The 144179-nt window shown below is 36.7% G+C and overlaps 8 protein-coding genes and 1 long non-coding RNA gene across 12 annotated transcripts; 4 read left to right on the forward strand and 5 right to left on the reverse strand.

Annotated features, from left to right (window-relative positions):
• The first annotated feature begins 20045 nt into the window (after positions 1-20045).
• Positions 20046-21452, forward strand: LOC108997515. Its single transcript, XM_018973834.1, has 2 exons — positions 20046-20957; positions 21255-21452. The coding sequence occupies exons 1-2, from the start codon at positions 20046-20048 to the stop codon at positions 21450-21452; spliced, it is 1110 nt and encodes a 369-aa protein (XP_018829379.1).
• Positions 21453-26215: 4763 nt separating this feature from the next.
• On the forward strand, positions 26216-26653 carry LOC108997514. Its single transcript, XM_018973833.1, has one exon. The coding sequence runs from the start codon at positions 26216-26218 to the stop codon at positions 26651-26653; it is 438 nt and encodes a 145-aa protein (XP_018829378.1).
• A 14153-nt stretch (positions 26654-40806) lies between these two features.
• LOC108997555 lies at positions 40807-48235 on the forward strand. 3 transcript variants are annotated; one of them, XR_001997170.2, is made up of 10 exons: positions 40822-41122; positions 42470-42530; positions 43799-43861; positions 45124-45159; positions 45238-45329; positions 45411-45537; positions 46534-46634; positions 46732-46788; positions 47602-47641; positions 47945-48235. It is a non-coding gene; the product is annotated as an uncharacterized LOC108997555 (long non-coding RNA). The 3 variants fall into 3 exon arrangements; XR_001997168.2 differs by lacking the exon at positions 43799-43861 and having other exon boundaries at positions 40807-41122; XR_001997169.2 differs by having other exon boundaries at positions 40821-41122; positions 45124-45329.
• Positions 48236-50272: 2037 nt separating this feature from the next.
• Positions 50273-51903, reverse strand: LOC108997756 (UPF0481 protein At3g47200-like). The gene is made up of 2 exons (XM_035690573.1): positions 50994-51903; positions 50273-50873 (listed from the first exon to the last, which is right to left on the reverse strand). The coding sequence occupies exons 1-2, from the start codon at positions 51835-51837 to the stop codon at positions 50431-50433; spliced, it is 1287 nt and encodes a 428-aa protein (XP_035546466.1). The 5' UTR covers positions 51838-51903; the 3' UTR covers positions 50273-50430.
• A 16119-nt stretch (positions 51904-68022) lies between these two features.
• Positions 68023-69566, reverse strand: LOC118348662 (disease resistance-like protein CSA1). The gene is made up of 2 exons (XM_035690738.1): positions 69012-69566; positions 68023-68919 (listed from the first exon to the last, which is right to left on the reverse strand). The coding sequence occupies exons 1-2, from the start codon at positions 69024-69026 to the stop codon at positions 68023-68025; spliced, it is 912 nt and encodes a 303-aa protein (XP_035546631.1). The 5' UTR covers positions 69027-69566.
• Positions 69567-72795: 3229 nt separating this feature from the next.
• LOC108997513 (disease resistance protein RUN1-like) lies at positions 72796-78226 on the reverse strand. Of its 2 annotated transcripts, XM_035690570.1 has the most exons (6): positions 77634-78224; positions 76010-77120; positions 75023-75310; positions 73918-74922; positions 73321-73840; positions 72796-73047 (listed from the first exon to the last, which is right to left on the reverse strand). In XM_035690570.1, the coding sequence occupies exons 1-6, from the start codon at positions 78146-78148 to the stop codon at positions 72974-72976; spliced, it is 3513 nt and encodes a 1170-aa protein (XP_035546463.1). In that variant the 5' UTR covers positions 78149-78224; the 3' UTR covers positions 72796-72973. The 2 variants fall into 2 exon arrangements, with proteins under 2 accessions (XP_035546463.1, XP_035546464.1); XM_035690571.1 differs by lacking the exon at positions 73321-73840 and having other exon boundaries at positions 77634-78226.
• Positions 78227-113805: 35579 nt separating this feature from the next.
• Positions 113806-114441, reverse strand: LOC108997512. Its single transcript, XM_018973831.2, has one exon. It carries the CDS (start codon positions 114439-114441, stop codon positions 113806-113808), a length of 636 nt encoding a protein of 211 aa, XP_018829376.2.
• An 18-nt stretch (positions 114442-114459) lies between these two features.
• Positions 114460-115212, reverse strand: LOC108997511 (uncharacterized mitochondrial protein AtMg00310-like). The gene has a single exon (XM_018973830.2). The coding sequence runs from the start codon at positions 115210-115212 to the stop codon at positions 114460-114462; it is 753 nt and encodes a 250-aa protein (XP_018829375.2).
• Positions 115213-130074: 14862 nt separating this feature from the next.
• Positions 130075-130861, forward strand: LOC108997543 (stigma-specific STIG1-like protein 1). The gene has a single exon (XM_018973857.2). The coding sequence runs from the start codon at positions 130112-130114 to the stop codon at positions 130589-130591; it is 480 nt and encodes a 159-aa protein (XP_018829402.1). The 5' UTR covers positions 130075-130111; the 3' UTR covers positions 130592-130861.
• Positions 130862-144179: the final 13318 nt, after the last annotated feature.

Here is a 144179-nt window from a genome sequence, read left to right on the forward strand (position 1 = left end):
TGGCCGTACACGGAGGTGCTAGGAGCGTGCACAGTGAACCCGTGCATGGAGAAGGTTGTGTATGTGCATGGGAGGAAGGTGGCCGTGAGGTGGAGGCTGAGCTCGCTGGAGGGTGATGGCCGGTGGGAGGAGAAGCTGCCGTGGAGGTGGTGGCGCCATTGGGCGGCGCACGGCAGTGTAATGAGCACTAAGCCCATTAGGCTTGTGCACTGCCGAGGGAGAGGGAGAGAGAGCGTGAGAGAGGGAGACCGGTGTGTGGAGCCTAGCAGGAGGGAGGTGGTGCCGGTGGAAGGGGCAGTGAGGCTCACCGGCGCACGGTGGTGCCAAGCTGGGCCGTGGACAATTCGGCTATGGTAGGGTCTGCGTACGACGTACGCTGGGGAGAGGGAAAAGAGAGAGGGGGGAGGGAAAAGTGAGGAAGAAAGAGAGAGGGCTGGGGTTTTATTCTAAAACCCAACGTCTTGGGATCTACGCACTATCTAACGACGGATCTCAAACACTGATTTAAAATGCATAAAATATTAACTTAATTAAAGTATTAAAAGTAATAAAGATAGAATATTATTTAAACTAACTTTAGTTTATAAAATAATATTCATTCATCATTAATAAAATGATGAAGTCTTATTTAATATATTTAAGGGAATAAAACCAATAAATTAATAAAACTTTCAACATAATTTAAATCTCATAATATCTTAAATAGTTGAAATCATTTTAATAATGATATTTTTAATAATGATATTAAAATGATTTCCGAAAATTATAATATTTTTGGAGCTCTTCAAGAATATTATAATTTTCGTATTTAAAATAAACTTAATTCAATAACACTGAAAATACTCCTTATAAATATTTTCAGCACATTTAAAACACTGGGCGTGCCCTAGAAGTCACGTACTATCTTAGAAAACACGCCATCGTGGTTCGGCATGCTTAACGAGGCTCGCATTCGCTAGATAGAAAGGGCAGACAATTCACATAATCTCTGCCCTCAGGATTTGCTCACGTCAGAAAGACGGAATGTACATAAAAAAGAAGGAACGTACGTAAGAAGGAAGAAGCGTACGTAAGAAGAAAGGAGCGGGGTGTTACACTATACTCTTTTTTGTTGCTGGACCTTGTTTCCTTTCCTTTATTTCAACTGGATGACTGTATAATCCATTGGTAGTTTTTATTTCGGGCTGTGAAGTTTAAAACTTTCTGGTAGTTAGTTTTGACTGCCTTATATCTTTCCGCTACGCTATTTTTGCTGCACAAAATTTCGCATGTTTGCACACACTTGCACATGGCGATGTGGGTGTGTGATCCGTATGGTCATCATCCTGGTGTCATGACCTCCACCAAATCCATAGGGGTCAAAGGACCAACAAGTGGTATTAGAGTAGTTCGGCTCTTAGTAAATCCATAAGTCACATAGGTACAGTACCATAATTTTAGGCTTCAATTTTAGCAGTATAGGCTTGAAAACTACGATCGTACTTCCAAGCCCACCCCATCAAGGTAGTGACAAAGAATCCTCTCGGGAGGGTACTACAAAAACTAGACTCCTTTGGGCATCTAGTCTCGTGATCAATAGAGCTCAGTGAGTACGAAATGTGTCATGTGCCCAGAAACGCAGTTAAGGGCCAGGCCCTGGCAGATTTTGTAGCAGACCCTGGATAGTCTTTGTCGATGGGTCATCATGCCAAGTAAGGGAGGCATAGGGGTACATATCGCCATAGAAGCAAGTTAAGAGCAATATTACATGGCATCGCTCACCTTCAGGACCACCAATAATGAGGCAGAGTATGAGGCCTTAATAGCAGGATTATCTGCCGCCAAGGCATTAGGTGCCAAACAGGTAGAAGTAAAAGCTGATCCCCAAATAATGGTGAACCAGGTAACAAGGGCCTAAGCCACTAAAGGGGAGAAGCTTAAGAAGTACCTCGAGTAGGTACTTGTACTACGCAACCAGTTCAAATACTTCTCTATAACGAAAATTCCAGGGGCAGACAACTCAGTGGCGGACAGGCTAGCAAAGGCAGTGTCAGCCATGGATGACACAGAGTTGTCGTGGGAAGTACGGAGGAAGCTGATTGAAGTACTAGCTGTTGGGATCTCGGTAGCACAAGTTGGACCCGGGATGCCGAAATGGGCCATCAAAATAGAAGACTATCTGGAGACAGGGAAACTCCCCGAAGGGAAGGAGGCAGCAAGGAAGATTAAGAGGAAAGTGGAGCGGTTTGTCAAGCTTAACAACGTCTTATACAAAAAGGGCTTCGTGATGCCCTTTCTAAGGTGCATCTCACCCAAGAAAGCACAGTATGTTCTCCTAGAGATACACGAGGGTCTCTGCGGTAATCATTTTGAGGGGGAAAGAGTTTACAAGCAAAGCCCTTAGGACAGGATGCTATTGGCCCAACGCCCTTAGGGACGCAAAATAGTTTGCTAAGAGATGTACTCAATGCCAAACATAAGCCCAGTTCCACACTACCCACTAGAAAAATTGTCCTCCATTACCTCTCCATGGCCCTTCACCTAGTGGTGGATCAACGTGGTCGGACCATTCCCACCTGAAAAAGGCAAAATTAAACACATGATAGTAGTAGTAGACTACTTTACAAAGTGGGGGGAAGCGGAAGCCCTAACTACCATAACGGCTAAAAACGTAACCAAATTTTAGTGGAAGAACATCATGTGTAGGTTTGGGATCCCCAATGTTATAATCTCGGACAACGAGAAGCAGTTCAATTTAGCATTATAGAGTGTGGTGCCAAGAACTCGAAATAAAGGTATAATACTCATCACCAGGACACCCTCAGGCAAATGGACAAGCAGAATCAACAAGCATATCCCTACTCGGGATTCTGAAAAACAAATTAGGCGACCAGAAGGGCGAGTGGGCAGAAGAGCTGCCAGGAGTCTTGTGGGCCCTACGCTGTGACCGCTACCAACCACCCAGGATCATACCGGCTTAAAGACAATGAGGGAAGAGAGTTGCAACATACATGGAACGCCAAGCACCTAAAGAGGTTCTATCCTTAGAAAGTTTATCTCCGTATGCATTTACATTTATTTCAGAGACAATTTTTGCTTTTTGGAATGTATATTTTCTTCGAAACTCAAGGCAATAAAACTTGTAAGTATTTAATCCATTATTATGCAAAACGGGTGTGAAGGTCAAAAGACCCTGCGGCCCTCTTTCCAAAGTTAGCCACTAAAAGTCGAGTTACATACTCGGGGTGCAATCGAACAGATGTGGAGGTCAAAAGACCCCACACCCTCTCTCCAAAGTTAGCAACTGAAAGTCGAGTTAAATACACGTGGTGCAATCGAACGAGAGTGGAGATTAGAAGACCCAGCGACCCTCTTTCCAAAGTTAGCCACTAAAAGTCAACTTACATACTCGCGGTGCAACTAAACGGGTGTGGAGCTCAGAAGACCCCACGACCCTCTCTCCAAAGTTAGCCACCAAAAGCCAAGTTACATACTTGTAGTACAACCAACATAGGCATGGAGGTCAGAAGACCCCACGACCCACTCTCTGAAGTTAGCCAAAAATGGGCGTAATGGTCAGAAGACCCCACGACTCGCTCTCCAAAGTCAACGACCGAAAGGCGAGTTACATACTCGTAGCATAGCCAAAGTGAGTGCAAAGGTTAGCAAGACCTTGGTGGCACACTCGTGGTGTAATCAACAAAGGCGTGGAGGCCAGATGACCCCCTGATTTTCAAACTTACAGACAACCATCCACTAAGTACAAGGGCAAGCCCAAGGGTGTGGAAGCCTAAATAATGAACCATACGACCAAAGGGGATAAAAAAAAGCACGAGAAGAAATAGCGCAGTATAAATCCATAGCAAGAGTCCAAAAACTGCATATCAAGTAGAAGGGCCAATTCAAGGGCCACAAAGCAAAGCAAAGTCTTTACGAAGCTGTATACAAGAATGACAAAAGCCCAAAACAGGGGCCCAACAGTCATTAAAAATTAAAAAGAAAAATTCTTCTTGAGGCGGGAGATGAGGAAAGGTGTCAGGCATCACGTCTCGACCCATAGAATCCACATATTGATAGGCAGTTGCATCAGGCTTAAGTCTTCCAAGTGTAGACACCTCAAGACGGTCTTAGGATTGGCTAGCAAGTGCATCTTCAGGCGCGCCAACCCCGCCCCGTACCCATATCCGAAAGCCTTATCCCAAACAACTCTGGCGGCAAATAGATGGGGATGCAGTGAAACAATCTCGTTGTTCGCAATGATTAACTGTGACTCCGACCTCCCCCGCACCTCCCGCAGCTTGTTCACCTCTCGTGCCAATCTGGCCAAGCTCTCCAATGTCTTATCTTGGCGAGCATTAATTCCCTCTCACTCCTTTTTATACTTGGCATATTTGGCCTCTGCTTGAGCCAACTCACCTTGCAGTTCGGTGATCCTAGTGTCCTTCTCATGACGCTCCTTCCAGAACGGCTCTTTCCTTTGGACCAACTCCTTGGCCACCTTTTCACACCTCTCCTCATAGGAAGCCAAAGCTACAGCTGCCTCTTTGCACTTTCTTTCAGCGTCCAACCTGGATCAGTCAAAGGAGTCTAGTACCCTCGTAAGGCATTGTACCTCCACCCTACTCTCCATCTCCGCCATATGCAAGGAAAAGCTGTCGCAGGCATGGAGACTCTCAACACGAAGGAGCTCGGAACGAAGGCTGGATGACTCCTCACGAAGAGAGTCAAGGTCAGCCTCCAACGACTGAACATAACCATTAGACTGCTCCAGACAGCCTCGCAAGTAGTCCTTCTCGGCTTTAAGATGGTCATTCTCTTGCTTGGCAAAGAAGGAAAACTTCTGCTTTCACGATCCTCCTCCTCCAAACAAGCCCTTTCCTCCACAATCCAAGACGACAAAGCCTCTACATTCTGCACAAGCACAAAAGGTCAAATAAATTCCATACAAGCACCAAAGAAACACGCGCCCACATTCCCTTTACTAGAGCCAACATTCTCTTTAAACATCTGGTCGTCTCCACGACTACCTCCGACGGAGGCACAGAAACACGGGGGCCAGCATCCTCCACCCAATGGCGTCATCTATCACATTGGCTTTAGCCCATGCTGGCTGCCCTAAACTAAGGTCCAGGGCCACGGTAGCTTCAGGATTGGGCACAGACAGGCCACCTTCAACATGGGTGCCAACTTTCTCCCTCACTGACTCATCTTGGCGGCCGCCAACTCGCTCGTTCGCCCGATCTTCACACTGGGTGCCTACCTTTGTGCCCTCTGCTCTTCAAGAGCACTGCCGCAAGAGAACCTTGATCACCCAGCAAGACACCACCCTCACAATGGGTGGTGTCCCCATCCCTACCAAATGACCACAGAGTTGGTGAAGGGATGGACACCCTGTCTTGGTCTATAGGTAGAGTCTTGCCACTTGAAATAGTAGTAGGGAGTGAGTGTGGAGAAGAATCTTGCCCCCCACGAGAGACAGTGTTGCCACCTTCAGCTCCAGTCGCGGCACCACAAGCAGTAGGGGCGGGAACATCAAACACCCCTACCTCAAACACACCCAAGGCAAAAGCAACATATATATCATTCAAATTACTCTCGCCACAAGATGCGGGATCCATAGCAGGAATTGACAGGAATTCAAAAGCAACATCCACAGCGTCATCCCCCGAAGGGAGTCCAAAGTCATAGGCTAATGAGAGGTCCTCGATAGCTTGCTTCATCAAGGCACGTCGTCAAGACCTGGGCTCACTGATGGGGAGGCCCTAACAGGGGACACCGCCGACGTAGCCTCCCTAGGAACAGCCGCATCTGCATCCACCCTCTGTGCCAACTTCGTAGGGGAACCGAAGACGCAATTAGGATTTACACCCTCGCCACAAGGGCGCTTCAATTTAGGCCCCCTAGTTTTGGGAGCATTTCTTTCCGCTGGAAGGGGAACTTATTTGAGCTTGGTCCCCCTAACATGGGCACGACTTGGCACCATCAAAAATCTATCAATGCTAGGAGCAGAAAGAAGGTCATCTGACCACAGACCATTGCAGTCATCGTCCTTCACCCAGTCACGGACAAGGCCCATAGGGTGACGCTAACTGTCACTCAGCACCAACAACAAGTGTTTGTCATCAGGGACACACCCCCAATTGGCAAAAAGGGGATAATCCCTTATATGCATTTCATCGGCAGGATATTCCCAGCCACAACCAGAAATGAAGAAAAACTTACTAATCCATTGTTTGGAATAACGCCCTTCAGAGGCAACTAGGCATTGCCCACGCATGCAGAAGCTACAAATATTCCCTGGCAGGGACACCACTCCTTAGAAAGAGAGGAATTCCTTTGCTGTAAGGTCGAGGTACTTCTCCCCGAGGGGCTCCAACATGCGACGGAAGACTACGCAAGTGCACATCAACACGTCCATGTCTTACTATGAAGCTGGGTAGGAGCGAGCTTTAGGAAGTGTAAAACATCACACACTGGGCGGATGAAAGGGAGACGCAGCCCATGGGTTAGGGCACAAACTGTAGCCCTCCTCTTTGACGCACCCCCTTCTACAATGTTTATATCCACCTACTCAGGGATGCAGAATGAATCCCTCAGTTCAACAAGGTCCTCCACATTGAGAACTGAATGCCTAAAGTACCCATCGAAAGAAGTGGGGTGACGGGCAAGGGAAGATTCGCCCTTTTATTTGGGGGAAGTCTTGGAAGAACTGCGACCAGCCATTATAGATATCCTGAAGAAGTATTGTGAAGAAGAGCGAGGAGGACGAAAGAATGAAGAAATGCGAGGAAGACGAAGATAAGTGCAAAGAAATGTGAGGAAGACGAAAGAGCAAAGAAGTGTGAAGAGAGGGGTCACAGGAAGTAAATGGTGTGTGAATCCGAAAGGTTAGTTGCGCTGACGGTTACTATTTATTTTGAAAACCATTAAATTAGCGGGAACAGTTATGGTTGACGTAAGCCACGTCTTCCCCAAAAGAGAGGATGAAGGCTAGTGCACGCCACCTATCATGGACTATAGCCAAAAAAGGAAAAAGTGCAAATAAATGTCTATAGACTAGCAGGGTAGATAATTGGTAAAAGAAAAGTTTAATTTTGCATGTGCCAGCACAAAAGAAATTAGCGAGGTAAGCCCATCACTAAGGCTCAGAAGGCTAGCCCGATGCTTAGGGTTAAGAGCCCCACAGACAGGAGGCTCATAACCACAACCATGAGATAAGATAACTCCAAAGAGCTAAAGATAAGGCCCACAGTTGGATACTATTATCTTGAGTAAGATAATTCCTACAAAACATAAGGTATCTTCTCTAGTTAATAAGGGATCATGAAGGATAAGCACACTGGACTGATAATCAGAGTTAGTCACCATCACGCCACATCCTTCTATAAATAACTTGCTAGAGGTAACAAACATTCCCATCATAATTTTTTATATACACTTATCCTTATACTGTTACTAACTTAAGCATCAGAGTCTACCCAGGGCGATCAACGCCGTCTCTTCCTTGCTGCAGGTTATCCGTACGGTTGTTGGTGTGAAACACGTCCTTTACAGGGGGATTCCTAATCCGCCAATCTTTCAGACTGCCGAAAGTTTCACCAAAAGGAGCAGCAGGTGATCCACACGCATGGGTCAAAGTGCACATGGCCTCCATGCACCAGACACAGAGGGCTCTACTACCGCCACGCGCGACTTTTCTGGGGTCAGCAATTTCGGTAGCTTCAAGATCGACGGTCCAGCACACTCCTAGTGTGGCGCGTATCCTTCATGAGCCAATACAACATCCTTGCTCAATGTTTTTTCGGATTTCAGTGTATTTCAAGTTTATGTTTTGTTGTATTCCTGTTTTTCAGTTTTTAGTGTATTTCAATTTCTGTTGTTTGTGCTAGGTAATAATAATAAAAATAGGCTATTGGACTTGGAGGATGGGGGTTGGTTGTCCCGGGCCTCCTTTGGAGGATGGGGGTTGGTTATCTGTGTTTTTAGTATTTACAGAGTGTTATATTCTCAGACAAATTGGGATTGAAATCTATGTTCTTACAGAGTCTCATATCTCAAAAGGTTTTATCATTAGAGAGCTTATCGAAATTAAGACAATATCCGTCACAAAGAAATTTGTATGCAGGGAAGCCCCAAACAGACGAGTAGTTTGATTTGTAATCTGGGTTTTTCCTTGTATTTATTAGTCACAGTTGTAACTTCGGCTTCATTGAATGAAATAAGTCTATTTCCCATAAAAAAAAAATTACAAAGTTCCAAGTTGTGATCTTTTCATTGGAAATGCGAAGTACTCTGCCTCCCTTCATGAAGCTCTTGTACAATTTCACTGGCAAAGTTCCAAGTTGTGATCCTTTCACCTGTTCTTAACATAAACAAGCAAGAACACAATTTCTCCTCTCACAATTTGATCTGATCAGTCAGCAGATGTAGGGGTTAATTTTAATTGTTATTATATAATTTTAAAGGTTATTATATAATTTTAATTGCTATTATTCCTAAATTATAATTTTAATTGTTATACTTAATTGAGTGAGTTATTTATTTATATAGACAATAAGTATATAATTTCTAAATAAGCATTTATTTGATCCTTATTTATTTACTCTCTATTTTATTTTAAATAAGTATATTTATTTATTCCAACTCTTTACTTATTTGGTGGGTTCAAGACTTTATTCTTGAAGAGCATTTTACTTTCTTTATTTATATATATATTTAATAATATAATGGTTTAGAACCTCAAAATGGTAAGAATATTTAATAAGTTTTTATTAATTATAGTTATTATTTGTATATTATACTTTATATATGGTTAAGTTATATACTTATAATTTGCATAATAATCATATTCTAACTAAATTAGTATGAATATATTATATATATACTTATTAAATATTAAATATTAGTTCTCATATTAAATGTTTTTAATTTTAACTTAAATTAAGTTCCTACGCTTATAATTTTCTTATTAACGAACAAATTCAAAAAACATCAAAAAATATTATATCAAAAAATTCACATAAATTCACAAAATAAACACAATATAATTCTAACCATATAAACATATTTAATAAAAATTTACAAACAATAATCACAATATTTCAAATTCATATCACAACATATTCACAATATTCACACAACAATTGTGACGCCCCCAAATTCCGCTTGGGATCGGACGGACATTTGAAGCGCTGAGACAAGCAACACAAGGTCACCTGCCCTCGTTCATAACATATAAGATGCAATGTTCCTAACATGCATCTAGCATTACGCAATATTCGCAACGGATAATTTTTTTCTTTAGCAATACTATGCACCAAACTAAAATATCTCAATTACTTAAAACATACTTCACACTTAACGACATACTAAACAACTAAGATCACAACAATAGTCCATATGGTTGTGATCAAAAGAGTGCTAGAGATTGAACTCCACAAATACAAGTAGTAATCTGAGGTAACTACTGTACTACCCTCTACGTCGCACCGTCGCTTAGTTGACCGTTTCCAGTTGGTCGATTCTCGTTTCTCTTTCAGATCCTATAACAAAATCTACCATTCGGGGAGAATGGTAGTTGGGACTACCACAATGAGATTTGATTACAAATCTCAGCAAGTTAATAGGAAACTTCTACACAGGTTAATGATGCATGCATGACAGTAAAAGCATGAATGCATAATCAAATCAATAGAAAACATAACATATATTGGCATAACATGGCATGAAATAATAAGCATAACGTAACTTGACATAACATGGCATGAGCTGACATAACTTGAACTGGAACTTAAACTTAACTTGATGTGACATGACATGTACATGAACTTAAAACATAACATGGACTTTAAATATAACATGAACGTGAACATGCATAATTTGAATACGAACTTGAACATAACATGAACCTGAGCATGACATAACATAAATGTGAACTTGGAACATAACTTGAACATGAACATGAACATAACATAACATGAACTTGAAACATATTCATTTCTCATGGGATTACCATGATTGCGTGAACGTAAACTTGAACATAACATGAAACATGACTTGAACGTGAAATACATGAACTTGGAATCTTATTCAATAGACTTAATCATTAAAGCGACCATATGGGTGCTACACAGGTCCTCTTGAGTCTTGTGTCCCTGCCGATTACCGCATCACAACATAGGTGTCTATACCAGTTGTGAGTGCGTTAATATGTACTCCACAGTACGTATTCTACGTGTCACAATTGTGCCCCCACGTATTCTACGTGTCACAATTGCTGTGTCTCACGTAGTGTATGCTCCACAGTTGTTGTGACCCCATACTTCATGCTCCACAGTTGTTGTGGCCCCATGACTTATTTATTTGTGCCACACTTGCTGTGGACATAGTAACATAATGTGTGGCACCATCGGCGTTAGTGTCTGGCGCGCTCCGGTGACCAGCTAATTAAGCCCCATTCGCAACCTATTGACTGTACTTCGTCAACCCAGGGAATTTCACACCTATTTAGACACTCCAGCGTGAACAAAGGAGTTCCACTAGGATATTACCCCATCCTAGCGCTTAGGGTCATGATTGACATGAATAACTTAACATACATGTCATTTCGTAACGTGACGTAACATGAACTTGACATAAAAGACAGAAGTCCTGACGTAGCATAACGTGACATGAACGTAAGACGACAGACATGACATACTTTGAGACAAAAATGTAACAGAAAATATTTCATAACATGGCATACATGTAACAGGCAACATTTCGTAACATAGCATACCATATAACAGACAACATTTCTTAACATGGCGTAATATGTGACAGTGAATATTACGTGACATGAAATACATGTAACATATGGCATACTTAACTTAACATGACATGTAATGTATAGCAATACATGACAGATATCTTGTGTAACAGATGAATAATTCATGACAGAATAAATTCTGTGTAACAGATAAATATGTAATGACTTGGCATGGTACATATGATAACATGCTTACGTAGACTTTAGTTCCCTTACTTATCACTCATACACATTAAACTGATAGTAAGTTAAAAGTTAACTTACCTCGGTCTTCGCGCTTCGAGACAAAACTCAAGTGCGATCACAAGAAACTAAAAGTAGTGATTTCTAAAAATTAGAACTTAATCACTAACAATTAGGAATATCAAAAAATATCAACTTAGAGTAAAATTACCATTTTACTCCGAACTTAAGGATTTTGCATCCTAACTCCAAAAATCACCAAAATTTACATGCCTTATGTAAATTTTGTCCTAAACTCAAATATCAATTCAGAAAAATTTAAAACTAAACACAACCATTAAAACTCTATAGGGCCGAAACTTACAAAGGCTATTTCTTTTTATTTTTGTTGTAATTCCTTCAAATATCAAAAATCAAAGTTTTTCTTCTACTATACTCATAAAATATTCCTAAGAATAATCATGTTTTGAATCATGAACAAAAGTCATCAAAATCACTAAAACCATACTCGAAATTTTTGGTTTTTCTTCTAAGTTCAAAACAGATTTTTGTTTCTAACTTGTTTTGATCAACCTCTTGATCCATGACTTATAAAGATGTGATCTTCAAACCAAAACATCACATGGTTTAAAAAGGTGTCCTAAAATAGATCCAAGCATCAAACTCAAGATCATATGGCTAAACATCAACCAAAACATAAATTTAGCCAATAACATCATCACTTTGGCCTAATAGAATATCTCGTTGCATAAAATTTCCTATCTTCGAAACTAACATCAAATGTCTTCAAAATAACGTTTTAACATGTATATAAGAGGCTTAGGATCTTCAAATAAAAATATCAAAGCCATTGGAATAAGCTTAAATCATAATAGATTTAAACTTTCTCAAAACAGAAACTGTTTTTCCTCTTCCAGTTTCTAAGTTTCTAGACCTAGAAAATATTTCACCAAAACTTTTAATCATGCAACAAATCCTCAACCAATAATCATATACACATGTTAACAGTACTCCATAAAAATTTCGTACCAAGATCTAATCATTAGCTTAGTCAAAAACTCCAAAAAAGAACACACTCTCCAGTTTATCGCACTGAATGACCTTTCTGGGTTATAGACAACTTGTTACCAAACCAATGATCTCAAAATGGAACAAATAAGATATCCACGTAAACTAGACTCCAAAATTAACAACTTTCATGAAGGAAACTTGGCGAGAAACCACTTACAAAAGCTTCAAAACAGGCAGGCAAAAGAGGTAAGAAAAACTGCCCGAGAGTGTCTTTTGTATTCTATGAAGGAAAAGTGTAAAGGAGAGTTGCTTTTCGTGGGAAGTGGACTGGAGAGCCTCTTACACAAGTTATGGAAAGTGATAACACTGAAGGAAATGTTTGAGTGTTGGCCTTTTCTTCTCATAAAAATCAGTCCAAGATCTTTTCTCAAGGTGGAGTGTAAGAGTGAAAGAGTGAGGTGGCCCTTTAGCTTTGTACTTCAAGAACCTTCTAGGCCCTTCCTGTAAAGATCTGGCCAGCCAAGTGGGGGTACAAAACTTAGCCATGAAGCAATCCTATGGTGACCAAATTCTTGGGCTTTAATGGGCCTAAACCGAATGGGCCTAAATTTTGGGCTTTAAAGAGGGTTTGGGTTGCTATCAAGCCCAAATCCAATATCACTTGGCCCAATCAATTTTTCAAGGTTAACAAGGTTAGATAATGATGTTCTAACACAAATTTGAAGGATTAATAGCATGTGGATGTGATTTAATGAAGTGATTAAACACAATGCTAGAAATTGGATTAGAAATGGTTTAGAGGCCAACTTTAGGATTTTGGGGAAACCGTTTAGGGTTCTAATTTCAACCATGCTTTTGGGCTTTCAATTGGATTCCCACCATTTAGGGTTTCGCTAGGATTGAGACCCTCTTTGGTCTGGCACAATTTGGTTGAGCAGATGAAACAAAGTTTTGCTTAAGTGGCATGATTTCACATCTTGATTCCTTCAAATCCATCAAACGCTTCTCATGGTGCCAAGTATCTAATATTATTTACTAAGTGTGGCTAAGATCTTGCCAAGTGTCCAACTAAAACTTCTCTAATCTAAATTGGACATTTCACACTATGATTTTGAAACACTGCAATTGGTGCGCTTACCAAAATTACTATTCACTCCGAAAAAGTGAATCATAAACTTAGCACTAAAAATTCCTAAATATTCATATTAACCTACAGTGAAAATATTTTACCAAAATTCAACCTTGAAGTGCCCCTAAAAATAATTTCGTAGTTTCAAACAAGCGTTTCGTCCGAAAATATGAAAATAAACTTATTGTGCCATAAAATCCTAAATAATCAACTGAGTCTAATGGCATAGACCATAACGCATTCTGACACTTCTAACTATCTCAAATAAATAAAACTAATATTTCTAGCACCATAGTGAGTGATAACATTGACTATGTTGATAGACTAAAACCTATGCGACTGGTCGATTCGTAAAAACTTATGGAATTTTCACGATATTCTTAAAGTCAATAGAAATTCCACTAATAAATTTCTAGCGGGCTGTTACAACAATATTTCTAAACATATGAATTCATCAATAAACACTATAAACTCACAAAATGTTAACAAAATTCACAAACAATAGTCAGTCATATTTCAAGAGTAAGCATAAACACAAGACAATTTTCCATTTTAATAGTAAGCATAAACACAACACAAATTTCCATATTAATTCACCATATTACACAATCCATATCACAAAGATTTCCTTATAATTCTTCAATATAAACAATTTAATTCCTTATAATTCATCAATACCCAATTGATACATATTCACTATGTATATATACAATCAAAATTCACTACTCAACTCAAAATACTCTACCCATATCCAATTCATCAAAGTCCTTCAAAAAACTCACATTATACACATCTCATATTCTTCATTATCCACAATAAAATCACAACAAAATGTATAAACATATTGCTGAAGTTTAGAAATATACCTAGCACTCACAATATCCTCTTACAAATTAAAAGCTTTGAACTTGCCAAAACAACCAATCCTTTAAAAAAATATAACACTAACTTGTTAGAGACATATATATATATATATATATATATAAATTAAAAAAAAACACAAGAAAAATATCATAAAATTCAAAAAAATAGAAAAGAAAAAGAGTTTTTCCTTACCAAAATCAATGGAGCTAGAATTCCAAAATATTAACCCTCTCTCACTCAACTCTCTCTCACTCTAACCCTCAATCACTCTAACCCTCTTTCTCTCTAACCCACGACCCTCTCTCACTCAACTCTCTCTCACTCTAACCCTCTCTCACCCTTTCTCTCTCTCTCGGTTATTTTCGTGCGCGGGAGAAGCAGCAGAAATGACTCTGCTTCCTCCCGTGCGTGTAGTCAAGCAAAAACTAAGTCATTAGATGGAATGTTTGAACGTTAATATATTCTGGACAATTTTCAGATGAAACGTTTGAATATAAATAAATTTAAGCTAAATTTTTGACAGATAACATTCAGATGTTAAATATACACGTTCGAAAGTTACTTCCAATGATAGAGCTCGAAATCAAGCGAAAGATTTTCCACAATTTTATTTTCATGTTCAAACGTACAAAAATTTAATGTTCGAACATAAATCAATTTCCTTGCAAATTTCATTGATTCACGTTCGAACGAACAATTTTAACGTTCAAACGTTTCAGCTCAACTCAGAGGTGAGGAAATCGAGCAGGAAATTTCCCGCATTTTTCTTCTCGTGTTCGAACATATTATAATTTAACATTAGAACGTAAATCAATTTCCTCTCATATTTCATCGATTCATGTTCGAACGTGGAAAGCTCATCACAGATCTGAGGAAATCGAGCTAGAAAATGCCACATTTTATTTTACGTTCGAACTCCAATAATGTATGTTCAAACGTGAATGTATATTTTTGGGCATATAATCTCTTTTATAATGTACATTTAAATATAATCTCTTTTTATTTTTGAAAAGTTGAGAAAAATACTAATCTTTTGTGACTATTTTCTTCTTTCATATAATTTTGTTTGAGATAATCTCTTTTATAATGTACGTTTAAATATAATCTCTTCTTTCTTGTACAGAGATTTTAAGTTATGAGTTTTTATGTCACAGACTTTGAAAAATTTTGATAAATGCTTCCGCGCACTTTTTTTAATTATTTCAATATTTTAATGAAAAAGTATTTTATTTATAGAATCCTTGTACCTAGTTATTCTTTTAGAATAAAAGAAAATATTTTTAAGTCAAGGTTCAATAGTAGCACTCCAGCTCCTAAGAAAATTCTAAAAGTTATTTTATTCTTAAACCTGGAAAGCGGGGTGTTACAAATTCTTTCCATCTTGGTGAGAATTATGCAAACCCAAATTGATATGAGATATCTAGGTCTAGATTCTACATTGATTGCATTGAAATACTACGTTACGAAGATGAATTTGTACAAATATGGAAGGAAAAACTTAATATCTTCCTTAGACTAAGGGCAATATTAGTTATTGCCCTTAATATCCATAACCAAGTCCCTTGTTTTAAAAAGAAAAATGCTATAAAAAAAAATTTTTAAGTTTAAACAATATTTTTTAAAAAAAAGTATTAATAAATCCGGCTATCTAAATCCCAATTAAATCCGGTTACAATCTGTATATCTGGATTTATAGCCAAAAAAGGAAAAAAAAATCCGATTATCCGTCTGGATTATTTCCGGATTAATCCAGACGGATAACAGCCCGGTTTTTAGAATCCGGATGCGGTTATTGCCGGATATCCGGATCCGGATCCAGTTGCACATCTCTAATATCTATATATGACTGATGATGCTGAGATAACCAATAAGAGCTCAAATATTCATGTATACTGTAATAACCGGGCTTAGGCCCAGCCCGTTGGTGAGGCCCAGCCCGTTGGAGAAGCCCAGCTCATGAGTGGTTTTAGTGAGACCGAACGGCGTCGTTTGGGTGAAGGGATTAATTCCCTTGCACTGTTTTTCTTCTTCGCGTTGCCTTCCCCTCTGCTCTGCATTTCCGGATCTCTCTCACCCGTGCACACCAACCCACGACTCCAGCGGTTGCTTATCATCTCCTTTCACACTCAAGGTTCGGTTTTTACTCATTTCTTTACAGATTTCTCAATCGGGTTCTCATTGTTTTCTTCTCCTTCCGCTGATTTCCTTCGTTCTGCATCTCGGTCTGCAGTTCCTGGATATTTCCATCTCCGTGGGTCTCGGTTTTCTCTAGTTCTTCGAAGTAGTCCGTGGGCATCAAGTCTGGGCGCTTGAATTTATTTCCTTTCGGTAACTAATTTTTTTCCCTTTCCTTCGTTTGTCTGTTTCACGCACGCACTGGTTGGTTGACCGTGCATCACACTTAGACTTATTTTCCTCTATGCGCAGTCCATTAGTAATTTCAGTAGATGAATTTTTTTTTTTTTGAGCGTTTATTTTTTTTAGTTGTTGTTTTAATTGCTGAAACAGTGAAGTGTGTTGGAATTATGGAGGTTGAGGAGTATAATTTTGGGTGTTTTGTGAGTCGGTTTTTGAAGTATTACTTGAGACTTTTTGGTGTGAAATGACGGGTGTTTTGGAACTAGTGGTATTGAATTTTTCTACAAGTTTTGAATTGTTGAATGAGTAGAGTATTGATGCGTGCACTGAAATTGTTTTATTCGAAGTTTGGAAGCGAAGTTTGGATTGGATTGTGTTTTAATTATTGGAGTTGCTGTGGTTGATTTTGGAAATGATTATAGTCGGTTGGTATTATTAGAAGGTGTGGATGTTTTGGGTTTCAATTGCGAATGGTTTGAAGAGAGTTGTTCGGATTTAATTGTTAGATAGTTATGGAGCTGTGAAGGGACTGTTTGATTTTTTTTATTCATTAAATAGCAGGCTACTAGATTGGTTATTAAATATTGGATATATGTTCTTTTGTTTAGGTGGTGTTACTTTTAGAGTTCCGGCTCAAGGTGTTGATAATTCGAAAAAGTCAGATAAGCGGGGTTTATATACTAGTTTTGCATAAAATAAATGAAAGGAGGTTGACTTTGAGAATAAATGTGTTTATTTTTGAAAGAGATGATCTGAAAACAACCTCAAATGTTTATTCTGCATATGCATAAATTCTATATAAGGGAAAATGTTTTTCTGTCATGACTAGTGTAGACATGAGCAAGTTTTGTATACTTTATTTCTGAACTATGTAAAAGAGCGAATATGAAAATCTGGAAGTTTTGTTATGAACAAATGAGAATATTTTGTTTATGTTTATCTCGAACATGTGAAATGATCTGAAGCCTTTCAATGTTTTGTTTTGATATGAGGTATCATCTGAGAATCTTGGCATGATGTTTTGATTCTGTATATGATTGTAACCGGATTTTCGATGAAATCCGTTCTGTTTCTGTTAAGGCCCAGCCACGGGTATAATGGTGGTTTATAACCCTACCACGGGGGTGAAACATGGAAAATGGCCCAGCCACGGGTATAATGGTGGTTTATAACCCTACCACGGGGGTGAAACAAGGAAAATGGCCCAGCCACGGGTATAATGGTGGTTTATAACCCTACCACGGGGGTGAAACATGGAATATGGCCCAGCCACGGGTATAATGGTGGTTTATAACCCTACCACGGGGGTTAAACATGGTATTGTCCCGATGTGATGCTAAGAGATGATTTAATTATAATGTTTTAGTTTGGAAATGCCAACGGAAGTTCTTTTTGGAATAAGTTTATTTTCTGAAAATTTCGCTCTAATGTTTTGTAAAAGTTTTGTTTCTGCATTCTGAAAGTAAATGTTTTGTTTGGCTTATCAAATGTTATAAATGCTCATGTTTACATGCTGGTATATGCTCCTTGCTTGCTGAGTTGTTGATAACTCACCCCGTTAATCTTCATAATATTTCAGATGATATCGATGGTTCAGCTGAGGATCAGTATTAGAGTCTATGGAGAAGATTAGCACTGATTTGTGGTTGGGCATCTCATGTTACTAGTGTTGGTGTTAGAGACTAATTATTTTCTTAAGTTGCTTCAATGGATTTAGACGGTTTATGGATATTTATGTTAATGTTTTATTATTTCTAGTTGTTATTTGAGACAAGAAGAAGAGTTGATTTTATTTGGGTTATTTGGATTGAATATTGGATAAAGGAACTTATTTGATGTGTTTAATTGAAGTATTTACGTTCGATTTGAGTTTTGGGAAAATGGATATATTATTGATTTTGGGAGTACTCTAGCCTTGTTAGAGCTGATTATCAGGTTTTATGAGTTAACTCTCCGGACCCTCGGGGTCGGGGCGTTACATATACAGTATCGAACAAAGAATATGACAAATTAATTGGACCAATTGAAGGGTGAATTATCCATCTCATTATTTATTTTTTAAACCTCATTGAAAATTGGACTATTAAGACACATTAAAATAAAACGTACATTTAAAAAATGCATAGATTGGCTATGTACAGAGATGATCAGAAAGTAAAATTTTTACAATTTTATACAATATTAATTTCGTCGATATAACCTGCGTGCATGAGCCAAAATTCATAAGTTTCAGTAAAGTAAACTCTACCATTTCTGGTGTCCTTCCTTGAGAGGTGAGGTTTTTCTCTCTTCATAGAGGAGAGTCTCTTAGGCTGGGGATCCTTGTTGAAGATGGCTGAAGAATCAACAAAGCGTTGGGAAGGCTTCAGACTTACAGAGAAGGAGAGTGCAGAATTCAAGGTGGAGTCATCCACCTTCAACAAGGCTAAGGAAAGAGGACGGACATGCTTATTTGCCACGATCATTGCAGACAAACTCATTAACCGAGAAGCATTCAAGATGACTATGTCAAAGATCCGGAACACATTAGGATGGATAGACTTCTCTGTTATGAGGGAGAACAAGTTTTTGATAGAGTTTCAAAAGGAAGAGGACAGATAGAAGATCATCCAAGGGAGGCCTTGGTCATTCGATTGATTGTTGGTGTGCCTCCAGAAGTTTGAGGGTGATGTATCTCTGGATGACACTCCTTTGAACAAGGAAGTTTTCTGGTTGCAAGTGCATAACATGGCTCTAGCATGCATGACAAAAGAAGTTGGACTGCAGGTTGGGAAATGTGCAGGGAAAGTTTTAGATGTCATTGCTGATCAATGGGGGATTGGATGGGGGAAGTTCATGAGAATTAAAATAGAAGTGGATCTCACCAATGCCTTGGCTAGAGGTACTTTTTTAAATTTTGATGGCAGACAAGTTTGGTTGCAGTTTAAGTATGAGAGGTTACCAACTTTCTGTTTTAAGTGTGGTGTTATTAAACATATTAAAAATACAGTTTCTCATAATAAAAACAGTCAAAAGAGGTATGGTGGTGGAGGAGATGGAGCAGAGAAGTTCCCTGGAAATTCATGGCAGAAAGGGCAGAGGGGAGCTGAAGATGCCCAAAAAGGAAAGGCCACTATGCAGGAGCAATTTCAGGAAGTTAATAAGGAGGGTAGTACTCTTATGGTAAGTGATGTTAATTTGTCAGAGGAGCATATTGTGGAGGAGGGGCAGGAAATTAAGAGAGGACACGAGGCAGGACTGGGAGGGCTGGGAAAGGAAACTATTTCCAAAATTGAGGAGTTACCTATCAATAGCGAGGTCAATCTTGCCAAATTAGAAGCAGCTACTGAAAAGAAAAAGTCTCAAAATTTTGGCAACAGCTTCTACTCGAGATCAGCAGAAGATTAAAGATGGTGCCACATCAGCAGTTTCCACGTTGGTATCACACATTAATGATCTGGATCAATTTTTGACAGATCATGCCCTCATTTTGGAACAATAAAAAAAACGAGTTACTTGGAAACGAAGAGCTAGAGACAAATTCTTTTATGAGCATGCCTCTGAGAATAAGAATCAAATGGGTAAATGTGATGAAAGAAAAAGGAAACTTGGAGATGCAAAGGATGAGATCTCTGATCTTAATGGTCTCAAGAAACAAAAGGCAGAAGAATTGGAGGATATGGACACTAATGTTATTAATCTGGTGGAGGCTGTCGTTCAGCCCCACCAATAGCAATGAGTTGTTTAAGTTGGAACTGCCAGGGGCTTGGGAACCCCTGGACAGTTAGAGAACTTCATCTTTTGGTGAAGAATAATGTCCCAAATTTTGTTTTCCTGATGGAGACAAAATGTAGAAGAAACAAGGTTGAGAGAATTAAGAAGTTACTTAACATGGAAAACAGTTTTATAGCAGACTGTAAAGGTTTGAGTGGAGGTTTGGCATTCTTATGGAAGGCAGAAATGGATGCAGTCTTGGAATCCTATACTCAGCATCACATCTCTTTAAAAGTTAAGAATTCACTAGATGGGAAGACATGGATTTTAACTGGGTTTTATGGTGATCCAATTACTGCTAAGAGGCAGGGTAGCTGGCAGCTGCTTAGAAGGTTGAAGCCAGCTAATGACTTGGGGTGGCTCTGTGTTAGGGACTTTAATGAGATTGTCACTACTAATGAGAAATCTGGAGGAATGTTAAGACCATATAGACAGATGGTAAGTTTCAGAAAGGCTTTGGAGGAATGTGAACTAAGTGACATGGGCTTTGTGGGGAACAAGTATACTTGGTCTAACAATCGATATGGGGATGAGCTCACTAAAGAGAGGCTAGACAGAGGCTTATGCAATGCAATTTGGGCTAGTTGGAATCCTAGAGCAGTGGTCCTTTCTCTAACTGCTCTTACTTCTGACCATTGTCCAATTCTTATCTCTAAGGATAACTCCCAGAAGGATATCAGTAATCATACCAAGCCTTTCAGGTATGAGGTGAGTTGGGCCCAAAGAGAAGCTTGTAACAAGTTGATTGCTGAAGAATGGTCAAGGCCAAGACTAGCTTCTAATAAGCTAAATTCTGTTACTGAAGGACTGAAGAGATGTCAGGTTAAGTTGCAACAGTGGAGCAAACAGGCAATGAGTGGCACCAAGAAAGAAGTAAAGCACAAACTGACTCAAAACAATATTCTACAGAAATGCAATCAGGGACATATAAATGACAGAATAGAAGTTCTGAAGAGAGAAGTTGATAAACTGTTGGAAGAGGAGAATCTTAAATGGAAGCAGAGGGAAAAACATAAATGACTTAAAGAGGGTGACAGGAATACCAAGTACTTTCACCTATGTGCTTCTTAGAGGAGGAAAGTTAATAGAGTCAGCAAACTTCTTGATGACACTAGCTAGGAAATAACCAATGAAGCAGCAATTTGCCAGCAATTTCAAGATTTCTTCCAGGATCTTTTCAATACATCTTGTCCCCAGAACATTGATGGATGCTTGGCTGCTACTAGACCCAAGGTAACTGAGGAGATGAATCAAGATTTGAAGAGGCCATACACTGCTCAAGAGATTGAGGAAGCTTTGTTCCAAATGGATGGCTTGAGCTCACCTGGACCTGATGGCTATCCAGCAGCCTTCTTTCAGCAACACTAGAGTATAGTGGGAAGGCAGGTCAGTGAATCAGCCCTTTTTGTGCTTAATTCAAAAGGCAACATGGATGATATTAATAACACTTTTGTTGCCCTCATTCCTAAAAAGAAGAATAGTTCAAAAGTTGCTGATTTCATACCTATATCTCTTTGTAATGTCTTATATAAGCTTATCTCCAAGGTCATAGCTAACAGGTTGAAAAAGATTTTACCTAGTATTGTTTCTCAGTACCAACCAGCTTTTATTCCTTGAAGGCTTATCTCGTATAATGTAATTGTTGCTTTTGAGGCTTTGCATACTATGAACTGTAAAATGTCAGGAAGAGAAGGATATATGGCTCTAAAGCTCGATATGAACAAAGCCTATGATAGGGTTTAATGGCCCTTTCTCAAATCTGCACTATGTAAAATGGGATTTGACTCTTCATGGGTTGAATTGGTGATGAGGTGTGTTGAATCAGTTTCATATTCTATTTTAGTCAATGGAGTCCCTCAAAGTAGTTTCAGACCTTCAAGAGGCATAAGGCAAGGTGATCCACTATCACCTTACCTTTTCATATTGTGTGCTGAAATTTTGAGTTCTATGATCAGTAAAGGGGAAGAGGCAGGAATCATCACAGGTGTGCCTTTTGCTAGGGGCAGAATCAGGCTTTCTCACTTATTTTTTGCAGATGATAGCTTGTTATTTTGCAAGGCTAATGCAATAGAATGGGGCAATCTTTATTACATCCTGAATATTTATGAGGAAGCCTCAGGTCAAAGGTTGAATCTGGACAAAACCTCTATCCAGTTCAGTAGGAATACTGCAAAGGAAACACAAGAATTCATCCTTAACATTGCAAGTGTGAGGTCCACTATGGCTATGAAAAGTATCTTGGTTTACCAACTGTAGCTAGGAAAGCAAGAGAAAAATCTTTTAGGGCATTCTTGATAAAGTCAGAATGAGAGTCAGCAATCAAAGGGTCAAATCTTTGTCTCAGGCAAGATAGGAAATTTTCATCAAGGCTGTTGTGCAATCTCTTCCCACATATAGCATGTCTCTGTTTAAGCTTCCTGCAAAGCTCCTTCGAAATATCAATAGTGTTATGCACACTTCTGGTGGGGACAGAAAGAGGTAGAAAGGAAGATACATTGGGTAGCAGGGAGCAAGATGGGAAGATCTAAGGAAGAAGGAGGAATGGGCTTTCGAGACTTGGAAGGATTTAATCTTGCATTGCTTGTCAAACAAGGATGGAGGTTGATTCAATACCCTTCCTCCTTGGTTTCACAAGTTTTACAGGCCAAGTATTTTCAGGCATCTTCTTTCTTGAGAGCTAGATTGGGACAGAAACCTTCATATATACGGAGAAGTATTTTACAAGCAATACCATTGCTTGAGGCTGGTACTTTTTGGAGAATTGGCACTGGTGAAGATGTGAGAATATGGGGAGATAAATGGCTTCCAAAAGCAATTCCATCAGCAATTCACAGCCCAATTACTCAGTTTGATGCTAATGCCAAAGTTCAGGAACTTATAAAGCCAGATGAGAAGAGATGGGACATGGAGCTTGTTGAGCAACTTTTTGACAAAGATGAAGCAAACTTATAAAGCCAGATGAGAAGAGATGGGACATGGAGCTTGTTGAGCAACTTTTTGACAAAGATGAAGCAGACATCATTGCTCAAATACCTATCAGCTCATCTTCTAGCTCTGATAAGATGATATGGAAAGAAACTTCTTCAGGCATATTCACATTCAGAAGTGCATATTATATGCACCAAGAGATGAGTCAAGCTATCAAAGGACAAGCCTCGAGTACTCATGACTTCAAGAAGACTTGGAAAATGCTTTGGCATCTACAAGTCACTCCAGGTGACAGAGTTTTTATGTGGAGGGCTTGTTAAAATGCACTGCCAACTCATTTTAATCTTTTTAAGAGGAAGATTGTTGATCATCCAAAGTGCTCCATCTGTAATCTTGAAGAAGAGACAGCAATACATGCTTTATGGGAATGTGAGTCAGTAAGGGATGTTTGGAGTCAATGTTCAAAGAGTTTACAGAAAAGCCATTTCTCACAAATGAATATGCTAGAAATTTTCGAGGCTATTGCAGGAACTATGGACACAAATTGTCTGCAGGAATTTGCCATGGTAGCAAAGCAGATTTGGTGGAGGAGGAATGATTTTATTTTTAACCGGGGCTTGTTTGTTTTCGGAGATGAGATGAGTTGAAATTAAAGTTAAAAAGTTGAATAAAATATTGTTAGAATATATTTTTTAATATTATTTTTACTTTGGGATTTGAAAAAGTTGAATTGTTTATTTTATTTTGTATTGGAAGTTGGGAAAGTTGTAATGATTAGATGAGATGAGATAAAATGTTTTCTGAAAACAAACGAGGCCACTGTTCAGACATCCAAATGCAGTTGTCAGTGCAACCTATCAGAATTTGGAAATGATGAAAGATCTAGAGGTGCAGAGAAGTGCTTCTTCAAGACCTAGTAACAACAGCATTACTGAATGGCACGCTCCTCCCATGCACTTTCACAAGTTGAATTGGGATGCAGCAGTGGACAGAACAAGAGCTAGAGTGGGGATTGGCATAGTATTATTTTTGTTTTAGGATTTGAAAAAGTTCAATTGTTTATTTTATTTTGTATTGGAAGTTGGGAAAGTTGTAATGATTAGATGAGATGAGATGAAATGTTTTCTGAAAACAAACGAGGCCACTGTTCAGACATCCAAATGCAGTTGTCAGTGCAACCTATCAGAATTTGGAAATGATGAAAGATCTAGAGGTGTAGAGAAGTGCTTCTTCAAGACCTAGTAACAACAGCATTACTGAATGGCACGCTCCTCCCATGCACTTTCACAAGTTAAATTGGGATGCAGCAGTAGACAGAACAAGAGCTAGAGTGGGGATTGGCATAGTAGTCAGAAACTGTGAAGGGAAAATAGTTGCTACGATGAGAAGGAGCCAATGCATGTTTCCTCTTCCTTCTCTAGCTGAAGCATATGGGGTGTTGCAAGTAGTTTGTTTTGCAATGGATTTGGTTACCAAGGTTATTGTTGAAGGGGACTCTTTACAAACAGTCCAAGCTTTAAAAAAAGAAGAGGATCAACTGAACTATTTTGGCATGTTTGTTTCTAAACCAAAGATAAAACTTAGGAGTTTTGTTAATTGGAATGCTACTCATGTTAAAAGGAGTGGCAATGTGGTAGCTCATGTTTTGGCAAAAGATGCCTTAGTCAATTCTAATGTAATGATTACTATAGAAGAAATTCCTTCATGTATTTCAGATTTGATATAATGGTATAAGCTTTAAAGCTTTCTTTCAAAAACAAAAAAAAAACACTATACCATTCCATATCTCATCAATTTAAATTATATTTCACACAAAATTAGCACACACTACTACTAACACCATTTGTTTTCTATGTAAAACAAAAGTAGTTTTTGTGAGGGGGTGTTATCCCCTAGGCCAGACCAAGAGAAGGGACCGGGGTCCCTGGGCCGGACCAAGAGAAGGGTCTGGGCTCGATCCAGATATGAGGTTTGGGCTGGGCCGAGCATACTCAAGAGGCCCAAATAGAAGGGATGGTCAGACAGGAAACAATGACAAACATATGGCATGAGGGACAACCTGACACCCCACTAGTTGACAGACAGAGACATTCTCTAACCCTAAACATCGGCACCCAGACATGACAGGAAGGTAGGAACGCCTGGCTGGGACCATACCGCATTAATGAGACGGGAAGAGTTATGAAGGGGAAGTACGCCGCATTCAATGCGACTTGGGGCTCGGTACGCACAATGTGAGGCCTTGTGTCAGTGGCAATACCTTGAGTTCCAGCAGGGGCCATGCTGCATTAATGAGATGGAGAGAGCCATGAGGGGAAGGCACTCCACATTCAATGCATCACAGGGCTCGGTACGCTCAACGTGAGGCCTTGTGTCAGAAGCAGTCACCGTCAAACCTAAGTGGCCTGTAGCACGGCAGGTGGACGACATGAACATCCAATCTCATACAGAGTGACACACCCACTACCATGAAGGCCAAACAGTCAGGTATAAATAGAATCCTCCCACGATAAGTAAAGGGGTTAATATCTACATACATTCTTAGTACAACTCTCCCTAAGATATTCTCCCTTCATCTCCTTCACTGAGACTAACTTGAGCGTTGGAGGTACCACGGACCTTGAGCTCACCATTCATCATCTTATCAGGAACCGTACGCCAAGCCTCAATAGCGTGGAGTTGCCTAGGCAGCGAAACACGACATTAACAGTTGCGCCGTTTGTGGGATCTCATTTCCTATAAACAACGTGTTCTTCGTATGCCAGCAACAATGCACTCTCAAGCCTCTCAACGTGAACAAGAACAACCCAAAGCAATGGAAGGAAGAATCAACAAGCAAGCTGCAAAAATACAGAAACTCATGGAAGAGATGACCACCCTTTGCCAGGAAAATATCGCCTTACGAAGGGGCGAAGGAGAATCGAAGGGAGGCCAACAAAGCCACAACTCTAAGACAGAGGCAGCCAAAGACGAACAACGTAAGGTGGACCTCTGGCTCCAGAAACTTGAGAACAAATACGATGAGGTGGTCAAACTAGTAGACCCGCTATCCACAGCGGACAAACTGCTCACGAGCGTCAAAGTACCATATAATGCCGAAGTTATGGCGGTCCCTCTACCACCAAGGTTCAAAGTTCCGCAGATAGATGTGTACGACTAATCAAAAGACCCCTTTAGAACATCTGGAAACTTTCAAGGCCCATATGACCCTACATGGATTTTCGAGCAAAGTCGTGTGTAAGGAGTTCCACCTCACATTGAAGGGAGCGGCAAGAGCATGGTTCGAGGCTCTATTGCCCGGGACCATCATCAACTTCACCAAGCTAGCTTGTTTCTTCTTGACACAGGTCATGGCGAGCCGGAAAATGAGGCGGCCTGCTGCCTACCTCCTAATGGTAAAGCAAAGGGACGATGAAAGCCTAAAGTCATACATATCTCGATTCGATAGAGAGTGCATTACAACATATGACCAAGATGAGAAAATCACCCTAGCAGCATTGTTGGGGGGAATTTGGCCTTGCAACCCCTTCATGACAGAGATCGCACAAAGGACTCCGACTTTGTTGAGGGAGTTCATGGACCACGCTGACGGATTTATAAATGCTGAAGACATGCTCCTAGCACTGACAGCCCCTCGGTGAACTAAACTGGAAAGAGCATATAAGAAGGCAGTTGGCCAGAGTAGTGGGGCGAGTTGGGAAAGCAATAAGAAGAAAGTGCACGAAACAAAACGCAAGGAGGAGCAGCCCGCTCGTGGAAGGGGCAGACCGTGCATTCGCTCCAACCTGGCAGTGGAAACAGAAAAAGATCCAACCTCGCAGAGCGAGCGACGGCAAGACTCTGCCCGTTCCACATACTACACCAATCACAAGACTAGCGGCCACTAACCGGAGGACAACTTCAACAGGAAGCGGAAGCTGGAGGAAATGGAAGCCCTAATAGATCAACAGGGGTGACAAGAGACACGGTCAACGGCATGACGACCAGAAGAAGGGCAGAAGAGCGCCACAGAACAAGTCTACACCGAAGATGCCCGGCCAAGGGTGAAGGCCCAATAGGCAAGATTTGCACACTAGCCCGAGGATGCGCTGGAGGAGGAAGGACCACCTCGTCGGCAAGGAGGGCCCACGTTAGGAGAGCCAGGTATGAGGAAGTATTCACCACTTATAGGGCAACTGCAGGTATCAGGGGCCAGTCAACAGAGCATCTCATAACTTTCAGCGAGAAGGGTGAGGAAGGCATGCTATGCCCCCATGATGACGCCTTGATCATGATTGTGCAAATCGCCAACTACTTGACAAGGAGAGTATTGATCGACAAGGGCAGCTTTGTTGATGTCCTGTTTTGGGAGGCATTCATTCGAATGGGGATCACACCAGATCGACAGCACTGGGCCCCCACACCCCTCAAAGGCTTCACTGGAGATATGATGCAGCCCATCAGAGCAATCACCTTATCTATCTTGGCTGGAACAGCCCCAGAACGATAGCTATCATGGTGGACTTTCTTGTGGTAAAAGCTCCCTCCTCCTGCAATGCGATTCTAGGACGTCCATCCTAGAACCACATGAGGGCGGTGACGTCCACCTACCATCTAAATGTAAAGTTTCCAACTCCTATGGGTGTGGGCAAAATGCGTGGTAAGCAAAAGCTAGCAAGAGAGTGCTACGCCCGAGAAATGAAGCCCGAGGCAACCGAAGTCCAAACTCTCGAAGAAGACCAGGAGGAAGCAGTCTTGCCACCGCCTCCAGCTCTAATAGAGTTGGACAAGGATGTAAGAGACGAGGAAGACCTACGATAAGCAGAGCCCAACGAACCTCTGGTACTTGTACTGGCAGATCCGAGAAGATCGAAATGCACTGTTCGAGTGGGGACTAAGACGACCCCCAAGCAAAGCTAGTCCATGAAGCAACTCCTTGCCGAACGTCGAGACGTGTTCGTAAGGAGTCACGAAGAGATGCCCGGGATTGACATGTCCGTCATCGGACATCGTCTTAGTGTGGACCCCAAGGCGAAGAGAATCAAGCAGAAGCATCGTAACTTCAGTGCAGAGAAGTATGCGACCATCGCCGAAAAAGTGGACCGGCTCTTGGCAGCAGGGTTCGTCAGAGAAGTCCATTATTTGCAAGTCAGGTGCATGCAAGAATACTTTTTATGTAAAGGTGGGACCGGTTTTTAAAATGAAGGAACGGGTCTCGAACCGAACTAGTCAATTCACAAGAAAAACTATTTATTTGCGACCAGTTATTTCCAGCTAAATGATTATTTTCAGCTAAAATGAGTCTATTTTCGTCGTAAATAATCTTTTCATCATAAAAAAATGTTACAAATATCCGTTTTTCTTACAGTATATTAGCATTATTGTTTATATTTAAATGAAAAAAAAAATCCAAATATTTGTGTCTATGTAAAGGTGGGACAGGGGAGCGCTGTGCCACTGTCCACATGCGCGGTTTGTAGACTCTGGATTCTTCTTTATTGATTTCCTCAAGTCGGAAACAACCTTTTTTTTCTTTTAGGATGCGAGTGGTTAGAGTCGTGACTCTCCTCGGTGGGAGTAGAGTTTTGCTTTCACGTGACAAAATTATTCTTTATATTAGAGTCATATGTGTTACGTTGAAAGTTGGTAGGTAAATATTCCATATCATGCTACGTTGGTAGGTAAATTCATCATTAATTTATTATCCTTTTGTTTGTATTAGTAGAAGACGACCATACCGTCATGGCATCGATGACTTTCCCACCTATTTTCTCTGTCCTGAATTAATTCCCCGCAATTTCCTTGTCCTCTTGGGCCATATCATGCTATGTACATGTTGTCTTGTAAGACAGATTTTTAAAATCTTTAAACATTTTTTAACTTTTTTTCTTAACTTCCACTGCCCAAAAAAAAAAAAAACATTTGAGACAGACTAGCGATGAGAATGATTATTTTAGGCAAAAACATATTATTTTTGTAATAAATAATTAATTTTACATAATTAGAAACAAATAAATAGTTTTTTTATAGTGTTTATTTTCAAATATTTTTTAAATACAAAATTTATCTATTTTAAAATTTCAATTTTTTATTTAATCATTACTTGAATACAACTTTCATAAAAAAATAAAAATAAAAATAAATTCTTAAAAAACTATATTCATACTACCAGCTGCTTAATTAGCGTTGTTGTCGTTGCCGCCAAGAAGTGTCGGGAAGTTTCTACCCACTTCTCTTGTAACTATTTATTTTTATAATCGTGCATATTGGGAGATTGGTTTTTCTATACATAAGTTACTATTTATTCTTTGGCCATATATGACTATTTTTTTTTTTTTAATGTCAGACCCATACCTTTGACCCCGGTCATAAGTTTTAAGAATAGTAAATATTATAAAAATAAATATATTATCTATACATAAGTTACTATTTATTCTTTGGTCTAGTTTCACATAAATCAGAGATCAGAGGTTCCAAATAATTTCAAGGCAGGTGCATGAAAGAGTACTGCATGTTTATGTAAAGGAGGGACAGGGGAGCTCATGTGGGGACTCGAACGACCCACGTACGTGGTTTCTTAACAACCATTACTATCAATATTAGATCCCCACTTCTCACCTTTCTTTGACCCACTTCTTTATAATTGCACCTCTCTTGTGAACATTATAAGACGACTTCTTCCATGGCCTTACAAGGATAATTAATATTTGAGTATTCATAATACATATTTGAGTATTCATCGATAATTAATCAGCTGAGTATTTATAATATTCAACTCATCTCAAATTACTGAATATTCATAATATTCATAAATCATAGTGGGTATTCATTGATATGCATGCATAATACATATTTGTCGTAATGTCTTTGTATTTTGTGTTGTTTTCTAAATTCATCATCCAACACGAGCCTCATATGGTACTAACCCTTTGTATTTTGTGTTTATATCAATTTTTTATACCAACATGCTTTATGATTTATTAGAAATTGAAATTGTTAAGAGTTCAGTTAATACCCAACTGAAGGGAAGAGAAGCATGTGTAATAGATGTTGAAGGGGCCACACTAGTTTGAGGAGATAAGTGGAATTGTATTGTATCCTGTTCTGTTATTTTAAGGACATGGTATGTCTAGGTGTTTTATTTATGATTTGAGATAACTTGTAACAACTCAAATCATGTATGTCAAGAAAATAAGGTGGAATTGGTTAATGATTTTTGGATTAGAAGGAGATCCGGATATCATGTATGGTTGGGGTATGCTGATGTAGCATCTATTGGGCTAAAGGTTTTGGACAATTTGTGAGTTCGATTTTATCCCAATGATAATCCAGGGAGCGGTACCGTTTTAAGTCAATGTGGTATACAAGCGTGAAAGAAGACTAAGTAAAAAACAGAAAAATGAATGATTTGTAATGCAGCCTACTCGTGAAGGGGGTTGATAAATGCAATGGAAACAAGAGATACCTGGAGCCTCGATCGATCATTCTTGAAAACACTAAAATCATAAGTTCTATGTCGAAATGGAGGCACGAAAGTGAAATTTGTAAGGGAAGCTGGAGACGTAGGACCTAGCTTCCCAAAGAGAGACAATATTCAAGTGGAAAGGAGGTCGTGTGCACACTAGGGTAGCCAATTGTGGGATTTGAAGTTCTGTGAAATTGGTGAACCAAGAACGACGGAAGGGAGAAGGCCGGTGTGGGGAAATGGGGCTCGGAAAATGGACCAAAAGCTCACTACGGAGGAGTGGACTTCGTGAGAGAACATTGTAAGGGTGGAGCTTGCAGGGTTTGAAAATGGAGTCTGTTGGTGCTTAGGGTCGAAGTGCAGGAGGGAAAACATGTGGGGAAATAAGTTTGGGGGAAACATGGCTTTTGGTGCCCCTATGCTTCAATCCCAGCGAAAATCACAGTGACATAAAACATTTTTTATGTTGCGATGTACAAAATCGTCGAAAGCAACTTTAAATCGCCGCAGAAAAAATCCGAAATCGACGCAAAAAAGTTCACTTTGCGTCGATCTGTTTGGCGGCGATTTTATAATCGCTGCAAAAAGTAGGAATTCTTGTATATATAAAACCTTTCTTTTTTTTTTTTTCCTAAGCATATAAAACCTTCACCTGTTGATAACATAATCAAGCAAGAACACAATTTCTTCTTGCACAATTTGATCTGCAGTGGATCATTAAGGGACCGAAACGCCATTTCACGACAGACATGGCACTGCCATGAGTGGACATATGGTAGTGCCACGTTACCATTTAAATAATGTTTGCTTGATGGAAAATGTCAAAAGAACTGCATGCTGTGCTGGAATTTTTTTATTTACATTTTTTTTTAAAATATTTTAAAAAAATATATCAATACATTAATAATTATTTTCTTAATCATTAAATTAAAAAAAAATAAACAAAATTCACTAAGTAGTCAAATGGAAGGCTAACAATTGGACGGCATACTAGTTTTTTTCATGTCAAAATGATACAACTACAACTAGGCCTGCACATCCGGCCCGCCCACTAGTTTTTTGGCCCGACCCCAATTCACCCGCTGCATGCCCAGGAAAATTTGACCGGACCCGCCCGTTCGGGCCGGGTAGAAATTCATCGTTTTTTTTTTCCTACATAGAAATTATTTCCTTGCTTTGAAAATTCCGCACCCGTCGTTGGTTCTTTTGATTCCGTTTTAAAAAAGTAATATCATCACTTTGGTTCTATTTATTTATTTTTTTTCTCATCCTTTTTCTAAATAATGCGCACAAATATATATATATATATATATATATATATATATATTTATATATAATTATATTCCTTTTGTCAATAGTTAATTTATTGATAAGCAAAGGTAACAAAAGGAAAACGTGGAGCTAGGGCATAGATTGGGTCTCAAATGACTGAACAATAAACCTCCATTACAACAAATATAGAATATGAAATATGCAAACTATAAGTCTTGAGTCACTCCTCATCAACATAAATGAAGCTTGATTTGAGATCAAACTCTGAAAAAAAAAAGATTATTAAATGATATAAAAATAAATATTATGAAAAAGTATAATAAATATATAAGTAAGAAATATGTTAAATTTGTAAGAATGTCACTTCTGAGTAAATCCATGGTATGAACTGACATATAATTATTATATAAAAACATGAAAAAATATAATAATTCAGCATGAGCATGGATTATCTAAGATTATATGCCTAGAACCCAACAACACAAATACTAGCAAACAAAATGTTTAATGACAGAAAAACTGGGAAATGGATGCTGTACAAAAACTGAGAAGTGCCATGCTTATGGAGAATATATTATCAAATAATATTAGCATTTGGGTGATTCTTCCTTAGCCTCAAATGGAGAATCTTGAATGGTTATCAGCTGCCAATCCAATCCAATCAAACATGAAAGTGCAGCTTCTTCCTCCGGCCTCTCTCGTCCACTTCTTCTTCCATCCGTTCATGGATCGACCAGGTCAACTTCTTATTTCTTTTTGAGAAAACTTGTTTTTATCTTCTTCATGCACAAACATGCATTACAAGGATGTTTGATAAGCCAACTTGCTCCCATTCACACAGAGTTCTGAACTAAACTTCTTCTGTGTAAAATTAACATCCAGACCGGATACCTACTAATTAATTCCCAGTACGAACTTTAATACTTTTGGGATTTCACAAAGATGCATGCTTGGTTCCTCAACTTTGTTCTTGATTTCTTGCGGTATATAATATAAAAATAAATAAATAATTCTTTGCATCTCTAAAACATTTAAAAGAAGTAGTTGTGATGTGACTGTGTAGTTGTGATGTGACCGTGTGTTGTGTGAAGTGTTAGGAAAAAGTATGTAGTTTGTGAAGTGGTCGAATACCATATGAAGTGTCGGGAGGAGCTAGGTGGTTATGACGTACTGTATGAAGTATTTGTTTTGTTGTTTTAGTGTTTGCATAGGAAGATCTGGGCCATGAATGGAATCTTGTATTATGATTGGATGTTGTGTACAGTGATGGGATTATTGTGAATTATGTGGAGTGGTCGGATGCTATATGAAGTGTTAGAATGAGGTATGGAGTTGTGAGGAAGTGTTTATTTTGTTGATTTTTTTGGGTAGACATTGGTAATTTCAATAGTTGTTTGATAAGGTTTGAATGGTATATGTTGTGGTATGAATGGTTGTGGATTGTTTTCTTGGAGGTGGTGAATTTATATTGCACTCAAATAATAGATGGATTGAGTATGATTATATGTATGGGGTTTCAAGAACATTTTCTGTTATGTTTATGTATTGGATAGATTTTTGTAATTAGTATGTTGATTTTAATAAATTAGAAGGAACAATTCTTCTACGTACAACCGGCATAAGAAACCGCGAGGAAACCGACTTGATACATCAGCTGAAAAATATAAAAAAAAATACAGGTTCTTGTAGTTAAAAACATCAACTGTAGTTATCTTCAACTCATGTCAAAAACACAAAACAATAAACAGAAGAAATAACACAAGCTGAATAAATAAGATAGATCTTCGTCTTTGTGTAGGAGAAAAAGCAGAGAGTCATCGGCGTGGGTAGGAGAAAAGAAGCAGAGAAAGGTCTTGTATAGAGAACTCTTGAATTAATAGTTTTTTAAACCAAAAATATCCAATAAAAATATCACTGAAGATTGAACTAACCATAATTTGAAATAAGACAAATGCAACCCAAATCAACTACATAACAGGTTCTAAAACTACCACTCAAGATGAAGCACCACTGCGTAGAGCTTGAGACTTCTTAGACTTGCTAGTTGCCATTTGGGTCTTGGGCTCTTTCTTCACAGGTTCTTCCTTTACGAACAAGATCAACTCGATATGGCTGCAGGGTGATGACGGGTTCTTCCTTCACAGGCTAGCGCCCTTGTCCATTTGAATGCCTATTCTTTGCTTGGGCAGCATCGGCCAACCAAGTCTGATTCCAGCCACCATCAAAACTCGACAAGCCATCCCATACCTGCCACGATATTTTGCAATCCCGTCAATAGTTTCCCCCAAAACTTGACTTTTATTTTTCTGCAAACGAGATAAGTAATGGATTTTTCCAGAACCATTTCATGTGTCATATTTTCACAAACATCAAAGCTACAATTCCTCATCCTCAACCCTCACTCTCAATCTCAGAAAATTGCCTCTTTTCTTCAGCAGTCGTCCCTGTCCCTTGCCGCAGGCAAACATTGCCCATCTTCGACAATTCCTTCACATTCAGTCGTTCACGCCGTCTCTCCTTCCCCCCATCGCGGGTGATGGGGCATAGCAAATAAAGGACTACACTGGGATCATGAAGAGATACGTTGGAACTGGAAAGCAGTAGGAAAGACAGATAGCAAGAAGGAGAAGATGAAGATGAGGAACAAGTAGAGGGGGGCCATTACCACCAACATCTTTCACGGCTTGCAAAAGCACAACTGCTACCACCTCTCCCCTCGCACCAACATCAACGAGGTCCTCTGCGAGCTCACCAATGAGGAAAGCTGGATCTTCCAGCACGACAGCACCACCTTGCTCTTCTTTGTTTTAAGGGTATGAGTTGTTGTGAGTTTTGGAGAACGAACGACTATGGAGTGATAGGAAGAAACAGGAGAATCGTGCCTGTGGAGAAGACGAAGGGATGAAATCAGGAAAGTCTGAAATGGGAAAATGAATTCGCGATTTTGGTTAAAAGAGAAAACAGTGCCATTTTGCAATTCTACCACGTGCGATGCGGTTTCTCCACGGTTCCCCTGGCCGGTTATTAATAGCTTTTCTCTATAAGGAAATGATGAATGGATTGGGAACTTGTTATGAAGTATATGTATTTATGTAGATGAAACTTGTAAAAACAAGTGAATGCTTTAATCGATTATATGTTGATCTTAGGTGATAAATGGCTGAAACACAAATATATTTTTGGTTGGATATATGTATTAGACACATTTGATGCTTATATATTTGCCTTCATTCATATTAGATGTTTGAGTACAGAAGTGTTTGAAATTTCTTGATTATTTTTAATGTTGGACTAGGCTAACTAGCCTACTTGTTGACGTGTTACATGTATGGAGTTTAGTTTGAAGTGAATTTTCTTTTAGTGTTAGGATAAATGTTGGAGTTGTAAGAGAAATCTGAAAAGCATGGTGTCGTGTCAGTTTCTAAATGAGGGACATAATCATATATGCATATTGAATATAATATGAACTGAGGAAGTTTATATGACTATATGGTTGGGTTGTTATGGAGCCATGAGCGAAGCTTATGAAGTTTTGTGATTGTGTTTGTGTTGGTGTATAATTTGTGTGAACGGATCTTATATTGATGGTGTAGTGTTGGACTTCATGAATTATGGGAGACCTTTGTATAAAATTTGTGAAGCTATGGTATGAAGTTGATGAAATCATATTGAATTTAAGCGGATGATGGATTGATTGTATGTGTGTATATTGTCATAGTTGGAGGGTTTGTTAGTTTGGCTTTATACAATGAATTATGGATTGAAATTTCATGAGGACTATGAGACTCAAAAACTGGATAGATTTGAGTATGTTAGGTGTGTTATGCAAGAGCAATGGTTGTATGAAGAATTTGTGTTGGGCTCAAGCGGTAAATGATTTGAGTGTGTACCTTTGTGTTATGGAAATTTTGGGTGATAAAATTATGAGAAAATAATGGATTTAGGTCCTATTCTAAGCCAGAAACGAGATGCGTGAACGTGAAATCTGTGTTGGTAACATTCTGTAAGTTAGCTTATAACTTACTCTTGTTGTATGATCTTGTGCTAGATAGTAAATTCCATTAAAGTAAATCATGTTTTATCTAAATTCTTGTTATATTAGCAATGATTATGTTATGCCAGGATGTCATATGTTATAAGCATGAATATCTATCATATTGCACGAGCATATGGCATGAAGCATCATGAAGTCCTTTGTCATATGCATGAATATCTATCACATAGCACGAAATATGTCACGATGTATCACAAAGTCATTTTTCATTCGCATGGATATCTGTCACATAGCACGAACATATGTCATGAAGTATCAGAAATCATTCATCATACGTATGAATAATTGTCACATAGCACAAATATATGTCATGAAGCATCATAAAATCATCTATCATAAGCATGAATATCTATTACATAGCTCAAACATATGTCATGTGTCACGTTTTTTGAATCAAGCATGAAATGTTAAATTTTTTTCATGATCCCAAATGCTAGAATGAGGAATTATCCTAGTGAAACTCTCATGTTCACTCTGGAGTGAATAAAATGGAGTGGAATCTCTTGGGTTAACGAAGAACAATCAACAGACTTCAAATGAGAAAAAAAAAAAGGGTTTCCAGAGCAAAGTTGAAACGCGCCTAACGCTGATGGGTGCCATTGACATCATGGTAACACCATGAGATATGACATCATAGTTAACTCCATGAGATAAGACATCATGGTAATCTCATGAGATAAGATTATGACGAACTCACAACTGGTATATGGACCTGTAATGTGATGCAGTACCAATAGGAGCACTAGGTTTATGGGGAACCATGGGGCGTCCATTCTCTATAATAACAATAATAAGAATATGAATGAAATATGTTTATGAAAGTAAGTATGTTATGAATTATGAACCGTGGAGCATCCACTCTCTATAAAAGTATGAATAAGAATGAATGAAATTTATTTATGAAAACAAGCATGTCAAGTACGAAATATGAAAACTTTGATGTCGATAAAATTATGTTTTGTAAAATTAAGTCCATATCAATCATGCATACATGTTATGTTTATTATCATATATGCTTTATAAATTAATGGTAGGTTAGACGTATAACTTGTTGAGATTGAAAAATCTCACTGTGGTAGTTCCAATTACCATTCTTCAAGAATGGTAGAAGTTTTAGCAAGAATGAATTTAGTCGGGGAAGATGGTGATGATCTCAATCCCTTGGATAAAATTGATTGAAAATGAGTCTGATCCAGACAAAAAGATGGAGGTGATTGCGATGTTTTTGGAAATGGTCCTGACAACCATAAAAAAGATCAAGGAGTTCATATGATGTCTTCTATGCCCATTGGACCAATATGTATTAAGGAGTTCTTACTCCAATACAATATCTCTTTTGTATGAAGAAATGTTTTGTTGGATAATGAATTTATTTAAGTATTAATGGTATGAAATTTATTTTGGAATTTAGTTATTCTTGTGCAACTTATGACTGAGCAAAATAATAATTTTTGTTGCGATTGCTGCATATTGCTATAAGCATGTTAGGTACATTGTATGGCGCCCTCGATCCCCACGCTTGATCTGGTATGAGTCGCGAGCCGGGGTGCTGGCCAATTGGGTCACACACCCCTAATGCATTGTGCAAGTGTGTGCATGCATGCAATAAATGTGTACAGTTATAAAAGTAGCAGAAATAAAAAGGCAGACCAAAAGCTAAAGTACTTGAAAATTAAATATAATTCCAACAAAGAAATCCTCCATATAGTTAATATAGTCATCCAGCTAGATAAATAACATAAAATCCAATCAGACTTCGAAGGGAAAAATTCCCAAGTCATCACTCCTTAGGTGGGGCCGATCCTCCATACTCATATTCATCCTCTACAACAAAGTCTACGGTCCCATGGAACGGAACTGCAGGTGGGAACACTATAGTGATATTTTGCAATCTTAGCAAGTTAAATCATAAATTAACAATTAAGAATACTAACTCGAAAAATTATACAATCACACCAATTACATGAAAAGAGATTTGAGATTCATCCAAACTCATTTGTGTGTGTATATATATATATATATTTTTGTAAAGATATCTACTTGCGCCAAAAATCACATTTCTAATTTGTAAAGATATCTATTTTATTACGCATGCACAATGGTCTCCCCTATGGACAATCCGCACACTTTGGCTCCCTTCACCACACCACGGGTAACGACCGTGTGTGTGACTTCGTAACAAGTTCCTGCCGAGCGCGTACTTAACCAAGCATCCTTTAGTCTCCACCATAAAAGAGGCCACAGAGTCAGCACGAGAGCATTACCGTCTCATCCGTGCTCATTGTCACCCAACAACAATCTAGGGGCTGTCACTCAGTTTTATACGCTTCTGAGTGACTAGAGGAATTCCATCGAGATAATGTCCAATCTTAGCTTGGGGTCATGATACGCACACACCCACAAAAACACTCTTTTTAATCATAACACAAAAACTGCAATTTCCAAAATTTTACAGCATAACCACAGGGCAGAGCAAAATTACTAAAATCATGACAAGCAATAACAATTAAAATGCAGATGCGTGATAGGCAGTTATTGGATGACATGGCGATAGGTACAACAAACAATGGCAGAGCAACACACAGTTTCACAAATTCACAGATCACAGCTACACACGATTCCCAACACCTCTCCTGGCCCTCGACCTGTAGATACATCACCAACTACATTATTTTATCCCAACGCTCCACATGGCCTCTGACGACTTTTCCATTCATGACCATACTGCAACAACATACAAGTTAATGATTTTTCCAAGTTAGTATTTCATGGGTCAGTCTGGGAATTTACTTACAATGTGGAACGAAAATATCTAATGATCAAGCGTGCCGTTTAAGGGGTCCAGCAAGTGTGCGTGCGCGTTGTGTGGCGAAGCGGCGCATGGTGGCAGAGGAAAATTGGGCAGATTAGTGGGGATCCACGGCTGGGGAAAAACTTAAGGGTGATCATATTGATGAAAATGAGGGTGGTGGTGGTGGGTGGTGGAGCACGGTGAACAGTGGTGGATCTGGGCAAAATGTGAGAATCTACAGTTGGGAAAGTAGTGGGTAGAGGTCCTTATGAAAACAAAGGGTGGGGAAGGGGGAACTTGCGGTGGTTGACAGTGGTTGGCAGCAACACAACCCTGAGAGAGAGAGAGAGAGAGAGAGAGAGAGAGCTCTAGGCTCAGGTTTTGGGTGGATCTGAGAGGGGGGAAGAGACTGAGTGAAGGGAAAAAGTGAGGGGGTGGTTGGATGACCTCTAGAGAGCTCCTGATGGCGGCGCACGGCAGAACCCTAAATGAAAATTCTTAAACTCATGGGAAGAAGCAATAGAGAGATTGAGAGATTTGAGGGTGGGAGAGGGCTTATCGTCATCGGCAATCGGGAGAGGGAGGCGTTGACACCACAAGGTTGGTAGCCAGGGTTGGCAATCATAAAGAGGGAGAGGATACAACTGAAAGAGAGGGATCTATAAAAGAGTGAGGCGACAGTGCACGGTGATGCATCAGAGTTTCTTGTGCCAACGATCAAAGTTGTGGGGGATGCACAACAAGAACCAAGAAGAATATTGTGGAGCCAGGCCCCGCGGCTAGTGGCAAAACACAAGGGAGAGAGAAACAACAGAGAGAAGAGGCAGTCGATGGTGATACGAAGAGAGAGAGATACAGAGGGGACTTGTTGGCGACTTCATGCGACGTCGCCGGTAACCAAGGTGCAGGGCTTGACTTGCGGTGGCACATCGAGTGAGAGAACATAGAGAAACTCCCCCCGAGGGGGGGGGGGGTGGTGCAGCGTTGGAGGGAAATGAGGGAGGAAAAAAGAATTTTAGGTTTTTTCACCCATGTGCAAAACGGCGTAGTTTTAAGGGTATGGGCTGGGCTTGAATTTCCTTCCTCACCTGGGCTTTCCACATGGGCCAAGTCCTCGATACTAGCACACATTCAACAACACTTAGTGGAAATCTGACCATGGGCCAAGTCCTCGATACTATCAAAAAAAGCTAATGTTGGATGAGACTTTGGGGGTTTCACCCTATAGCTTCCTAAGCCTCGTCTTTTTTTTTTTTTTTTTTTCCTTAAGCTAATCACTTCTTCACTCATTTATAAAATATTTCTTTGCAACTTTGTATTATAGGATAAGTATGGTTGGTGTATGATTTGCTTGTAAACAACATTAGGACATTGTTGATTTAGATTAGGCTGATGAAAAATGTTATGCTTGTAGCATGAAAAAACATGCACAATACATAACCTATGTGTTTTCGAATATCATTGGGTCCGTGTCCCTGCTTGGAATTAAAAAGGACAACAACTTTGGTCCATCGATAACTGGTATATTTCTAGGTAAGTGTTACTAAGTTTCTCGTTAGTTTAGGACACATAAAATGATATACTCTTGCCTAATGATTAGTGAGAACAAAGTTTTTATTTTTCACATCGTTAAGACTATTTCCTTGTTAAATGCCGTGTAGTCCTTAGATTTCTTATTATGCAATTTCCAATGACTAAATTGAGCTGAGAACCCGACAAGATTTTAAAGATGTCTTTGGTCCTTATAAAAAATGCTTGAGAACACATTGGCGTTTGTGGTTTTTTTTTATATACGTCTACAAGAAAAAGCATCTATTGAGGCGATGTTTGCTTTGCTGCAAATAAATTCGCCGCAACAAGTTCATTTTTGCAACGATATTATAGTCGTCACTGCCTTTTACCGATTTAATCTGGGTGGTCCCTAACATTCAATATCTTCGGCGATTTGTTTATGTAGTTGCAGCGAGAAAAACCGCCGAAAAATTGAAAAACTTGTTGCAACGGTTTCACAGTAGTCGGGATTAGGGCTGGGCGCCAAAACCCACAATGTCTTTTAAGGATACGTTTGAGTAGTGAGAAGTGTTGAGAAGTGTTGAGAATGTTTGTGAATAATAGTAAAAAAGTAATAATAAAATATTAAATAATAGTAAAAAGTAAGTGAAAAGAAATAAATAGTATAAAAATAGATAAAAAGTAATAATAAAATAAAAAATAGTAGTGTCACTTGCCAAACACACCCTAATTTTTCCCCCCGAACTGGCTTGCCCACTCCCTTCTCCCCCTCTTTGTTCTTCCCCATTCCCGAGTATCAGCTTAATCCACCCACCCCCGCACGGCTTCATCTCCATTTTCGATCACCACCCATAGCTTCTACTCCTCCACTTCACTTCAGGTGACACTTCGGCGGAAGCTAGGGTCGTCGTCTCCTCCACATACAGAATCTGTGCCGTGCGATTCGTGGTTTCGGCAGTTGGATTTTTTCAACGATTTTCGTGTGTCGAAGGTCAAGATTATCGTCTGAGACTGTTGGGTACCTTCCGTCCCCAAAGGTATGGCTGCAACGATTTTGGCCTGTCTCTCCCCCATCATCCGCGCTGCTTTACAAAAATGTTTAATTTTTGTTTGGATTCTATTTTCTATATTTTTGCATCTGAAATCAGTTCCTTTTTTGCACGAGATTTGTTTGTATATCTGCATTTTTGTGGACGTGTTGATGTGGGTACACAAAATGTTGCCAAGTTTTGATCTTGATATATTTAATTTGCACACCACAGATTTTTCCCCTTTGCATTAAATCCCTACTTTGTCAATCACCCATCGACAACGATATTCGTTGGGTACATGTTTGATGTCATGTGTGTGTCATTGAATGTACTGAAAAAATAAGTTAGAACTTATGAACATCTCTGAGAATCACACAACCAAGGAAACCCCCAATGCTAAACAGCCACGACATTAATGCCCAGACAATCGTTTTACCATAAGGTTCAAAGCCTAGTTAATCCTTTGTAAAGGAACACAGAAACAAAACATCAGCAATCATGGAAATTAATAACATCAATCCATTCAGAACAGCATTGAGCAAACTATAAAATTTTTTACATGCACAAACAAAAGCAGCACAGTCTAAGCTCAGTATAGTATAGCTCATCTAGGTCAACATTTTATTTCCTATCATCCATGATTTTTATTAGTCCTTGAGTATATGTCAGGAAGTTGAATATGCATGTTTACATAGCATTAAATGTCAGTTGGAAACATGACTAAAACAAAGAAAAACATACGAAGGATCTAATGATTGGACAACATAGATGCATGTTCCATATGTGTTCATGCTTCTGTGTTTTTTTTTTTTGGGGTGGTTTGAGAGAGAGCACCTAAAAATAATGGCACCGATAATTTGGGAATCTAAGTCGGTGTCATTTGCAAGTTCCACCAAAATGTGAATATTCATAACACCAAATTGAATAATATATAGTAAATTCATAATCTCAAAAGATTGTGAAAAAAATCATATTGCTTTAGTTTTGCTACTGGTAAAAAAGACATGTATATATATACAATCTTCTTCCTTCTTTTATTTAAATCACAACCTAGAGTCCTCCTCTAAGAGCCTGTCAATCTATGGTGCATCAAGTGCAGGGAGGGTTAATCTTCCAATGGTTTTTGGTTTTTGGTTTTTGAAGAGCTAGCTCTCCATTGAATAAAGCAATATGGCTGTCAATCTGCTTGTAGAATCACTGCAATCTCAGCCCCTCTGGGGGCAATATATATATATATCAATCATCCATGAATCATAATTGCGGTATGATGCTACTTTATATATAATAAGTTTAATTATATTTTGATTATTTGAGATTTAGCTAACTACAAGAGAACCTAATGACCACAAACAGGGCAGATCTGTGGAATGAGCTTGGAGGACTACATTCTGTCGCGCTCACCTCCCTCGGAGAGGTCTTCACTCAGTCTGTTCTAATTCTATTTTTTTTCTTTTAATAAGTTGTTGTAGATTTACTTTATAATCTTGAAATAGAAGACCTCATATGCTCATATTTCAATTCTGATGTTACTAATCCCGTATGCATTTTGGCTGTTGGAACTAACAATAATTCGTTGATAAATCAATAAAATATGGTGACCATTCACCTGCCATTAGTCAATTGTTTGGAATTGTTTGGATTTGAATGTTTTATTCAATTATCTCACTTTGTGAGGCTTTGGTTTGATGTTAGGGGAAATTACAAAATAGGGCTTTTATGGCTGTGAACTTAGCCATATAACTATTTTTCGAGTCCATATAAATCTTGTTGGTTAAGTAAGAATGAATTACAAATTTATTTCAATGAACTTAGCCATATAAATCTTGCTGCACGCTTTAGTATAATGATTACTGCAAGCTTTTATTTCACTTTAACTTATTTCATTTATTGTTTACTTGAAATGCACTTTCAATTAATTGAACAAATAAATTGGCACAATAGGGTTTTTATGTGTCATATACACTTAAATAGAAGAAAACAATGAGAATAAACTGGTGGTGATTAGTATAAGGAGCATAAAAGCCCTTTGTGCTGTTTTTAACTATTGGAAGGAGTCATAAACAATATAAAAGAAGAACCAAGGGAGAAGCCCACTATTCATGCTTTTCCCAACAAATAAGAACAGGATGAAAAAAGAACAAAAATTTACTCACATCAACACATTTTTGAGGATAGGTAAGGTTGTTGGGTCAGATGGGGGTTCACTCCCATCTTGTTGAGCCACATCAAAAAGAAGAAGAAAAAAAGGAACTTGGATAATTTGTATGATTTTGTGAGCATATCAGAAATTTGGTATGAATTCGCAGGTTCTTTTGTGGTGGTCCTCCTCTATTTGCATTAGAAAGTAATGTTTTTTGGATATAATTTTAAAAGCTAAAACATCTCTTAAACTCATAGGAACCATGCATTGTTTGGAGTGAATTCTGATTCACCTGCTACCTGCTGTGGCACCAAAATTGAGCATGACATTTGAATGTTTGTGGATATTAAAGTTCTGGCTAAGCTGAAGATGGTATTTCTGAAATTGGTCCAGTGGTAGTCAATATCGGTTATATTATTTTAATTATCTGTTTTCTGAGTTCATGATTTTAAAATTTGATAATTTAATGACTTTCTTTGGTGTTCTTCTATATACTTTCTAGTTTATTGAGTTTGAACTAACTGACAATATGTGATTGACAGTCTTTGTTAGAACTAATTGACTTGTCTCCCTAATATTACACTGAAGTTGCTCTTCTTAAACTGGTAATTACTGAATACTATTTTTTTTTCGTAATCAATCTGCACATTACCTGTCATTATTGTGATGTATCAGAACTGAATCTCAGTCCTTGTTCTGTTTACTTAGTTTTTGTATTTTCTTTTCAATTATAGTTGCATCCAACTTACACCAACTTCAATCTTAAGCTGCTACTTGTATGTGGTCTTCTATATACTTGATTCAAAACAAGTACACTTAATTAATGACGTAACAATTATTTTTGGCCTTTTACTCAACTTACTAACCTAAGTTTTTAACCACTGATGTTGTGGGCACTAGAGGAAATATGGTTCCCTTTGAAGATAATGGTTAAGTTTCATCAAATAAATTAAGGAAATGTACTTCCCATTTAGTGCTTTCGGACTGCTGCCTAGGTCTTTTAGATTCAGAAATTTTCATCCTTCATATATTCCTGACCACCATTTTCAAAATTCCAAAGTCATAACTTGTGACCTCACCTTTCCTGCATGTCCTTTAATAATTGGGTGGATTAAAATTGAAGAGGCCCATCTGGTTGTGGTTTAAAATTGAAATAGAATTTTACCCTGGCCTGTTGATATTCTTCATGTCATGGAGAAGTTTCTAATTTTTACGAGACGTTGCTGTGTTCCTCTAAACTTTGCAATTTTAGATTTCGAACTTTCTCACTTTATTTATTAGAAAATATTTATTGTTGACTCAACGTCTTTGTGTGCCATCCCACCTGGAAAAAACATATTGAGGGAGGGAAATAGTTATTGTTTCTTGCTTCTGGATCATGAAGTGTTGGGATATAGTTAGCATGGATATTTTTGTTGAAGTTCTACAAATTTTTTCCAGGGTCAGCCTCTTTCTCTTTTCTTCATCTTTATTAGATAAAGTTTCTAAAATGCATCAAGTTTGAATAATATTTTTTGTTTGAGAAATATCCCAAGTTTTGATAATGAGAAACCTTATTCTAATCTTTTCTTCTCTTTGGGTTAGGACTCATTGTTATAGCTGTAGGGATCTCTAGTTTTGTTTTCTTTTGAATTTAAGATTTGGCAGAGTATTATACCACCACATATAATGCACTACTTGTTTGACTATTTTTTAATGTTGCCTGAATGAATATCACTACTGAATGGATTTTGCAACTCACTTTAAGTTTAGTGCTGAACAGATATTGCCTCATTAGCAACTTGGTTCACTTCATTGGACACATACTTTAAATATTCTGTTTCTGGTGACATTAATTTCCATAGTTGAATAACACAATTTATGCCAGGTTTATTGAAGACCAAGACCTCAGAAGCTAATGCTGGTAAACAAAATGCGCAGCTTGAGATATTTGTTGCTCTTTTTAAGGGAGGGGGTGATATTGGTTCCTGCTCTGTTTCAGGATTGAAGGATTATCAATTAGCTATCTTACATATAAGATTGTGGCTTGGTTTATCTGGATTTTATGGTTTTAGTTTTTTTATTCTTAAGCATGTAAGTATCTGCATTTAATTTTTTAAGGACGTATTACAAGTCCTATTGGCATGCACCCTAACTTTACGAGTTGTCCAACAGGTAACGCAAATGGAGATGAAAGGAAGATCTTGACAGCTTTATAGAGATTTTTGATATTTACTCTGGCCTGCATACCAATGAGCTCTAACTCTTATATATCTTGAGTCCAAGTTTCACTAAATTTGGGGTAAAGAATTCCCAAAGGCTGCTTTATAAATTTATTAGCTTTGTTGCTTTGTTGTTATCCTTTGGAATACGTTCTAAAAAATCAAATTTACTTGTAATTTTTCTCTCTATTATATAATGAGACATATATATAAACTGTTGCACATTTGAAAGGTCCACAAAGGATGTTTCAATAACTTTCCTCAACTTATGATTTTATCCTTGAATTTCTAATACTGTTGTTAATGTTTTGGAAAATGCTAAACGTCCCGCTCCCAGCTCCCGCTGGCTTTTTTTTTTTGTTTTTTTGTTTTTACTTCGTGATTAAGAAAGTGTTTTTTAATGATGTTGTATTTTAAAGAAAAAATATATATATTTAAAAGTGTTAAAAAAATACATGTAAAAAAAAGCAAAAAAAAAAAAAAACAATACATCAAAATAACTAGCAGGAACCAGGAAAATGATACTCTCACCACTGATTCTTATAGTTTAATTTTTTATTTTTACTTAGTGATTAAGGAAGTATTTTTTAATAATATTGTGATTTTTTTATTTTATTTTAAATATTTAAAAGTATAAAAAAATACATGTAAAAAAAGATAACAAAAAGAAAAAGAACAATTATACCTAACAGTAGCTAGAAGCGGTGGACATAGCACGATCTTGATGTTTTTATTTATTAGAAATTCATACCTAGGCAATTAGAAAGACAATGCTTCAAATAATGTCCTAAAAAGTTGGACTTGAGATATGATTCCATCCAGTTTGAAAGAAGTTTAAAGATACTGTACTTAGGTTTCTAGTGGTAACTTGGGTAAGATCAGTTTGTGTTGAAGAGTGAAGAGAGATAGAGGATTCAAGCTGTTTGGATAAAAACCACACTGATATAGTACCTTTTGGAGCTTTTTGTGTTGATGGACTGTGTTGTAGCTTTCTTTGTTTGTGTGATTTGCAGATTTGTGAAAAAATAGATATTTATTTTTGGCATGTTCACTCTTTTGGTTGTCTTGTTTTGCAGATTTGTTACATTTGGATCTCTGTCTTGGCTTGTTTGCATCTATAATAGCACCTTTTGGAGGCTTCTTTGCCAGTGGTTTCAAAAGAGCCTTTAAAATAAAGGTCTGCCTTTATACTTCCTAAATTTATGCGATTCAATCAAGCTTCCAACAAGATGTTGTGATGACACCATTTACTATATGTCCCCCTTTTCCTGCAGGATTTTGGTGATAGTATACCTGGACATGGTGGAATTACAGATAGAATTAACTTCCAGGTAAGCTTTGATGAGGTTTGGATCCAGCAGATTCCTATGAACTACTTAATTGTAGTATATTTTAGATAACTACTAATTATAAGATTTTCTTACAAGTACTAATTATAAGATTTTTTATTATGGCTTCTCATAATTTTTCTTGTTCTACTCCTGGTATTTGTAAATTGTTTTACTCAAGATAAACTTGATTACCATCCCCAATGCATGGGTGATTATTCATAATGTCATTTTTGGCAGGAAATCATGATGCCATGCTTGTTTAATTGCTTTTTGTAACCATAAATTATGTTTTACTCTTAGAAACTTCTATTGAAAACCAAAAAAGAGATGTGAAAGATGAGTTTACCAGGATGAGCCTGAAACTTTCTACATAAAAATGCTGTACGAATAGGTGGAAGGCTAGGTACACAGAATACTTTAGAAGCCAGAAGTAGAGCATATTTGATAACCCAGCGACAACATTGGTGAAGAATATACTGAGGTTGATTAAGATTTCATCTATATGCCTATAATGGATTTGAAATTCAAAGTTTATATATGAATTTCTCAGTTTCATTTCGACCATGGCACTTTTCAAATTCAGGTAGGAGACATTGATTACTTGCTTGAACAAAGAGAGAAATAACTCAGATTACAAGTTTAACCCTGAATGCTGAAAGTTTCACTCTAACTTTGTTGAGTTTTGCTTGATAACCATGATACCTTGTTTGTAAATTTTAGACTCGAACCATCAGTTTTTTTTGCATGTTATGATGTTCTTGTCGTTTTTTTTTTTCTTTAGTTAATCTGATTTGTTGGTTTGTTTCTTGCAAGGAACTTGGACATTTTGGTTTGAAGTTTATGCTGCTTTGAGGTTTGTATATGTCTATTCACAGTTCATAATTTAGGATTTTATTTTACTTTTTTAGCTTTTTACTTTGTTTACTCCAATGTTTGGCCGCTGGGAGAATTAAATAGAGGGAAATGGAAAAAGGTAATATCAGTAATGAAAGTGTGGTGTGTCTTTGTGTTTTGAACTTAAGTGGCTGTGAGGTATTTGACTGCTAGATTCCATCCTACTAACTAAATACCAAACAATATGCAGTTTACATACATATGTGCATGTTCACACGTTATAAAACACATCATGATATACGCAGTTCGTTCCTTGATGTAGAGATGGGGAAGGAGTACATATCAAATGGTTCATCAGATTCAAGTATCATGCTATCGTACCAAATGGATGCGTTTGGCCTGGAGGAGCACTATAATTTTGTGATCCCAATTTGATTGAATAGATATGTTTCGAATTATGAGTATAAAATTAGTTGAAGAGGTACTGCATGTGTTGTTGGATCATAATGACCTTCCTGTCGTAATATGATTGTTTTAATTTAAAATACATTATTTTTTATTGAACTTAAAAGTGTTGGTTGGACTTTCTTATTGATTACTTATTGAGATTGATTTTTCCTCCCCAAATGGAATTATGTATCACACATAAAGAATTATATTGTGTTACTATATGGTGAACACATAAGTATTTCTTATTGGATGTAAATTTTTTTTTCTTTTTTGCATTTTTTTCTATTTTGTGAAAAACTTTTTCTGGCGAGTAAAATTTGTCGGAAATATTTTTTTCGTCCATTAAACTTATGGCAACGATAATTCGGTGACAATTTTCTGTTAGGAATACATAAAGATGATAATTCATAATTGCTGGAAAAAAGATCTAGTCATTTTCGGTGATTTATTAACCTTTTGTGACGATACATATCGCCGTAAATGACTTTTCAGGTAAACGGAAATGCCATTTCTGTCATTTTTTGGGACATTTGGGACAGATTACTAGCTTTTTGCGACGATTTTTGCCTATTGCTGAAATTGATCAACAAGGTCGCCTTAATTTCGTCGAAGATGCAGCAGACTAAAAATTGCTGAAAATAATCAAATGCAGCGATTATTAGGAGTATTTGTGACGATTTTGAAGGCTAGAAAAAATCTGATTTCTTGTAGTGTATGTATAGTGCATGTGTTTCTTTTAATATGATGTTTAATAGAGATTGGTTCTGTTAGTAATTTATTGACTCTAATTTGATTAAAAATTACTTTTATATTATCATTTTGGCACTGAAAAGGGAAATGTGTTAGTTCTTGAAAGTGCACATATATAACGATTTTCTAGATATGTTGCAAGTTTGTTGGGAAAGACTAATCTTTAGTTGAAAGCACCATAAGGTGATAAATTGTCTTATTTTTATATATAATTAGCAGAGGATGCTTCCTATTTATACATGAAGTTTATTAATACTCTGTCTTTTTGTATATGCAGCTCTATTTGGAATGGTTAGCAATTGACTTACGGTAACAAGATGTCAATTAAATCTATATGGTCTAAGTTGTTATTATTTTCCTTGTAGTGTTGATTTAATGGCAAAATTATAACATGAAGTTTGTGAGTTTTAATGTCATTTTTGTGGAAATAGTTGAATTATATTTGCACTATGATTAGAACAAGTCATATTTAAATGTTATATATAGTACTGTTGATTTAATAGCATAAAATGATATTTGTGAATTTTAACGTTATTTTTGTAGAATTGTTTATAAAATAAACAGAACGCGTGATAATATAATTTTTCTCATATGTAAGACTATTTGTAGCGACATATATTTATTGCAAATAGTACTTTTATTTTTATTGTAAATACTTATTTGCCATGGAGGGTATATCGTCCTTTGTAATAAATATATTTGCAACGACCATAATTTGGTTGCAAAGGATAATACTATCTTTTGGAATGTATTACCTAATTGCAACGTTCTCTCAAATTATCGATAAGATAGTATCAATGACGATAAATTCAATTTGCTACGAGAAAATATTTTCTTGGGATTAACCTTTGCCCATGCGGTATTTGCGACAATAGATAAACAAATAAAAATCATTGCTATTAGAAAATTACCATACATACTAAAATATTATGAATTAGAAAACAGATGAGAAATTGAGAAGGAGAGAGAGAGAGAGAGAGTTCAAAAGCTGCATCTCTGCTATTTTGAAGTGTCCTTGAATATGTAACATATATATGTTCCTATTTATAAGGGAATAAGACTAGAAAAATAATAGAAATATAATATTTAATCAATGATATTGATTGATTTACACAATAAACTAAATATGGTAGAGAATAAATTATATTACCATACTTACTAGAATATTATGAATATCTTCTAGGTGTGGTAATATTCTAACAGTTGCGAGTAGTCTTTTGCAACGAAAAATAGATAATTTAAAATGATTTTTTCCTAACAAAAAGCCATTCAATTAGCCCTTTTCATCTCAAACACATTACTACAAATTATCCCTTACAACCAGCCCCAACTTATGATTCGCGCATAAGATCGAACACCAAAACCGAAGAAAAAAAAATACTAAAACAATGATGTGGTCTGGAAAGAATGACCTTATGTGAAATAATGACCAGAGTGAAGCTCTGAAGGGTTCTTTCTGTAATTGGAAACAACGGCCTAAGCCCTGAGGCAAAGAGGCCATGCATGCATGCCCATTATATATAGCTAACAGGATGATGATGATGGATACATGGAGACGGCAAAGGAAACATCATACAGATTCATTCTTGTCATTACCTTAATTTCCACTCATAAGTTTTGTGTAAATTTCTTGCAAAAATCATCGCAATGGTCAGGGGAGAATACTGCAAACCAAGTCTGAGTGGCACCCAGAAAAAGCGCAAACAATGCACCCAAAGAAGCGAAGCCCGTCCAGGAGGTGCGGAAATGATAGTGAAAGAACTCAGCTGTGAATCTCATCCAAGTGTTGTCGTAGCATTCCTGAATCTGGTACTTGACATCCTTGTATGCCTCGAGGTTTGGCACCAAGTCTGTCCCTATCTCATTGAATAGCTGAGCAACTTCGACGTCGCTGCCAAGGAAGTTGTACAGCACTCGCGCTTTTCTTAGGTCCTTGACGTCGCTGGCTTCATCGATGTGCGAGTCGAGGAAGGAAATGTAGGAGGTGACGCCGAAGTCGTTGTCGAAGTCCAGACACATTTCGTAGGCTATCATGTTCAAGAACTTTGGCCCTGTCGAGTCATCTACAATCATGGGTTGGAGCGAAATGTGTCCTGGGTACAAATTGAAGTACTTTCCTGGCAACAAATTAATCCATTTTCTGGCGAAAGATATACTTCTCAAGTAATTACCAGTTTTAATACAACTCCTTTTCACGATGATTCCTGCTGCTTTAAGCTCCTGCAAATTGCGGTAGGATTGCCATTCTGGGTCCTTTCGTTCTATTCTGCTGTTCTCAGTGTGTGTCTGATCCCCTGGCGGGCCCAAGAGGCTTGTCCTCAGAAGATCCAGAAGATGGGTAGGCGGCGGCTCTGAATCCTCTGATCTTTCTCCATTTCTTGATAATTGCTGACCACCCTCTAGTAACATGTTGTGGTTTCTTTTAATGAAATTCTGAATCGAACTCCTGAACTTGCCTCTCATCTTGCTCAGACTCATCAACGACTCCAGGAGACGATACAGAAGTTGGTTCTCCAGCAGGAACAAATCCTGTTGGCAGAAGGCTACGCTGTCGTCTTTTATATTCTTCTCTTTGAACTTGTTGTTAACAGCGTAGTATATGTATTGCAGTACAACGCAGCCGTCGACGAACAGTATCCTGGCGAGGGAGTCATTATCGTAGGGCTTCGTCACCGCTTCCTTGAAGCATTCCTTGAGTTCCTCGATTTCCTGCTCGATTTTCTTGTATAAATCGTCTATATTTACGTTCTCGCAACTTTCTGTAACAAAATCTTGGGTCAATCTGAGCTTGTATTTCTCTCCCAACTGGTACCTTTCCTTGCCATGATGGATGGGACCCAAAGATACCACTCTTGGCTCGTAATACTTTGCAAAATTCTTGTTATCACGGAGCAAGAAGATAACCGGTTGCAGCTTTGGTGTTGGCGCCGTTTGGGGTTGATTTTCCGCATTTTCTCCGGCCGCCATTATCGTTTCGAACCATTCCTTCATGCAAGGCGTCGAGGTTCCGGCCATAGCAAGCTTGCATGCACTCAACAACACAATAAAAAGTTTGAGAGATCTGATTTGACGAATTTAGGAGTGTTTCTATTATTGGAAATTATTAAGTACTACTTTGTTGATCGAATGCACCGAGAGAAGTACTATATATAATCACAAAATTTTTTTATAAGAATAAATTCACAAATTGACATGGACTAAGTGATATATTAATATATTTACTTTACAATAAAAATAATTTTATAATTTAATGTATCACATCAAATTACATCAATTTATAAATTTATTTTTAAATATGAAATTTCTTTATAGTTAAAATATTTCTCCTTCACTAAAGCAACCGTACGAGTTTAGTATAAAATTAGTATATTGGTAAACATATCTAAAAGAAATTCAAACAGCTTGCCTAATAATTTATTTACACTTTTCGGAATAAATTATCCATTGATTGTGTTGTCTTTATCCATCAAACAAGATAGGTATCAAGTGCATGAATATTGTAATCTCATGGAAGCCTTTCAATTTGATCAGCATGAAATTCTTGCTAGAGCTAAAGATGAATTTCATGTAATTTCATGCCAAGTGCATGCATGCATGTAATTTATTGCAGAGTCTTGCATTTTGTTTTTTTTTATTTATAATTTATTTGGACGAATCGGCAAACACAAACATTAAATGATTAATAAATATTACCATACCACTCATTATAATTGTATATGGAAAATGATTAATCTGTAACTCTTATACAACTCTCTTACAATTCTTTCTGAAATGAATGATACTCTTGTAAAATTGAAATTTCATTTATAATAAAATTGAATGTTTTGCATTGGTTGATTGTGAAATGAATTATAAAAAAATTATAAATAATATCATTACCTTCTTTGAGAAATTCTATTTGCAATTCTGAGTGAGAGACTGCATGTACAGTAGTCCCATTGATGAATAGGGGTAAAAAGGGAAAAATTATTTTAAAAATGATATTATTATAATTTTAATTTTTTTTAAACATAATTGTATAGGCTTGTATGAACAGTCTCTATTTGAGAACCGTATGTAGACTAATCTGTTTCATAGCAGTATTATAGAGTATAGAGTCTAGACTCTATGAACGATTAAGATCTCTTAAGCTTAAAATATATATATATATATATATATGTATGTATGTATGTATGTGTCATGCATGTGTCATGTGTGTGAAAAAGCTTTTGTGTAGACTACAAGTTTGATACAAATTTTTTTAAGATTAAAGAATTAATTTTTGCTTACTTTATCTTTGCCTGAAACGAAGTTAATTTGAAGCACGCATGCATGTATGCATGATCAACTTGTGAAAATTCTAGCGTGAGATGCGTGATTTGTGGAGTAGTTTTTAATTGTTTTTAGATGCTTGATTTTTCACTTTAATTATCTTTAATCACATGACAAGATTGGGATTTCTTTTGTTTCATAATGTAGGGCCAATCAAAGAAGTTTGCGTGAATGGGATGCTGCAGGCCATTGATTAAAACGAAGTAAATTAAATAGATGGGTACACAGTAACAGAGAGATTCATGTTCAAATCATCTCGGTTTTTTTTTTGGCTTGGTTTGGCTCCAACCGAGGATTGTGAACAACGAAAAGAAACTGGCCGAGATATGAATATTTAAATTTGGCGATGGAGATCGGAGAAGGCACAATGATCAGCGTCATCATGTACAACGCGTAGGCGAATATTCTATTTGTCTCCAGGATTATGTCTTCTAATCATGTGGGACTATCAAGTATCAAGTCAATAATGTAGGACAATCAAGTCAATCGACATGATGAAATAAGACGGACTTATTAATTGAAATTGGGATCATATCAATTATGTCTCTTGAACTACCCATTTTCTCATTAATAAACACTACAACATAAATAAGTTTTTGTGATGGTTTGAAAATTACGACAGCACCCAAACCTTCACAGAAAAAGCATCTTCTATGACGGTTTATTTTCTGAAGGTAGCCAAGAAATTGCATTACATTCAAACGTATATATATTCATATTAGAACGTACCCTAGACATTCGAATGTTGAGGCTATTTACGTGAGAACGTAAAAATTTTTGGCGCTAACGTTCAAACGTTAATTGATTTAATATTAAAGTTGGATATTTCAAATTAAAAAAGATTGAGAATTAAAGTGCAATGATTTAATATTAAAGTTGGATAAACTAACATTAAAAAGATCGAGAATTGAAATTAAAAAACAGTAGATATATTAAATAATATTGTTCATTACATATGATAAAAATAAAGTACAAAATATGATAAAATTTTGTAAACAACATGATAAAAGTGAAAAATACTCAAAACGAGTTGTTTACATATTTATTAAAATCGTCAGTCAATGTGTTGACCTTTGCGTTTAGGATATCTATTCAATGGACAACATCAATGACAAAATCGGTGACATTCTGTTCTACTGACGCGATTTGTCAGTCGATGTGCACAGTAATATTTGAGACCATCGCATCAACCCAAGCAAGGCGCGCATCGAGCCAAGCAGGCCGCACATCTCCCATAGATATACCCATCGGCAACCGACTAGTACGCCCAATATGGGGAGCAACACTGGGCCTAGACTGGGTTAGAGGAACAAGATCTGGTACAGGGCTAGGCTGATGTCAAGATGCCCCCTCCCTTGTTCAATGCTCTGATAATGTGTGGTCATGTCAATGGGGCTCATTTGCTCTGTGATCCACTCCTCCACCTGGGGTTGCACCCTCCGAGCCAATAATAGCTTGGCAATGAGGACTCAATATGGGAGGTTGTTCGTGGAGACGATGTTCGTCTCGTAACGGATGCCCTAAAAAATTCGAAGTGGTAAGTCGATGAGCTCTCCATGTGCCACTCGTATAAGGAACTGTGCACGAATCAGGCTAAATGTGGCCTTATGTGCCACAAGATCCTCATTTGTTGCAATAATAAAATACAACATGCGGAAAAAAAGGGAGGAGTTGTACCTAGTTGAAGGAGTTCTTCCTATTGAGCTGCTCTCGGTCTCTCCTAGTGAGGATATAGAAATCCTCATCTCGGTTGTCATCCTCCTCATCAATATCCTCAACCTCCGACCGGTCAACTGGGCCAATAAATGATGTAGAAGTGCATACATTTGCATCTACTCAAGATCCATCCCTAGGCTAAGCATCTCCTGCAATCGATATCTCAATGACACGATGGATCTCGGAAGCTTGGTGATGACATCCGCCGAGACCTCTAACTGAACACCATGTAGTGTCCCGGTGTGAAATGATGCATCCTTAGGCATGTAGCACATCCCCATATAAAACACCCAACCATTGAGGGGTATATGTACAAATACTCATCCAGCCTCTCGTAACAAACACGTCTCAAATGCTCATTTACTCCTTATATGAGTTAGTGAAACTAGTTGATCATGACTTCTCGTTCGGACATCACTGCTTGAGCCCCAATTCGAGACGTGTCCTACCTTGTTCCTTCCCTCCCCATTTTCCTAGTCATCAGAAGATGATCCATATCCTGAAAGAAAGAAAAAAATTTTGAGCAATATTAGTACTATGATGCATATTATGTACTGTAATCTAAATTATTTCGTGAACACGTCTAAATGTAAAATATCACGTTTGGATGTTAAGCTTATACATGCGAACGTTTTAGTTTTTACATTCACACTTTAATTTCCTCTACAATAAGCATTTCAACGTAAGATGAGTTACGTTCGAACGTGATGGCTAAAACACACGTTTGAATTAAACCAAATTTACGTTTGCACTGTATTAATAAAATAAACAGAAAATTATTACATTCGGGAAGCTCTTGAACGTATTTATTAGTACATTTGAATGTACATAACTATTAGTTCGAACGTTTCTAACCTTTCTGGCAATTGAAAGGTTTTAGATTCGAACGAATTCCAAATAACGTTCGCACGTATGTGCCACTCAAGAATATGAATGATCATATGTGTGAACGTTACAAATGTACATTCAAATGTAAAATATACATTCGCACATTATTTGATTAATGTGTGAATGTTTATGTCTTCTTTCTCATTTGAAAGGTATAAAGGTTCGAACGTTACGAGATAGAAATTACATAAATGCAAACATTCAAACTTCTCTAGAATAAGTTTTTTATAATTTATACTAAATAATATATTGTTTGTAATATAATATAATAGTTGTTATATATTATATAATCTAATAATGTTATTATTGATAATATAGTTGTTATATAGTGTGAATATGTGATTATCAATCAAGAATATTTTTACTGCATTGCATACATTGGCCAGTGGTCCCTCACATAGAGCACTTTGATACACTGCATGCACGGTTCGAAGTTATAGATTACATACTACAGATCATGAACGTAATTGAAAGACGCAAAATTGTGGTGTGTTGGTCGAGGGAAGTCATGTAACAGATGATATTGACTACTATGGTATCATACGTGACATTATCGGATTAAAATACCTGGGTGGGACTGTGACATATGTTTTTAAATGTGATTAGTGGGATATAGACAGTGGTCGGGTTTTGATACATAGTGGAGAGATAACTTGATGAGTTATACAAAAATTTGTGCCTGAGAATATCTATGATGCAAGAATGGTAGCGAATCATGATCATAGTAAAGATGAATATGACACTTCGATTATAGAGGCCAACCAGGAATATGGAGATGGTATTTATTTATTTGTTGACCTCGGTGCACTTGAACTAATCCCCTTATGTAGAGATGACATCCCACCCATACATCTCGACCCATCTGTATTAAATGATCATTCAGTTCATGAAGAAGAAGAAGAAGAAGAAGAAGAAGAAGAAGAAGAAGAAGAAGAAGAAGAAGAAGAAGAATCCGAAGAGGTAGTCGATGAAGAAGATGAACAAGAAGATGATGATGACGAAGATGGTATTGGAGTCGATTCAGAAACAAGCATGGAAAATACATCTGGAGATGAAGAATAAAAATATTAAATATTTTATATACATAGGTGACAGTACAATACATTTTTTATAAATTATTCTATACTAATTGTTTTTTAAAATATTAATCATTTTCAAGGATGCCACCAAAATGACAACTAAGAAATGTGCCTCCTCCTCTAAGTTCCGAACCCGTTCACGACTCCCCAACTGAGGACTTCGCTCCTGAACAAGTACACAGGAGACAAACAACCAGTCAACACCTACCAGTAAGGAAATGTTGTTGATAATTAATTATATTTCAATATTTTGGGGACTATATTTAATAATTTTAAAAATATTAGCTAATGCCTTGTGACATCGCAGACATGGCTTAACATGTGGCTTTGCTTTGGAAAGAAATAGAAGGAACAAAAAAATCAAGGTCAACATTCTTGATAACTTCACTGGAAGAATGGATGACAGTGCAGCATTGCTTTCCTCCTATGTCGGCACACTAGTCCAAGCTTATGCTCCATTTTATATCTGATCATGGAGAGATGTTTCGAATGAGATAAATGATCACATTCGAAATCGTGTACTGGTGAGCTTATATATGAACATAAATTTTTTTAGAGATGTTTTGATTTTATAAATTTTTAAGTACTTTTCTCTAGTTATAATTTAAATTAAATGGGATGACCTATGGACATGGATTAACTAGGGCTCGTTTGGACACAAAGATGAGACATAGAATTCTCAAAATTTTCAAGACTTCTTATAATTTCATTCCCAAACATCCCTCAAACATAAAATTTTTTTTAATTTCAAATCTTCAACTTTTTTATTTAATCAATTATCTAATCATTATCCAAACACAAACATCAATATAGCAACTTTTATAAACTTAAAAAAATAAAAATCAGCATAACTTTTACAAACTTCAAAACAAGAATAATATTAAAAGATTATATGAATCAAACTTGAACTTTATAATATTTTTATTCAAGTACTTTTTCTCTCTCATTTCTTAAAACTCAATAAAACATTTTAACTCAAATTATTTTACCATTATTTACATAATTCTAATATATTTCAAATGTCTTGATATTGTATGTTATGGTTCATAATTTTCTTTGGTACATTTTCTGGTTAATTAACACGTGTGACCTTGCATAAACTTAAAACCAGCCTAGGCATGGTACAATCTTAAAAACTTATTTAAATACTTGAATGGAGCTTGTCTGATCATATGTCCAACACGCCTGCAAGAAATTGTTTGTGTGATTATTTTTGTGTAATTTTTTTATGATTGTAGCACTCTTATTTTTTTGTGCTTATCTATTACTATGTATAAAAGTAGAGTCATACAATTCCAACGTGACACTCTAACCGTTAAAGTCGATCATCGATGATGATCACTAGAAGAAAAAAAAATCCGAAGTGTTGCATTTGTGAAGCGGTGATCTTTTTGAAAGTAGTGTTTACTGATTATGAGCCATTGTACTTCTTAGTTTTCATTTCTTTTCGCCATGATTGTGTGTCTCTAAGCTTTGCCTCACAACGCCACCCCTCTGCATGTCCCCTTCTTTGTGACCGACAACCTCAACTCCCTCTCTATCTTACCGTGCCCCGTACTCACCAATCCCTCCCCATGAGTTTCTCTCTCACTCTTACAAGTTCTCTCTCAGCCGATCTCTCTCTCTCTCTCTCTCTTGTGCCAAAGACCCAAATCACCACCAACACACGTTAAGCAAACCCAACACCGAGAACCACTAGCAGCCGCCACTAATTTCGGATCAACCACCCTAAGATTCACCACACACTCTCATAGTCCAGATTTGAGTCGCACCGCCTGAATGACGCTGGTAAATTCTCTCTCTCCATCTCTATATGTCTTGCTCTTCCTCCGTGATCTCCCACTCGATCTCTATGCAGATTGGGGCATGTTGCCCCTTTTGTGTTGTCGTAGTCCAACCCCTTGCCTCCAGTCTTCACGGCAAAACCACTCGGCTCCACCTTAGACCACGACAAACACCCATGCCATCACTTACAAAAGCCTAGACTAGCTGCTAACCTTCATGGCACACAACATCCCCCGTTTTCACCGCAATCCAGTAGATGATCTTCACATAGGAAGATTACTCTTGGTGGTAAAAACCATAGAGGTATAACTGACACTTGATTTCTAGAAATTCATGTGTTGGGTTAACTATGAATTGTCGTGTTAAAATTGTTGTGTGTGTGAATGGTTATAATCAGTGATTGGGGAAAGTCTGTCATTGTGATGTTGATTGTGTGCTTTATGAAGTTGGAAGTGAGAAACTAAGAATTAGGTGATGTGGTTATGATCGAAATAATTATCTGAATTGTTGGGGGTTGCTTTGTAGCACTATTTGTGAATCTGCATAGTGGCCGAAGGCCCTTGTGAAATGTTGAGATAAAATAGGTGATTGTGATAAGGTTGGTGTCGTTCGAAGCGTTGGGATAAAAAAATTGTAGTCTGTATTGTGATTGGATGTTGGGTACGCTAATGGGATAAGTGTGAACGCTTCTAATGGGTGAGGTTTAGGAAGTTATTTTGTGGGTTGCAGATGCGTAGTAATTGGGTTAGAAGAATTGGAACCATGAGATTTATTGTAGTAGAGTTGTTTAGTTGTGTTGTTTATTTTAGATATGCCAGTTTAATTGTATTAATGTATAGTATTTTTAATTTTGTCTAGGTAACGATCAAATTTCTGCTTAACACGGTTCATAGGTTTTCTTGGAAAAGTTGAAGGGTCAGGTAAGCCAGGTTCCTATGCTAGACTTTGCATAAAAAAGAAAATAAACTAAGGTTGATTTGTGCAAAATGTGCATGATATGTTTTAAAAAGAAAAGTGAAAATAACATTAGTTACATGTTCTGCATTACTGATGAAGTCTGTATAAAAAAGAAAATGCTTTCTGGTATGACTGGTGTAGATAGGAACAATATTTTGACATGCTGTTTCTAAAATGTGCAAAAGAGTGAATATGAAATCTGGAAATTTTATACATGTTATATGAAAATGTTCTGAATCTGTTTTTCAATATGTGAAAATGATAAGAAATTGATCAGTACTCTGTTTTGATATGAAGTGGCATATGAAATTGATCAATACTACCACACACTCAACAACACTTAGTAGTAATCAAACCACGAGTAGTAATCTAACCACGGGCTTTACATGGGTTGGGTTTCACACATTGTATTTTAATTGTCATGAACGGGGGTATGTAATCTTGTGTTGCATATTATTATAGACTAGCAACTCCATGATTCTAGCAATCCCATGATTCTAGCAATCTCACCATTATAGAATATATGTTTACTTGTATAACTAATTTGTAAAGCTGATTTTATTTTCTTTCCATATAAAGTCATATACAGATGTCCATATATTCTTACAAAGATCAATGAGAAAGACAAGAAACTTTTTACCAATTCTTCTTTTAACATAGTATCAGGCCAAATAAGATCCTAAAACATACCTCTATTTTCTTGCCGATGGCATCCTCCACAGATTCTCCCAACACTTCTTCCCCTTCCTTCTAGCCGACGCCTCCCCTTCAAGCCCGGTACCAGGTCTCTCTCCAGAAAGCTACCAGCAACTGTTGAGTTTGCTTCGGCCTTCTCCTTCGATAGCCAACTTCGTGGGTAACTCCTCCACAATCCCTCCCATTTTTGACCTTTAGAAGAACTGGATTATCGACAGTGGCGCTAGTGATCACAAGGGCCACTACCGATCCCTTTTCTTGGACCTCCAAGAGCCACCCATGGCTCGGTAGGTCAGATTGCCCACGGGGGAGACCATCCCAGTTGAAGGAGTCGGCTTCATCCCTCTATATGAAACCCTAACTTTGTCAAATGTCCTATTTGTCCTTTCATTTCATTATAATCTCCTCTCTATCTCTCAAATAACTAGCCACTTATCTTGTGTTATCACTTTCTCATCCTCTAATGTTTTTTTTAGGACCATCAATTGACGAGGCTAATTGGAGCGGGTGAAGCTTGCAATGGACTCTACATCTTTCGTCCCCAACAATCCACTGCCTTCTCTGCTCACAAACCTGATAATAAGACCTTATGGCATCAACGTCTAGGTCATCCTTCCAACTTTCTTCTTCCCTCTATATTTTATAGTCCTTGTACTGTTTCTCATTGTGACATTTGTGCTCGTTCTAAGCACACCCACTTACCATTTCAAATTAATGCTCATAAAAGTAAGATTCCTTTTAATCGACTTTATTGTGATATTTGGGGTGGATATTCCACTACTTCTATTTCTGGCGCTCATTACTTTTTGACTATCATTGATGATTTCACACGCACAACATGGATTTATTTAATGTGTTTTAAATCAGAAATCTTTAGTCATTTAATGCACTTCTTTACTCTCATTAAAACTCAATTCAATTCCACGGTCAAATGTGTCCGCACAGACAATGGCCAAGAATTTCTGTCTCATAATCTCCAAAACTATTTTCAAAACCACGGCATCATTTGTGACGCCCCGACTCCCACGTACAGGAACGCAATAATCGTGACGTTAGAATGGTGACAATATGGGTCATGCATCCCAATGAAATGTGCTCAAATGTGTGCAACATGCAAAAATGCACAAGAAAGTCGTAGTGGATAAAATAAATAAGTCAACTAAGTACCAGAAATTTAAATACAAGTATCCAAAATAAATTATCTTTAAAAATTATACAGTTATCCCAAAATATATCACAAAGGGCAAATACATAAATAGATAATAAAGCAAATCTCGATACACGAGAGCAACTCCAAGTCGCTCCTCCAATGGAACCCAAGCCTAAGGTTCGTCATCCTCATATGCATCAAAATCTGCGATACTATAAAACGGTACCGTAGGTAAGTAAAAATCCAAATAACCCTCGAGATAAAAACGCATTAAAGCAACCAACTAACAGATCCCAAAACCTCATTTTCCCCGAAAATAAGTATTTTCCAACACACGCTAAAAATCTCATTTTTAGCCAAAACATAAAAATAAGACATTTTATTAGAAAATGATTTACACAAAATCTCAACCATTTATCGGACACTGTAGGCGGGAATCACAGGCGGGACTATACCACCATCCCTCACAGGCGGGGCTCTACCACTATCCCTACTGTTCCTTTCCACACAATGAATACATATCAGAGCACTGTAGGTTGGAATCACAGGTGGGACTCTACCACTATCCCTGCTTACCCCCATCCGTACCGCATGCACCGTAGGCGGGACACAACCACCATCCCTACCGCATGAACCATAGGCGAGAATTGCAGGCGGGACTATACCACCATCCTTGCTTACCACCATCCCTACAGTCTCTTTTCCTTTTTCTCAAACCATTCAATCCAAATATTTCAAACATACTCAAAAATCATTTCTCACATGAAAATCCAATTTTCAAATAAACATATGAACATGCATGCAATCATGCGAAAATCCAATTTTCAGTTACAAACATGAACATGCGTGCAAATGAAATGAACACAACATGACAACAATAATCAATAACCAACAATGTCAACACAATCCAATCACACAAACAACTTCATTCTCCAATCCATCCGACCCCCGTACTCTTCGGACTCAGTTCAGCAAAACCAATCAATAATTCAATACAGTGTAATGAGTTAGTGTACAAATACATTTAAATCACAAGAGATCTTTGAAAAATACTTACAGCGCTATATAATAATTTTCGAGGGATCACGAAGCTGCAAGAAGTGGCAACATAGCTACAGAACAGTGCCAAATGCATTGTGGCCGTGGGTCTTAAAGACCAACTTTTGAACGGGTGCAAACGAAGGCCCGAGATTGATAGGGTAGGGCTTAAGGATGTCGGTGAAGCTAGTGGTAGTGGTGGTTGGCCGTGGGTGGCGGCATGGGCGGTGGTTGAAGTGCAAAAATACACAAAACGGAAATGGAATTGGATGTACTTCACCGGTGGCAGATCGGAGCTTGGGTTGGATGTATTGAGTTGCTAGGAGGTCGAGGATGAAGTGGTGAAGAAATGGTGGCCGGAGGTGGCGCGATGGCGGCGCGCGAGTGAAGAGAAGGCTGCGGCTTGGTGATGCGCGTGGGGGCTCATGGCAGCGCGGGAGGGGCTGAAAATGGAGGGGTGGGGTTGCCGGCCGGTGGGGGAGGCAGTGGGCTGGGTGGTGTCGCCGGATGGTGGCACATGGCGGTGGGCTGGGGGAGGAGACGCAACGCACGGGGAGAAAAGAAAAATGAGGAGAAAAGAAAAAAGAAGAGGAAAACAAAAAGAGGAAAACAAAAAGTGAGGGAAAGAAATGAGGTCTAATCCTCACATGTTGGATCACAAAAATGATCCATCGGAAACGGTTTCAAAACAACAAGTAAAATAAAATAATTCAAACGTAGTGATTAAAATGAAAATAAATAATTAAACCCAACAATAAGTTAATTTAATATGAGAAGAAATTTAAATGCATAACAATAATTAATATTAAGAAAGCACTTAAAAATAATTTTCACAAAATTAAAAATCATAAAAATAACCAACTAAAAATCCAACAATTTTAAAACAAGAGAATAAATTTTTGAATTAATAACTATAAATCCTTCAATAAAAATACACTAAAATACGGGGTGTTACATCATTCATGAACGTACCTGTGTTGAAACTCCTCAACAAAATGGTGTTGCCGAGCGTAAACATAGCACCTTCTGAATGTGGCACGAAGTCTCCGCTTTCAGGCACATTTACCACTTAAATTTTGGAGCGAATGCATCCTCACCACTACCTACCTCATCAATCGGACCCCTAGTCAGTCTCTCCAAAATAAAACTCCTTTTCAACTTCTTCTCAACACACAACCGACTTACACCCACCTACATGTTTTTGGTTGTCTATGCTATGCCCAAACTCTCACAGCCAATCAAGATAAATTCTCACCCCGAGCATCCCATTGTGTCTTCATTGGTTATCCTAGCAACCGCAAAGCTTACAAATTATATAACCTCGACACTAACACCATTTTCTATTCGTGAGATGTCACCTTTCATGAAGACCAATTTCCTTTCCAACATATTGCCACTCCACCTTCCCCCAACTTCATCATTCTTCCCTTACACATTCTGGAACCTAACTCACCTCCCTCATCACCGGCCATAAACCCTGATCCTGCCCCTGAATCTATCCCACCTTCCCGTCCCCGTCACCACATCACTCGACTAGCATATCTTCTTGATTATGTTTGCCCCACCATACCCACGGAGTCCATTGCTTCTTCGACCGTTGCACAGTCCTCAGGACCCACCGATGCACCAATTTTCCCGATATGACAACTTCTATCATGAGTTCAAAAGACTTCTCAAAGTCTTCTCTATTCGTACCGACAACTTCTATAAACTTACAAAAGTCTTGAGTTCATACAGAAAATTAATGGATGTGAGATCTGGACGTTTCTTTTACGCAGTAGGACTTGAATTTTCGAAACGTTTAAACGGATGCAAGTAGACTTACCGAGAAACTTTGAATACAACGACTTTATTTAATTCACAGCCTCAAAATACAATAAAATTTTATATTATTTGAAATAGGATAATACTTTAACCATCGACTAAAGTCAATGATGGTGGCTATCGATTGAATTTATCTTTTTCCTCCTTTACTTAGTAATTAAGAAATTTTTTTAATGATATTGTGAATTTTTTAAAAATATTTAAGAGTATAAAAACAATATTTAAAAAAGTTGAGAAAAAAAAAAACAATTTGACCTTATCGGTGTCCACTCTTTGAAATAAATATGCTGTCACATAATTAATAGAATAAATCTTCACAACCTCGTCACACTCCACACTCTATATTTTTTTTAATTTTTATTATTTTTTTATTTTATTAAATATTTATTGTATGAATAGTGAATAAAAAATTTGAAATAATTTAAAAAGAATAAACTCAAAATTTTAAAAAAATATATTAAAAAATTTAAAAATTTTAAAAATATAGAGTGTAGAGTGTGGTGGAGATTGTGTAGCAAAACTCTAATTGATATGCCGAATTGTGGCTCTATTTTTAAGATTATAAACCTAAGGCATGTATCATACACATTTGTATGTACATATATAATAAATTGATTTTTTTAAATAATAAAGTCAACTCAATTTTAGCCTGTGTTGTTTGGATATAATGATTGGCCCAATCTTTGGTACGACATATATAAATGATTAAATCAACCGCTTCTATTAGGCTTAAGCTTTTGGGACGAGAGGTACTGCTTTCATATAGTATCAGAATAAGAGCTTATTCATCAACTTAGACCAATTTGGAGAATGGTCAATACTGAGCCCTATTTTGGCATTTTTTAATCAAAGTGGAGTTATCTTATACAAACTAAAATTCCTCACAAGCAGAGTTTTTTTTTTTCTTCTGTTGCTTGCACCATTTTAATCAAAGTGGAGTTATATTATAGCATTCCTCACATGCAGATTTTGTGTATGGTGTGCTATATGTGCTAGGTCTGCTATAGTCTTTGCAAGCAAGGTTTTTACTAAAATTCCTCACAAAGAAATTAATGTGATTTGCATGTTTGCTGTTTACACATTTTAATCAAAGTGGACCATTATAATCAAAATGCTGTTTGCACCACTTTTTTCCTTCTGCTGTTTGGACCATTATAATTAAAATGGAGTTTCTTCTACTGTTTGCACCATTCCTCAAAAGTAGTTTTTTTTTTTTTTTTTTTTCTGCTGTGCATGTATTATTTAATTAGTACTTGGGCATGCATGCATTCTAGCTCCTCATTCCCTATAACTTATACATTCTACTGATCCTCATTGCTCATGATCTAGCTAGACAGTTTGTATTACTTGTGTATATGCTCATGGCTGAACAATTTTTGTTACTTGGTTTGCTTTTTTTATATTTGCACTGAGTTAGATATGCTCACTTTGAATACTCACTCCAATATATTTGTTAGATTTGTATAATATTATTAATATTTCTATATATTGAATACTCCCTCCAATATATAGAGGATTTTGGGTGGTATTCTATAGTTGTGGACTAGTTTGGGATGGATTATTATTATTATTAAAATATTTAATATTATATTATTATTTTGATTTTGGAATGGATAGTCCAATGAGGACTAGTTTCTTCAATGGCTTTGACTTTAGCCAAAACCTCAACTTTTAGCCAAAATTTGGCCTAGGCTAGGCAATGGCTAGACCATTGCCAATGCTCTCAAGCCTAGTCCAAGTTGATTGGGTTCATAACATAGTTCCGCCCTTAAAAAAAACCCTTGTCCTCAAGGTTTAGACTAGTGATGCACTCTAGGTTAACCAAGGTTCCCGTGTATACAATTACTGCTAGTAAAGTTCCTACCACCTGTGCCATGAATATTGATCTTGGTGGAATCTTCATGTAATGTCCAATTTTAAAGATTGCCAGAAGGGCTAGATCTTGAGTCATGTTGATGTATCCATACACCTTGAAGCACATGTTAGCAACGGAATGCTTTGGGTATATGTACCCAATAATGTACTCTTGTGATAATATTCAACCCTGGCATCTGGTTTGTGGCAGCAGCAATGATGCCAATTGGGAGAGTGAAGAAATTGGCAGTGCCACAAGCTAGCAGGACAACCCACCAAGGCTTGTAATGCATGGAAGCATACATTATAAGAACAATGTTCAACACAAGGATGACAATAAACCATCACGTAGGAACTGATTTGTACTTCTTCCTAAGCTTGGTATGTAAATCTTCATTTTTACTCCCTCCAAGGGCACTTTTACCTTGCTCCCATAAATCACTTCCACCGAATAGCAGAACGTGCACCATAGTAGTAGTAAGTGTGGCAAAAACCAGTTGGCTATTGCATGATTATGCAGCAGAAGAAATGGGTGCTGAAAGCACGTCTTGTGAGATCCACTGCCGGATGCGGTCCATCTTGGAGTTATCTCTATCATATACAACTAATTGTGTCTCATGGACTATCAGCAAACGGATTTTATCAATATGAAGACCAGAAATAGAAATGCTCATGGAGAGATGTAAGTGAACGATCATTTCAATAGTTGATATTTTAGTATTAGGATTATCTTTGTAGATACTTTTTGGCAATTTCTTGAAGAGTTCTGGAGAGATATAATAAACATTCACCGTGGCCTTTTGTCGCATCATTCAAAGGTGGGAATCCATCTACACATGTTCGATGATTGCAAGATCCATAATTTATATGTTTTCTCACCTTTCAAAAATTTGTGCTTCCTTCATAATTGTTGATTAATGTTTAACTAGCTAGCTTATGTTGGCAGGCTTTTGACGCCGGCGTGAAATTGATCGGTGCAACAAGCCACTTTATGACCGAAGATCTTGATGCAGGGCCAGTTATTGAACAGATGGTGATTGCAAGATTGTTAATAGCCATTTTTCCTCCATTCGTGACTATCTTCTAAAACTTAAAGTGGTGATTATATGCTTAAAGATTAATTAGTATTATTAACTGAGTAATAAGTATTGCTAGCCTTGCATCAGGTTATCTTCTCTCAGTACCATTTTGTACGCCACTTTATGACCGAAGATCTTGATGCAGGGCCTGTTATTGAAATGCACAATCTTTTATTTTAATTTTTCTGAACTTGGTGCTCCATACTGACCTTCAACTGATCAGAACATCTTACATATGAATTTTCTTTTACCATTATTATGTCATTTCTGATACCTGATTTACGCAATTGCAAAGGCATTGCAGTTTATACATGAAAGAGGAATTGCTCACTTAGTCAAATCTGATAATATTTATTTATGTAAAGAATAATGTTTATAAACTTGACGATTTTGGATTTGCAACTCTAAGTGATAAGAGCCTGCCAATTGAATGACGATTTTGTATGTTGGCTGGCCCATTTACATAAAGAATGGTGTTTTTAATTAGGTGTTCTTCAGAATTTGTGTTTGAAGAGCTTTCATCTTAATTTTTGTCATGAATTCAGCCTTCCCAACTTAAATTTTAGGAATCTTCTTCAAGGTTTCATACATGTTGTTATGAGATGATAATTCTTGTGAGCTCATATTAATGTATTCCTTAATAGCTGGACTGCACTCATTACAAAATTATATATTTCTTTTAATTAAATAAATTTATTAGTTCATGCATAGTACTAAACGTTTATATATATTTATTACCAATTTATAAAACTAATTATTTATCTAATTACTGATCTACCACTATAATCACATTACTGATCTATCAATAAATTTCAACAAAGCCTCATTGTTGAAATTTTGTGCCTGCTAGAGACGAATGAGCAAGATAGATACCACCATTGGAATTTTGTGCCAGCTTAGTCCATCGTGGGTCTCGTGGTTGACTTTTAAAGAAGTGCGGTATTTTTAATCCGTCTGACATGCATCCAGTTGCATTTACGACTTTTATTTTTGGTGGCAGTGCAGGAATTTCTTGAAGTTTCTTGCAATTCTTTAACTCAAGGGTCCTCAACTCATCAAACTTCTTCAACCTTTCAGGAAGCCTAATAACATCACTCCCTGATATATTTAAACGCTGCAGAGTAAAGTAGTGATTGAAACTCATCATGATATCTGGGTCTGGCAGGTGATAATTTTGAAGATCCAAATATACCAGCTCCGGAAGGTCTATTGAGCAACAATCATCCTTCAAGATATTTGGAATAAAAACAAGTTTTGAACAGCCAGCGAGAACGAGAGTATTCAGATGTCGAAATCGAAGAATGCCAGTCGGGAGATGCACAAGATTTTTGCAGCCTCTTAGATCTAATACTTCAAGCCCAGAGAGGTGCCCAATGAATAAAGGCAATTCTATTATATCGGTGTATGCCAAACTAAGCTTCCTTAAACATTCCCTTTCAAACTCGATTTCAGGCAAATTTTGAAGTCTTAAGCAACCTTCAACGGCTAGGAATTTAAGACACCTAAACTTGAGGCTTGTTGGCAAACTGGTAAGCTTAGTGCAACGGGCAAATGAGAGATGCTCAAGCTTATTAAGGGATCCAACAGAAGCATGAACCTCAACTAAGTATGTACAATCAGCAAAATCGAGCCACTCTAAATTTGGAATCCGAGAAAGATCGGGGGTTTTTGTCAGAGATTCACAAACAGACAAGTCCATTCTGGTCATATTCTGGAAATTCTGTAAAGCAAAATTGGAGATAAAGTTCACTTCAAATATGATTACAACATAACTAAAATTAAGGAAAGAAATATTTTAATTAGTGTTTGTACCTGCAATCCCCTCATTCTAAGATCAACCAGTTTCTTTCCATGAAAATTGTATGGCAATGATTGCGACGGATATCTGTTCCAAATAAGTACTCTTTAACTCTTGTTAGAAAGATAACTAAGAGCCTCGTAGAAGCGTGCATTATGTTTTATGAAATATCTCTCAACTTTTTCATCTTCGTGAATGCCTCTGACCTCAAGCATATCAAGTCTTCTTTAGGTAAATCTATCAGCATGCCTTCAATTTGGTCTGTTCCAGCGCCAAAACTTCTCCGGCCCTCTTTCTTTCTATTTTCAGATGGTGACTTTGTTGTAGAAAGACAGAAGAGTATCCCACAAAGATAGAACTTTAAACTTTCGAAGTAGTTTAAAATGATCAATTAATTGGTCCCACAACAATTGACTTTACTCTGTTTTCCTGTTTTAGCACAGATGCATGTTGAAAAACATGATCATGAAAATCATCATTCTATTCATCATCCTATTAAATATGATAATCGGTAACTTTGAATCCTTCCATCCATCAGAGAAAATATATTATGCTGTTCAATTCCTATACTCGATACCTGGCCATTTGATTTATTCAAATTTGTTAAGAAACGACAATCATTGGAAGTTATAGTTGCCACATTCGGTTAAAAAAGACAAAAAAAAAAAAAAAAAAAAAAAAAAAACGAAAGGAATTTACCTCATAGACTCAATAGCCAGAATTGCATATACAAATTGACAGTATCATTAGCAAAAATAATGAAAAAGAGGTCTTGCAGAGTAAAGCCACCAGCTTATATCTAAATGCCTTTGCCAGATTACACAAATGCTGCAAAACTCAGACCAAAACCAAGACCAAAACCATACATATACTAGCATTGCAGGTCACATTTAAACTTGGCACAAGTACTAAAGCTACTGAAATTGCCTGAAGTAGTTAGGTTACCCTGCACTAACTTGTTCTAAATCAGGTCTAACGTACGTTCTCCAAATGCCTGGGATCATCTTGAAATTATGTAAATGCTCTTGATATGAATACTCAGCTAGAACCCCACAGAATAAATTATAGCTAAAACAACTCCAACTGAGATATCATGAGTTTTTGTCGGTGGAAATTCCAGCAATTAGCAAATGACAGTGATTGGTATCAACATATATGGTCTATGAGAAACGAAATTTATGGGGGAGTTTTTGAAATGCTGTGGTTAGCACTAGAAAATCTCCTTTAATGATCATCTTATCCAGTTTTCTATTGACTGCTTCAGTGATTACTGGAAGAGTTTCTTCACTCTGATTTGGATGCAATGAATGGAGTTGACAGGTTTTGGCAAATATGATGGCCCCCCAGAGTTGTTTCCTCCCACTGCTGCACAAGTGCTTGTATTTTCTCTCACTGCTACATGAAACTTCAATATCTTTTCCCATCTGAATGAAAATTGAACCCAGGTGAGAACTTGAACTAAAGGAATGGACCAGAAACTGATTTCTCTTGTATAATGACATCATTAAGTCTCACCTTGGCACTTATTTAATGACATCATTAAAATCTTTAATAACTGAGATAGATTATTTTGGATTTCCCAACTGATTTCTCTTGTATAATGACATCATTAAGTCTCACCAAAGCATCCTAGACAAGACAGATTATTAAAATCTATAAAAGAAGTCCGTATCAATATTTTGTTGTTTTGTATATGTTGCTCTCCAACTTAATGGGAGTTTTTGAATGAGATAAGTGGTGTTTTCTGGTTTCTCTGCAAAGTGTGTTTAGCAAAAACTTGCTGTAATAAGGCTATAGAAGAAATATTTCAGGGCAGCACAACAATTGAATTCATCATGCAAGAAACAAACTAATGGCTATAAGTAAACGACCAAAGTGAAAAGCTTACAAGCTAAGCATGAAGATTTCCCCCACTTTTGGCAAGATTGACGGTAACCTCCAAATTGTTCAATCTTATAAATAACGAGAGAGAGAGAGAGAGAGAGAGAGAGAGAGAGAGAGAGAGAGAGAGAGAGAGAGATGGATGACAGTAGCAATAGTGTAATGGTCTTAAGATTCAGCTCTTATAAACGTACATGTCATTATCCATCATTGCTAAAACAGTCTGGAATCCTATTCCCCGGAAATATAATTCCACCTGAAAGTGCCTCTTCAAGTTGTCCCTGTTGAATGAATACCATTATAACTTTCAGTAATACAACCCATAAAAATTAATGGCATACACAAATACGTATTAGAGAGAGAGAGAGAGAGAGAGAGAGAGAGAGACCTCAACCAATGATCATGTCATAAGGCACCTCAATCCAACAAATCTTTTGATGCTTGCAGGAAGGATAACATTATCACTCCTTGACAGTTCTAGCGTTCCCAAAGTGGATCATAAATTAAATGTTGTAAAGAAGTCAGACTTTGATAGGACACAATCGTTGAGATTCAAATATTCCACAACAAAGGATTTTGCACTTTATCATCCATATATTTGTACAACCACCAAAGCATTAATTGACTCTACTCGGTTCTAGCACAGATGCCGTTCCCTCGTCTAGAAATTGATAAAGGACTCTCTGACATAGAAATTAGGGGCATTATCTGATGGTATGGTCGTTCAAACAAAAGGACGTAGAAATTACGGCATTCATGCTATGACCATTTACTCTGTTTTTGCACAGATGCTATTTCCACCCATCAGAGAAAATATAATCTGTGGTTATTTCGCTTATATGTGGCCATTTGAAAGGAATAACAATCTTAGAAATAGTATGGCCATAATGAAGAGGTAAGAGTAGCAAGTAAAGTTGCTAATGATTTGGAAATAAATGCTTTTCTCATACAAATTGAGCCATTACAGGTTATCTCAGCATCATAAATAAAACACCTAGAGATGCCATGTTCTTTAGAAAGCAGAACAGCATGCAATACAATTCCACTTATCTCTTCTCTTCCGCTCAGCTGGACATTAACCGAACTCTTAACAATTTCAATTTCTAATAACTCATGAAGATAGTTGGTATATGTAGGATCATCAGCAATTTTCAAAAACAGATCATCAAGGACTCTTAACAATGGAATCCGATTTTCTGAAAATACAAGGGCATCACAACTATGCCTAATTTACGAAGACTAAAAGTCTAAGCGCACTACTTTTACGGTAAAAAATTGATATAAACACAAAATACAAAGGGTTAGTACTAAATGAGGCTATTTTGGATGATGAATTTATAAAACAGCACAAAATACAGAGACATTATGACAAAGAAACTTGCCCTCTAGCTTAATGGGAGTTTTTGAATAAGGAGAGATGTAATAACGATATAGAAGAAAATTTTCAGGGTAGCACAACACTTGAATTCATCATCCAGGAAACAAACTAATGGCTATAAGTAAACGAAAAAAGTAAAAAGCCAAGTGATTATTGTGGAAGCATCCCTCAAAACTCAAATAAGAAAGCTTTTCTAGGGATCCAATGGAATTTTGCACTTCAACAAGTCTGTTAGGGTAGTTTCAAGTCTTCAAATACCAGAGAGAACAAACAAAAATGAAAGGAAAATCTCACCTGAAACTGCTTGAAATAGTTGAGTTGCTCTGCTTTCTCGATACCTGAAACTACCCCAATTGTGGCTCAATATCATGAGTTCTCAATTCGTATTTACCTGGTTTGCTTTCTCCGAAAATAGAAAGAATCCTCATAGTCTTACATTGGTAATGATGTAGCAAGTAGAGTTTCTACCCGAAAATAGAAAGGCATGATTTGGAAAGAAATGCATGTACGTAGTTAGAATTTCTTATACAAAATGGCCATATCATTGGCAAAAACAATCATAAAGAGATCTTACGGGATAATACATGCCTTTGCCAGATTAGACAAATAGTACAAAACTCAGAGCAAAACCAAAACCAAAACCATACAATACTTGGGTTGCCCTGCACAAACTTGTTCTCAGTCAAATGCTGGATGGAGCTCTGTGTCATTGTAGCATCACTCCACACATTCACTGCTCTGATTCAATCTCTCATGCGCATGCGTCTCACTCTCCATACACAGTTTGGTTGCTGAGAAAACAAAAATTGAAGAATACCAATTTAAGTGCAAAAAAGAATACCAAATGAGCTATTTTGGCAAAAGTTTAAGGGGGCCAAAACAGGGTATTGTCTCAAAAAGGGCATAGAGATGCAAGCTATTTTAGTAGTGATACAATGTGATGCATGAAACAAGCACCATGGAGTCGACTATGAAATTGCTATTATAACTAAAAAAATATAATAGGCAGAGAGGAGGAAATTAAATATTACTTGAAAATAATCGAAGGAACAGGGGCGACTTACTTTCTTCTTCTAATTTTCTTTTTTTATTTGCTCTCCTTTCATTCTTGTATACCACTTTCGCTCTGCAACTTTTATAAAACGGCACCATCCCATCGGAATGATGACGTAAATCAAATTGAACTCGCAAATTGTCCAAAACCTTTACTCCAAAAGATTGTAAATTGGAGTACCCCACCCATATAGTATATGCAGGCTTATTTTCCATTGGTCTGTCCGAATTCGTATTAATCAAATGTACCCCTTCTGGAATATAGCATGCATAATTTGAGCTGTTACTAGTTATCTTAGCTCTATCAATACCACCATGAACGAAAAACTTAGCTGTAAAAAATATTACGCCATATAATACAATTCCGCTTATCTCCTCCAAATAGTGTGGCCCCTCAATATCTATTACCCACTCTTCTTTTGCTCCCCTCCGTCTGCCATCATCATTATCTTTTAAAAACTCATGAACATAACTCAACCACTCTGGAATCTGATTTTCTGGAAACAAAGTAGCATCATATTCATAGACTCCCTGTTAAACGTTAAATATCATCATCAATTTAATTTAATTTAAGCAATACATGCATGAGATCACACATACATACATACCTTCCACAATAATGGATTTTGCACTTTATCATTCCATATATTCACATGCATTTTGTCGCAACCGGACAAATAAATTCTTTGTAGCGATCTGATGTGGCTTCTATTGAATTCCAATATTTTTGATACTTCCGAAAATCTCTCTAATGACTTGCATCCTTCAACATTTACGTGTCTTATATTTGGTGGAAGCTCTATTATTTCTTCAAGTTTCTCACAATAGTGCAAGTGAAGTTGAATTAGTGCAACGAATTCTTTGATGCTTGTGGGAAGGCTAACAATTCCAATCTTTGATAGATCTAACGATTTCAAACTGACGGAGGAGTTAAACATGGTAAATAAACTAGATATTGGAAAGAATTTTGATTCTGAATGGGAACAACTAATTTGAAGATTCGATTCTTGTAATGTAGTGCTCCAATTGCTTGAATTCGTTGGAGGCGCCAATTCATGGAGTGGTTCTTCACATAATGATATCTCCTCTTTCATTTTTGTAGACTCAATAGCCAGATGGGATGGCCCATCATTCCCCATCTTGTTTACAAGATTTGAACAACCAGCAATGGAGAAAAATTCTAAATGTTGCAAGAGATTGCAAACAATATTTGGGAGACGCAGGAGGTTTTTGCAGTTCGATAGAGATAAAACCTCAAGTCCAACGAGGTTCGCGATGGATAAAGGTAGTTCTTCTATTGCAGTGCCATTTAGAGACAACTTCCTTAAACATTCCATTTTACACTCGATTTTAGGAAGATAACGAAGGCTTGAGCATCCATCAAAACAAAGCTGAAGTAAAGATCTCAAATTGAGGCTTCTTGGAAGGATTTGGAGTTTAGAGCATCCATAAAAATTCAACAGAGAAAGATTTTCCAAAGATCCAACGGAATCATGCACCTCAACTAGTCTTGTACAACACATGACACTCAATTTCTTCAAATTTGAGATGCTTGAAAGATCTGGAATCTTTTCTAAGAAGTTACAATCATATAAAGTCATAGTCGTCAAATTCTGTAAAAGAAAAAGAGGAAAAGTTTAATAATGGAGTTTACTACATAATTCAAAGAAAAAAAAAAAAAGTCGTTGATGATGATTATAATTGTGTACGTACCTTGGGCTTGAATCCATCCCCCAACTCTTTTATGAGGCTAGCATGCATACTAAAGAAAATGAGTTTCTTTCCTTGGAAATTATGTGGCAAAGACTCTCCAGGATATCGAGACCAATCAAGTACTCTTAACTTCTCAGAGAGATAATTGGGTGCACAAGAAAAACATGCATTACGATTTATAAAGATTCCAAGTCTTTTCATATGTTGAAATGCTTCCGGATGCAAGCTTATCATCTCCTCCTCGCCTTTAGGTAAATCTAATACTATGCCTTCAATTTTGTTTGGCCCCTGATATAAGTGCATGAAGATATTTTATGAAAAATAGTACTTTCTACTTATCGAATGCTGAAAACTCCAATACTAAATAGACGCATGCTAAAATATAAAACATTGTCTTTTTACGAAAAATAATACTCTGTACTTATCAATTAATATTACTCTGCTAAAATCTCCAATACTAAATAGACAACATGCTAAAATATAAAATATAAAATATAACTTCCAATAAAACAAACGCTAGCTTGAGGAGACAGTAGACATGAAATTAGAAAAATATAGGATATTTGGAACCAAAAAAGGACACCCAGATTTGGTACTTTTACTGACTCATTTTAATTATCAATAAACGGATTCTATATATATCTACAAATTCATATTGATAATTTAAAGCATATATATATATATATATATATATATATATATGAGTACTGCTATATCCATAAAAAAATTATACAAAAATAATCATAAAAACTGACTTGTTTTCATCGGATCCATTAGATCTACTTTACAAAAAAAGTGATTTTATAATTTGATGAACCATGTCAAGCTATGTTAATTTGTTAGATTACTTTTATGTATATATATACATTTATTTAGGTATAAATTCATACGATTTATATTTTCTCAAAAAAAGAAAAAAATCCACTAGGTTTCACTTTTGGAAAAGGAAATAAATGTAAAACCCAAGATATTCTTTTTTACTCTTACCGTACTTTCTTCCAACACTTCACGGATATCCTCGTGAAACCAGAGTCTACTACGTTTGCTAGGTTCTTCCGGTGATTTTAGTCGAACAATTTCTCGTCCCATAACTTGTAGCAATTCGTGCATCTTGACACATTTATTATAATGCTCTTCAATAGTAATAAGACACTTGTCTATGAGCCTCTTGATTCCATGAACCGGAGAAAAACCACAACAATCAAATATTTTCATGACATTTGCCAAAGGTTCTCCTTTGAAGAAAAATGCAATATCAAGGAATATTTGCTTCTCAGTAGCATGCAGACCTTCATAACTCACTAAGAGTACTTTCTGAATATCATCGTTGGGAATCTTTCTATATTTATCCAATGCATTTTTCCATTCATCTATACTTTGACCTTTTAGATCTGAACCTAGCACTTTTAAAGCTAGTGGAAGACCTTGAGCATATTTTGTTACCTGTTTAGAGAGCTCCACATAACCTTCAAGTGGTTCGTCTTTCTTGAAAGCATGCAAGCTAAACAGTCGAAGAGCTTCATTCTCATCCAAAATCTTCACCTTGTATTTTGAATCAACTTCAAAGACTTCTAATAGGTGTTGATCTCTTGTTGTGATGAGAATTCTACTTCCTGAGCCAAACCAATCACGATCTCCAGCCAACTTTTCTATTTGGACCAACTCATCCACATCATCAAGAATTAGTAGAACTCTTTTAGAGGAAAGTCTATGCCTTATCACATTGATGCCTCTGTCTTCATCATCAATATTCGATTTTGTTCCTAAGATCTTGGACAAAAGTCTATTTTGCAGTTCAAGTAGACCTCCTTTCCTTTTTGAAGTTTCTCTAACGTCTTTTAAGAAACAACTTCCTTCAAATTGAGAAGAAATTCGGTTGTAGATATAATTTGAAATAGTTGTCTTACCAATTCCACCGGTTCCAAATATCCCTACCACGCGTATAATATCATTCATTTCGATATTTAGATGTTGATCATAAATGTCTCGTATACGAGACTCTATCCCAACTGGATGGCATGCAACACTAAAAGGTGTTTGATTTACTATTCTTATGTCCACCCATTGAATGATTTCTTGGATAAATGTTGACTCATCCCTATCGATAAAAAAGAGAAGACAAATTGAAATAGTTAGAGTACTTTTCACAATAGATGACGTATGAATCTAATTAAGTTAAAATATATAGTGTTTTTCATTCTCCATAACAAAGTGATAGCTGTAGATTACGGTGTAAAAGGCCGGTAGCTTTTCTCCTTCCTTAATCTGAACATTGTTTCATAACAAAACTTAATCTGAAACTTATAATTTAAGAGATTTTGTGAGTCTTTATATCTAGAAACAAATTGAAACTAAACGTTATGTGAAACTAATGTGGTAGTAGTACTAGATATTTAATCCCTGAATCATAAAGGATTTCTAAAATTTAACTTTTTTTTTTCATATAATTATTCAATCCCAAAAATAATCATAAATATCAAATTGTTTTCCTTTTGTATGATATGTTATCTTCACCAATAAGATCCTTTAATATTTGTCTCAATTTTCCTCATAAATTTCTCAAATATAGCATGCGCATTCACATGAGAAAGTACATATAGGCAAAGCTTACCGGAATTTCGCTAATGGGAAACCAGACAAATCAGCTACTCTTTGCAAAGCTACCTTCCATTTCAGCATCTTTGCATTATCCTTGAGCTTATCTCCAAGTTTATCAAAGGATTTTCCAAAAATCCCTTTCTGATGCCGTACATCTGATGGATCTACGTCGTAAAAAATTGGTAGAACAATTTGCTTCATTGTTTCCTTGCAATCAAGAATCTTCAATAGCTCATCTAAGCACCATCTAGATTCTGCATAGTTTTTAGAGAATACAATGATAGAAATCATTGACCCTTCAATAGTTTTGAAAAGTGCCAGTGAAATCTCCTCCCCTCTTTCAAGATTGTTGTCTATGTAAGTATTGATTCCCCTTTGAAGCAAAGCTTGGTATAGATGGGAAATAAAGTTACGGCGAACATCTTCACCTCTAAAGCTCAAGAATACATCATGATTCCATGGATGGATGGAAGGAGATGAAGAAGAGGAAGTAGCTCCTGATTGAAAGGCCATAGAAGAAGAAGACATGCTCTCAGTACGTATGCGCGATTACAATTTAGCAAGAGATCCAATTATAGAGTTGCAGTACTTATGGCAAATAAATAATTATAGAGATATAGTGGGTCAGAGAAAGGAGAAACTTCTCGGCAACTACTTATTGGCAACAACGTCGAACATGCATGCATGTGTTTACTCTGTACGATTGCAGAACTTTCAACCTTCAAAGTTGTATAAAATGATCAATTTGGTCCCACAGCAATCGACTTTACTCTATTTTAGCATAGATGCTGTTCACACGTCGGGAAATGGATAAAGAGTAACCATAATAGAATGAGTGTAATATGGAAGGTACACAATTGAATTATGAAACCATAGGACCCACCGATGCACAATGGCACATGGCTACCTAGTTGGGCTTCACCAATTTAATTCCCCCCATACATATCTCAGAAGTGGGATCAAGAGAAACTTCTCGACAACTTCTCAAAAGTCTTCTTAAGAGTTCAACAACCATGCTTGCTATTATGAGTTCAAAAGTCTTCTTAAGAGTTCAACAACCATGCTTGCTATTATGAGTTCAAAAGTCTTCTCAATCTTTACTGACAACTTCTTCTCGATACTCGACAACTTCTATTCTCCCACGCTAGAAAATCTCAAAGGTCTTGAGTTCATACAGAAAATTAAATTAATGGGTGTGAGATCTGGACCTTTGTTTTACACAGTACGTAGGACTTGAATTTGAAACCGTGTAAAGGGATCCAATACCGACCAAAAATGAGTGGTTGTAGTCGCGGTCGTCGACATGATTAAAAAAAACCAAAGAATACAAGCTAGTCATGAGTGTGATCAGTATGCAATAATTCGTATAAATAAATAAATAAAATAACTTGTAGGCAACTTCTTTATTTTTAAGAAAGTGTATTAGTCAGGCCAATGTCGCATACGTTATGTCTTCAGTTTTTTTTTACATAAAAGGAAAATTAAGAGAAAGATAAGAAACTTGTTAGCAACTTCTTTGGAGCTTATTGTCACTCGGCACTGGAAATCAAGCACCAACTTTCACCTCTCCATTTTCCCTCTTCTTCTTCCCATCGTTCCCCCTCATTTCTTTCTTTGTCTCTTTTCCTCTGTTTTCCATTGCTGTCCTTAAAGTGATCAATTTGGTCTCAAAGCAAGTTGATACTTTTTGAAAAGAAAAAAAAAGAAGTTCAAGTTGGTCCATTGATTTCCATTAGATGATGACTTTGCTGTAAAAAGACAGAAGAATATCCAACAAAGATACAACTTTAAATTTTCAAAGTTGTTTAAAATTAATGATCAATTAATTGGTCCCACTGCAATTAATAAAACTTGTTTAGTACATGAAAATCATTCTATGCTGTTCCCACGTCTGGAAATTGATAAAGAAGTTTCCAAAGTCTAAAATTCCAATACGGTGCAAGTTTATTAGATGATGACTCTATTGTAAAAAGACAGAAGAATATCCCACAAAGATACAACTTTCTTCAAACTTTCAAAGTTGTTTAAAATGATCAATTAATTGGTCCCACAGCAATTGGCTTTACTCTGTACGTATGCGCGATTACGATCTAGCAAGAGGTCCAATTATAGAGTTGCAGAACTCATCCCAAATAAATAATTATAGAGATAAAGTGGGTCGAGAAACTTCTCGGCAACAACGTCGAACATGCATGTGTTTACTATGAGTTCAAAAGTCTTCTCAAAAGTCTTGAGTTCATACAGAAAATTAATGGGTGTCAGATCTGGACGCGTTTGTTTTACGCATGAGTAGGACTTGAATTTGAAATCGTACGTGTAAAAGGGATGCAAGTAGACTTAACTACGGGACTAAAGGAGGTGAGGGTGTCGGGGTGAGAGAAAAGAGTCTGAGGTAATGGAGAGGAATAAGAGGGAGAGTTCTGCTTCGAGTGAGAGGTTCGAGAGGGAGAGTACTGCGTCGAGTGAGAGGTTGCTGAATTTTTCTAGGGTTCGGGACTGAAGGGGGTGAGGGCATCGGGGTGAGAGAGAAGAGTCTGAGGTAATGGAGAGGAGAAGATGGAGAGTTCTGCTTCGAGTGAGAGGTTCGAGAGGGAGAAGAGGAGAGTACTGTGTCGAGTGAGAGGTCTGAGGGAGAATAGGGAGAATGAAGGAGCTTGGGAGGGATGAATGATAAACCGTGACTTGGCGATGAACCGGGTTCGCCACGTCAGGAGTGTGGCGTGTGGTTAGGGGACCGGGGGTTGGATAGATTAATTCTTTATTTAATTCACAACCTCAAAATCGTGTGGCTTCCCAACGAAAACAAAATACAATAAAATCTTATATTATTTGTAATAGGATAATACTTTATCCATCCACAAAAGTCATTGGTAGTGGTGGCTATCGATTGGATTTTTCATTACTATTCACCAATAGTAGTCTTTTATTAATAAATTATTCATTACTATTTCACTACTATTATTTATAGATGATCTGAAAGACAGAGAGAAGAGGGGCTTAATTGTTCCCATAAAGAACTTGGCACATGATTTCTAGTATTTACAAGCATCTTGTTGCATCTAGACAAGTCAATCCAATGTAAAGGTTCCGAGTCAGATGCAATATTGAGTTCTCACTTTTTTGATAATTGGAGAATAGCTATCTCAAGTAGAGAGGTCGATGCCGATCGAGTTGCATCATAAAAAAGAAAAAAGAAAAAAAATTGATTAGCTGAACTAGCTAGAATAGTGGCAGGCATATTCTTGAGGACGTGGTTCCCTCCAGATTCTAAGGCAACGAGAGTTGAATATTGAAGTCAATATGTTCCCACATTTGAATGTGATAATATATTGATGTCAATAGGTTCCAGCAACATCTTAGGAGCATGAAAGTGGGATTTTCAACTTCGATCTTTACGGTCATGCATGTATTATCCAATATAGGGGAATTGGGAATTGGGATAGATAAGACATGACAAGCCTTTGAGCAATTATGACTGGAAAAACTAGCAACTTGCTAAATCTTTAGATAGGAATGAAATTGGAAGAACTAAAGGATTACAAGCTTTACAAAAAATCCAACTCTAACCATTGTAAGAGATGACTCTCCTTCCCTCAATCTCTGTAAATAGTGTCTTGAAATTAGTTTTTCCTTTTTCTAATTGTTGATAGGATATATGATTTTTTGTTACAGATCTTAACTATACTAAATGGTCTAACAAGTGAAGTTGATATTTAAGTTTCTTCCAATGGTACACCTTTCAGAGAACTGTTTTCCTAAATTTGTATAAGATCTTGAACATATTTTATAAGATGCATTGACATAAATAATATTTTCCTCTTTACACAACTCAGCCTCTCTGTACATGCATTATTTTCCTCTGTGGAACTGATGTGCATGTTCCTCTATTTGAGGTTTAATTTTGTGTATCTGTCTCTTGTGTTTGAAGTGGCCTTTAGTTTTTGTTTTCTGCATTCTACTAGCCTTTGTGACTGCTTGCACTACAAACTTCATCTGTTATGTGGTTTCGTTTTAGTGCAGTTGCATTTTAGTGCACATGACAATTGTGGTTCTATTTTGTGCATCTGAGTTGTGGTTCTTTTCTGTGCACATGACAGTTGTGGTTCTGTTTTGTGCATATGAGTTGTGGTTCTGGGTTGGTTTGTCAATTATTTTGGTGTTGTTTAAAATACACTACTACCATGCCATGGAATACTGGTTCTGAGTTGTGGTTCCAGTGCATGATAGTAGCTTTGCTAATGAAATTTGTATAAAAGTTATTTAGCAGGAAACAGGGTTTCACAAACATTTACCTGATCAAGCAGCAAGTTAATTAATCAACACGCATGTTGGGGTAGTTGGTTGCTGTCGTGTTAAATGTAGGCTTATTGAATATTGATATTTATTTCAACTCTTTTTAATATTGAGAAGATCTTTTGTTTTAAATATTGAGTTTGAATCATGTTTTGACTATGTTTAACCCTTTATGACTATGTGTTAAACTAGTGGAGATGAGAATCTATTCTTTTAACACTTTTCTTTGAGATTAATAGCCTAAGTAAGTGTAACACCCTGTTCCCGAAAAGACATTTTAGAATTTTCGATGAGCCAGTGTGCTACTACTAAACTTAAATATAAAAAGCTTTTCCTTTTTAACAACGCGCCAGATACGAAAGAATTCCATAAAATAACAAACTTCAATAAATACTGAAAATTTAAAATAAAGTCTGCGGAAGCATTTATTAAGAAATACAGAAGTCTTATGTGCTTATCAAAATAATTTATTTAAACTATAGAAATAATCATAGCAAAATCTGTCTAGGCCTCAGCCTTGCCTCCCGGAGTCAAGTCCTGTCCTGCAGTCTCATCTTCATAAATGTCATCACCTGGGGGGTTTAAAAAAAACATGAAAACAAACTAAAATGAGTCGAATACTCAATAAGCAACACATCATACAGTAAACATAATAAACATAAGGTGTCTTGAAAAGCATGCATATTCATAAATACATGCATAAATAACATGAGCATGAACATTAACTTATCTTTCACTTATCATAGGCCGTTACCCACTGTTGACCCCCGTGAGTTAGGGTTAGCGAATCTAAAAAGATTCCGATTTCGCCCGTGGCTGCGGGTTGTGGAATCCATACATAAGGAAGACAATACTGGGTGCACTACCAGCATGCACGACCTGGCAATACAATATGCCCATAACATAGGTACCGTTTTCATATCATAACATAGGCCGTTACATATTTTATCAAATCATACTTGCATACTTGTCATTTCATAGATTTCAAAAGAAATCACATACATACTTGTCATATCGTATCATAGATTTCAAACGAAATCGCATTCTTTCATAAATGTCGTGATACATGTTTCATCGCATAAAATCATGATTTTTCATAAATATTTTACGAAATAACTCTCTCATAAAATCATGCATTTCTTAAATAATTTCATGAATAATCTTTCACATAAAATCATGCATTTTATAAATAATTTTATGAATAATCTTCACATAAAATCATGCATTTCATAAATAATTTCATGAATAATCTTTCACATAAAATCATGACTTTTTCATAATTTTATCATGTTTTGGATACGTAAAAAGGGATTTCCAATAAAGGGCATACATGCATAATATCTTTTATAAAAAGACAAACAGCTCACTGTACATACGCGTAAGGATATGATCATGCTACTTACCTTGCAATGCTAATCCACTATTTTCGGCACGAAATCGGTCGCCTATAAAAAAATAAACACGTATTTTGCATAAATTTCTAATTAAACAAGTGATTCTATTTAAAAACCTAACTACTAAAATAGTCTATATTTTCTAAACCTAAACACTTCCCGACACTAAAATAGCCTTACCCGTTAGTCTTAAATAAGCAAGGATATTTTTGGAAAATAACATACTGAACATGGGCATTTTGGGAAAATAAAATAGAGGGGCATTTTTTGTAATTTAACTAACCAAAAACAAATATTGATTTACGGGTTGCATGATCCGGTTTGGTTTACGCGTGAAAGGAAATGCATGCAATCGGGTTGGGGTGCGATGCTCACCGAGAGAGGAAGCTGATGCGCGGTGGGTCTGGTGGCTGGCCGGGTTTCATGGTGGCTAGGAGGGGTCGGCGTCGGCTGGGATTCTCTGGGCAGGGTGATGCAACGCCGAGAGAAGGAGGGAGGGAGAACAGAGAGAAAGTTTACGCACCACACAGCGTGTATAGGGGCTACGGGCGGTGGCGCTGGGCGTCACTGGGCGGTGGAGACTTGATCTCCGGCGTCGTCTGTTGCTGCTGACGGTGGCGTCGCGGCCCAAAAGTGGCAAAACGTGGTTCCAGGTTTGAGTGAGGATGCTCTGCTTCGAGGGGCTAAAACAGGGGAGGATGGCAGCGGCTTGATGGCTTTTCCGAGGGCAGGCCGTGCAGTGGTTCTGCTAGCTGGGCTACGAGGTGGCCAGAGGGAGGAGCTGAGATGTGGTTTGCTTGGCTTGGGCAAGGTGGTGCTGCGGGGTAGCTATGCTGCGGAACTAAATGTGGGGCTGGGCAGTGCTAATGCACGGGTTTCCGTCGTGCGGGTGGCTTACGGGGTGTGGTGCACGTGAAGGCTTGGCTGAGCGACGGTGGTGGAGGGCAGCGACGAGGGGGGCTTGCTGTTTGCCTTGGCGTGGAGGGGATCAGAGTACGACGGGGTAGTTTGGGAGTGTGAGGGGCTAGTTTCGGCTTGAGGATGGGGCTGGTGGTTGGACGTAATGAGCCTAGCTCTATATATATGGACCCAAGAAAACCCTAGTGAAGAAGGAGAAGAAACGTACGTGCATGGAAGTGGATTAAGTTACGTGCGTGTTTGAAATTTATAGAATAAAACCGGTAGCTAAGAGTTTCATTTTGAAGAGGAAATAAGAATAGGAATAGTGTTTGGACTCTAATACACACGTGCTTGGAGTAAAAATAAAAGCTAAAAAAAAATAAAAAATAAAATAATAATAATGGAGACTTAACTCTAGGTTTATAAAAAATCATCTGATAATTCACTTTAACTCATTAAAAAAATTTATTTGTAATTTATTCCTAAAAAAAAAAAATATAGGGTCGGGTCGTTACAGTAAGCAACCAATGATTTTATTCCAACTAGTAGGTTCGATTAGAATTTTCTGGTTTGCTGAGATCTACAGTTGTTTTTTATGCTATGCTTTCACAAAAAAAGGATGTTTCTTCTCAGGTTTTCTTCAACTCTAGTATGCTTGGTTTATGTAGTTGAGATTGTGGTTAAATGAGGGATGTTTAAGAGCATGAATGTACTAAAACTACTAGCTGTCCATGGTAGTGCAGAAAATTCTGCTATGCACTCTGTTTTGGGGGCTTCAACCAGTCCATTTCATCCTCAATTTTCATTTGCATCTTTTGCTCAACCAAAGTTATTTCTTTGTATGAAAAACTATTGAAAACAAGGGACAAAAACCAGCCATCTTGTGAGCTTTAGCTCTTCATTTAATTTGGTACCAAGAAGTTACTAAAAAGCTGTCAAATGCCATTTTAATGGTGAAAATTCCAAATTTTTTACACTTCCTTGATCTCTTCCATTTCTAAGTAAATTCCTTTCATTTGTACATTCTTAACCCACGCTCTTCGTATATCTTTCATGTAGAAAACTCAATGGCCTTTATTGGACAGCAAGCATGCTATTAGTCATGTTCATGAATTTCTTTAGAATGCTTGGAATGAGGAGTTTTAAAGTTTTTGCTTAGTGCTAAGTATGGAGAGAAGTTAAAAATGGGTTGAGGTTGTGCTTTGTAATTGATTTTCCCTAAGTGAAGAGGAGGTAAGGAAAGTGCTTTGTAGTTGATTTTCCCTAGTTGGTTTATGTAGTTAAGTTGGAAATGTGTGACTTTAAGGACTCCTTGATTATGGCTCTGAAGTTAAGAGTATGCAGTGAATGGAGCATGAAGTTTGTTTAGAAAAAATGGTGAGGCTATGGATTAGTTATGTAAGTTAAGTCTCCGGTTCCTTATTGAGATTGATGTGCTAAAACCTATGTTTCAAGGTTATGGACCATGGTATGCAAAAGTGTTGTAATGGGGTGTCTAAGAGTACCTATTGGTGTAAGTAATAAAGCCATGGATGTTATAAGGATGTATTTAATGAAGGATGCCACAAGCCTTGAAGTTAAGGTTTGGATTTCTTGAATGTTTATGTGTTACTATGTAGTTTGTGAAATCAATGATGAAATGAAAGTTAAAACAAAATGATTTAAATGAAACAAAAGAATGTATGCATGAAGACATAAATGAGGGCCAAATGAATGTTATGAAGTTTTGGTACCAAATAAATTAGTAGATTGCAACAACGGGATGACTCACAAGGTGTTTCATTTGGTATAAATAAGTGGGCTTGCAATAATAGAATCACAATTTTGATTAATTTTGTTGATTTTTTTTAATGCTAACATAGTTTTATGTTCTTTTTTCAATTTTTTTTAATTTGTCAGTTTTAATTTCTAATATTGTATACTATGTGAAATTGCATGATGTTTGAGATACTTTTATCTCTGTTTTTTCTTTCGGCTTGGGTGGGGGGAGGGTTGTTTTCTAAATGAAGTGTTGTGTTTGAAACATGACACTTCATTACTGCTCACTCACATTTTCATTTCAAATTGTGTTTGAGGTAACTAAGTTTACTAAGCCTGTTGGTATTTTCTGTGAAGGCTTAATGATTTTTTTTTTTTTTTTTTTTTTTATCATTTAGCATCATAATGATCTATGGTGCTTTATATTAACACGTAGGCTGATATTCTAGCATTAGGTGGTGGTTGTTTAAACTTGATAATGGTGTAAAAGTTCTTACCAAGTGTATTGTTTACTGCTATTTCAAGAATACCTCTAGGCTAACTGATGTTCTAAAATCCAAAAATGAAGAAAATGATGCTTATTTATTTGAAATTGAGGTTAGTTTTCAGCCTTTTTTTTTCACTTTCACTTATAAAAAAAAAATATGTTATCTAATGCGGTGTTCAACAAGGCGGTTATCAATCATGAAATTGATATAATTTTTGTGCTAGTTTTTCTTCAGTCATTTGGATAGGCATATGATGATATGCTTGCTTAAAACCAACATCTTTTGGAGCAAATTATTGAGAGATATGACTATAACATTAAGATAATTGTCTGTCCTACCATTTTACCTCCAAATGCTAGATTGATGTTTGCCACATGCATATTGAAAATATCCTACCATGGTATAAGGGCATGGTTGCAGTGATGTTGAAGCTGTTCCAATTTATCCTGTCCAGTTGCATATTGTTATAGCTGCCTAGCATCATACTTAAATAGAGGAGCAAAACTTGGTACTTATTTGAGTGATAGTTGTTTGCTCAAATATGTTATAACATGATGTGTGACTTAATTAATTATTAGCTCAGTTTGTACTTGATATAACCATTACTAGATTTCATATAGGGCAGCATTTTGATTTACTTTTGCTTGATAATACAAATGAGTTCAAACTAATAGTTTGATTTCGAACATTTCTCACTTCTAGTTGCTTTTTGTATTGAATTTAGATGTGTTGCCAATTAGGGTGCAATTTTTGCTTGCTTATTTTTTATGTTTTAATATACTTCTAATTTGTTAAAGTTATATATATGTGGAAGTTGGTTTTAAACATATATTTATTATATCATATAGTTATATATACATGTATTATATATAAAGGTCTCTAATATGAAGTATAGCTTGGGTATAATTCATAAGGATTTCTGTAGATTTTATTTTTTATTTTGTGAAATTCCTTTTCTAGAGAGTAAACGTCACCGAAATATTTTTTTTTTCGCAAATTATACTTATTTACGGCGATCCAATATTGTTGGAAATTCTTATTTGCAGCGATTGTTGTAGTATGTGCGGCGAGTAATAGTCGCCGCAAATTTCTTTCCCAGCAATTTAATTTTTCGGTGATTCTTAAATCACTGGGAATGGATCAAAAGCAGCAATTTTTGAATCGCTGGGAAATGCATATTCAAAATTGAAAATTCAATTGCAACAATTCTAGAATTGCTGGGAACTATACATTTACGACGATTTTATAATGACCGCAATTGAGTTTTCAAAACCGATTAGTCAGTTGCAGCAATGTTTTGAAAACTCTGGAAAGGTGGCTTTGCGGCGATTTTAGTCCTTTTGGCAATGGAAAAAAATTGCCAGAATTAGTCTTTCCCAACGATTATCAACTGAATCATAAATCACAACTGAGGCGATATTTTGTACTATTTGCAACAAATAAAATCGCCGGTAAAGATAACCTTTTAGCAGCAATTTTTGGCTTTCGTTGGGGTAGATCAGAAGTGGAGGAATAATACCGGTGAACATGTGACGAGGTGTAAATCGCTGGGAAAAGATAGGGGCGGCGATTTATAGGACTTTTCCGAGCAAAAATAATCACCGGGAAAAGTCACTTCCCTTGTAGTGACCAACGGCTTTTTTTTATTAAAAATAAAAAAATAAAAAAAAAAATTTGAGAGAAGAAAAATGTCCTATTTCTCAAAAATCATTTTCATCTAAATGGATGGATCTTACATGTCAATATCGGTGTGCAATTTGGTACGCGATCTCACTTGCAAAAAAACTTTTCCTAAAATGATATACTCTAGCCTAATGATTAGTGAGCACAAATTTTTTATTTTTCACATCGTTAAGACTATTTGCTTGTTAAATGCCCTGACTAAATTGAGTTGAGAACACAACCAGATTTTAAAGTTGTCTTTGGTCCTTATAATATTAAATGCTTGAGAACCCATTGGCGTTTGTGGTTTTTTTTTTATATATACGTATAGTGCATGCATGTGTTTCTTTTAATATGATATTGTTTAATAGAGATTGGTTCTATTAGTAATTTATTGACTCTAATTTGATTAAAAGTTACTTTTATATTATCATTTTGGCACTCAAAAGGAAAATGTGTTAGTTCTTGAAAGTGCGTATATATATAACGATTTTCTAGATATGTTGCAAGTTTGTTGGAAACACTAATCTTTGGTTGAAAGCACCGTAAGGTGATAAATTGTTTTATTTTTATATATAATTAGTAGAGGATGCTTCCAATTTACACATGAAGTAGTTTGGTCTATTAATACTCTTGAATTTTTGTATATGCAGCTCTATTTGGAATATGGTTAATTAGAAATAGACTTACATACGGTAACAAGATGTCAATTAAATCTATATATAATGGTGTAAGTCGTTGTTATTATTTTTCTTGTAGTGTTGATTTAATGGCATAACATGTTAACTGATACTGGCCAAGACTAAACTACTACTCATTTTTATTTCCATAGCTTCTTGTATATTATTGTCGTATACACTAGTTATTCTTTTATTCCTTTTATTTACTTACTTTACTTTATCTGCTGGCACAATGCTATAGGTGTATTTAGTTAGTTTGTTAGAATACACTCTGTATATATCACCCCTTTGGCAGAATATGTTGTAAGCAGTCTTTTTCATAGTGGAATGACATAACAACTTTTCCTCCATTAATTTGCTCTCAGTTTTCTTCCTTTGCTCGACTGCAAGTTCTTGGTTTTATGTTATCTTACATGGTATCACAGCCTTATGGCAGACTCTAGCCCCAAATCTTTCGAAGCTCACTCTGACTTTAACTCAAGCACCTTATCTCCCTATCTCAATCTCAGTGATCCAGACAACCCATTTCGCCTTGACCATGGTGATAGTCCTACCCTTACCCTTGTCGCCAACCTTCTCACAACTGACAATTATGCCACCTGGTCTCACTCAATGCGCCATGCTCTTCGCACGAAAAACAAGCTTGGCTTCATCACAGATTCACTTGCCCAACCTACTGACCCCAAAGGCCCTTTGCTTGAGCTCTGGGAACGATGTAACGACATGGTCGTTTCCTAGCTCCAAAACTCTATAAGCCCTTCTCTCAGATCCAGCATTCTCTTTGTTGATAATGCTTACGAGATTTGGCTGGATATTCAAGAACGCTTCTTTCAATAGAATGGTCCCCGCATTTATCGACTCAAGAAGGCATTGGCTGCTCTGCTTCAAGAACATGAATCGATAAGCATTTACTATGGCAAGTTAAAGGCTCTTTGGGATGAACTCTATGTGTACGATCCCTTTCCTATTTGCAATTGTGGAACAATGAAAACCTTGCTGGATCGTTACTAGAGAGATTGTGTGCTTCAGTTTTTAATGGGTCTCCATGACTCTTATTCCCCCATCCGAGACCAAATCATGCTCATGGATCCCATTCCCCCTGTTTCCAAAGTATTTTCCCTTGTGCAACAGCAAGAAAGACACCATCAAATGTCCTCACAAACTCCATCTTCTGAAACCATGGCTATGGCAGTTAAGAAACCCTACACCCTTTCCAAATTTTCTCCCAAGCCAAACCAATCCTTCAAGAAAGATCGTCCCTATTGTAGCCACTGCAAAATTACAGGCCATTCTTTGGAGACTTGCTTCAAAGTTGGCAATGCCGAGCCCCCTCTTTGCTCACATTGTCACTTAACTAGTCACACCATTGAGAAATGCTACAAATTGAATGGATATCCTCCAGGCTACAAATATCACACTATGCAGCAATAGCCATCTGCTTTCCTTGCCAATTAGACCACCCTTTCTTTTGCTATTGACTTTGAAGAGAATGATGAAAAGATTGGCTTGACTAAGCAACAATATCAACAACTTATTGCCTTGCTTTGACCTCAGGATCCTCCAATTGCAGCTTCTGCTGTTTACTCCAGCAATCCACCTCAAACCTCTATTCACACAGCATCTTGTTCCAAAATGTCTGGTACATTTACTTCTTTGTCTACACGCACACATGGCTCAACAAGTCCTTTTTCTATCAGTTGGATAATAGACAGGTGCTACAAACAATATGGTCTACAGCACCACACTTTTTACCTCCATAACATCCACTGTTTCATACTTTGTCAAACTTCCAAACGGTACTTCAGCCTTTGTCACACATATTGGAACAATTCAATTAACAAATTCCATCATCTTAAAATATGTTCTCTGTGTTCCATCATATTCTTTCAATTTAATTTCAGCAAACAAACTAACATCTACCCTTAATTATTGTTTGCTTTTCTGTTCCACTCACTATTTTATTCAGGACCTACCTTCATGGATAACAATTGGGAAGAGTGAACTCAAGCACGGCTTGTACCACTTCATTTGCAAGGAAGGTCTTCCCTTAGATCTGACCAATTTCTTCTCAACATGCTCACACAAAAACAATACAAATTTCACTTGTTTTACTTCAATTACAAACCCTATTTCCAACACTGACCTATGGCATTGCCGCCTTGGTCATTTATCATTTTCGAGATTACAATTCATATCTGATCCCATTGTACAAAAACATAATTCATCTATTAATGAAAAATTTTGCAGAATTTGTCCCTTAGCAAAATTTCATCGCTTACCTTTTCATGTTAGTTCTCATTCTTCTTCAAGAATCTTTGAGCTTATCCACTGTGATTTGTGGAGCCCTTGCTCCACAATTGCACATGATGGTTTAAAGTATTTTTTGACCATTGTAGATGATTTCTCAAGAACCACATGGCTCTATTTACTTGCCAATAAAACAAAAACCAGAAAATGCATTGAGGCTTTCATAACCTTGTTGAAACACAATTTGAAGTGAAAAATAAAATCTTAAGAAGTGACAATGGTGCTGAATTTAACATGCATGAATTTTTTAACCAAAAAGGAATCATCCATCACAAACTTGTGTAGCTACCCCTCAAGAAAATGGCATTGTTAAGAGAAAACACCAACACCTATTAAATGTGGCTCGTGCTCTCCTTTTTCAAGCTTGTCTACCTTTAACATATTGGAATGAATCAATTCTAACAACCACTTACATCATTAACAGGCTTCCAACACCTCTTTTAAATAATCAACTAATTGTCAAGGCAGTTAACAGCAAGGAAGATGATAGGTCTGTTTTTGGGAGTATTGTGGAAGCTAGTAAGAAGTTAATCAGTTCATGGAAAAATTGGAGTGTTGAATTCGTGTACAGAAATGCAAACGAGGCAGCACATACTTTAGCAAAGGAAGCATTACGTTTAGACACAGAATTTGTTTGGATAGAGGAGACACCAAATTGTATTAGAAATATTACTGAGAAAGAGAGAACTTGTAATGAGGGATCTTGTTTATATCAGTAAAGATTACAGAGGTTATTCAAAAAAAAAAAAAAAAAAAAAAAACCTTATGAGCTTCTTTTTAATAAAAAACCCAAATATGCTCATATGAGAATTTTTGGTTTCTTATGTTTTGCAGTCACACTTCTGAATAATAGAAAGAAATTTGACCCTAGAGGTCGTGCATGTGTTTTCCTTGGTTATCCCTTTGGAACCAAGGGTTACAAACTTTTGGATCTCAAAACTAGCACCATTTTCATTTCACGGGATGTTAATTTTCATGAATTTATTTTTCCATTTCAAAAATCTCCTCCTGCTACTTTCATAGTCACACCATTGCCTATGTTTTCTCCCTCCTTACCTCTTCCATCAATCTTTCCATCCCCTACCCCTGCTGCTCCCATCTCTTATTCCCCTTCAAATCCTATCAACCCCATTTCCCCCACTAACTCCACTTCACCTTCACCTCTTCCCCCACCACATTCTCCCTCTTCTCACATAGAAAAAACTACCATTTCTTTGCTCACTGCCCCTCCACTTCGCAAGTCAAATAGAACCAGAACAGCTCCTCAATATCTCAAGGACTTCCATTGCAAACAAGTCTTGCCAAACAAGTCTTGCTTTTGCACCACCTCAACAATCGGCTTCCACAGCAGATCCTTTATCAAATGGTAAGTCTTTTTCCCTTTTTGATTGCCTGTGTTATAAGCATTTTAACCCTTCTTTCCAAGCATTTTCTTCCTCAGTTTCTCTTCAAACCGAGCCTACTTCATACAAACAAGCAATTAAGGATCCTGAGTGGTGCAAGGCTATGGAGGCTGAGATTGAAGCTTTGGAAACAACCATACTTGGACCATCACTGATTTGCCTGAAGGGAAGGAACCAATTGATTGTAAGTATGTCTATCAAATTAAACTCAAGTCTGATGGTAATGTAGAAAGACTTAAAGCTAAACTTGTAGCAAAAGGCTACAGCCAACAAGAGGTATAGTTTATACCGAAACTTTTTCACCAGTTGCAAAACTTGTAACTGTTATATGCCTACTTAGCATTGCTACAATAAAAGGATGGTATTTACACCAATTTGATGTAAATAATGCATTCCTTAATGGTGACTTACATGAAGAAACCCCCGGAGTATAACAAGGGTAAACCAAATTAGGTTTGCAAATTGCTTAAAAGCCTTTATGGCCTTAAGCAAGCATCAAGACAATGGAACTCTAAACTCACTTCATCTCTTCTTGCTTTTGGGTTCATCCAATCAAAGTTTGATTATAGTTTATTCACCAAACAAGAAGGGGACAACTTCACTGCTTTATTGGTTTATGTTGATGATTTTTTGGTTGCTACCAATTCCAATGATTCTATTGCCTCCCTAAGAACTTTTTTGAATAATGAATTCAAGATTAAAGACCTTGGATGTCTATGTTATTTCTTGGGCTTAGAAATTGCTAGATCCTCCAAAGGAGTACACATTTGTCAAAAGAAGTATGCCTTAGATATTTTCGCAGACTCGGGTATGCTTGGATGCAAACTACTTAAACTTCCCATGGATCAACACTTCAAAATCAGCAAAGCTGAAGGCACACCACTACTTGATCCTAGCATCTTTCGAAGGTTACTTGGTAGACTACTGTACCTTACAATAACCAGACCAGACATTTGCTTTGCTGTCAGTTATTAAGTCAATTTATGGCTCCTCTTCATCACATCTGGTAGCAGCATACAAAATTTTAATATACATTAAAACTGCACCTGCTCAAGGAACTTTGCTTGCCTCTTCATCTCATCTTCAACTCAAGGCTTATTGTGACTCGGATTGGGATTCTTGCCCAGACTCTCGTAGATCTATCACAGGTTATTGTATCTTCTTGGGCAACTCTTTTATTTCTTGAAAATCCAAGAAACAAGTGGTTGTCTCAAGATCATCAGCTGAAGCCGAATATCGATCCATGGCTGCCACCTGTTCAGAAATCACTTGGCTTCAATATCTTCTCAAAGACCTTGGTTTTTCTCATCCACAAGCTGCCATTCTCTTTTGTGATAATCAAGCAGCCCTCCACATTACTGCAAACCTAGTATTTCATGAGAGAACCAAGCATATCGAACTTGATTGCCATTTGATAAGAGACAAAATTCAAGAAGGAAGTATCACTACTGCTCATGTCTCTTCTCAAAAACAGTTGGCTGATACATTCACCAAAGCTCTACCATCTTATCTCCTACAAGCACACTTATCCAAGATGGGAAAAGTAAATTTCTATTCTGCATCTTGTGGGGGAATGTTAACTGATACAAGCCAAGACTAAACTACTAGTCGTTTTAATTTCAATAGCTTCTTGTATATAATTAACATATATACTAGTTATTCTTTTATTCCTTTTATTTACTTACTTTACTTTATTTGCTGGCCCAATGCTATAGGTGTAGTTAGTTAGTTTGTTAGAATACTCTCTGTATATATCACCCCTTTGGCAGAATAAGTTGTTAGCAGTCCTTTTCATAGTGAAATGACATAACAACTTTTCCTCCATTAATTTGCTCTCAATTTTCTTCCTTTGCACGACTGCAAGTTCTTGGTTTCATGTTATCTTACATAACATGAAGTTTGTGGGTTTTAATGGCCTTTTTATGAAAATGGTTGGATTATATTTGCAGTACTATGAATAGAACAAGTCATATTGAAATGTAATAGTACTGTTGATTTAATAGCATAAAATGATATTTGTGAGTTTTAAAGTTATGTTTGTAGAAATGTTTATAAATTAAACAAAACACGTGATAATGTAATTTTTTTCCATATGTAAGACTATTTGTAGCGACATATATTTATTGTAAATAGTTTTATCTTTGTTACATATACTTATTTTCCATGAACCTATCCCTAGTAATAAACATATTTGCAACAACCATAATTTGGTTGCAAAGGATAATGTATACTATCTTTGGGAATATATTACCTAATTGCAATGCTCTTTCATAAGAGAAATTATATTTACAGTCCCCTTTTCTAATTCATAATATTCCAATATGTATGGTAATATTTTAACATAATATTCTAACAACAATAATGATTTTTATTTGTTGAACTATTGTCGCAAATAGCATGTGGGCAAAGGTTAATCCCAAGTAAATATTTTCTCGTTGCAAATGGATACCTTTTGCGACAAAATTTCATCGTTGCAAATTGAATTTATCGTCATTGATACTATCTTAGTGATAACTTGAGAGGAGCAATACTACATACAACAAGCCTAGGTAATTTTATCTTTAAAATTTTTTAAAATTACAAAAATATCTTTCTTAAAATGATGCTTTTTCTCATTCAATAAAGAGCCAGCACATACAGTCTCCACTTGGAGACTGCAAAAAGAATTTCCCATTAGAAAAGAGCAAGAGATGAGAAATTGAGAAGGATCAGAGAGGCACACTTTTAAAGCTGCATCTTTGCTATTTTGAAGTGTTCTTGAATGCACAACATATGTCCCTATTCATAGGGGAATGAGACTAGAGAAAGAATGAAAATACAATATTTAATCAATGATACAAATTGATATTGATTGATTTACACAATAAACTAAAAATGGTAGAGAATAAGTCATATTACCATATTTACTATAATATTATGAATATCTTCTAGGTGTGATAATATTCTAACAGTTCCAAATAGTCTTTTGCGATGAAAAATAGATAATTTAAAATGATTTTTTCCTAACAAAAAGCCAATCGTCTCTTGTCGTGTCCGATCCTTACATGAATGGTGCGTCAATTCATCTCAAACACATTACTACATATTATCCCTTACAACCAGCCCCAACTTATGATACACGCATAAGATTGAACACCAAAACCGAAGAAAAAAAAATACTAAAACAATGATGTGGTCTGGAAAGAATGACCTTATGTGAAATAATGAGAAGAGTGAAGCTCTGAAGGGTTCTTTCTGTAATTGGAAACAACGGCCTAAGTCCTGAGGCAAAGAGGCCATGCATGCATGCCCATTATATATAGCTAACAGGATGATGATGATGGATACATGGAGATGGCAAAGGAAACATCATACAGATTCATTCTTGTCATTACTTAATTTCCACTCATAAGTTTAGTGTAAATTTCTTGCAAAAATCACTGCAATGGTCAGGGGAGAATACTGCAAACCAAGTCTGAGTGGCACCCAGAAAAAGCGCAAACAATGCACCCAAAGAAGCGAAGCCCGTCCAGGAGGTGCGGAAATGATAGTGAAAGAACTCAGCTGTGAACTTCATCCAAGTGTTGTCATAGCATTCCTGAATCTGGCACTTGACATCCTTGTATGTCTCGAGGTTTGGCACCAAATCTGTCCCTATCTCATTGAATAGCTAAGCAACTTCCTCGTCGTTGCCGAGGAAGTTGTACATCACTCGAGCTTTTCTCAAGTCCTTGACGTCGTTGGCTTCATCGATGAGCGAGTCGAGGAAGGATATGTAGGAGGTGACGCCAAAGCTATTGTCAAAGTCCAGACACATTTTGTAGGCTATCATGTTCAAGAACTTTGGCCCTGTTGAGTCATCTACAATCATGGGTGGGAGCGAAATGTTTTCTGGGTACAAGTGAAGTACTTTCCTGGCAACAAATTAATCCATTTTCTAGCAATTAATATACTTCTCAAGTAATTACCAGTTTTAATACAACTCCTTTTGACGATGATTCCTACTACTTTAAGCTCCTGCAAATTGCAGTAGGATTGTTGTAATATGTATGTCAATACATTGTATTTGTTATGTTTTTAATTACTAATGTGTTTTATTATGTGATTAAGTGGGTGATGCTCTTGGCTCGATCTGACCTCTTGAAGCTAGTAAGGCAGAGTTAAAAAGGGCACGTGAGAAGATCGTGGCTTTAATCTTGAAGGGTTATGTGCTGAACTGTTGCATCTCTACACGTGGTGGCATTGTTGCAATCTATATATACATCCTTATACGTTGTAACCCTAGCAGAGTGTTTTCATTTTCTGTAATTACAACTATTTTGAGAGAGAGCAGAGAAGGGGCGATTCTAGGGTTTGCTCTTAGAGGGAAGAAATCTGTGCGAATTCTTGTGATTTCGGTGAGGGCTTTGTAACTCTAGTGTATTGAGGCTTCTCTGTGAAGTACTGTTCATCAATAAAAGATCTTTGAGGCCATTCCTACTGTGGATGTAGACCATTAGGGTCGAACCACGTATATCGGTGTGTTCTTTCCTTTATTTCTTTTATTTCCTTTTACAGGTTATATTTCCTTTTCTTTCTTTGATTTTTGTTATGTTCTATGATAAGTTTCGTGCTTCATATTGGTCTATATTGTTCGATAATTGCAATCTGGTCAAATCTTGTAATAATGGTATTTCTTTGGTTGTGGTTGGTATCAAACTGCGATCCTTGTGATTATTGTATTTTCCGTTTGGGTGAAAAACTAAAAGTTTTATAACAAAGAAATAGAAAGGTTTTATCACATAATTATTGAAAGTTTTCTTAATAAAAACAAAATATTATTTTTATAACAATTGGTATCTAGAGACAGGTTCATGGGGACCATGAGGTTTGATATAGAAAAGTTTACTGTGGATAATGATTTTGGCTTATGGAGAATCAAGATGAGGGCACTGCTAGTCCAACATGGACTGCAGGATGCCCTCCTTGGTGAGAAACAGAAGGGCTCTTCCTTAAAAGAGGAAGAGAAGGAGGTTATCCATAAGGACACCCTCTAGAAAGCCCATAGTGCCCTAATTCTCTCTCTTAGGGATAAAGTCCTAAGAGAGGTGGCTAGTGAGGACACTTCTGCAGGTATATGACTAAAATTAGAGAACTTGTACATGACCAAATCCCTAGCAAATAGACTACACAAGAAAACTAAACTATATACTTTCTAGATGACCCCTGAAACTCCAATAGGGCAACACCTTAATGAGTTCAACAAAATTATTCTAGACCTAACTAATATAGACATTAAGGTGGAGGATGAGGATCAGGCCATCCTCTTGATGAGTTCTTTGGACTCATCATACCTAAGCCTAAAAGAAATTATGATGTATGGTAGAGATTCACTGACTCTTGAAGTACAATCTGTACTTCATACTAGGAAGTACAGAGCAGTGGATAAGCCAAACAAAATCATGGGGAAGGCTTGTCTATTAGGGGTAGAACAGAAAATAGAGAAAAAAGGGGCAAGAATGAAAACAATAAATTCAGGTCTAAGTCAAAGGGAGAACAATTTAAATGTTTTCACTATCACAAGGAAGGGCACTTTAAGAAAGATTGCCCTGATAGGAAGACAAACCTTGGGAATAAGACTTAAGAGGTAGGGGATGCTTCTATAGTTTTAGAGGGGTATGATAGTGCTGAGGTACTTACAATGAGTGAGGTGGATTCAAAAACAGAGTGAATAATAGACTCTATTTGCTCTTTTCATATGTGTCCAATTAGAGATTGGTTTGAGACATTCTTTGAGTTAGATGGGGGACATGTAATCCTAGGAAACAATAAGTCCTGTAAAGTCATGGGAATAGGGTCAGTTAGACTTAAAATGCATAATGGGATTGAAAAAGTTTTGAGGGAGGTCAGATTCATACCTGAATTAAAGAGAAATTTAATTTCTCTTGGTATGTTTGATTTGACAGGCTATACCTTTAAATCTAAGGCAGGGATTATTAGAGTTACTAAAGGCTCCTTAGTTATTATGAAAGGGGTAATTAAAAATGGGTTGTATACACTACTTGGGAAAATAGTAGTTGGGAAAGCATTCCCAACACACAACATAGTAGAAAATAAAGCTGTGTTATGGCATAAGAGGCTTAGGCAGGTAAGTTAAGGGGGTCTCCTAGAATTACAAAATTAAGGGCTGCTGACTAGAACCTAAGGAACTTACCTTTTTGTGAAGATTATATCTATGGAAAGGCAAAGAGGGTTTGTTTTAAGTCAGCAACTCACAACACTAAACAAACCCTAGATTATGTCCATTTTGACCTATGGGGACCTACAAGAGTGAATTCACATAGTGGAGGGAGTTATTTCCTATCCTTAGTGGATGATTACTCTAGGAAGGTCTGGATATACATCCTCAAAAACAAGAGTGACACCTTTGAAACATTCGAGGAGTGGAAGACTCTAGTGAAAAACCAAGTAGGTAGAAAACTCAAGACCCTAAAGACTGACAATGGTGTAGAGTTTCTGTCCAATGAGTTTAATATGTACTGTCAAAAAGAAGGAATTCTTAGGCAGAAGACAGTGAGGGAAACCCCTCAACAGAATGGCTTAGCTGAAAGGATGAACAGGACCATCTTAGAAAGGGTAAGGTGTATGTTGTCAAATTTAGGGTTGCCCAAAACCTTCTGGGCAGAAGCTGCCACTACTGCTGTTCACCTTATAAATAAATGTCCTTCATCTGCTATACGGTTTAAAACTCCACATGAGTTATGGTCTGGGAAACCTCCCAGCTATGACTACCTAACAATTTTTGGGTGTGTTGCCTATGCACACTCAAAAACTGACAAGCTAGAACCTAGGGCACTTAAATGCATTTTTATAGGGTATCCAGAAGGGGTAAAAGGCTACAAACTTTGGGTAGATGGACCTAGAAGGTATAAGTGCATTGTGAGTAGGGATGTAACCTTTAATGAGTCACAAATGGCTCGGGTACAGGAGGAAAAGGTAAACCAAGAAATTAACAAGTCCCCAAGAGGATCTCAGATTGAGGTGGAGCAAGTTAATGCCCAATCTGAACCTGAAATTGGGGAAAGTAGTAACCCTAATGGAGGAGACTTAAGGGACACTGATTAAGGTGGAGCTAACTTTTATAAGCTAGTTAGAGATAGGCAAAAGAGAGTTATCAAACCACCTATAAGGTGTGGACAAGCAGAACTCACAATGTTTGCTCTAACAATAGCTGATAAGGTGATTTATCAAGAACCAAAAAGTTATAAAGAGGTAGTAACTAGCAAGGATTCCTCTAAATGGATGTTTGCCATGCATGAGGAAATGAAATCTCTTAGTAAGAATAAGACCTGGGTTTTTAATACCTAAACCTAAAAGGGTTAAACTTGTTGGATCCAAGTAGATCTATAAGAAAAAGGAAAGCATACCAAGGGTAGAAGAGACCAGGTATAAAGCTAGACTCGTAGCAAAAGGGTTTACACAAAGATAAGGAATTGATTTTAATGAAATCTTCTCACCTGTGGTTAAACACAGCTCAATTAGGCTACTGCTAGCTTATACAGCCTTTGAAAACTTGCATCTAGAACAATTAGATGTTAAAACTGTTTTTTTGCATGGAGAACTTGAAGATGAAATTTATATGCAGCCTCCTGAAGGTTTTACTAATAAAATTAATAATAATCAAGTGTGTCTCCTTAAAAAATCTTTGTATGGTCTTAAACAATCACCTAGGCAGTGGTATAAAAGATTTGACACACATATGATTAGTAATAATGTTAAAAGAAGCTGCTATGATTGTTGTGTTTATTACAAAAGGAAAAAGGAATATTTGTTTATCTTCTTTTCTATGTTGATGACATGCTGGTAGCTTGTAAAGACACTGATTTAATTGAATAAGTTAAATGCATATTGAAATAAGAATTTGAAGGGAAGGAATTGGGCCCTACTAAGAAAATTTTAGGAATGAAAATTGAATGAGACAGAAGTGCTGGAATGCTATACTTGTCTCAAAAAAGCTACATTTCTAAAATTCTCAATATATTTGGTATGGAACATGTAAAACCTGTATATACACCCTTATGAAAACATTTCAAACTGTCTATAGATCAGGCTCCTAAAACAAACTCAGATATTAGGTTTATGCAACAAATTCCTTATGCGAGCATGGTGGGAAGTATAATGTATAATGTATGAGGGTTAAATGAACTTTTGGCAAATAAATGTTTTGCCAAGGTGGAGATTTGTAATATGTATGTCAATACATTGTATTTGTTATTTTTTTAATTACTAATGTGTTTTATTATGTGATTAAGTGGGTGATGCTCTTGGCTCGATCTGACCTCTTAAAGCTAATAAGGCAGAGTTAAAAGGGGCACGTGAGAAGCTCGTGGCTTTAATCTGTAGGGTTATGTGCTGAACCATTAGATCTCTACACGTGGTGGCATCTGTTGCAATCTATATATACATCCTTACACGTCGTAACCCTAGCAGAGTGTTTTCATTTTCTATAATTACGGCTGTTTTGAGAGAGAGTAGAGATGGGGGCAATTCTAGGGTTTTCTAGGGTTTGCTCTTAGAGAGAAGAAATCTGTACGATTTCTTGTGATTTCGGTGAGAGCTTTGTAACTCTAGTGTACTAAGGCTTCTCTGTGAAGTACTGTTCATCAATAAAAGATCTCTGAGGATTCTCTAAGGCCATTCCTGTCATGGATGTAAACCATTAGGGTCGAACCATGTATATCGGTGTATTCTTTCCTTTAGTTCTTTTATTTCCATTTACAGGTTATATTTCCTTTTCTTTCTTTGATTTCTATTTATGTTCTATGATAAAAGTCGTGCTTCATATTGGCCTATACTGTTTGATAATTGCAATTTGGTCATATCTTGTAATATTGGTATTTCTTTGGTATTGGTTGGTATCAAACTGTGATCCTTGTTATTATTGTATTTTCTGTCTGGGTGAAAAACTAAAAGTTTTATAACAAAGAAACAGAAAGATTTTATCAAAAAATTATTGAAAGTTTTCTTAATAAAAACAAAACATTGTTTTTATAAAAATTGCCATTCTAGGCCCTTCATTCTATTTTCCTATACGTTCTCAGTTTGTGACTGACGCCCTGGCGGGCCCAAGAGACTTGTCCTCAGAAGATGGGTCGGCGGCGACTCTGAATCCCCTGATCTTTCTCCTTGATGACCACCCTGTAGTACCAAGTTGTGGTTTTTTTTAATGGAATTCTGAATTGAACTCCTCAACTCGTCTGCCATCTTGCTCAGGCTCATCAACGACTCCAGGAGACGATAAAGAAGTTGGTTCTCTAGCAGGAACAAATCCTGTTGGCAGAACGCTACGCTGTCGTCTTTTATATTCTTCTCTATGAACTTGTCCTTAACAGCATAGTATATGTATTGCAGTATTGCACAATCATCCATGAACAGTATCCAGGCGAGGGCGCCATTATCGTAGGGCTTCGTCACCTCTTCCTCGAAGCATTCCCTGAGTTCCTTGATTTCTTGCTCTATTTTCTTGTATAAATCGTCTATAGTTACATTCTTGCAACTTTTTGTAACAAAATCTTTGGTCAATCTGAGCTTGTATTTCTCTCCCAACCGGTACCTTTCAATTGCCATGACGGATGGGACCCAAAGATACCACTCTTGGCTCATAATACTTTGCAAAATTCTTGTGCTCACGGAGCAAGAAGATAACCTTCTGCAGCTTTGGTGTTGGGGCCGATTGGGGTTGATTTGCCGCATTTTCTCTGGCCGCCATTACCGTTTCGAACCTTTCCTTCATGCAAGGAGTCAGCGTTCCGGCCACAACAAGCTTGCATGCACTCAACAACACAATAAAAAGTTTGAGAGATCTGGTTTGACGATTAATTTAGGAGTGCTTCTATTATTGGAAATTATTAAGTACTACTTTGTTGATCATGTAACACTCGAGTCCAACAACAAGTTGTTTTCTAAAATTTTTTTGGATTTTAGATTTATACGTAGAAAGTGCCCAGTAATTTTTTGAGTATTATATTTTTGGGACCGGATGGAAAATTTTTTTAGGTCGAGGAATTTATGAGACAAATATATTTATATTTTTAAGATGAGTTGAGGCCCAAAGCTTCGAGAGCAACCCCTTTTATTAATAGGTTATTTATTTATTTATTCACTACAAAACATGGCCAAATACTTGAAATGGCCCAGTGTTCTTATCAGACCCAAGCCCTTGATAACCAAGAATAGGCCCCACATCGAGCACGACTCCATGCCTATTGCCATGCACGTCTCCTCCTCTAGGGTTTTCTTTTTTTTTTGTTCAATCACCAATATAAATACACACATACTTCCAGCACGAAGAAACCTCACGCCGTTGCCTTATCGTAGCCAACAACTCCGTTTTGCAAGTAGCACCACCCTCCAGCCTGGTCCTTAGCCACTAGGAAAAACACCACTCGAACCTTACAGGAAGCCCCTTTTACGGCAGCATTATTTCTCATTGGAGTAGTCCCACCATGAGCAGACTTTGTTCCGCCGTACGCCACTGCCAACGCACCACCCACGTGAAACCGTAGCTTCCCCTTGCTCAGCCACTATGCAGCTCCTTAAACCATCGTGCATGACCCGCGCCATTGCAAACACCCACCGGAAGCAACGCTGCAGTAGGAAACTGCCCACAGCCATGGCAAACATGAAAACCACCGTGATTGCCGCTGCTCTGCCCTGCACGTCTGTACCAAGCTGCTGATATGCATTGGGACGTGAAGGACTCTGTTTTTACACGTCGAAGTAGGGGAAGCATCCCCACCGTGAGCCACGTCGTCAGCCCCCTCAACTTCGACGCCACTGCCATCAAAAGATGCCGGAGGACAAGCCTCCACCTTCGGACACTGCCCAGGTCAACGCCTAGCCCCCAGACCGGCACAAGCCTCGCTGCCCCACGGTGAGTTTCCGTTCTCTTTCACGCCGAGCTCTCTCTTTGCCCTCTCTCTTTCTACGTGAGGTCTCTCGCTCATCTCTCTCTCTCTCTCTCTCTCTCTCTCTCGCTTCTAGTGCTCCACCGTGATCATCGTCGTCTGCCTAGCCCTCACTGCGTCGCCCGTTGCCACGTGTTTTCTCCTTGGGTAAGCCCTGCCATGCACGTTTTGTGTTTTATGTAGGTTTGCCGTTTTGTGGGTTTTCAAATAATGGAAAAATTACATTAATACCCTTTACTACGTATTATTTAGATATGGAATTACAATTTCGCCCTTATTATTAGATGGTTCCAATTTGATATTTTGTTTAAATTAAATCTGTTTTTTACATGATTTATGTGGGAAGTATAAGAAATTTTACAGAAAATAAATAGGGTTTTCAAATTTTACTAATATTAGTATATTATTTTTACAGGAAGTGTGAAATTTTATTTTGGACATTTTAATTATGATTATAGAAAATCACTTAATTATTGTAACATGTTATTAAGTAAAGTTTTATTTTTAGAGTAAACAATATTAGTGTAATATTATTTTTACATTTTAGATATAATTTAGTCTATTTAAAAATAGTTATGGTTTACTTTAAAATATTGTGGGATAATTATATTATCTAGTATTAAACTTTATAGTTTGTTTTCATTAATAAATAGGTCGGACTTTTAAATGTTTTAGTCAAGTTATTAAATCAATATTGATGATTTTAGAAAATGATGATTTGTAAATTTTAGGTTTTGAGGATTTAATAGCTTATTTTAAAAGCGTATGATTGAATATCGAAATATGAGATTAATTGAAAATTTATGAGAATTATGTGATTATTTTATAGATGACGATTAATTATTCTTCAACATTTTTGAGAAAAATTCTAAAAAAGCGAAGAAGTCTAGGTAAGCGGGGTTCCTATGCTAGACTTTGCATTAAAATAAAATGAGCTGAGGTTATTTTTTGAAAATATACATATTTGATTTTGAAAAGAAATTTGAACTACCTCAGTTATTTGTTCTGCATTACTCATGAGATTCTATTTAAGAAGAAATTATTTTCTATCATGACTGGTGTAAACATGAGCTTATTTTTGACATTCTGTTTTTAAACTTTGAAAAGAGTGCGAATATGAAATTTTGTGCATAAATTATTTTGTGATATGATTTTGTTCTATTCTGAGGATTTTATGTACTCTGATATGATCTGATGTGATTTCTGAAAACCTCTGGCATAACATTCTCTTTCTATTTTTGTTCCATTCTGACCTTACCATGGGTGTTAAAATGTGGCCTGTGTTCGGGTTGGTACCAACTTTTCTGTTTCTGGTGCACCGACTTTGGAAACAAAGTAGTTTTTGCGTGGTCTTTCCTATGTGCACACTCGGGGCTCTGAGAATGAACAAGGGGAAGATTCACATTCTGTTTCTGCTCGGTTAGCTACCGAGGTTTGCACAACTCTACCACAGAGGTTAGACATGGTACTCTAATGTAACACCCAGACCCAATCAAGCTCAAAATTTTTATTTTATTTTATTTTATTTGTTTTTTTTATTTTCTTCACATGTTATTATTTTTTTTTTTTTGGTTTCTGCACGTTTTATCCCTTCCGTCTATATTTCTTTTTCACCCGTAATTTCTTCCGTCCACTCCATGCACACACACAACACAAACTTTCATCCGCACACACGTCTCTCTTGTCTCTCTAGGGTTTCACGTCACATATATTTATAGACACATATGTTATTCCATGCTATTAAAACTACTACCCAAACACAAGCCGCCGCACCACCTTAGAATAGCAAGCCCAGCCTCCATCCCCTCGGTTTCCTACACTCCTGTATCAAGAGTCATCCCACCACCCAGTCTCTCCGTGTCATCAAATGGGAACCAGCTCCACTCACATGGCAATGACACCACAAGCCGCCAGACCCGCCCGTTGACCCATACTCCTCAGCCGTTCAATACATAAACGCCACCATCGTCCGTCGAAAGCAAGAACTGGAGCTGCTCTGTTTTGGAACCATGGAAACAGAGCATTGTCGCTCAAAGTGAGAACCATGCCTTGCCACAGTTGGGCAATGAGGCCACCATCAGCTGCATCAGACGACGTCGAAAAGCAAGCCTCCACCGCCCAGTGATGTCCAGCGCCACCGTCCGAAGCCCCATGCACGCCGCGTGATGCGTACAACTCTCTCTCCCTCAGTGTTATTCCACCACAAGCCACTGCAAACCACCATCTTTCGAGCCGGAAACCACTGTAAAAGCAGCAGCAATCTCTGGCTGTGAGACCCTCGTCACCCCGTGCCGATCGGTGAGGCCTTTGACTCTCATCCATATTTATTTTCCCTCACGGCTACTCTCTCTCACTCTCCATGCTCTCTCGCTTATCACCCTCTCTCTCTCTCATTAGTTGGTCTTTCTCTCAGTGCCCCACCGCCGTGACCACTGTTGTCCACCGCCCAGCCCTTTGCCCCGCCGCACGTTTCACTTCTCTCTCGGTGAGCCTCCGTGCGGTTATTAGTTGTGTTTCTTTTCACAGTGTTAATAGGATAGTTTACGTGCAGAAGTTGTGTTTCTTTTCAAAGTGTTAACTTGATAGTTGAGTTTTATTACCAGTTTTACCCCTATAATTTCCATAAATATGTTTTCGGATGAAGGGTTTTTATTTATTTATTTTTGTTGTTATGTTAAAATGAGTTTTGGTTTTAAGTATCATAAAACATTATTTTATTGTAGAAAATATTTTGATAATATCGTTAACAAAAGGAAGTAAACCTATTTTTTTTAGAGAGGAATTTTTCATGGCGTATTTTATAAGATTTTTAAAATAGTCTAAGTATTCTATTAATTTATAATACTTTGTCGGTACTTTAGATATTTTAAATATTACTTTTTATTGAGTTCTGTAATTGTCTTAACACTTGTTCGATTAAATCTCTTATTCGGTACGAATTCGATTTAGTGGATATTGATGGTTTTAGAAAATGATAGTATTTTAGGAATTATGAAAATTTTAGGTTTTGAGGATTTAAAATAGATTCCTTTAGCAATTTAGGTTTAAATATCGAAATACGTGATTGATTGAAAATTTACGAGAATTACGTGATTTTTATAGGTGACGATTAATATTTGTTCGGCATTTTGAGGAAATTTTTGAAAAGCTAAGAAGTCCAGGTAAGCGGGGTTCCTATGCTAGACTTTGCATTAAAATAAACTAAGCTGAGGTTGATTTTTTGGAAAATATACATTTTTGGTTATGAAAATAAATTAGAACTACCTCAGTTATTTGTTCTGCATTACTCATGAGATTCTGTTTAAGAAGAAAGTATTTTCTGTCATGACTGGTGTAGACGTGAGCTTATTTTTGAAATTCTGTTTTTGAACTTTGAAAAGAGAGCAAATATGAAATTTTGTTCTATTTTGAAGATTTTCTGTACTCTGATATGATCTGATGTGATTTTTGAAAACCTCTCGCATAACATTCTGTTTCTGTTCTGTTCTGACCTTACCACGGGTGTAAAAATGTGGCCTCTGTTCAGGTTGGTACCAACTTTCTATTTTTGGTGCACCCACTTTGGAAACAAAGTGGTTTTCTACGTGGTCTTTCCTATGTGCACACTCAGGGCTTCGAGAATGAATAAGGGGAATATTCACATTTTGTTTCTGCTCGGTTAGCTACTGAGATTTGCACAACCCTTCCACGGGGGTTAAACATGGTATATGTTCTGATATGATATGATAAGATGTGATGTTTCAGTTTATGCTATGCCAAAGGGATTTTGATTATGAATATTTTCGAACTTTCGCTCTGATATTTTGATAACATGTTTTGACACTGCATTATGAAAATGTTATTCTGATTCTGCATTCTAAAAGAAAATATTTTGTTTCTGTATTCTAAATTCTGTAAATGCTCATGTTTACACACTAGTATATGTCCTCTGCTTACTAAGTTGTTGATAACTCACCCCTTATCTCTAATTATTTTTCAGATAATTTTGATGGTTCAGCGGGAGAACAAGAGTAGAAAGTTTAGCAAGGTGTGATGATCGTAATGGAATAAGTGCATGAGGGTACAAATGCTTATTTGACAGTCGTAGTAAGTAAACTGATTTATTTTTCGGGTATTTGATTTGATGAGTTGAGGATGTTTTCGAGTTTTTGGAGAATTTCTAATTTATGTTATTGGAAATTTCTTTATTATCGCCATGGAGGAACTTAAATTTTTGGATTGATTAAATGGATTAATATTTTATGGGATTTTCTGGATTTTATAGTTGTGTTATTTACGTTAATTTTAAATATTAAGAGCTAACTCTCCGGACCTTCGGAAACGGGACGTTACAGTTGAGAGCCAGGTTTCGATCTTGGGACCTGTGGAATATTAAAATTAACGCCCCAATGGAAGGCCCAACCCACATGGCCTATACTCCAAAAGGACTAGTCAATGATACAATTGGAGCCTTATTAGAACTTTATAAAAAGCAAGAACTTCTCCTTCCCAAGCAATGTGGGATCCCATACACCACCTACCCTTATCCATATCATATGGGGTATCACAATCTACCCCCCTTAAATTCCCGACGTCTTCATCGGGCCTGTCCATTGTAGGTGACATGGCTCAAGTCCCACATTTCTGGTTGGGATAGGCTCTGATACCATTTGTAACGCCCCAATGGAAGGCTCAACCCACATGGCCTATACTCCAAAAGGACTAGTCAATGATACAATTGGAGCCCCATTAGAACCTTATAAAGAGCAAGAACTTCTCCTTCCCAAGCAATATGAGATCCCCTACACCACCTAACCTTATCCATATCATATGGGCATCACAGATCAAATGCACCAAGAGAAGTACACTTTTGTTTATATATATTGGCATGTGTGTGTGAGAGAGAAAAAGCTTTATTCAAGACTACAAGTTTGGTACAAACTCTTTTAAGATTAGAGAATAATTTTTGCTTACTTTATCTTTGCCTGAAACGAAGTTAATTTGAAGCATGATGCATGCATGCATGATCAACTTGTGAGCATGAGATACGTAATTTGTGGAGTATGCGTAGTTTTTAATAGTCTTTAATTAGATGCTTGATTTGTCACTTTAATTATCTTTATTCACATGACAAGATTGGGATTTCTTTTGGTTCATAATGTAGGGCCAATCAAAGAAGTTTGCCGCGTGAATGGGATGCTGCAGGCCATTGCTTCTTCACTTTTCAATTTTAATACAAACATAATCAAGAAAAGTACATGTTTGGGGCATGGGATGATGAGACATAAAATTCTCCTCTCATCTCATCTCATTATTATAACTTTTTCAAACTCTCACACAAAATATTATAAATAATTCAACTTTTTCAAATCTCAATTCAGTTTTTTCAAATCCTAAAATAATAATAATATTAAAAAATAATATTTTAAATTTTCATCTAAAATAAAAAATTATCATCTCAGTCTCCAAACATATCCTAACAAAATAAAATAGATGCATGGGTACACAGTAACAGAGAGATTCAAATTCAAATCACCTCGGTTTTGTTTTTTTTATTTTGGGGTGGTCTTGGTTTGGCTCCAACCGAGGATTGTGAAAACCTGAGTTTGGATCCAAAACTATCTCAACTCATCTCATCTCATCTCATCATTACAATTTTATAAATTCTCATATAAAATATGATAAGCAATTCAACTTTTTCAAATCTCAAAACAATAATAATATTAAAAAAATATTCTAACAATATTTTATTCAACTTTTAACTTTCATCTAAAACCATTTCAACTCATCTCTCTATCCAAACTCCACCTAATTTGGAGATCAGAGAAGGCAGAATCAGCGTCATGTACAAGGTGTAATGAAAGGCGATTATTTTTGTCTCCACGTTTTAGTGAGGCGGAAGGACAAAAGCTTTTTTCTATCTTCTTGACTCTATGTACACAATTGAAGCGCTTTTTCTTTTTTCAATCTTCTTTGGTTCTCATGAGTGGGGCTGTGGACAACAAGTAGGTTTGATTTTATTTTTGTTTTCCCACCTTCTTTTATCAATTGATGATGCCAATTAATTCAGTGACGTTTGTTCAACATTTCATGTTTTAAGTAGGGTTTGTTATAATTTATTAAAATGTATCATAATGATTCTCTTGTACTATTTTCAGATTCCATGCCACGAAAATGAGTAGCAATGGAATCATCTCAGGTTTAAAATTAAAATTATTTGCATTTGAAGGCTGAATAATGCAATATGGTGGGCTGGTCCTAACAGACTGCAAGTATTCTCTAAGGGTTCTGTTATGGTTTTCCATCTCCCTATCATGATGTTCATTTTCAGCCATGTTACTATGAGTGTCAGATGATGCTTCAAATAAAACAAATGCACCCGATGATGAGGTTAATGATTTTGTCCTAACAAGTCTAAATGTGTTATCTCTAGCCCAACCAGACATACAAAACCCAGCAAAATAAAAGAAAACAAAACATATTGCAATAAAACATAAAAAATAAAAGATAAAAGCAAACAAGTTAAATGAGAGGAAGTAGATATCACCAAGGCTGTGAAGAGGTTCACAGCTCTATAAACACCCTCTCAGCATTCAGAAAAATATTCTGATGACACCAATTGTTCCCGGCAACGGCCCTAAAAACTTGGCGTGGTCTCAAATGTGCTCACAAGTGTAAAAGTATCAAGTTGTATCAAGAATAAGTCTAGAATCGTATTCCACAGGGACAACTGATTTTCAAAATATTTGTTAGGGCTTATTGTAAAAATATGACGATGTAAAATTCTTTTTGGATTTTTATGTTTATTAAACAGTTTGGAAAGATAAAAAGTAGCTTGTACACAGTAAAGGGTTTGTTGCCAATGGAATGTATGGTGGAGCTTGGAGGATCTCGGATCTATGACTTTGCTCTAAAATATGAATTAAATCATGCACAATTTGATTTCTAAAAATAGAATGGTTCCAAAGATGTTAAAATGTAATTTTAGTTTTATCAAGACACAACAGAATTACTAATCAGTAGCTAAAATCGAGAAGTTCACAGAATCAATTTGACAAACACTTGGATTACGGTTTAAGACATCCTTTGTTTCCACCATTTACAAGGTTTTTTGGGCATTACACTCCTCTTACTAACCCAATCAAGGTGTTAATAAAACAGAATGTGAGAAATATAAGCTCAAAGTAAATATGCCAGTACCTAAAATAAAATATCCTCACTAAGCATCCACCAAAATTACTATAACACGCAGCTGATGGAATCCTTGATTAATTCAAGGTTCTGATGTGCCTTGTGTCTACAACAGAGCAAGAATAAAAGCAAGAGATTTCATCAAACTTCCCCTCTCCAGAATTCAGTTTCAGACAAAGTAAGGCATGCAATCGAAACTACAAAAAATCCAAAAAGCAATGAAGAACAATAGAAAGCTTTACCGCAACTCAGGCTTTTGAATTAGCCGAACATCACCACTGTAACTCAAAATTACACCCAAATGAAAAACCCTAGAACACCACAAAAAATGCCCTCTCCCCAATAATTAGTGTAATACTAATAATCAATGTATAATAATATGTAATACTAATATATAAACAATAACATATAATACTAATGTATAATAACATTAATTTGTACAATTATTTATTTTTTAAAAAAATTGAAATCTGGAAGCCCAAATCAGATTAGTGAGAGCTCAAAATTGTCAAATTGAAATTTCAAATGGACTAAGAAAAAAAACCCAATAAAAAAGCCTAAATCTAACTCCGCTCAGACAAGTCAGAGTTGGAGGCTATTTGGATCGAAGTCGGATTCGATCTTCGACAAAGTCGCAATCGGAGTTGGAGGTAGGGCAGGGCACTCCGACTCCGACATTGTCGGTGCTCAACCCTACTTGTTGGAACACTTCATTATCTTAAAAAATATTTTTATGGAGTTTTGAGAGAGGAGATCGATAAACAGCTGAATAGAAATATCATAAAGTTAAAATATTATTAAAATATAATTTTTACATATTATTTTTGTTTTAAAATTTGAAAAAATTGAATTATTTTTTATGTTTTCTTAAAATAAGACATGGTTACGGATAACCAGTTATATAACCGATTCTGTAACCAGGTCCATATCGGATCTGAGTTCATCTTATCCTCCCATGTTCAATCCGTGCAGATAACGGTCCGGATTCACCTGGATTTCTAGGTTCAAGACCGAATTGAAAAAGATTCCGACCTAGTTGCACACCCTACTATGGTGGAGGGAAAGAAAAATCTCCACATGCATTAACTCTATAGCTTCGTGTTAATGGGCCCATCTTGGATATTCCAAGCCCAAGCCGAAACTACTTGCGAACAAGTAGAGGACGGGCTTGGGGTTAATCAATATTAGCAGCCGACAAGTCCCTCTCAGATATGTAAAAAAAAAAAAAAAAAAAAGTCCCTCTTAGATATTGTGATCGGCCCACTATTTTAATTTTATGAGTCAGCAAAATTCGTGGACTAGATCGAGTTGCTTTGATTTTCACTGCAAAATAGCCGAACCTCCCCGCCGGATGACTTGGACTCCCAGTCAAAAACTCTCTCCAAAAAGAGACGTGCAACGCAAATCGACATGTTGTTATTGCAAAACTGTTAACTTTTGAGTGATTTTGTAACTGATTCGAATTCTAGCCATCATCAATTCAAAGGCCTTACTATAGGCTTTGCCTTCGTCATGAATGTAAACGTCGCCTCCATACAAAAAAAAAAAAAAATCCCTTAAATTTATGAAGGATGAAGGTATGAGAGAAATTAATAGATAAATCAATATATGAAATAAATTTTATAGAATTATTATATTCTCAAGCTAACGTGTAAAACACACAATTCACATTACTTAAATTATAAATTTGATTTGTAATATTCAAATATTAAAATTTATCTTTCAAATCTCAGCTTGAGAATTGAATTTCTCAATTCTATAATATTTATTACTAGCTATCTGCATAATAAATATTTTGAGCAATCTTAAATATATAATAAATTTTATAAGGTTCACTTTATTTATGTATTTATCTATCTTAATTGAAACTCTCAAGCTAGTCTCTTTGGAATGGTAATTCCGACGTGTTGAGTTTAACGGTAGCTAATAAAGAGTTGATACATCATGACTCCCTATAGAAAGTTTCTGCACCGCATCACAAGATTGCAAAAGCAAAATTCCTGCACCCGTGTATGTATTTTCCTCTTATGAAGATATCAGAAGCCAGATATTAGGCTGACTATGTCGTGGGACCTGTTTCTTCCTTAATAGAACATATGCAGTTTCTATAAGAAATTAACACATTGACAAAATAAGGAAATTTTGTGTCTTCCTCGAATCGACAATAAAATAATTAGTACCATCAGTGGAAGGAAACACTTTTCTTCCAAAACCGTAGCTAAACTAATTAGCAAAACACAGATTAACTGAACAACAAAACAAAATTAGTTGTTCAAGCTAAAGGCTTGCATAAAAAGTCTAACAAGAAGTGAACCACATCCCGCCTTTACTTCGCCGGCCTGCAGATTTGCAAACGTAGCCTGCGAAGTAATACAAACACATATAATCACCAAAATTCATCCTCTAGGACTCTATAAAACTTTATAAAAGTATTAAAAAATCCAAGTATTTTCATTTCAAATCATTGAGGGGAAAACAAGTAGTCATAAGTCCATAACAGAAAAGGTGTATATCGAGTGAAGAATTTCATTTATGTGCCATTTCCTCCGGATTTTCTCGTGAATCAAATAGAGTTTAACAATAAGAGAAAAAGATAAGAACGTATGGAGGGTGAAACTGTTTCGATAAGGGGGTCTCATGGAAGAGGGAGGGAGAGGAGAGAGAGGGAGGAGGGGGGGCAGGGAGTGTGGCCACGGGAGATGGGAATTTTTTTTCTTCCTCCGCAATGCGGTCCGCCGTTGAGAGAATGTGGTGTCTACGAGGAAGGCCACCATTGAATGCTGTTATTTGGGGAAAATTGGCAGCGTCTTTAGGAAGATATTCTCATTGTTTAAACTTTTTTTTTTTTTTTTTGAAACAAAGAACCTCATCTCATTTATAAAGTCAAGAAACTACAATTTCTGTCGTATACAATTTTCTCTATAACTTCCTGTGGACTTTCCTCAATCCAACATAACTCAGTATCTGTAAGTAAAGCCTTCTTTGCTAGACTATGTGCAACACTATTTCCTTCTTTATGTATAAAACTCAAAGACCAATGAATACCTTGTGTGAAAGCTCTCTTTGTGTCCTCGATCAGTTGTCCATTCTCAGACTCATCTGCCTCCTTAGCTAGCACTATCTCTATCATTCCTTTTGCATCTCCCTCCATCATAACAGCCCCAAAACCCAGCTCCTTGCAAAGATCTATAGATCTCTTTAAGGCCTAGCACTCGGCAATAAAAGGGGAAATAACATGATCCTTCCTGGAGCAGACTGTGACCATAACCTCTCCATTGCTGTCCCTAATAACAATTCCTATGCCTATCCTCCTATTCTTTAGATCAACCACAACATCAAAATTCAACTTGTATATTCTTGGCATGGGTCTCTTCCATCTTCTGTCCATCCTATTCCCTTCCCTGTTTGACTGCCCTTCCTCCCTTCTATTGTTAGCCTCCTGATGCTCCTCTAAGGACACCAATGCCAATCTCACCACTTTACCAGGACTACCAAACACCTTTTCAAAGATAAAAGCATTTCTCCTCCCCCAAATACCCCTCATGATGGCAACAACTCTTTCCAAACAATCCTTTGAGAGCTTTTTTATCAATTCCATCCACAAACTTGTGAAATCTTGCACCTGGTTCCTCCACTTCCTCACCGGGCTTTCAGCTTCAGCCCACACGTCAGCAGCCGCAGGACAGCACCACAAAACATGCTTAACATCCTCCTCTTCTCTTCTACAGATCGGGCAAAGAGGATCCTCAATCACTTTCCTTTTGAACAGATTAATACTTGTCGGTAAGGCATTATTCAAAGCATTCCAGACAAAGTGTTTAAAACTTCCCAGCACCTCCATAGACCAAACCTTCTTCCACTACTCAGCGTCTCTATTCCCTCCCGATGAACCCCCTTTCCTTTCTATCTTCCATTGGACATCAGCATGGTAAGCACTTCTTACAGTGAACTTACCAGACTTTGAGAAGCCCCAAAACATCCTATCATCTGCCCCAAAACTGCTAATGGGTATGGCACAAATCATATCAGCTTCTTCCTTTTTAAAAACCCTTGAGATCAAATCCACTTTCCATTCCTTCCTCTCTTCATCAATTAAATCAACCACCCTTGCATCTACTACTAGAACTTGTACAGGAGATTGAACACAATAAGAAATAGGAGAAGGAAGCCATTTCTGATCCCATATCTGAATTTTTCTTCCATTTCCCACCCTCCACCTCAGGCCCCTTTCAACCACATCCTTTACTTCCCATAAACTACGCCAAATTAAAGAGGGGGATCTCCCTAATTTTGCTGCAGTGTAAAACTGCCACTTCAGATATTTTTCATTAAAGATCTTTGCCACCAGTGAATCTTGCCTCTGGACCAATCTCCATCCTTGTTTTGCCAACATGGCTCTATTAAAGCCCTCCATACTTCTAAAACCAAGGCCACCACCATCTTTTGAAGACCCCAACAACTCCCAAGTTTTCCAATGAATACCAGCATCTGTCCTATTGTTTTTCCACCAAAATCTTGAGATCAAAGCCTCCAAGTCACTACACAACTTCTTTGGCATCTTAAAAACACTGATAGAGTAAGTAGGGATGGCTTGCAGAACAGCCTTTACCATCACTTCCTTTCCAGCCCTAGACAAAAAGTTAGTCTTCCAATTCTAAATTTTCTGCCACACCCTATCTTCGATACGTTGAAAAGTATTGTATTTTGCCCTTCCTACCACTGCTGGCAGCCCCAGATATCTTTCAAAATTATCAAATAAAACAGCCCCAGCCTCTCTTTGGATCCCCACCCGAGTTGAGAAGCTAGTATTGGAGCTAAACATTAAGGAAGTCTTTTGTTTATTCAAAGTCTGCCCAGAAGCTTCTTCATAGCAATTCAAAATAGCCTGAATATTTCTCCATTCCTCAGCTTTTGCCCTATTGAAAATAATGCAATCATCAGCAAACATAAGGTGATTCACTCTAGTACCACCCCTAGCTACTGCCATTCCACGTATATCACCCCTTACTTCTGCCTTTTTCAGCAATTGGCTTAGGCCTTCTGCACAGATAATGAACAAATAAGGGGACAAAGGGTCCCCTTGCCTTAACCCCCTCGAAGGTTTTATAATATCCCCTGGCTTTCCATTTAGTAGCACTGAATAGGTCACAGAACAAACACACTCCATGATCAGCTTTATAATCCTCTCCCCAAACCCCATCTGCACAAGTAAAGCCTGCAAAAAAGACCATTCCATCCTATCGTAGGCTTTGGCCATATCTAGCTTAATGGCCATGGTACCCACTTTCCCTTTTTGTTTTGCTTTCATAGAATGTAAAAGCTCATAGGCTATCATGATATTGTCAGTTATGAGTCTCCCTGGGATGAAAGCACTCTGGTTTGCTGAAATAATGAATTGCAAAACCCCCTTGATTCTGTTTGCTATCACCTTAGAGACCAGCTTATACAGCACGTTACACAAGCTAATAGGCCTATAATCTTTTGCTGATAAAGGGGATTTCTCCTTAGGAATTAAGGCTAGAAAAGTATAGTTGAGCTTCCTATCCAGGGGACCTCCATTCAGCACCTCAAGAACAGCTTCCTTAACTTTTGCTCCAATCACACCCCAATGATTCTTATAAAAACCAGCACCAAAACCATCGGGCTCCGCAGATTTTAAAGGAGACATTTCTTTTAAAGCCCTCTCCACTTCCTCCTCAGTAAAATCTCGTTCCATATTTAGTTTCATTTCCTTGGAAACATTAGCTTCCACACAGCTAAGGCAAGCATCAATTTTCTCATTTGTAGGGAGAGTGGAAGAGTAAATACCTTCGTAATATTCTTTGAACTTTTCTGCAATCTTCTCCAGTTCTATCACAACCTCCCCTTGCTCATCTTTTATTTTACTAATGAAATTTCTCTTCCTCCTTTGATTAGCACATGCATGAAAGAATTTTGTGTTCCTATCCCCCTTTTGCAACCAATGCCTTTTAGCCCTTTGCTTCCAAGCTAAATTTTCCTGATCAAGTAATTTCTCCACTTCTTTTCTTCTCCTCTTTATTTCCTCCAGCCTATCTTGCCCGCCCCTTCCCGTCTCTTGTAGCACCCTTAGTTGCTCAGTTTGCAAAGTGATCTCTCTACCTCTTTCTTTAACTAAGTTTCTGCTCCAGTTTTTAAGGGAACCTCTACAACCATCTAATAATCTCAACAAACCTGCCATACCATCCCTTAGATCCTTTTTTCTCCCCCACTCATGTTCAATAACCCTAGTACATCCCACTTCCAGATCCCAAGACAGCTCGTATTTAAAACTATGTCCCCTTCTAATTTCCCTTCTATCCCCACTACTAGAGCAGACCAATAAGGGGCAGTGATCAGAGCATACTGTGACCAGCACCTCCACCTTAACTTCAGTATTCAAAGCCAGCCAATGATAGTTTGCTACCCCCCGATCCAGCCTCTCCATTACAAAAGTATCATCCACATGCCCATTCCACCATGTAAATCGATCACCTTTCCATCCCAAATCTGAGAAATTGCCTTTTTCCAAAGCCTTTATGAACAGGTCCATTTGTTCCTCACTTCTTAATCTCCCCCCTTACTTTTCATCCTGACTCACAATCTCATTAAAATCCCCCACCACACACCAACCAATTCCAGTCTCTGGTTCAAGAGAATTCAATAAGTTCCATCCTTCTCTTCTTTTGTGCACTATCGGATCCCCATAGAAACCAGTCAAGACCTATCTCTTCCTACCTCCTCCCTCATCAACCCATGCATTAATGTGTCTATGAGAAAAGTTGATCAATTCGACCATCTCCTCCCTTTTCCAAAAAAGAATTAGTCCCCCACTCAAACTGTGACGCCCCCAAATTCCGCTTGGGATCGGACGGACATTTGAAGCGTCGAGACATGCAACACAAGGTTACCTGCCCCCGTTCATGACATATAAGATGCAATATTTCTAACATGCATCTAGCATTATGCAATATTCGCAGCGGATAATTTTTTTTTTTTTGCAATACTATGCACCAAACTAAAATATCCCAATTACTTAAAACATAATTGATACATAAAGACATACTGAACAACTAAGATCACAACACTAGTCCAAAATGGTTGTGAACAAAAGAGTGCTGGAGATTGAACTCCACAAAATACATGTAGTAATCTAAGGTAACTACATCTACGTCGCCTTGTTGCTTAGTCGACCGTTTCTAGTTGGTCAACTCCTGGTTCTCCTTCTGATCCTGTAACAAGATCTACCATTCGGGGGGAATGGTAGTTGGGACTACCACAGTGAGATTTGATTACAAATCTCAGTAAGTTAACAAAAAAACTTCCACACAAGTTAATGATGCATGTATGGCAGTAAAAGTATAAATGCATAATTGAATCAATAGAAAAACATAACTTATCTTGACATATCATGGCATGAAATAATAAACATAACGTAACTTGACATAACATGGAGCTGACATAACTTGAACTGGACTTAAACTTAACCTGATGTGACATGACATGTACGTGAACTTAAAACACATGGACTTGAAGCATAGCATAACATGAACTTGAAACATATTCTTGTCTTATGGGATTACCATGATTACGTGAATGTAAACTTGAATATAACATAACGTGGAACATGACTTGAACTTGGATTCTTATTCAACAGACTTAATCATTAAAGTGACCATATGGGTGCTACACAGGTCCCCTTGAGCCGTGTGTCCCTGCCGATTGACGCATCACATCACAGGTGTCTATACCAGCTGTGAGTGCGTTAATACGTACTCCATAGTTGTTGTAGCCCCGCGTATTCTACGTGTCACAATTGCTGTGTCTCACGTAGTGTATGCTCCACAGTTGTAGTGGCCCCATGACTTATTTGTTCGTGCCACACTTGCTGTGGACACACGTAACATAATGTGTGGCACCATCGGCGTTAGTGCCTGGCGCGCTCCGATGACCAGCTAATTAGGCCCTATTCGCAACCTGTTGACTATACTTCATCAACCCAGGGAATTTCACACCTATTTAGACACTCCAGCGTGAACAAAGGAGTTCCACTAGGATATTACCCCATCCTAGCGCTTAGGGTCGTGATTGACATGAATGACTTAACTGGCAGACATGACATTTCGTAACGTGACGTAACATGAACATGACATAAACGTGACATAAAAGACATAAATCTTGACGTAGCGTAACGTGACATGAACGTAAGACGACAGACATGACATACTTTGAAACATAAATGTAACAGACAACATTTCATAACATGGCGTAACATGTGACAATGAATATTACGTGACATGAAATACATGTAACAAATGGCATACCTAACTTAACATGACATACTTGCAATATATAGCAATGTATAGCAATACGTGACAGAATATCTTGTGTAACAGATGAATAATTCATGACAGAATAAATTCTGTGTAACAGATAAATATGTAATGACTTGGCATGACACATATGATAATATGCATACATACAATTTAGTTCTCTTACTTATCACACATACACATTAAATTGATAGTAAGTTAAAAGCTAACTTACATCGATTTTCGCGTTTCGAGACAAAGCTCAAGCTCAAGTGATTTCTAAAAATTAGAATTTAATCACTAACAAATTAGGAATATGGAGAAATATCAACTTAGAGTAAAATTATCATTTTACCCTCTATATGTGAGAAAATGACCATTTTACCCCTAACTTAAGGATTTTGCATCCTAACTCCAAAAATTACCAAAATTTACATATCTTATGTAAATTTTGTCCTAAGCTCAAATATCAATTCAAAAAAATTTAAAACTAAACACAACCATTAAAACTCTATAGGTCCGAAACTTACAAGGCTATTTCCCTTGATTTTGTTGTAATTCTTTTAAATTTCAAAACTCATGATTAAACCAAAATTTTTCTTCTACTATACTCATAACATATTCCTAAGAATAATCATGTTTTGAATCATGAACAAAAGTCATCAAAATCACTAAAACCAGACTTGAACTTTTTGGTTTTTCTTCTAAGTTCAAAACAGAATTTTGTTTCTAACTTGTTTTGATCAACCTCTTGATCCATGACTAATAAAGATGTGATCTTCAAACCCAAACATCACATGGTTTAAAAAGATGTTCTAAAACAGATCCAAGCATCAACTTCAAGATCACATGGTTAAACATCAACCAAAACATAAATTTAGCCAAGAACAACATCACTTTGGCCTAACTGAATACCTCCTTGCATAAAATTTCATATCTTCGAAACTAACATCAAATATCTTCAAAATAACATTCTAACATGTATATAAGATGCTTAGGATCTTCCAATAAAAATATCAAAGCCATTGGAATAAGATTAAACCATAAAAGATTTAAACTTTCTCAAAACAGAAACTGTTTTTCCTCTTCCAGTTTCTAAGTTTCTAGACCTAAGAAAATATTTCACCAAAACTTTTAATCATGCAACAAATCCTCAACCAATAATCATATACACATGTTAACAGTACTCCATAAAAATTTCGGACCAAGATCTATTCATTAGCTTGGTCAAAAACTCCAAAATATAACACACTCTCCAGTTTATCGCCCAGAATGACCTTTCTGGGGTCTAAACAACTTTTTACCAATCAAATGATCTCAAAATGGAACGAATAAGATATCCACGTAAACTAGACGCCAAAAGAAACAACTTTGATGAAGGAAACTTTGCGAGAAAATACTTACAAAAGCTTCGAAACAGGCGTTCAAAAGAGGTACGAAAAACTGTCCGAGAGTATCTTTTGTGTTCTATGAAGGAAAAGTGTAAAGGAGAGTTGCTTTTCGTGGGAAGTGGACTGGAGAGCCTCTTACACAAGTTATGGAGAGTGATAGGACTGAAGTGAAGGTTGAGTGTTGGCCTCTTCTTCTCATAAAAATCAGTCCAAGATCTTTTCTTAAGGTGGAATGTAAGAGTGAATAAGTGAGGTGGCCCTTTTGCTATGTATTTCAAGAACCTTCTAGGCCCTTCTTGTACAGATCTGGCCAGCCAAGTGGGGGTAAAAAACTTAGCCATGAAGCAATGCTAATGGTGATCAATTTTGTGGGCCTTAATGGGCCTAAACCAAATGGGCCTAGATTTTGAGGTTTAAAGAGGATTTGGGTTGCTATCAAGCCCAAATCTAATATCACTTAGCCCAATCAATTTTTCAAGGTTAACAAGGTTGGATAATGATGTTCTAACACAAATTTGAAGGATTAATAGCATGTGGAAGTGATTTAATCAAGTGATTAAACACAATGCTAGAAATCGGATTAGAAAGGATTTAAAGGCCAACTTTAGGGTTTTGAGGAAACCATTTAGGGTTTCGATTTCAACAATGCTTTAGGGCTTTCAATTGGATTCCCACCATTTAGGGTTTCACTAGGATTGAAAACCTCTTTGGTCTGGCACAATTTGATTGATCAGATGAAACAAAGTTTTGCTTAAGTGGCATGATTTCACAGCTTGATTCCTTCAAATCCATCAAATGCTCCTCATGGTGCTAAGTGTCTAATATTATTCACTAAGTGTGACTAAGATCTTGCCAAGTGTCCAAATAAAATTTCTTCAATCTAATTTGGACATTTCACACTGAGATTTTGAAACACTGCAATTGGTGTGTTTACCAAGGTTACTATTCACTTCGAAAAAGTGAATTATAAACTTAGCACTAAAAATTTCTAAATATTCATATTAACTTATAGTAAAAATCTTTTACCAAAATTCAACCTCGAAGTGCCCCTAAAAATGATTTTACAATTTCCAACAGACGTTTCGTCCGGAATTATGAAAATAGGCTATTGCACCATAAAATCCTAAATAATCCACCGAGTCTAATGGCGTATACCATAATGCATTCTGACAGTTCAACCACCTCAAATAAATAAAACTCATATTTCTAACACTATAGTGAGTGATAACACTGACTATGTTGACAGACTAATGCAATTGGTCGATTCGTAAAAACTTATAGGGTTTTTACGAGATTCCTAATGTAAAAAGAAATTCCACCAATGAATTTCTAGCGGACTGTTACACAAACCAATGGGCTCCACTACAAAACAGCCCTCAAAACCCAACCTCCTCTGAATACCAATCGCTTTACACTGTTTCAGTCGTGACTCCATAATGAAAATCATTTCCGGCCTCTTCTCCTTTACCATCTGGCAAAGGAACTGAACTGTTCGGGGGTTGCCAAGCCCCCGACAGTTCCAACTAAGGGTTTTCATGGACCCTGGCGGGGCTGCTGAACAGCCTCCGCCAAACATATTTCCAAGCAACTTCCAAGAACCACCCATTTTCCTTCCCCTTCTTTTTTAATTTTCTTTGAAACCCCCTTATTCCTATTTTCTTTTTCCTCTTCTCTGTCCACTCTTTTCTTCCCAATATCTCGGCCTACATTAGCCTGTAAATCGTTTTTTGCCCTTGCCCTGTGCTTCCATCTTCCCTTAATAGAAAGCTGGTTTCCCCCCTCATCACTACTCACAACCCTTACTCCTTGTGAATCTGTCTCGTTTATCCCTCCCTGAATCATAAAACTACCCTGCCCCTCAGCTACCTCACTAGCCACTTCCATTACAGCCCTCCCCAAAATAACATTACATTACAGCCCTCCCCAAAATAACATTCCCAACCCCCTCCACTCGAGCAGTAGCCAATTCCTTCTCCTTCTCCCCCCCCCCCCCCCCTTATCAATTGTAGTAACTTCTTCCGTTCTCGCTTCTCCCCCTTCCCTCCCCTCATTCTCTCCTCCTTCGCTCTCCTTACCTCCATTCTGGGGGCCAGGCTCATAGTCTTTTGCAGTGCTGTATTCCCATCTTGATTTCTGTTTTCTGCCTCTTATTATGAAATTCTTCTCTGCTCTAAGCCATGAGCCAAATTGGGGCTCCATAGCTTCCATACTCCCTCCTCCCTTACAACCATCTGCCCCGTGAACCACCCATCCACACGTAAAACACATTCTCGGTAATTTCTCATACTTGAAGCCCACCCACACCTTCTTCCCATTTACAGTAATCAACCGACCCCTAGCAATTGGTTTTCTCAACGGAACCTCTACTCTCACCCTCAGAAATCTCCCCCACCCAACCCCATCAGGAGGCACATCTACCGCCCAAACTCTCCCCACGGATCCACCTATTTGATAGCCCCTTGACTCGTCCATGTACGCCATAGGAAGATTATGGAGTTGGATCCAGAAAACTTCCTCCTCGAATTTCATAGCGTCCGGTTGAGCCTCCGCATCAAACATCCGGAGTGCAAGAAGGTGATTGTCAAAAAGCCAAGGTCGTCCTTCCCAAACTTTTTCCAAATCGACAATAGTATGGAAAGTAATAACAAAGATGTTAGTACCTACCTCCTGGAACACTGCCGCTTTGCTAATCTTCCAGATCTTAGCCATCATTGAAGACAGGATCTCCTTCCCGATCACTCTATCCAAGCAAACCCTCCCTACCAGACTTCGATCTCCTTTACCCTTCATCGCTTCTTCCACTTCATTCACTTCTAGGTTTAGGCTTTCCTCCTCCGACAGCCGAAAGTTCTCCCAAAGCACCTCTAACCTATCAACTCCACCCCTCGCCATCGCCGTCGTCGACGGAGAAAAACAGTTATGTTCTTTTGAAGAAACCTAACTGACTACCTCACTCCACCTCTGCTCCTGTAACAGTCATAGAGAGGATACTAAGAAGACATCTTGCTTTCTCTGTTTAAACTTAAGAGAACCTTGATACGTCCTGTATATACATTTAGAAGTGTAATTTTCTATTGTATGTTTTGAAATTATGACATTTGTCAAGCCAATTTCAAGTTGGTGAAAGAAGAAATCTGATGGCTGAGAAACAATGCGTTAATCTGATGGCTGACAAACCCAACTGTGGCAAGTGAAGAAGTGCAACTACTCCGAAATGTGCTGCCGAGGGAAGTGCGTAAACCCCTCCAGGGACGCGAGAAACTACGGCCGGTGCAACAAACAAGTGCGGGAAGGGAAACTCATGTCAGTACGGATTATGTAGCTGCGCTTAAAGATGATCGATCGGTGCTAGCTCGGACTGGCACTTTTGATGATCTACTTGTACCAATTACTAGCAAACAGATTATATATGCATGATCGAGTATGAGCATGCATGCATGGATAGAATTAAAGTGATGATCGTAATATACTACTATATATATATATATATATATAGGCCGAATTAGCGTGCAAAATAAAGCATGGAGTATATCGTTTGATCTATGACGAATAAATCTAGCTTTCATATATAATTTAAAGCTGATCTAATATTAGTATATAAGTTGATGATTTTTTTAGGATATGCATGTATGTAATAAGGGGTGATATTTCGTTTTATATTAATTTAAACGATTTGAAATATATTATCAGGTGTGAAACAGTAAATATTTATTTGGTCTTTTTAATTGTTATTACTCTGATCTGATACATCATGTATTTGCTCTTAAAGAAAATAATTAATTTCAGTTGCAGTTGGAGATCAGATCAGATAAAAGAAATTAGGATGCTAGATAGAGGAGATCAGAAGTCATATGCATGGGTGGCCGGGAATCCAAACGGTTGGCTATGTATGCAAGGTTTATAAGTTAAATGCTCGACTACTAATTTTTTCTTTATTTTAGTATATATATCTTAGATTCATGTTAGGCGCTAGGCTGTTGTTCATTAATATGTATGCTGCATGCCCAATGTGATATGGGAATGAGCAAGAAATTAACACCATTAGTGACGCTTCAAGCCACATATTTAAGAATTACTTATATTTTAATACAATTAGAATCTCATTGAAATTATTATAAAAAATAAAAATATTTTATTCTCAAATAATACGGGATCTCATATACCATTTATTTTTATTACTCAGGATATATAAGATATCACAAGAGTGTTCGCCAAAACTCTTTAGAAAACATAGTTTATTTTTTTATTTTTTTAAAAAAGTGATTTACTTTCTTTTACATGTTGAAGGCGATGCGGTAACCCTTACAAGCAAAGCTTCGCAAAAACATATTTTTTAAAGGAAAAATATTTGAGACACAAAGAAATTAGATAAAGATAAATTTATAAATTAATTATGTGATTTGATGTAAAGTTATTTTTATTATAAAATAAATCTAATAAATTTTATAAAATGACGTCAAATTATTTTATATAATTTATTTATATAATTCTTTCTGGTAACAGTACTGACTACTGATAGGGCGGGGTTACCAAAATTTATGGTCAAAGCAATACTGTAGTATTTCAAAAAATAAAGCCGCCACAACTGCTTCTGAAATCTTCTGCGCGCATGTGACTTAACAATTACGTGGATTCGACGTATGTTGTATTGTCTATATATAGCTGTGTACAAATTTCCATTTGCTTCTATTAAAATTAATTTAGCGCTAAAACATTCTATATAATTATCTGTCTTAAATATATATATTTTTTAATTAAAACATAGATGATTAAAACTGTATACGAATAATAATAAATATTAAAATTAGGTCTAAAATCTATATCTATCTTATCTCTTAATTAAATTGTGAAAAATATAAATGCAATTAACATAGGGGAACACGATCCGTGTTAATCTAGCCCAACTTCGTTACATATTGACAAGTTAATTTAGCTGTAACAACTACAATTTTAAACATTTAAAGAAGATTTGTTGGGAATTAATTAATTAGTGACAAGTATTTGCATGGTTAAATTAAGATCAAATAGTCAATGCTGAGAATCGTATTATTTTTTAAATATATAAGAAAATTAAGGTCAAAATATATACTCCATGGAAGTGCTTCTGTACCGGTCTAGCTAATTTCTGAAGGATATAAGAACATATATATATCCCTTCTCCGCACGTGCACGGAGAATGATTAATTTACAACTCATCTTTTATAATTCTATATTAAATGAATGGTAATTTTGTACCATTAAAACTTATTTTTAATGAAATGAAATGTTTATATTAGTTGATTGCATGTAAAATAAATTGTAAAAAAATTGTAAGCATATTACTAATACCATGTAAAATTATCACTTATTTTAAAAATCTAACTTAATAAAAAAATAAATAAATTTAATTATTTATATTATATTCTAATTAACATATATCTCATGCGTAATGCAACCATTAGCTCCCACAGTCACATACAACGTACCTGATCATCAGTATATAATGTGAAAATGTATATTCTTATATATTATATGTAATATATTAAAGGTGGTCCGTCAATCATGGGAACTAATTACGTAGCAATGATGATCTTGTCAATCATAAAATAATATATATTATGATATATTTATAATATATTAATTAAAAAGACTCTTAATTAGCTAGCTAGCGAAGTGCTTGCATGTGAAAGTGAAACGGGTTTTTTTTTGTCCGCAGAAACAAGGGGCATGAAACTTGCTTTTTCTCTCGTGGCTTTAAACAAGAAAAATGAAAAATTCAACTGATCAGGCAAGACTGGCGTGCGTTGCCAATCAAGTCGCACGTACGACTTTGGTATACTGTGGAAATTAAATAAATCATGGATAGGACTACTCCAGTCAGGGGGTTCTTACTTTTAGCACTGTTCAGTCTGGAGCCCAGAAAACTGGATTCCGATTTCGAGTTCTGGCCTGGATCAAAATGGATTCAAAACCCGCATTACAAAACTAGACCAACAAGGTCTGGGTACGAGTTAGGGACCCGGATACCGGGTTTAAACCATGTACCCGGGTCTTTTAAAAGAAAACCTCGTTTGGTAAACCCCCCGAACTCACCTCTCTCTCTCTCTCTCTCTCTCTCTCTCTCTCTCGTGCAGCCGCCATTGTGACCCCGTCGTCACATCTCCTTCGCCGTCGCCATATCTCCTTCGCCGTCGCCGTTGACCTTTGCCTCTAAGTTGTTCTGGTAGACCCCCCGACTCACTTCTCTCTCTCTCTCTCTAGTCTCTTGCTCTCTCTCATTGCACTACGGCAGAAGCAGAAACCCTAGGTCCCTAGCCGCTGCCATCATGACCCCATCAACGCTTCTCCTTCGCTGTCGCCGCATCTCTGTAGCCGTCGACCTTTGCCTCTAGGTCGTTGTTCCGGTACTCTCTCTCTCTCTCTCCCTCCCCCCTTGTAACTATGTTTCTATGCATGAGTACAAGGTCATTGGGTGTGTGAACTATTTACTGTTGAGATGGGGTCGTGCAATGGTGGATGGATGCTTTGACCATCTATTTGCTGGTGGCCGTGTGGTTTTTGAAATGTTTGGAAACTTGTTTTTTTTTTTTAATCTGTATTGGGTATCAATTTGTTTATGGATTCGTTGATTCTCTTTTTTAATGAATCTGTTTGGTTGTTGGGAGAGTTGAAGGAAAAAAACCCAAATTTGTTTACTTCGTCCTTTGCACTCTCTGTATGTACTCATCCATGCCCTGTTTGAGTCCAAGAAAATTTCCATAAACACCACAGTTTGAGTCCATAATTAATAAAGTAAAGGCTTTTATTTAAAAAAAAAAATTCGAGTACAATCTGGAACCTGAATTTCTGGGTTTTAAAAACCCGTATCCACCCAGGTTCCGGCCCGGGTCTGACTCGAACCAATCTGGTCTAGGTTCTGGCTCGGGTTTGAAACCCGAGTTCCAATCCGGGTATACCCGGGTTCCCGGATCGGAACCCAGATGAACACCCCTACTTACTTTTTTAACTGAATCCTGATTCGACATCAATGAAAATTGATAGATTAGGGCAGGTTTGGGCAGAGATACAAAATTTTCATCTGATCTTATTTCTAAATATAATTTAAATATAAAGTTTTCAAACTAATCATTACAACTTTTTCAAACTTTCAAATAAAAAATAATTTTAACTTTTTCAAATCTCTAAATAAAAATAATATTATAAAACTATATTATTACAATATTTTAATTTAATAATATTTTTTATTCAATTTTTTCTCTCTCATTTTCGAAAACTTAAAAAATATTCAACTCAAACTATCTTACTGTTATTCACAAAATTCTTATTTTATGTCACTCCCAAAACAAGCTCTAAGAATGAGTGTTTTACTTTTTATTAATGATGGATTGAACCTTGTTTGTAAACGACCCATGCATGGTTACAGTACATATATGTAATATACCAAATCACACACACACGCGTGCATATATATATATATATGAGGAATGTTATGCATCAACTACTATTTACTCTCATACTCCCACATTTATAACATTTTTAAAGGGTGTAGAGGTGTTTTTCATAGGATCATTGTGAGCAGGGACGTCTCAATACAAATTGAAGTTTTAGACGAAATTTAAGTGAGTCATTCGTAATTATTGTACAATAAAATATAAAATACTATATAGAATATTTTCAAAATTTTCATACAGTTTTTGTGAATTTATATTTATAACAACTTAAAATTAGGCCTTTTTTGCGCTTCAATTTGACAAGATCTTAAAAAAAATTTAATATATAAATAATTCATTATATTAAATATTAAATTTAGTATTATGGGGCCTTGTACACATTGAAAACTATAAAAATGATTTAAAATTTTATTTAATGAAATGGTTTAAAAAAAAAACATCTCATTTTTATTTTTGAAAGCCTTACATAGGATGGAGGCAGTGGCGGAACCAGCAATTGTGTTGAGGGGGGGGGCCACTTTTTTACTGTGTGACACATTTATGTGAAGAGTAATAATAAATACAGTTATAGGTGAGCAAGTACTATGCACTTCCTTTGAAAAAAGAGTGACGTCCACCGTTAAAAAATAATTTTTTCATGTGAGTTATAGATTTACTTACTTTTTTCAAAGGTAGTGGGCGGGACTTGCACATTCTAGGACTGCCAACATCATTTCTCTTATGTAAATTAAAAGAGATTGAAAAATCACAAAAACATAACTACATATAAAAGTATATCTCGGTAATTTCCTACGTACACGGTACATGTAGAAATAAAATTATAAAAACACAATTTAATATATGTACATATATTATGTAAAGAATAACATGTTTCAGATTTTGACGATAATGTTTCATGGAATAATATTCATCCATTGTTAATTTTGTAATGAAATATTTAGAATTTATATTTTTCATATAAACTATCAAGAGATCTTTTAGAATGTCATCTTTTATTCTAGTATGTAAGCTACTTTATTAGATTTCATGCAAAATCTAAATATTTTCGTATCACATTAAATATATAATGCTATAAATGAAAGTTTAAATAAATTATTTTCTTACTCAATGAAGTCTAGAGGATAAAATCTCGCAACTATTTTTCATATAGATCATCAACCTTAAATAATTATTTTTATATTTTCACTTTGGATTTCATATTAAAAAGCCCAATATTGTATAACAACAAATTTTGGGATTCATATTAATAAGCTTATTATTTCTCCTAAGCTTAGTTTTAAGTTTAATTTTGAAGAGGCCACATCTTTGAAAATAAATAATATATAGAAATTAAATAGAATTTTGGGAATATAAGAAAAAAAACTAGAGAGAGGCATTTTTAGGTATATTAAAATCTTGGAAAGTTTTAGAGAGTATATGGAGATTATAATTTTTTGGGGGGAGTCTATTTTCTATATTTATAGAATTATGTATAAAATCTAGGGGTATATTATGTTTTCAAAAAGTTTTGGGGGGGCCATGGCCCCCCTCAAGTCTAACGTGGGTCCGCCACTGGATGGAGGCCTTAGGAAATGGCCTAAATAATCTTACCATTGAGTCGTCCCTGGAAGTGGGGGTGTTTTTCATAAGTAATACTACTCATCATCTCAATTCTCATCATCCTCTCATCATTCCATGATATGGTATTAGATGATTGGAAACTATTTATTTTATCTTATTTGTGAATTTATCATCTAATACGACATATCATGATCGAGATGATAAGAGTGATGAAAAATTGATGATGAATAGATTTTTTCAGATAATTAAGATACTCAAAATTTTACTTTTTTAAACCCCGATCGATCAAACTCTTTCCAAGCCTCAAAATGATGTGTGGCTAGCTAGCAGTACTATGGAAACCGAAGAAAATCAATCCAATTCTCCTGCCCGCTCGTTGAATTAATGCTCGTAAAGGACAGTCACAGGATCCTGATGAAGTACGTACCAAACCGCCAGCATGTACCTCATATCTGATTTCTGCTTCTTCTCCACTATCACCTAATTTTTAGTTTAATATTTCTTCCGAAGCCTAACCTTCGTTTACTTGAATCTCATGCATGTGACCGTTGAATTAGACCACCCCACTATCAGTAAACGGTATTAGAATATACAATATTTTACACTTTTTCCAACCCAACACGTCGCCTTTTTCGGCCAGCTCCAATCTTCTCTATAAATACCTCTTTCGCTCCCTCCATTCTTTCCCATCCAAACCATATTCATTAAATTCTCTTCTTCCTTTTTTCTCCACATTTCATTCATTCACATTATAAATTAGTTCCTTCAGATTGAAATTCTCTATTCCTTTCTTAGCAAGCACGTTCAAATACCCACGAAACATGAAGTCTATAAAGACATGCTTTGTGCTGGTCATTCTTATGGCTTTGGCCGCTATATCTCTTTCAGCCATACCATCTCGCGATGAATTGTCCCTTGAGGAAGACAATGAAACTACTTATAATGACGAAACTTCTAATGATCTTTCTCCCGCAGAAACTGGCCAGGAACCAACTTCTCTTCGAGGGTCCATCCGTTTTCTGTCTCAGATCAAACCTCGGGTCCCTATGACATGCGACAAGTACCCTAGGGTTTGTCATGCCAAGGGCAGCACGGGGCCGGATTGCTGCAAGAAGAAATGCGTTAATGTGATGACAGACAGACTCAACTGTGGGAAATGTGGGAAGAAATGCAAGTACTCCGAGCTTTGCTGCAAAGGTCAGTGTGTGAACCCCAGGTCCAACATAAAGCATTGCGGAAGCTGCGGCAACAAGTGCAAGAAAGGGAGTTTATGTGTGTACGGGATGTGTAGCTATGCGTAAATTATGAAAGAAATCAACTCCACAGCGTTCAGGATCAGTTGGCATGGCTGCAAACGGAGCTGACCGCTTCCCATACCTGCAAAGCGTAGTTCATTATATATGTTGTTTTATATTATGAATTTGTTAATGCGTGTGAATTAGTAACATTAATGGCGAACACTCATCGATCATATTTGATGGGCTTTGCCTGTTATTGATTATTCTTTTCTTTACGTTGTGATGTAAATGGATGAGGGACTCAACATTTCTAAAGTTCTTGTAAGAACTCAATTTGGGACTTGATTAAAGACATATATAAGCATGTGTTCGCGATCATAAAATGGATCGATAATATTTATTTGAGTATTCAACGTTAACTGAGTAATTCATTCGAACAAATATTAATTTTCTAGAACTCATATATATATATATATAAATGCTTATTTCTTTTCCGCTTTAAATCTTAATTAAGTAGCTATTTCTTGATGACATGATGTGGGTTAATTTCATGTTGCTGTAAACTTGTGAGTTTTGATTAGATATTCATGCCAGTTTGGATAGTGAAATGAGATAAAATAGTTTTAAATGAAAGTTAAAATTTGAAAAAAAATATTGTTAGAATATTATTTTTTAATATTATTATTATTTTGGAATTGAAAAAATTTAGTTATTTATTAAATTTTGTGTGAAAATTTGAGAAAATTGTAATGACGAGATTAGATAAAATGAAACTCTTTCTGTATCCAAATAGGGTCTCAATATGTAATTTGAATTATTAGTATTGTTATTAAATAATCATTGTAGTATGCTACTTAAGATTTTTCTCGATGTAAACATACGCGCAATGCATCTTATCGTTTTATGAATAGATTTTTTCTTAGGAAAAATCTAATTGTAAGTGATTTTGAGCACTAATACGTGCACCCACTCAATATGATTGGCCAGAAAGTAAATTTTATTGAAAACAATGCTAATTTAAATTTAAAACATTAAGGGAACAATATTAGTACGCAGATTGGTACGCAAACTTACTTGTACATAACAAAACTCTAATTTGTGTGATATCACCATTCATCCCAACACGTGAAATATTTAATTAAATATATATCACTACAAGAGATTATGTTTTTGAGACAAAAAATTGTCTCAAAAAACATAATTTTCGTCCCAAATTATATTTGGAGTTGAAAAAATTTCGTCTCAGATTTGTATCGGAAAGACCGTCTCAAAAATATTTTGAAGAAGAAAATCGAATTTTGTCTCAAAAAATTATTTTTAGAGACGAAATTGAGTGGATCCAGTTGAAACCGTTCGAACGGATAATTTTTTTTTAGATGAACCAATTTCATCTTAATATATTGTTCAAATGGAATATTTCTCCGTTCGAACCGAGAAGTCCATTTGAACAATATGAAATATTCATTCGAATTAATGTCCATATTTGATCCTGTTTGAACGAACGGAGTGTTCAAACAGATTTTATGCGTTCGAACTAATAAATTTTTTAAACGACTTGTGTTTGAACAAAAATTTTGTTTGTTTGAACATATATTTTATTTTCAGAAATTATATTCGTTCGAACGGTATTTACATAAATGTTGTTCGAACAAATAATTTATTGTTCAAGCATCCATATTTCTCTTTTGTTGTTTGAATGTGTTAGTTTTTGTTCGAATGTGTCTGTTTTGGTTCGAATGTAATTACAAATGGTAATTTACCATTCAAACTGGTTATTTACCATTTGAATTGTATTAATCATACAGATCAGAATTTAATTAAAAATATCATACTAATATTACACAATTTGTAATTCAAACATCAATTGTTCAAACGTTTTGGAACATCATAATATAAATGCAATGAAAGAAAAGATAAATTTGAAAACTATGGTAGTGGCATAGAGTTTTGGGATATCATTGACTGGAATTGTTCAAACACTTTTTGGTTATTCAACTGTATCATCTCTTCTAATCTTGCCTCCAAATCCGCTGCTTGATCTAATCGGGTCAGCAACTATTTTTCCTTAGACCTCAATCGTTCTATCTCAAATGCTGCTTCCTCCAATTCCTTAGTCTTGTCGTCACTCGATCTGGCTCGAGAATGAGATGATGATGATGAGGATGGTTTTACGCAACGTCTTAAGCCCATAAATATCCAGAACGTGATTCAAGAACTTGAGAAAGGATCTAAGTATCGTTGACAGATGATGCATTAGATGGATTCGCAACAGTTTCCTTAAGAGTTATCATCTTGTCCTACAAAAATAAAAGCATTAAAGTTATGTAAGTAACAAAAATATTATGTGACAATGGAATTAAAAAAACTTTAACTTACATAATTTGTCTCTAATTTAGGACTGGCCCAAACACCATCATGATTTTTGTGTTTTAACATACAATTGGGTCAAATCATAGTCAGCGAGACTTTTTTCTTTCTGCAAAAAGAAAATCTATATTAGAACTTAAATTAGAAAATATGTATTATATATTAATATTTAACTGGCACTAAAATAACTTACCATTTTGTTAGACAAAGGATGAAAAGATCAAGAACCTGCATGTTGATTTATCTTTAAATTTGATCTATTTGCTTAGTTCACAGTACTCTGTTGCTAAAAAAATATTAGTCTATATGTTTAATACATATGTGATATAATACTAAAAAAAGATAGCAGCTATATTACCTGATAAGCAGGATTTTCAAATATATCATAAATTTTCTCTCATTCGTTTGGTGGAATTGCTTGGAATGGATTTTGGTACGCCTTTATTATAGTACTGAACTTCTTATAATATGCATGGCATCGACCTATGTACCTTCGAAATGCATTCGACATCAATTCCTCAACCATTAATCGATCCTCTCTTCGTCCAAAATTAAGCTCAAACTCATAATTTCAAAAATTATAAACAATTAGTATAAATATAAAGTAACTTAAAAGTAACATGTTATATACTTAGTTGCTTGAGATGTAGTTTATTACCAAACATCTTGGGGAACTTTAGACCAGAGGATGTAGGAATCGGTGTATACGTGCGAGTAAGTGTATCAACATAAGAAGTAAGCCACGCTGCTAAATCTCTGTAGCCATCGATGTGATTATCAGGAATCTCAATCTTGATTTTACCAACTTTCCTTACTCTCTCTATGCAGACACCCCTCATAGTGCCTCTACCTCGGCGCTTGCTTACAATAGCTATATATACAGTAATTAAAGCATAAATTTTTAATTAAATTAATTTATTTTGTAGATATATTACTTAAATTGAGCATAAAATATGATATTTAATTTGATAAAATATCTTGTTCTGGGCCTGGTGATGTTGGCTAACTATTCATGACATGTGAACCACACAGGGAGTCAGCAATGGATGGAGATGGCACACGTGTTGTTTTGCGTTTGAGAGACATATCTATTTTAAATGTAACAAATTATTATTCAAACAAACATTACAGATATTTATATGTTAATATTACTTACAAAAATTAATGTTTAACATTCATTCACTATCCATTTTGCTGGACCAGTCGCCCTCATCCTCACTAGACACTTCAGTTGATTCATCTTCTTCTGATATTTCACCCTCAATTACTTCGGGTTGAACATTTTCTCTACGCAATGGGACCGTGTCATATTGGCTTATATCAACAAATAGATTAATGTTTACTTCATTTTCTTGATATGCTTTTTCATTTGCTGGACTATTAACTTCTTCATGTGGTTCATTTGCCTCTTGAATGTAATCATATACATTTTTTGGTGCAAACTTCTCCACTACTTGCCATGAGTTTTCATAATCTGTATCACCTAAATAAAAAACTTGATTCGCTTGGTAAGGGAGAATGAAAGGATCATCCTCATACCATGTGCGAAATGTATTGACACTCACAAAATAATCATCGTTACGCACTCCCAACCTAGGATTTGAGACATGTCACCAATTACATTTAAACAACCAGACCATATATCCTCCGACGTACTTTAACGCTATGATATCTTCCACAATTCTGTAGAAGTCAATGTTATCATCCCATGGCTTCCTTTGACCACGACTCCAAAATTTTGAGTTTTCCTATATCGTTCTCTATCAGTTGTGTGAAATTTATATTCACGCACCAAACATCCTGAGTACTGGATTACCCGCCTGGACGGACCACATACTAGAGCTTACAGTTCTGGTGAGATTTCTTCTGAACCATATTTCAATGCAACCTATATCAATAAATATTATTATATAGAAAAAAGTAGAGTTTAGTGGTATGAAATTTATATTATAAAATGCGGCTTAACAATAATACCGTATGTTCAAACCACGTGGCAAATTCCTCTTCGTGCATCTTTTCTATGTCAGTTACACCATTCGAGCGAAGTAGTTGTATATGTTTACTGTGCATGTGAATGTGAATGTTTAATCTGTATGAAGTTATATAATATTATTATACATAAACTTAAAGATAATGTTGATTTAGATGATCATCACTAACTTCAAGTAATGATCAATCTTTGCACAGTTATTCAAGACATACTATCAAACTCTTTCAAACTCTCGCCCACATAGATCGTAGCCCCCTTGTGTGCCTATGGGACGCACGGTCTGGGCAAATAGAGTAAATGTCGATGAGACTCCCATCTCTTGCCCACCTTCATAATTTCGGTCTGGTCTTGTAAATCTAGTATCAGCCCCACGAAAATACATTGAACAAAAGGTATGCCACTCATTATCAATATATGACTTTGTAATCGAACCTTCTGGACGAGCTTTATTCTCACAAATCGCTTAAGTTTTTTCAAAAATCGTTCAATAGGATACATTCATCTATACTGAATTAGGCTAGAGATTAAAGCCTTACGAGGTAGGTGCACAGCCAAATTTACCATTACATCAAAGAATGAAGGCGGATACAAACTCTCTAATTTGCACAATATTACTACAATGTCAGCTTCCATTTTTAACAATGCATCAACTTTCAACGTTCTACTATAAATGTCTCTGAAAAATCTCCCTAATTCTGTAAGAGCTGTACGAACCTCTTGAGTAAGCTTTCCACGCACACCAACCGGCAACAGACGCTGCAGAAATACATGACAGTCGTGACTTTTAAGATTAGTTATCTTCCAATCATGTGTTCGAACACATCTTGTCATGTTTGAAAAATAGCCATTGGGTAATTTGATATTCATAAACCAATTACAAAATTTCTTTCTCTCATCATTTGAAAGTGTATACCATTCGATGGGCATAAAAGCTAACGACCCATTATTTTACAAATGCAACTCCGGTCTTTTCCCTAGCTCCTTTAAGTCTTTACGAGAGTTAGCTATATCTTTTGTCTTCCCCTCTATTGATATCATAATGTATTCTCACATATATTTTTCTCAATGTGCATAATATCTAAATTGTTGTGTACTGTTAAGGTAGACCAGTATGACAATTCAAAGAAAATACTTTTTTTTTGTCCAATTCAACTCCACTGCTTGTCGTTTTCTCTTTCGAACCCTTGTATGTTTCCCAAATCTGTTTTCTGAAACATCACCCAACTGCATGATAATATCATTCCCAAATAACTCTGGCGGTGATGCCCTACGCTCAACCCTTTCATCAAACATCGCTCTATTTGAACGCCATCTATGATCATGTGGCAAATAACGACGATATCCCGTAAAACATAATTTCCTACCATGACTCAACCACTGAAACTGTGTATCTTTATTACAAACATGACAAGCCATTTTACCTTTTGTGCTTCACCGAGATAGATTTTCATATGCTGAAAAATCATTTATTGTCCACATCACTGCAGCATGCATCTTGAACTCCCTCAACGAGGCCGCATCATATGTACTAACACCCTGATCCCTCAACTCTTTCAACTCTGCAATTGGTGGTTGCAGATATACATCTAATTCATTCCCTGGTGACCTTGGCCCTAGTATCAATAGAGTCATCATAAAATATGGATAATTCATATACTTCCAAGGTGGCAAGATATAGGACATTAATATGACAGGCCAAGTAGGCCTGTTCAATCGGGCCGGATTTTTTTTCCGGCCCAGTTCGAAACCCGAATAACCGGGTTCCAGATTCCTGCGCAGAATAAATCCGGGCCGGTACCCGGATATACTGGGTCGGGTACCAAATTTAAAACCCGGAACTCAAATTTTAAACCTGGTACCCGGGTGTTTTTTAAAAAAAAACCTAGTGTAAAATGCAAACCTTAGTCCCTTTCCCTTCTCTCCCCTTCCCTCTCTCTCACATCCATCTCCCATCCCCCACCCTCTCTCTCTCTCTCTCTCTCTGGCGAAACCCTAGCCGCCACTATGTGTCGTTCTTCACTCCCCACCAGTGACCTCTCTCACACATGCAAAACCCTAGCCACTGCCGTCTTTCTTTCATTCTTCACTTCCCACCAGTGACCATGGGTCCACGATGACACGATCTATCTCGCCACTAGCCTTTCAGCAAATTTTTTTCCGATTGGTCTCCTAGATGTGTTTTCTAAGACCCTCTTGGGTAAATGTTTGCATTAATTTTTTATTTTGAATACATTTCTTTTGTTTCCAGATTTGCAAGAGGGTCCCAAACCAGTGGATGCTGGTGGCTATCGGGGAGATCTAACAACTTTTGGGTTTGTTTTGATGAGAATGTTTGAAGAGTATTTTTATGGGTTAGATCTGTTTAGTTGAACAATGGAAAAATAAATAAACATTTTTCTACGCACTTGAATATTGGGTTTGTTGTCATGTACATAAAAGGAAAAATAAATAACAAATTTGTTTAGATCTGTTTAGCTACAAAATGCTAGAGCCATGGGTATCGAATCCAAGAAGTTTTAAGGCCATTGAGAGGTGGGTTGGCTTCATAAATATCATGTTGAGTATGTTTCAGAAGTGTGGCTTCTGTCCAATGTAAAACATATATGGTTTTGAATAAAGATGACCATTGGATATGGTTGTTTGAAAGTTTCTAAACTTGTCTGTTTTTCAATGGGCTTCATAAGGTCTAACATGAGATTCAAGATAATGGTAAACCTCCAAAATAGAGATATAAAAAATTTCTATTCAAGGTGGCTCTCATGACAACTTACTTTATTATATAATGATCAAACTTGATCTATTGTGGTAGATCTAAACTCTGTTTTAGGTTTTTGTTTATTAATTTTGCTAAGAGAAGTGGCTGTCTAGGGATATCTATTTGAATGAAAACTCTACAAAATATTTGTTAGTGTGGGTGTATTTGGAGAAAAAATATGAGAATCCATTTGTGCACTTAGATTCTAGGTAATAGTTGAACATACATGTTGTAGTTGGCCAAAGTTGCACCTTTATGCTTGTAATTCAATGGAACTGAGTACTGATCAAGTCTGGATCTCCTACCACTTCATGTTCTTCCCCTCAACTTTGATTATCTACATATTTCTTTGACTTTTGGTCTTAATATATAAAGTTTATTAACATATTTTTTAAGCATGGAGTAACATATATATATATATATATATATGTTTTAAAAGTCATAGTGGTAGCAGAACAAGAAATAAATATATTTGTAGCCATATTTTCAGATTTGTCATTTTCATTCTATTTTGTGAGATTTTGGATCACATGATGAACATGACTTGGATTGATCTTTTCACTAATTTGGTAAATTAGGTAATGCCTAGTTTTACTAAGCTCTTTAGTCAGGTTTTGTTGCTTTCAATAAAGAATTTCCAATGATTTCTCATAATTAAGCTTTCATTTTAAGGGTATGATGTCATTAACTCGCACTTTTTATCTTTGTATAGAAGCATCGAGTAAAGCTGATTTTGTTCTCATCTTAATCTTTAATTTAGTAAGTGGGATTTCTCTTAATTCTTGTATATAATCCTTGTTTACTTATAAATATATATATATATATATATAATCCTTGTTCAAAACTTTTTATTTTTTGCAGGATCTCTTTCAGTCCAATTACTTGAAGTTTGCTATTTGGTGTGTAGATTAAATCATTGATGGACATGCTACTGATTTTGTAATTCATATATTGTAATTTTGTATTTTGTAATATAATGTATAAATAACAAATAATGTAATATGTAGTAGATTGCATTGTGATGCATGCATCGATGAATTTATGCATTTATTATTTACAACACAAATATTATGCATTCCAACTTGACTTCTTAGAATTGTTTTTAATAAAATAAAGGCTTTTATGTAAAAAATAATTATGGTTTGAATTTTTTTAAATAAATATAGGCTTTTGCATAAAAAGAATTGTGCTTTCAAACGGATTTTTCTTGAAATATCTTTAACAAAATATAGGTTTTTACTTGGAAAGGAGTTACCCGAGTTTGAACTTTTAGTATGAACCTTTAGTAAAAAACATTAAATATGAACCTATAGTATTAAAAAAAAAAAAAAAAAGGTATAACCTGGATTTCCGAGTTTCAAAAACCCAGGTTTGGCCCAAATTTGAAACCCGGGTTCCAGGGTCGGAACTCGGATGAACAGTCTTAAGGCCAAGTACTATGAGAAGTGCGCATGTTGCCAAATGGATTAAAATCATCCGTTGCTAAACCAAGACGTACATTGCGAGGTTCTTCAGCAAACCATGGATACTCAGCATCAAATTTCTTCCATTGTAACGAATTTGCAGGATGCGAGAGGACGTTTTCATTTTGGATTCTTTCTGTGTGATGCCAAGACATATATTTGGCAGTCAACCGGGACGTAAACAATCTTTGAAGTCGAGGAATCAACGGAAAATGTCTTAACACTTTTTGGGTACATTACGTTTATCGGATGTCCATCTTGACTCATGACACACTGGGCATGAGTCAAAGTCTACATATTGCTGCCAAGAACACAATCACTTTTACAAGCGTGGATGATATTATAATCAAATCCTAGCCCTCGCTTCAATTGCTTCGCTTCATAAAAATTATGGGATACCACATTATTTTGAGGAAGAACCTCTTTAAATAATTCTAGCAACATGTCGATGGCTTTGGCAGAAATACGACAAATAGACTTAATATAAAGCAACCTCACCATGAAAGACAACTTGCTATGACGAGTGCACCCCACTTACAACTCTCTTTGTCCATCCTCCCACAGTCTTGCAAAATTATCATTTCCTTCATATGATTGTACAGATGTTCCTTCTCCATCCCTCATCCCAAATATTCCTGCCCTCAGATCGCCTAACATCTCAGTCATATCCTCTCCATTATCATTACTGTCATCAGGATCATCCACATTAATGTCGTCTATGCCGATATCGTTACCCTCTTCCATCTGATTGATCTGACTGCTAAATCTAACTCATTTGAGAAATGGTTCGCCATGTAAAACCCAAGGTGAGTATTTAGGATAAATTCCATTTACAAATAAATGATCCTCCACTACCACCAAATTATAAGAACTAAGATTTTTGCACTTCTTGCACAGACATCTTATAAATCCTTGACTGTCAACACTTATGCGAGCAAACTCTATAAAAAACTTCACCCCTTGTGCATACTCCTTTTAAGCAATAACTATATTATATAATTATATTATATTATAATTTAAGCAATTAATAGGATGCTATTCAAACAACTTTTCCTTTCTCCACACAACAAAATTCCTATGATTCCCCCGTCCAGCTTTTCAAACTTCGGCATCTTCCCAAAATTCTTCACACAATACCTGACCAATATTCTCGTGTAAATACCAACTAAGAAGATGTGCCATTGCCAATTGCACCAGAACCTCCTATTTTAGACTCCTCTCCTGCTTCACCTCAAGCTCACATGCCTGCAGTACCAATTCGTACTCATCCAATGGTTACACAGAATCAAGATGGTACTCGAAGACCCAAGGTATTTCTAGCTGCAAGGCATCCCATTCCCACTTGTTTTATGACAGATCTGGTTAGTCAACCGAAGGAGCCCCAAAGCTACAAACATGCCCTCAAAGATCCTCTTTGGAAGCAGGCCATGCAGTCTGAATTTGATGCTCTCCAAGCCAATCACACATGGACTTTAGTTCCCAAGCTAGATGACATGAACTTGGTCAGTAGTATGTGGGTATTTAAAATCAAGACCAAGGCTGATGGATCTATCGAAAGGTATAAAGCTCGTCTTGTAGCACGAGGCTTTACTCAACAACCGGGTCTTGACTACGATGAGACCTTCAGCCCCGTTGTAAAACCGGCAACAATTCACTTGATTTTGAACATGTCACTTTCTCAAGATTGGCCTTTGAAGCAACTTGATGTGAGTAATGCATTTTTGCACAATGACTTACAAGAGAGAGTATATCTTACTCAGCCACCTGGCTTTACGGATCCTAAATATCCAGACTATGTTTGTCATCTACACAAGGCACTTTATGGCCTTAAGCAAGCTCCCCGAGCATGGTATATGAAATTCAGCTCCTATATCTATCAAATGGGCTTTCAACGATGTCCATATGATAATTCACTACTTTTTCGTCGTTAAGCTACGGATATTATTATTCTCCTGATTTACGTTGATGATATTGTTATAACTGTCTCTTCCGTTTCTTGTATCATTACTTTTTTATCTCATATGTCTAAAGTGTTTCACATGAAGGATCTTGGAGACTTGCACTATTTTCTTGGACTTCAGGTCACATGGGATAGAACCAACATTAGTCTCAGTCATACACGATATCTACTCTCTTTATTGCAGAAATTCAGACTTGATGGTGCTAAATCAGTTTCAACCCTTCTTGCATCTAGTGTGCAACTCTCTGCAAATGATGGCATTCCTTTCAAAGGCCCCACTATTTATCGGCAAATGGTTGGCTCACTACAATATCTCACCCTCACAAGGCCAGACATCGCCTTTTCTGTCCATTATGTCTGCCAGTTTATGCAAGCTCCTTGTGAACCTCATCTTATCGCTACTTAAAAGGAACTATCAATGTTGGTCTACATTATGTTAAAAGTCCACTTGCAACTATCTCAGGATATTGGGATGCGGATTGGGCAGGTTCTCGAGATGATCGTAGATCGACAATTGGTTTCGCAACTTTTATTGGTCCTAATCTCATATCATGGGGGGTAAAGAAGCAAGCCATTATATCAAGATCAATTGCTGAAACCGAATACAGATCCCTTGCTTCCACCACAGCTGAGCTCATTTGGTATGTCAATTTGTTCAAGAGTCTTGGCCACTCCGTTCCTATTCCTACGTTGAATTATGATAATAAGAGTGCTATTAATATTGCAAGGAATCCCCTTTTCACCATCGGACCAAACACATCGAAATTGATGTTCACTTCATCCGTGAACAAGTAGCTTGTGGCGTGATCAAACTTGCACATGTCTCAGGTGAGGACCAGGTTGCCGACATTTTCACAAAGTCCTTATCCAATCCCAAGTTCCTACCAAACCGCTGCAAGCTCTGCGTAGGACCAATCCCACCTTGAGCTTGAGGGGGAATGAAGAGACATATCAGTTATAACTCCATGATTCTCTCCTCAGATCTCTCCTGTAACTATTGCTGATTTCTTTCTTATTTTAAGCATACGTTAGTCTTGCATTACTGTAAATATTATTGACATAGGATTCTTTCACAGCTATATAGTTTCCATCTTTATTTCTTGTACAACTGTAAACTTTTGTTTTGGTATCTTGTAAATTCTATATAAATGAAATACGAGCCATGCATACAAGCAGGCCAGTTTGACTCATCCTTACACCACAAGCCTTGAAGTTAAGGTTTGGATTTCTTGAATGTTTATGTGTTACTATGTAGTTAGTGAAATCAATGATAAAATGAAAGTTAAACCAAAATGATTTAAATGAAACAAAAGAATGTATGCATGAAGACATAAATGAGGGGCCAAATGAATTTTTTGAAGTTTTGGTACCAAGTAAATTGGTAGATTGTAACAATGGGATGACTCACAAGGTGATTCATTTGCTGTCAATAAGTGGGCTTGCAATAATAGTATGACAATTTTGATTGGTTTTAGTGATTTTTTTTAATGCTAACATAATTTTATGTTCTTTTTTCATTTTTTTTAATTTGTTAGTTTTAATTTCTAATATTTACAGTAATGCCCTGGTCCTGCACGGGTTGGAGAGTTACTTCCTATCACTTAAACTCACATTTCAACAATATAAATATAGACTCCAAATTCTCAATATCATATAGAAATTTTGATTCAAACTAATTTCCTCAATATAACTAATTTTCAAAAATACCAAGTCATCATAATACAATAAAATTTCTTAATAAAAATCGCCAATACTCATAAAAACTTTATATACTTAATCCACTATACTTAAATCATTTCACCCAATGTCTCATAATCTTGATTCTCAGCTGAACTATCAAAATATCTGAAAAATATTGTGGAGATAAGAGGTGAGTTATCAACAACTTAGTGAGCAGAGAACTTATACTAACATGTAAACATGGACATTTATAAAGTTCAGTATGCAGAACAAAACATTTACTTTCAGAATGCAGAAGCAACATATTTAATTTCAAAATGCATAAACAAAACTTGTTACAAAACATCAGAGTGAAATTTTCACAAAAACTTTCTTATTCAAAAACCCTTCGGCATATCATAAACTGAGACATCATCTTCATATCATATCGGAGCATTGCATAGGGACAAATACCATGTTTAAACCCCATGGTAGAGATAGAAACCACCATTATACCCGTGGATGGGCCATATACTATGCTTCACCCATGCGGTAGGGTTATAAACCACCATTACACCCATGTCTAGGCCGTATAACATGTTTCACCCCCATGGTAGGGTTATAAACCACCATTATACCCGTGACAAGGCCTTAACAGAAACAGAACAGAACAACATCATAACCAGATCATATTCAGATACAATTCATGCAATGGTTTTTAGATGCCACATCATATCAAAACCGAATACTGAACAGTTTCAAATAATTTCACATGTTCGAGATAAACAGAACCAAAATATTTTCATTTATTCATAGCAAAAAATTTTAGATTTTCGCTCTTTTTGCATAATTCAGAAACATAATGCACAAAATTAACTCATGTCTACACCAGTCATGATAGAAAATACTTTCTCTTATATAGAATTTATGCATATGCAGAACAAACATCTGAGGTCGTTTTCAGACTTCTTTTAAAAAACAAACATGCACATTTTGAAAGTCAACCTCATTTCATTTATTTTATGCAAAACTAGTATATGAATCCCGCTTATCTGGACTTCTTAGCTTTTCAGCAATTTTCCTCAATAATGCCGAACAAGAACTACTTGTCACCTATAAAATAATCACATAATTTCCATAAATTTCCTTTCGAACACGTATTTCAATATTTAAGCCTAAGATGCTAAAATAACCTATTTTAATTCCTCAAAACCTATAACCCTAAAATACCATCACTTCTCCAAATCCAACAATAACCACTTAAAATGCTCTAAGCTATTAAATTCTAAGAAATTTTCTAAAACTATAAAATAATATTAGTAATAAACTCAACCATGCCACAAAATACAATTTTGGTTTAAAGATTCATTATAACAAAACTGATTAAAGTAGGAGAGCAAATATTTCATTTAATAAAAAATAGACTAATTAGTTTCTCTTTAAATAGTTCAAAATAA

The sequence above is a fragment of the Juglans regia genome, chromosome 6, assembly GCF_001411555.2.
Source record: "Juglans regia cultivar Chandler chromosome 6, Walnut 2.0, whole genome shotgun sequence".
In the NCBI taxonomy this organism is placed as follows: domain Eukaryota; kingdom Viridiplantae; phylum Streptophyta; class Magnoliopsida; order Fagales; family Juglandaceae; genus Juglans; species Juglans regia.

Coding starts and splice junctions, on each gene's coding strand:
- LOC108997515 (XM_018973834.1), top strand. CDS start 20,046: ATGAGTTGTTTAAGTTGGAACTGCCAGGGGCTTGGGAACCCCTGGACA. Junction 20,958..21,254: donor TGAGTGGCACCAAGAAAGAA/GTAAAGCACAAA, acceptor GATTTCTTCCAG/GATCTTTTCAATACATCTTG.
- LOC108997514 (XM_018973833.1), top strand. CDS start 26,216: ATGACCCTACATGGATTTTCGAGCAAAGTCGTGTGTAAGGAGTTCCAC.
- LOC108997756 (XM_035690573.1), bottom strand. CDS start 51,837: ATGGCCGGAACCTCGACGCCTTGCATGAAGGAATGGTTCGAAACGATA. Junction 50,874..50,993: donor AAGGAGTTGTATTAAAACTG/GTAATTACTTGA, acceptor ATGACTCGACAG/GGCCAAAGTTCTTGAACATG.
- LOC108997513 (XM_035690570.1), bottom strand. CDS start 78,148: ATGTCTTCTTCTTCTATGGCCTTTCAATCAGGAGCTACTTCCTCTTCT. Junction 75,311..76,009: donor AAGTGTTGGAAGAAAGTACG/GTAAGAGTAAAA, acceptor CACTTATATCAG/GGGCCAAACAAAATTGAAGG. Junction 73,048..73,320: donor AAGAAAATTAGAAGAAGAAA/GTAAGTCGCCCC, acceptor TTGTTTTCTCAG/CAACCAAACTGTGTATGGAG.
- LOC108997512 (XM_018973831.2), bottom strand. CDS start 114,441: ATGGAGGTGCTGGGAAGTTTTAAACACTTTGTCTGGAATGCTTTGAAT.
- LOC108997511 (XM_018973830.2), bottom strand. CDS start 115,212: ATGGTAAAGGCTGTTCTGCAAGCCATCCCTACTTACTCTATCAGTGTT.
- LOC108997543 (XM_018973857.2), top strand. CDS start 130,112: ATGAAGTCTATAAAGACATGCTTTGTGCTGGTCATTCTTATGGCTTTG.